This window comes from Cupressus sempervirens, chromosome 5, assembly GCF_028749045.1.
Source record: "Cupressus sempervirens isolate cs-2001-9-10 chromosome 5, ASM2874904v1, whole genome shotgun sequence".
Lineage (NCBI taxonomy): Eukaryota > Viridiplantae > Streptophyta > Pinopsida > Cupressales > Cupressaceae > Cupressus > Cupressus sempervirens.
Genome location: NC_143122.1, coordinates 801577225 through 801721403, shown reverse-complemented (window position 1 = coordinate 801721403; position 144179 = coordinate 801577225). Strand labels below are relative to the sequence as shown.

The 144179-nt window shown below is 33.6% G+C and overlaps 1 protein-coding gene and 1 pseudogene across 1 annotated transcript; both read left to right on the top strand.

Annotated features, from left to right (window-relative positions):
* The first annotated feature begins 2757 nt into the window (after positions 1 to 2757).
* LOC149558351 (uncharacterized) lies at positions 2758 to 3714 on the top strand. The gene is made up of 3 exons (XM_089786126.1): positions 2758 to 2871; positions 2960 to 3031; positions 3255 to 3714. The coding sequence occupies exon 3, from the start codon at positions 3268 to 3270 to the stop codon at positions 3619 to 3621; it is 354 nt and encodes a 117-aa protein (XP_089642252.1). The 5' UTR covers positions 2758 to 2871; positions 2960 to 3031; positions 3255 to 3267; the 3' UTR covers positions 3622 to 3714.
* A 49043-nt stretch (positions 3715 to 52757) lies between these two features.
* Positions 52758 to 99323, top strand: LOC149558350 (putative beta-1,3-galactosyltransferase 8; annotated as a pseudogene).
* Positions 99324 to 144179: the final 44856 nt, after the last annotated feature.

Below are 144179 nucleotides of genomic sequence, written 5' to 3'. Positions count from 1 at the left end.
GGAAATAGATGCTATAGAAAGGAATGAGACATGGGAGCTAACTGAATTGTCTCCCAAGAAGTAAGTGATTGGAGTGATATGGGTCTACAAGACCAAATGCAATGCTGAAGGCAAGATTGATAGGCATAAGGCAAGGCTGGTAGTCAAGGGCTACAAACAACAGTATGGCAGAGATTATGATGAGACCTATGCCTTGGTTGTAAGAATGGAAATCGTGCGTGTTGTCATAGCAATTGTAGCTCAACACAAGTGGAAGGTATTTCAAATGGATGTGAAGTCCGCCTTCCTAAATGGTGTATTGAAAGAAGAAGTGTATGTGGAGCAGCCACCTGGTTATGAAGTTGCAGGTGAAGAGAAAAAAGTATATAGATTGAAGAGAGCTCTTTATGGGCTCAAGCAAGCTCCGAAGGCATGGTACAGTAGGATTGATTCATATTTGATGAGCAACGGCTTTAGAAAAAGCAATGGTGAGCCTACTCTCTACATCAAGGCAAAAAATGGTAATGTGTTGATTGTTGTCTTGTATGTAGATGATTTGATTTTTGCTGGAAATGACAAAGCTCTAATTGGTGAGTTCAAAGAGGTCATGAAAGGTGAATTTGAAATGACAGACTTAGGTCTCTTGAAATACTTTCTAGGCATAGAAGTAAAACAAATGCATGATGGCATCTTCATCTCTCAAGAAAAGTATGCAGGGTAGATCTTGGAGAGATTTAAAATGCAGAATAGTAAGGCAGCCCCCACACCAACAGCAGTAGGTTTGAAGTTGAGCAAGGAAGACTCTAGCAAGAGAGTGGATCCAACACTATACAAGAGTATGGTTGGAAGTCTAATGTATTTGACTGCAACTTAGCCAGACCTAATGCATGTAGTAAGTCTGATTTTCAGATTTATGGAAACACCAAAGGATTCTTATTGGCAAGCGGGAAAGAGGATCCTAAGGTATGTGAAAGGTACCAAGGGATTTGGAATTTTGTATACTGCAAATAATGATTTCAAGTTGGTTGGTTACACGGATAATGATTGGGCTGAAAGTTTAGATGATAGGAAGAGCACTTCTGGATACATGTTTCATATGGGATCGGGTTCAATTTCATAGGAATCCAAGAAGCAACCTATTGTTGCTCAATCTATAGCAGAGGCTGAATACATAGCAGCAAATGTAGCAGCATGTCAAGCAATTTGGCTAAGGAGAATCTTGACAGATTTGAATGAAAGGCAAGAGGATGGAACCACAATTTATTGTGACAACATCTCATCAATTGCACTATCCAAGAATCCAGTCTTCCATGGGAGAAGTAAGCATATTAAAATTAGATATCACTTCATCAGAGAGTTGGTGGAGAATGGGGATATCAAAATTGAATTCTGCAAGTCTGAGCAGCAGCTAGCAGACATTTTCACAAAGCCATTAGGCATTGGATCTTTTGTACACCTAAGAGAGTGTCTTGGTGTAGTTGATTTGGATCAGCTGTGATCTTTTGTTTTTTGTTTGGCTTGGGACAAAGGGGGAGTGTTGGAAAACATATTGCAGCGTTGACGTTTGCCCCTTGAGCCAAACGCTCACCTACCACTCTGACGCCCAGAACAGACAGAAAAGTTAATACGGGTACGTGAGATTTTTTGAATTTGGAACTGAGAGGAAAAAATATTTTAGGTCAAAAGACAAAAGGAATGTTTTTATATTCATTCATTCTATTCAGAGTTTGTAGATCAAGCAGATTAGAGAGAAGTTGCAGAGCTGAGCAGAGAATGAAGAAGGAAGGAAGTTTGTGCCTGCAGTTTCACGTGGTTCCTTGTTCACTCTGTAAGTTTGTTGTTTGGATTCGTCCTGTTGAAGCAGTGATTGCTCCAAGCACCATTGTATGCAGCCATTAGAGTTGCAGGTTTAAAGGTTTATTAAAGTTTGAAGTATTATCAGTTTAGGGTTATTTTAGGGTTTTCTGGTTGAAGCCGAATGCTCCCAGATTTGTAATAGTTTAAATCTCAAATTGAATAGAAAACAAGCCAGCATACTTACTCTATTGTTCTTCATCTTCTATTATTTGGATTTAACAAGTTTGGTTGAAAGCTTAAAGCATTTGGCTTTTTGATCTTTAATGGTGAAAGCATTCACGTTGAAATATTTCCTAAGTTATATTTCCTCAGTTTGAAACAGAACACTCGGCATCTTCTTTCTCAGTTGGAGCCGAGCTCACTCGGCATCCATTGGTGCCGAGCATTTCCTGTGCAAGTGTCGAGCTGCTCTTTGTGCCGAGTTCATTCGGCACCTATTGCTTGTCACTCGGCACCTTCAAGTGCCGAGCAGGTGCCGAGTAAAACTAGCACTCGGCACCTTCATGTGCCGAGCAATTTTTAAGTGCCAGGTATAAATTTTTTGTTTTTTAAGTTTAGGGTTGTGAGTTTAAATTTTTGATTTGTATTTCTCACAACTAAATCTCTTAGAATGTCGCTTTCAAGCTTTGTCAGGCACTATTACAAAGTGACATTGTAAGAGGTTTAGTTGAATGAAGGAGGTGGAAGTGACATTTGATAGAATGAGTCAAGATAGATTGAGAGTTAAATTTCAAATGACATTTTAAAATTTCAACTAAGCCTCTTCGAATGTCGCTGTCAAGCCTATTCCAACTAACGTCGGACACTATTACAGAGTGACATTCTTATTCCGACTAACGTCAGGCACTGTTGAGAGTGATATTCTAAGAATCCGCGGCTTGGTTTGAGTGTTTGACCAAATGTCCTTGACTGTGCGAACACGGTGTGCACTTTTTCTTTAAGCACTTCCTAAGTAATTAGAATTCACAACACAGAGAAGGTGAGATCCTCTAGGTGGCCAAACAGGACAGAGCTATGGACGTTGTGGATATCCAGGTAGCAAAGTGATGCACTATTTTCTCCCTGCATTTTTTTTCTTAAATTTTTTTTTTGACGCGTTGGGTTATATTGTTTTGATCAACAGGATACCTCTCCGCAAGAATAAGCAGACCTCGGAGTTTCTCATGTCAGGGACATTGAACTAGGTATAAATCAGGTCAGGAAACTACGAATGTTCTCAAAAGTATTCAATTTTTTTGGGCTTCGATTTTTTGGTCCTGTCTGATCATTAAAGAATTAAGGACTCGTAATGTTTGCTGTTTCCAAGAAGCCCTGATTGCTATTTCCCCTCTGATTACTATGCATTTGTGTTTCTTATTTTTAATTTTCTGTTGAAAAAGCTAAATCAAATGATCTTGATGATGTTATTCCGAGGGCAGACTGTGGTGTCCAATGAGGAAGATGGAGATGTTAACGAGGTTGATCAACCGACGACAGCCGACCTCCAATTACAGCAGTACAAAATCTGTAATTCACGTGACAGTGGGGTCAGTGTTGGCGGGAGGAGGTTTCGGCGTGATGCTCCAAGCGCCGCGAGGTGTGAAGAAGGAAGTAAGGGCTTTTTTCTTGGTCGCAGACACCCTGACTTTGGTTGCTTCGTTGCTGCTTCTAATGATCGTTGCTACTGTCTCGCACAGATCTGCAAAGGTGGAGTATTTCATAAGCATCATTCTGTGGGCAGCAGTACTGTCCTCTGTTTTGACCTTCTTTGCGGCGGAGTATGTAGCGGTGTTTCTTAAGCATTAGTAGATCCTGCAATATTGTTTGCATTCTACTGCTACGCGTACCACATCACGGGCACTTCTGCTATATTATTATTCTTACTCAAATAGATGCAAGGATGGACAGCAAAACGAAATGCTTTTATTTTAAAATATTCATAAACTATTTATTTAAATGAATAATATGTTAAAAGTAATTATTATTTCCGTTAGATAACAGAATCACATTTTACCTTAGATAAGAGACTTCCAACCTATTTGTTTGGTTGTGGATTATTGTTTATAAAACCTATAATGTTATTTCAAATAATCTAATCTATATTTTAAACATTTATTAACAAAGTGGTTTATAAGGGCAGCATATAACTTCTACATATTTAATTAACTTATTAGTAACATTGTTTTAATTTCTATTTTCTATAATACTTCAAGTTATTGGTTATTTTGTAATATTTACACTATGTATCTATGTTGACCATAACTTCCTTTTATTTCTTAGTTTTCTCTTGCATTTGATACTAAATTTGTATCAATAGTTTTTCTTAGTTTAATGAATGAATGAATTATTCATACAAGTATATCTATTTTATTAGCATTTCTTTTAAGAACATGAATCCTTTTTAACCTTTTGGGTAAGACTCATGATGTTTTTCTTGGGAAGTCATGCTTGGGGTCCATTATAGTGGTAGATTCTTTTGAGTTTTTGGAGCTTTCCCTTTTTCTCCTTCTCTCTGCTTTTGGTGGTCTAGTGTCTCAGCCTCTCAAGGTGTTCAAAGATGGAACACTCATGATTGAGTATAGAGAGGAACCCCTTTTGGTGGAATTTAAAGAGGTTGTTAATTCTTGGTGTTAGCTTGGTAATGGAAATGTGAAAAATTTTGAGTCAAGGGAACTTGAAAAAAGTATTCATGTGGTGGTTGTAGCATTCAATGGATCTAGCCCAAAGGTGGTTCTAAAGTTTGTGGAAAATAATGTTCTAGCCATTGGTCCTCTTCGTTCCCTTTTGTTTGCAAAAGCTAGCCTTCTTGTCGAGAGCTTGAGAGTGTGAAGAAAAAAAGAGCATGAATCTATCATGTTTTAAGTTAATCTAAAGGCTTTAAATGAAATTTTTTGAACTATAAATAGAAGAATAAATAGCTAGTCTCAGCATTTGTTAACAAACTTACCCCCCAACCACAATTTGGATAAAACTATTTTCAAATAGGTTCAAGTTGAACTAAAGAATATACTCAATCGAGGTAGAAAAAATGAATAAATTATTGATTGATTTGAACTTGAGGTTCACCAATCTAACAAATTTTTCTTTGAAGGTCATGCATTTTGCAACAACCACTCTTCAACATCTTCAAGAAGAGAAGACAAAAGGGAAAGTATAGGAGGATGATGGGAGTGCCAAGAGACTCTATAGGTTCCTATTCGATGACTAGCTAGATGTGTTGTTATGGAAATGAACTCCCTTGATAAGAAGAAAGAATGATGGCATGGACTCATTTTGTGCAATTTTTTTTTTCTCTTTTTATGATGGTAATCTTTGGTCTTGTGTAGGCAATTTGAAAACTTTTAATATGGACTTTAATACTATTAGTTTGCTTAGTTTGGTTATTCTTGTTGATTACTGGTATCCCAAAATAAACTTCAAGTGTTTTGATAGTAGAAGGGGAAAATGTTGTCGAAATTTATTTTTTATGTTAATGGGTGGCTAGTGTGCTATTCATGTTTCTGGGTCAGTGAGCTATTTGTCAGCTAATAGTGTTTCTTTCACTATGCTTGTTTCTACTAGGCCAATTACCCATTTTGGCTTCTAATAATATCCAAAATAATTTTTCCCACAATATTATTAAACTTGATGTTGGAGTTAAGAACTATATCCCTAGAAAGATGTCTAACAAGGAGGCGAGGGAGTTTGCTAGTTTCAATTATGTCATGCTTAATTGTTCCATAGAAATTATTGGGTGCTCTTGCACCAAAATGGATCCACTTTAATTTCTTTGACAAAAAATAACAAGTAATGTCAATTAAACTTATAAATTAAAAATTGAACAATAATTCTAGGTGGGAAAAAATAATTTTGAAAGTTATGGAAAAAATTTAAATTTTGAACGAAATAAAAATTTAGATTGAGAGTAAGATAACAAGTGTGTTAGGATGGAGAACATTGATATATATACAAACATATATATCTATATATAAATGTTTTCATATATGTGTGTGTGTGTATACATATGTATCTATCTATATATGTATATTTATATCTACATACATACATACATACATACATACATATATATATAGATAGATACATATTATATGCATACACACACATATATATGTAAATACACACACACACACACACACACACACACACACAAACACACAAAGATACATACATAAATACATACATACATACATACACATATACATATAAGTTTATATATATACTATTGGTAAACAAATTTTGACTCTTTAAATTCCCAAGTTCCTAAAACAACATCTGGTTACAATAGATGAAAAGCCACCTGTAGAGTAACAAATTTTCTTTGAATTGATAGGTACAACTCCCTATGATAGATTTTTAGTGAATTATGCTTATTCCTACTATCTAATCAGGGGTGTGTTCTTAACCAAAGAATAGTAGAGGTATAACTGAGCTAACCTTAGACAAGATCTAACTCACGTGAACAAGAAGTTTTAAATCAATTAATCAATTTTATGCATTCACGCATCTTATGAACTCATAAAACTTCTTTGCAAACTGAACTACTAGAGTTTAAATCTATCTTTTAACTAATAAATTGATAACATAAAGGATTCCTCTTAGAATGAACAATAACAATACTTATCACATTCATTCGTTATATTATGAATAGAGGAAGTAAGACTCTGTTTCTCCCTCATTATGCTTCAAACTATATGAGAAAAATACTAACTAATTTCAATGGAAATAGGAAATAATTGATATCAAATACTTCTCAATTGTCTCTGCAAAAGAAGTACTTCATACCAAAAAATTTGTTGACCCTTCATTAATCATTCAACTTCATACATATAGAGTTTGAGAGATGACCGTTACAATAAGAATTTTAATCAGTTCATCTTCTGAGGATGACAAATGGCAAGATGCCAGTTTGTCGTATTACAAAATTTACAAAAAAAAATGAAAAGGGGGCGTCAATTGAATCACTTGGACTTCTTTCCTTTTTCAGTTTTTGCCCTATATGCTTTAGTAGCAACTATAATTGGAATCAATTCTTTGTGATTAGGCACATGTACATTAGTGAATCTTAATAGCCACTTTGAATGCTCTCGAGCTAGCTCCTTCACTACATTTAGTTGACTTGTCAATTCTTCAACAGCCATGTGTATGCATCCACCATGCGTCTATAGCTCTGTCACCCTATTTTGACTGCTTGAAGCCATTCCCAATAGGTTACTCAAGTACATGGAGAAGTTTTTCTTCATTACCTCCACTCCAATAAGAGATTTCCCTTGACTACTAGTTTGTGGATCAATGCGTAATCCTTTCATCAGTTCAAATGCCCTATCTTGAGTTCTCTTCACTTTATCTCCTATTTCCTTGAGTCCTTCTTCAGCCTCTTCAATCATCTCTAGCTTGAATTGCATACCTTGAAGCCATTCAAATAGAGGCTCAGTTCCTTTCTTCAAAATTTTCACTTGAACCGACTCCTTTGCCTTCATCTAGATGATCATTTTTAGGAGGGAAATGCACTCATCACATCTTGCCTTCTCCACAGCCAAAGTGTTGCGATTAGATATGATATTATCCTTCTTAGTTTCCAATCGACAGATAACATTTCCAATTCGATCAATCAGAGCAACTCCGTCTGCATTGAGTTTCTCAATCCATTCTTTTTTTATCTGACCAAAATGCCTATCTTTCTGAAGCTATGAGATAAAAGCTTGCACTTCTTTTGTTGTAGGGTTCTCAATAGTAGGCACACCAGTAATGGTTTCCAATGGAACAACTAACCGCCTGATAAATCTTTTCAATTCTTCTATCTCATCCTTCATCTTAATTTTTGACAATTTGAGGCTCTCCAATTGTTCTTCTATCACCTCATTACTTGATCTCCATAGGCCCACCTTTGTATCATATCTAGCCTCTCCAAGATCAATTGAATGTAGAGTGAAATCATTAGGCATCATGTCTTCAATTCTCCTTGCTTCTTTTGGCTTTGCAATCTCCATGGTTAAGTGTCTTATTTCTGGATCTTGCCCAAGTATTGATAGAGTCTTCTCCTTCTTAGCTTTCACTATTGTAGACCTAGAGCGAACTACTTGAGACACAATACCTTTTGTAGGGATACTCTCCTCTTTACTCTTTCTCTTCCTTTCTAAGGTGTCTTCTAGCTAGGACTCTGTACTAATCACTTTAGAAGCAACCCCAAGTGACTCTATACTGAACATTTTCTTCTTCATCGGAGTCACTACCACTGTAGTTGTAGAAAAAGGATTTTTTGGATCTTGAAAAAGAAGCCTAGATGAACTCAGGGCTTTCTCTTCCTTTTGAGTTTTCTTCATAGCTTCATCAGATTTAGTGGACTCACTGCTACTGCTCTTTTCATCTCCAATCTCTACTATCTAAATGGGGGAACCAATTGACTTCAAAAGAGGAACACTTGCAGATGGAACATGGCTATGATAAGGAGATGGAGTTGGATTAATGTGAGGAGATGGAGTTGGAGTTGGAGTGGCATGAGGCAGTGAGATTCGAGCAGTAGCACCATCCTTCGACTCTTCCACCCATTTTTCTTCAGCTCCAGCTTGAGCTCCAATAACTAGTAGAGGAACACCCTAGAAAGTTGGAGGTATTAAAATTTTCTTCTCTAGGGGTTGATCACCTCCTCCTATAGATTGAGCAAGTCCTTGAGCAGCTGTAGTTGTAACACTAGGTATGGCACTCTGAGAAGAAGTAGGAGTAGCAACAGCTAGAGAAGCTTGAGTAGTCTTACTTTTACTTTGGCCCTTTTTTGCTGTCCACTTAACCCATTTCCCAGTCCTCTTGATGATCTAAGCCATCATAACATCAAAATCTTCCTCTATATCCACATAGGGTTCATAACTAATAGGAGTATTCCTTAGTTTAGTCACATATGTATTGCTATACATATTTTTCCTAGCATCTTCTAGCCCTTCCACATCTAAGTTAATGCCATATGTCTTTATTTGATTCACTATCAATCTAGCAAAAGCCTGATCTTGGCTCTCCAACTCATCTTTACAATCCACCTAGTAATTTTCTATGGTAGTTACATGCTTGATTATGCTTCCAATTTGAAGCACATCACTCACATATCTGTTAGCATCAAACATGGGCCTTACCACTTCATATTCTTCAAGTCTATATTTTCTCTCAAATGCCTTGAGCATATTCTTAGCATCAGATCAAGACTCACAACTATAGGCCCCCAACTTTCATGGCGAATTCATACCCCTTCTTCCTCAAACTGGCACTCAACACATTCACCTGAATCGCTTGCCTCACAATCTCAATGAGTAAAATCATGTCGTTTGGGTATCTAGGTAGCTTCAGAGGAAATCATTCAAATGCTACACGATGCAAATAAGGAAAAAGATGAGAATTGAATGAAATAATTGCCAAATTGACTGATGACCACCATTGCTTCTAGACTAAATCTCTGCTCTAGACATCCTTGGAGTTCCCTACATATTCTTATTGTGAATGCATCATTTACCTGGATATACTCTGTGTAACTATTCTACAACTGCAAGCATGGATAAAATTCATAGCTTTTCACATCATCAAGAAAGTTCTCTATTCTGGGGAGTCCTGGCCACAATTGTAGGGAACCCAACATATATATCAAGAAAGAAGACATATAAAATTAGTTGTAGAACTTAGCCACATTGAGAGCCCTAGATAGATGTTCACTAACCTCATATGCCCAGTCAAGATACTATGTATCTAAGAAAATAATTTGCACCAAAAAGAAGTATTGTTCTACAAAATTTAGGGCTTCTACCTCACCTTTAAGTCAATGCAAGAGGACTAGAATGTCCACAATCTCAAGCTTGAGATTAGTGTCAAAAAGGGTTTTAAGGGCCTTACTCTTAGTTCCCCATGGCTTTTGGAACCAAGACCTCATGAACTCTTTTCACCACACCATCTTCTTTAGAGAGAATTCAAACATAGCTCCTCCAATTGTTAATTTAGAGAACTCCTCTCATTCTGGAATCTGTAGGCAGTTCACTACCACTTGCCTATCAATTGAGATTAGCATTGTTTGATCTAGTAGTAAGATTTTCTTTATATCTAGATTGTAATGATTGATGTATTCAATAATCAACTCCAGAGCTTGTACTGCTACTAGAAATTTAGCTAACTCTAATAATCCACTTCCTGAAAGTTTCTCCATTATGGGGTGAATTGGCTCCATCCGTAGTCTCCTTTAGAAGTCTTACATGTCAAAGAAATGGACTGAAGCATCTGTAATATTCTTCCATATTGACTTAACTCCACCCAGCCCATCAAAACCAGCAAATCTTGTGGCCATCTTGTCTGATATTGAGGTGAACTGAAACTCAACAATTGTGAATAGTGCCAAGAGTAAACCCTATAACTCTAAAAGTTTTTGAGAGCACTATTCAATACAATGGCATAACAGTTTAATAGGGAAAGTGGTAATTCGACAATCTATTATGCTTATTTTTATATAAGAACCCTTGATCTGCCTGTTGAATTTCATGATCTCCACCACACAAGTGAATTTAAAGATAAATCCATTGGATTAGTAAATGTGAGGATTCTAACAAACTTTTCCTTGTCCTTTCACTATTTATGCTGGTCCAGAAGTAACTTTCCTTTTTTAAAGACTTATTTTCCATTTTAATCTAATTTTGGAAAAATAAGAACAAAGTACTCCTTGGGAAGAAATCTGCCTGACTGGATTCTGTTTAAAATAATTTCACAAACTCAACTGATTTCCTTCAATTATCTTTCCCAAAACATCCCATGATCAATTTACGCAATTACTATGCTTGCAGGAATGATTTTCCATTACATGCGAAAAATTGCTCTCGAAGGTAGAAAGCTTATGGAGGGGAAGGCAATTTCCACTTTTCCACTTTTGTCCTTGTTCTACCTTCTCTGTCCTAACCACTTTACTTTAAGCCTTCAAAAATATAAAAATGGCTTCGCAAGTGAAAAATGGAACCCACTGACTCAGTTTACCTTCTCACAAATGCCTTTTTAGAAAATTGACTTCTTGGTTTGAAATCTACCGAGGAGAAGTTGTTTCTAAGTTTTTTGTTGATCTTTTTTTTAATCATCTTAGTGAGTTTTGAATGATTCCCATAGTGAAAACATGGTAATAATTGAATGATCTATCCATAATATAATTTTCCTTCCGTTTATTTAAGCTCGCGAATCACATTTGTAAATCTCGACAGAGTTTCACCTTTAGGGTGTGAAAACCCACCAAGGAGAAGACAAAATTAGATTTTCTGCCAGTTCAACTTTCTTTATGTTTGGAACAAAATGAGCTCCAAGTAAGTTCATCTAAAGTAACATAATTCAAAAATATCCATCAAGAAAGGTCCTAAACTGCCCAAAAGACTCATGATGATAAAGAAAACCCACCCGACCATACAATGTAGGAGAAGGGAAAAGATGAAAACCTGATGGAGATACTTATCACTTGAGGAAGAAAGAAGCAACTGACTCGACTAGACTAAATACAATACAAGTTAATTTCCACCTTGCAAAATTGGTACATGGTGAAAGGTGGGGTAGCATATACGTGTGTGTATCTGTGTGTGTGTGTGTGTGTGTGTGTGTCTACACACACACACACACACATATTTATATATATTCATATTAAGATACATAGTCTTTTGAATAATTGACCATTAGTACTTATTAAAATTTTCATACATATTTTTAGTGGGAAAATGGACAGAGTGAAATTAACAATATTCATATTATAAGATGAACTCATTATCTATCCACTTTTACACTAGACTGTATAATATAAGAGAAAGATGTTCTTTCAAACATAACTCTCAATTCAATTCAATTTAGATTACAAAAATTAAAGGAGATAAAGGGATATTGATGCTAAATTAATTCACAAAAAGGAAGTACACACTCTATCATGCAATGTATATTTTATTAGAGATGTGCAAATGTAAATGTATAATTGATTTGTATAGGTATATAGGAAGTGTAAGATAGGTCTAGGTGATAGATGTAAGGAATTAGCCAAATTAGGATTTGAAAATAGGTCTAGAACAAAATATGAAATTAATAATAGAGTAGTCAACTTCAAATGTGTGGAGAAATGTCCTTTTTCACTTTAGAAATTGCAGATTTATAAATGTGAAGGAGCTCCTATCTTTAAATTTGTTATCATAGTCAAAAACCTAGATAATGTTGTTTTTTACCATGGTCTTAAAGAAGATGTAAAAAATCTCATCATATTTATGAAGATGGTGAAATTTCATTATGTTCTTTGGATTATGTAGAAACTTTGACCCAACTTCATAAATATCTCAGTGAATGTTTTCTAAATTATTAGTCATAGTTTACTAAATTATTCTAGTGCACATGAAATCTTATTTTTGGTTTTTAATAGATGAGGGATTGGCTTGTTCAAGCCATAGATTGAGGATTTAGCCTTAAATTGAAATTGAAATGTGAATGTGCAAGTCAAAGAAGGATAGTTGTGAATCATAATCTCCTTGTGCATGGAAACTAGATTTCAATTTTTGAATGTTGTAGATGTTGAACTTATAATATAGAATGTATGATATCACCACACATGCGATAGATAGATCTTAAAAAACTACTTCATTGAACTGTGTATGTTTTCAAACTAGACTTGAATGCTCATGCGAAGAAGTTTCCAACATAAACACACCAAACCATGATTTTTTCTATAAATATACACTCTAAGTGGGAAAGGAACCCATAAAATAGATCCATCATTGGCCTTATCAAGGGAGGACTACTGAAGCTGAAATAATGAAGGTGAAAGAGTTCCACTACTTTTTTCTTCTAAATTTTCTTCATTTTCCACTTTTGACTCTTTTTGTTTTTCTCTTTTAGTGGACAGAATATGGAATGGGATCATGAGGATAATTCTCCAATTTTAGTTGCAATTGATGTTATATCAGTGGATACAGAGCTCATACTGGACAAATCTCATCCCATGAAATGCAAATCATGAAGGCATGCATCATGCATGTAGTGTTGCCTTCACTGCATCACTTTGGAGTTTCCATTTCCGAAAGCATGCATTGGTTATGTGTTGAATGCATTCTCAATGGAGCTCCAATTCTACATCATTTGCATCATTTTTTTAATTTAGTTTACTTTATTTGTTTTATACTTAATAAAACTACATGTTGCAGTTAGCTTCATAGGCATCATTTATTATTATTTTTTAATTAGTTTGCATAGTATGTAAAACTATTATTTTCATGCAATATCTTTGCATGTTATTATTTTGGATTTTTTTTATTATCTTCCTTGATCAGCAGTCAAGGATAAGTGTTTTACTTTTTCATTATAATGTATTCTTTATTTTTAAAATTGTAACACATTCAATAAAAATAGGGTTTTTATTTTGATTTCAGCTGCTCATTGTTTATGCTTTTTTTTTTATTTGTTTGGTTAGTGGTATAGCATAAGAGCTTTTATTTCAAGATCTTCAATTGGTAATAGAGAAGGTTTTAGAATATTGTTCTCTTGTAGGTAAAGTAATTTTTTTCTCCAAGATCTTTTAGATTCAATAAAAATAGGGTTCTTATTCTGATTTCAGTTGTTGGTTGTTTATGCTTTGTTTTTTATTTCTTTGGTTATTGGTTTATCATAAGGGATTTTATTTTAAGATCTTCAATTGGCATCAGAAAATGTTGTAGAATATTGTTCTCTTGTAGGGAGAGCAATGTTTTTCTCCACGACCTTTCAGAATGGTAAATGTTGGCAACTTTCCATTCCAACTTTTGCTATTTTCTAGAGACAACTATGAATATTGGAGTATCAAGATGAAAACCCTACTCTTTTCTTAAGAAATTTAGGAATTAATTGAAGGAAGATACACTGAGCCTGTAAACCTAAACATTTTAAATGCCTTAACATGGGCTCAATAGAGTTAGTTGAAAGAAGATAAGAAGAAAGATAACCGAGCTCTTTTCCTCATTCAAAGTGCACTGGATATGTATATTTTCCCTCATATAGCTAGTGTGGAAAAGTCAAAGGATGCATGGGAAGCCCTTCAAACAACATACCAAAAATTTGACAAGATAAGATTAGTGAGACTTCAAACCCTTTGAAAAGATTTCAAAAATTTAAGGATGAGAGAAGCTAAGTCCACTCATGAATTTATTATGAGGGCTCAAACTGTTATCAATCATCTTAAAACTCAAAGGGAAAATATCATAGAACAAAAAATTGTAGAGAAGATTCTGAGATCTCTTCCTCCAAAGTTTCATCTAGTGGTCATAGTCATTGAATAGAGTAAAGATACATCTACCTTCAAAATTGAAGAGTTGATAGATTCTTTGCATCACATGAAGAGCACATGCATCATTCAAAAAAAGAATCTAGTACAAGCCTTCTAGTCTACAATCAAAATTGAAGCAAAACTTGCAGCCCCTTTTCAATCAAACAAAACTCAAGGAGAGTCTTCTACATCAAGAGGATGTGGTAGAGGATGAGGAAGAGGAAATCACCAAGGAAGAAGATAAGAAGAAAGATAACCGAGCTCTTTTCCTCATTCAAAGTGCACTGGATATGTATATTTTCCCTCATATAGCTAGTGTGGAAAAGTCAAAGGATGCATGGGAAGCCCTTCAAACAACATACCAAAAATATGACAAGATAAGATTAGTGAGACTTCAAACCCTTTGAAAAGATTTCAAAAATTTAAGGATGAGAGAAGCTAAGTCCACTCATGAATTTATTATGAGGGCTCAAACTGTTATCAATCATCTTAAAACTCAAAGGGAAAATATCATAGAACAAAAATTTGTAGAGAAGATTCTGAGATCTCTTCCTCCAAAGTTTCATCTAGTGGTCATAGTCATTGAATAGAGTAAAGATACATCTACCTTCAAAATTGAAGAGTTGATAGATTCTTTGCATCACATGAAGAGCACATGCATCATTCAAAAAAATAATCTAGTACAAGCCTTCCAGTCTACAATCAAAATTGAAGCAAAACTTGCAGCCCCTTTTCAATCAAACAAAACTCAAGGAGAGTCTTCTACATCAAGAGGATGTGGTAGAGGATGAGGAAGAGGAAATCACCAAGGAAGAGGAAGGAGTTCTACGGATCAAAGAAGCATCAAGTGTAGATGTTGTGAAAGGTATGGACATTATGGATTTGAATGTAGAAAGAAAAAATCTGATTTGAATAAGTCAAGAACCAACTATACTAAAGAATCTCTTGAAGATACAAATCACTCTATGTTCTTTACATGTAATTTGGAAAAAGAACCTCAAAAGGATGTATGCTTTCATGATAGTGCATGCTCAAATCATATAGTAGGTAAATCTGATCTCTTTTTCAAATTAGATGAATCTATGAGGAGTCAAGTAAAATTTGGCAATGATAAAGATGTAGATGTTATGGGAAAAGGTACCCTTGTAGTGAAAACTAAGCAAGGAGAAACTACTTATATTCGACACCTTGCATGTACCCAAATTATAGCATAATCTTTCGAGCATTGGACAACTTGTAGCCAAAAATTATAATATTATTTTTGAGGATAACTACTGCAAATTTTTTGATAAATCAGCTAACCTCCATCTTGTATGATAGAGAATAGATTGTTTACTCTCACTTTGGTTTTCACTAATATGCATTATCTTAAGGAAACCATAGATGATTCATGGTTATGGTATCAAAGGTATAGTCATTTAGATTTTCAGGGTTTAAGTTTTCTTCATAAAAAGGACATGGTGAGAGGACTTCCTATCATTCAAGAAAAAGAAGTTTGTTCAAGGTGCGCTCTTGGTTAGAAACATCAACAAAGTTTTCTCGTGAAAAAGTCATGGAAGGAAAAATCTCCTCTAGAGCTTGTGCATTTTGACATTTGTGGTGCTATGCAAGACAAAACCTTGGGTAAAAAATATCTAATGTTTTAATCTTTATTGATGATTTATCATGCCACACATTGGTTTATTTTCTTAAGCAAAAATCTGAAGCACTTGGATGCTTCAAGAATTTTACAACTATGATATAAAAGCAAAGTGTATATTCCACAAAAATACTCAAAACAAATAGAGGTGGAGAATTCATCTCTAAAGAGTTTTCTAATTTTTGTAACATGCATGACATTCAAAGAAAACTTATGGCAACATTTACCACCCAACAGAATGGTATTGTAGAGAGAAAGAACTGTACCATTATGGAGATGGCATGAAGTATATATTTTGAATTGAAGCCCAACAAAAGTGCTTTAGAATATCACTCCAAAGGAAGCCTGGAGTGCACACGAGCCCTTAGTAGCTCACTTTCATGTATTTGATTGCCCTTTGTGTGTTCATGTTCCTATTCAAAAGAGGGAAAAGGTTGATGCCAAATCCCAACTTTGTATCTTTGTGGGATATTAGATTCCACCAAAGGATACAAATTTTATGAACCTGACACAAAGAAATGGATTATTAGTCAAGATGTGGTTTTTGATGAAGGGGGAGTATGGTAATGGAAGAAAGAAGTTCAAAAATCTACACCATTCATCATGGGTGATTAAGATGTTCAAGTCTCTCCTCTCCCCACAAGCTCAAGCCCAAGTTCACCAAGTTCACCAAGTTCCTCTTCAAGTGAAAGTTCAAACTCACAATCTAGTCCAAGTTCCTCACAAAAGGTATGAAGTTTAAATGAAATATATCAATGGAGTTCTACTATGGATCTATTTGCTAACTTTCCATTGTTAAGTTCCATTAATGTATGAAGAAGCTATGAAAGAACCAATGTGGATTGATGCTATGAATGAAGAGATGCATGCTATTGAGAAAAATGATACATTGGACTTAGTTTCACTTCCAAAAGAAAAATAGGTGATTGGTTTCAAATGGATTTACAAGGTGAAATATCATGCTAAGGGTTTTGTGAAAAGACATAAAGCTAGACTAGTTGCCAAGGGTTTCACACAAACACCTGGAATTGATTATTCATAGACTTTTTCTCCAGTTGCTAGGTTTGATACATTTAAAATTATATTGTCTATTTCTTCTCCAAATAGGTGGCCAATCTATTAGATGGATGTAAAATTAGATTTATTAAATGGCTAGTCTATGAAATTTTAGGCAAAGAACACTTGGTTTATAACTTGAAAAAAGAACTCTATGGGTTGAAGTAATAGCCATCTCTCATGGAGAAATTCAAAGAAGAAATGAAACAAGCTTTTAAGATATCAGATCTGGGACTTATGTGGGACTTATGTGTTATTTTCCTAGGGTAGAGGTGCAACAACAACCTAATGATAAATCCATTTCTCAAACCAAGTATGTTTCTAATTTATTGAAGCAGTTTAGAATAATGTCATTCATGGTAGTTTCTGCCCCTATAGCCCTTGGTGAAAAGTTAACCAAGGATTATCCAACTCCCCATGTTGATCCTACATTATACAAAAGTTTTTTTGGGAGCCTCTTGTAACTCTACAACAAGACATGATATTATGCATGTCGTGAGCCTCATTTCTCAATTTATGCAAGTTCCATACGAGTCTCATTGGTGTGTTGCAAAAAGAATCTTAAGGTATGTGAGTGGTAAAAATAATTTTGGAATTCATTATTCTCTCAATGATAAGTTTGAGCTAGTTGGTTACACAAATTTTAATTGGGCGGGTTTAATAGAAGATCAAAAATCAACCTATGGTTATTTTTTCTCACTTGATTCTAGAGTTGTTTCATGGAATAGTAAGAAGAAGGCAATTGTGTCTCTCTCTTTAGCAGAAGCAAAGTATATTATAGTAGTAGCAGCCAATTGTCAAGTGATATGGACTCAAAGAATTCTAGAAGATTTTCATTTGGTTCAAGACCATCCTATAACTATTTTTTGTGATGACAGTAGTGTCATTACAATGACTAAGAATCCAGTGATTCATGTTAGATCAAAGGAAATTGAAATCAATCATCACTTCATTTGATATTTGGTTCATAATAGTACAATGGAGCTCTAGTTCTACATCATTTGCATCACTTTCTTAATTGCATTAGTTTTATTTATTTTATGCTTAATAAAATTGCATATTGCAATTAGCTTCATAGGCATCATTTTTAGTTTGCATAGTATGCAAAACTATTATTTTCATGCAATCTCTTTGCATGTTATCGTTTAGTATTTGTTGATTATCTTCCTTGATTAGTAGTCAAGGTTAAGTGTTTTAGTTATTTTTTATAATTTATTTTGTATTTTCAAAATTGTAACACAAAATAGGGTTTTTATTCTAATTTTAGATGTCCATTGTTCATTCTTTATTTTTTATTTCTTTGGTTATTAGTATATCATAGGATCTTTTATTTCAAGATCTTCAAATCAATCATTCATGTGGTAGTGGTGTTGGCATTTGTTGGAGGAAGTTTCAATGTCATTTTGGCAATCCCCAGAGAAGTGATCAAGGTAGGAATGTTTGTTATGTGCAATCCCATTTCTTTTGAGATATTTTTCATCACAGATGTGGTATCTTTTCTTGCTTCATTGGCATTTTTTTTTGTTTAGGCTAATGTGTCGCATAAATCTACAAAGATGGACTACTTGATCAACAAGAGTGTATGGGTAGAAGTACTAAGTTTCATTTTGACATTCCATGCTTCTACATATGTGGTGATGATTACCAAACATAAGTGGATGGTGTTATGATTTGGTGGTGCTATTATAAGAGCATTGGCATTGGTACTATTATATTGTTTTTCCATCACATTATATTTAGTTTGTAGTCCACTTAGGAATGCCTTTAGAGGTCAATGTTAATTGGACAATAGGGGATTACAACTTGTTTTAAAATTAAATAACATAATTCCAAAATATTGTTCATAAAACTATCACTTACATCTTTATGAATTGCAATGATTTTGTGGGTAGAAAGCTAATTATACTAATAATTAGAGTGCACTATATAAAGGACACAACTATCCTCACTACAAATTGTACGATTGACTAAATTTCAAAAAATAAAAACGACAGTGATTTTTTTTGAAATTTTTAGCATTTAATCTTCATGACCTATATATTTTGTGATCGAAAACAACATTTTTTTAAAGATATTTTCACTTTCTTTTCGTGAATCTGAAAAAGAATCACATTTGACCATTTTTTTCATCTTTGGTGCCTTTTGTCTGGAGATTAGCCAATGCCTTGTATAAATGGGGATACAATTTAAATAGATTATTTTATTTTATTTATGAATAAATTTCATGCTAGCATAAGCTAATCTTATGTACATAATTTATTCTTAAAATATCACTAAATTCATGATAAAATTATGAATGTGTAGTCACAAAGAAATTGCATGCCAATTATTTAATTGCCATGTGTATATATGTTCAAATCTAAGCCTTTTATGAGGTAATGAAGATATGACATATTGTAATCTAAAGAGATTTAATGTAGATATTTTATACTAAAAAGGTTCAAATGTAGTATAATTTTGAAAATAGTTTTAGTGGTAATGTTAAGGAAAAGAATGTAACATATGCTTTTTGAGAGACACAAGGTTTTTTTTTGGAAAATATACTTATCTCTTTCAAAAAAAAATATTTGGTGAGCATTTTATTTTCATTTGTCAACAACAATTAATTCTTATAAAAAACCAACAACTATCATTTGGCCTTTTATAAAAGGCACTAGAAAACCCTAACCTATTTATTATAAATACATTGCATTGTGATTGTTATCATAAATGTAAATAATTTCCCCATTTCCATCATAAAATTCAACACCAAACTCTTTTTCAGGTAGAATTTCATGGGTTTGTGTTTACTTGATCTTAATATAAAATAATTAATTATTAAAAAAATAAAATTAATTCACATTTTGAAAATAGACGTCAAAAAATGATCATAATAACTCAGAAAAACAAATATGAACAACTCTCATAATCTTTAATGAAGAGTGATCATAAATAAACTAGATTTATGTTTGTAAATGTTACTTGCAAATCTTTTTTTGGTTCTACAACATAGTCATCACTTTGCAAAAATAAAGATTAACATAAATGATATATATATTATTATTTGTGAAATATTTGTGACTCCAATAAGTAATATTTCAACATTAAAAAACACCATCTTATTTTGATTTATATGATTCATACTAAATTACATAAAAAAGATGCAAATGAATATAAAAGATTCTTATCTATTTAAAATTTTTTTTTTTAGATTCACAAAGTTTTAGATGTAAACTGTAACTAAGATTAGTAAAAAGTTAAAGCTAAAAGACAAATGATGGTAGTGTAAATGGATATTATTATCGAAGAAAATTATGAATATGAAATAGCAACTTAAAAGTATTTTAAAAATATAAGTAAAAGAGAAATGAATATGAGGAAAGTTCTAAAACAAATAAAAATAAGAACATGAAACTAATGTCAAATTCAAATAGTCACTTTTATTAAAATTTTGAGTATTATTATCAGATATTTGTGCTTGCATACATTTTATTTTAATTATTTGTATCTACAATCAGCAAAGATGTTAAAAGTTAAAAACTTTATATAAAATATGGCTATTGAAGGACTAGAATTGTCCTCGATTAAATTCTCACTCATGGTCCCTAAACTAGTAAAATTAGTTTCAAAAAAACATATAAAAAGATTATATATCTTTTGCTACAATCAAAAGTAAGTATTAAATTAGGCAAGAGCCTACAAAACAATGGTAACTTGCGAGCCTCTCATGTTGGAGGTGTTGGGTTTGAATCTATTCGATGTAAACACTTAATAATAATTACCTACAACAAAAAATAATAACAATTAACCTATGCTTCTGCCCGTTACTGATAAAAAAGAAGTATTAAATTTAATCACTAACTCCATGCATGAAAATATATTTAAAATCCATGTTTATAGATGCAGACATTCTAGAGACACAAGACATATCTCAAATCTTAGACTTATGCCCTAAAATCATATTTATAGAATCATCAATAATAGCTAAGAGTATGAGTAGAAAGAAAATGCAACTTTGTAAGCCATATACATAGGAAAAAATAAAAAATTAATGGAGACGATAAAATATAGAGTTGTATATATTATAGATGTCCTATTTCTTTATTCAAATCTAAAGACAAATTATAGAAAAGGAAATCTTAAGCTGAAATTACAAACTAACAATTATAACTTGTTTTTCACAAACTAGAAATGCAAAAAAATTGGGTTGGATACAAACTATGCTTCCCAAAGAAATTGTTGCTTAATAATGCAATACAATTACAAATAGGAAACTACATCATAAATTCTCTACTAAAACAAAGTATAAAATGTTTTCTTTGTTTCTATACATACAAATATAAAATCTTCTATTATTCTTTTCTCCTCACATAATCTAAATCAAGAAAAAAATCTCTTCTATTTATAATCAATTGCTTCTACAAGAAACTTAAATGCCAAGGAGAATATTAGATTCCTAGCTTAATTTCCAAGTAAAGGAAAATATATGACTCACTAAGATGCTATAATTTTGAGTTCATGACAACTACTGGAAGTAGTTGAAGAATGTTGGAAGCTTCTAGAGAACTACTTGCATATATTGGAAAATAGTGGATAAGTTACTAGAGAGCTACAAATAGATCAGGCTGATTTCAAGAGCCTTAGATAATTAGATATAATTTTGAAATTATAACACTCCCCCTATGTCCTTAGTGAATAGACAAACACACAAACACAATCATGCTTGACTAACTATGGCTAGATTTTCTCTATTATGGGTCAACACCCATTTTGGCTACTTGTTAATTTCAGAACCTATGCATAATTTTTTCCTTAGATATTGAAAACTTACAATACTTAATCGATTGGTGAATATATCTACTAGATGCTTCTTAGGTCTTCAAATCCCCTATTGATTTCATAATTCTTGACTAATTATCTTGTAAAATAATATATGATTTCAACATATTTTCTTCTTCCATGAAATACTAGAATTTTAGTTACAACCATTGAGAATATATAATCAAAACATATTTGAGCTCCTTCCTATTGTTCATTCTTCAAAATTGCTAAGTTTTTTCTTAGCAAAATAACTTGATATATTCTGCATTCACTATTATATACTCAACCTCAATTATAGATTGAGAAATTATGAGATGCTTTTTAGTAGCCCATGAAATTATACTAGATCCCATATGTAAAACATAAGTCAAAAACTTCTTTATATCATCTAAGCTTCCTTCCCAATCACTATCTTTATAACCAACTATTTTACAATTATTTTCAATTAAAACAAAATACTATATGATTTTGTGTCATTGATGCATCTTAGAAATTTCTTAACTTCTTATTAATGGGTGCCTTTTGAAGATTCTATAAACCTTAAAATTAGAGTTATTATATGCATTAAATTGGGCCTAATTATTACTAAACACATCAAACTCTCAATGAAATATTAAAATATTATGAATTCACATTCCTACTACAATATTAATTGCTTGTCTTGAAACTTAGAACTTTTGCTATTCGTGCTTTTCAATCTTTCCAAAATATGATTTCCATACTATCATGCCTTTGTTTAACTTCTATTCCAAGAAAATATCTCAATACACGTACAACTATCATTTCAATCTCTTAGTTTTTACTCTACTTAAAATAAACAATAAAGAAATAATCAATTCAACTAAAATTAAATCATTTACATACAAGACAATAATTAATATTTTATTATTAATTTTCTTAATGTAAAGAGTAGGTTCACAATTGCTTTTGCTAAAACCATTGTGAGTCAGTTTAGTTATACCATGCTTATGGAGCTTACATTAGCTTACAAAGAGCTATTTTAGGCATATACACCTTGTCTTCTTTATCTAAAACTTCATATTCACAAGGTTCTTCCACATACACTCCTCCTTTTAATATACCATTATTTTTTTCCCATTTCTTCATTCATCAAGTATGCTCAATTATATTTTATTGATTTCTTTGAGTATATTATTTTTTTATTAAAATCTATATATTATTAAAAATAAAATTAAAAAATTGAAAAGTGTCCCTTCTTCATCATCGGGCTACTAACCTCTTCTACCCATTTATTTTTTTCACCAAGTATATATCAGTATTTTGTTTTAGTGTTTTATTTTTTTGATTAAAAAATAGTTATTTTAAAAAATTTTGACTTCGAATAATAATTTTCCATGTTAGAAAAATAATTTATTTTCATTTAGTGTTGATTTTTTTTTAATTAAAATTCATTATTTCTTTGTACATAGAACACATACAACATAAAAATCTATTTAGATTTTAAAGCCCTAGATTAAAAAAATGTAGACTATAGAGAGAATACAAAACAAATGTAAAAAAGACAAACCCTAAACACTTTATTTCACTTTTTGTCCCCTCACTCTCTCCCTCTCTTTCTCCTTCTCTCTACTCTCTCATTCTCTCTCCCATGCTCTTCCTCTCTATCGCTCTTTCTCTTTCCTCTCTTCTTACTCTATCCTCTACTCCTCCCCTCTCTTTCTCTTTTTAGCTCTCCTCTCTTCTTCCCTTCAAATCTCTTTCCACTCTCTCTCTCTCTCTCTCTCTCTCTCTCTCTCTCTCTCTCTCTCTCGTATTTATTTCCCTCTCATACCACTTTCTCTCTCACATATCTTATCAATTGATGAACTTGAGGAGCTTATTATTTAAGTTTTCTTAAGATTTGACACTTGGTGAAGGTTTTGTGAAAAATATTACAAGCACAGTGGGTTTGGCAATGAGTAAACTCCATAATTAAGTGCACTCAAAGGAGAGTAGTACTAGGATGAGTGGTACTAGCATGGGTGACCTCCTAATGCTCCACATATAAATTAATACTCATTTCTCTATGCAATCTTGATACTCAATCTCCATATAAATTAATACAAGTGATTACACACTACCTCTTGATAATCATTTCTCTATGCATTTCCATATTTAAATTAATAAAAGACCATTTTGCACTTGGAAATCATGGAGGCCTCAGGGGCACAAATTTTTTCAACCTTGATTAAAGGATTGAATACTGATACTATGGTTAGAAAGTAACAATAGGTTTTGATCTATCAAATATAACTCACATTGCAAATATAGATCACAATTCAACTAAAATGTTGATCCACTGACTGGCCTTCATTGTCATCTTAATCTCTAATTCACTTTGCTACCCTTCAAGCAATCACTCTTCACCTCTTCTCAACTCTTCTCATCCTTTTTTCTTAAGTTCACCAACCAATGGCATCAAAAATTGCTTCAACCTACATAGGTTAGCCCTTGCACCTTCTTAAACAGGTAATTTTGATCTTTTTCTATGTAAATGCCACCATAGATTTTAGGGTTTGGTCAAATTTAATCCTTCCACCATTTCATCTCTTCTTTTCTCTTCTAGAAACTTCTCACAAGACAACAAAGGATTACATCGTAATCTTTATAGTAGAAATTGGAACTATACTTCCTAAAACTAGACAAAGTGTAATATGCAGTGACAAAGTTCTTTGGGGGCGTACAACATGAGGCTTCACCATGAGCTTTAAGGGTCAATGAAAATATATAATATTTCACACACATATTTATTCCTTGTATTAATAAAGAATGATATTGTCCAATTCTCTTTTGGGAATCCTGTTAGAAGAATATTTGTATATCACCTTAATTTTTTAGTTGAAAATGCAATACTTAATGTATTACTAGATAGCCAAAAGATGCAAAGTGTGTAGTAGGTATTTTTTAACTCTTCAATATAGGAAATTAGAAACAATAGCATTCACATTCATATTTTCCCTATTGTTCCACTAGTGCTTGGATGAGGTAGCCCATATTTGTAAATCAACTGGCATAATTACATCCTTATCAAAATAGATTGTAGGTTTTATTATTAAGAGAGTGATTTTCTTTGAAAATATATTATAGAAAATAATTGACCTTACTATTGACTTTTATTCGTGAACTTGTTGATCAATTATGATTGCTATATAAAGCATTAAAACTGATTTTATATGAGAATTATTAATTATGAATAACATTTGATAAATATACAGTTTGACTCTTCTTGCACTTAAGTTGATATTTCTTCTTTAATAAGGTTTTAAATTTAGAATTGTTATAAAAATTCAATACTAGAGCAGTTAGGTTTACCTCAATTTTAATGAGTAAATTATTTGTGTTAGATGAATAATAAGAAGACATAATTTATCCTTTCAAAAGTGAATTAAAAAGTTTGAATTTAAAAAAAAAATTCATAAAAAGTATTTGCCAAGATATATAAAATTTAGTCAAAAATGTCAATCAATTGTTTTTTAAATTACATTTAATAGGTGAAGGGATAGAAATATAAAGGTAGATGTATGAAGTGAGTATAAAGAGATGGGAAAAAAATGAGAGGAACATATGTGCATGTGTGTGTGTGTGTGTGTGTGTGTGTGTGTGTGTGTGTGTGTGTGTGTGTGTGTGTGTGTGTGTGTGACAGAGAGAGAGAGAGAGAGAGAGAGAGAGAGAGAGAGGTAGGAGGGAGGTACATATATACAAATAGATATCAAGATTTTGAGAGATAAAGAGTGGGAGACATAAATTAGGAGAGATAGATGGAGGGAGGGAGAAAGAGATGCATGGACATATATGTGAAGAGAAAGACAAAGATACATGTACATCTAAATTGGGGAGATATATTAGAGATGGAGAGATTGAATGTGTGTGTGTGTGTGTGTGTGTGTGTGTGTGTGTGTGTGTGTGTGTGAAGATATGGTGGAAAAATTTGGATATGTAGAGTTTTAAAGGTATATGAAAGGGGGTGAAGACAAAAGATGGATAAATAAAGAAGGAGATTGTCTTAGTATGGATGAGAGAGAGGGACATATAGATAGATATTGTGTGTGTGTGTGTGTGTGTGTGTGTGTGTGAGAGAGAGAGAGAGAGAGGAGATATGGTAGAAAGGTGTATATATATATATATATATATATATATATATATATATATATATATATATATATATATATATATATATATATATATATATATATATAAGGTGAGATAGATTATTAAATAAATAAAGAGATCTAGGAGTATGAGAGGGAGAGACCAACCAAGAAACAAATACTCATTTGATTTTCCATACATATATGGCATACCCATTGCACACTAGGGTACAATTTTTAGTTATAAACTAGCATGTGGACAGTGTTCATTCAGTCAATGGAGAGGGATCTCTAGCTAAGAAGAATGCATCATAGCTAGTTGGTGATAGGGGTGGATAGATTGGATCCATATTAATAATTAAACATAGAATACACAGTATAGGCATTCATAGAAATTATCAATTCATTTCATTGCCTAATCCTTAATACAAAAAACATTACATTGTGCCTCTTTTATAGAAGTCTTTGATTGTTTCTAGAAACATCTAAATTAGCTAACAAAAGACAAATAGACTTTTCTAGAGCTATCTACACATAGATGTCTTCTAGAACTTTATAGAATTAAATATTAATTTTACCTAACCCCATTCATAATCCAGCTGGAGTTTCTAGAATCCTCTAGTATTATTTTACATTTCATTTGAGGGGAAATTATATTCCAACACTCCCCCCTAATTTCAATCTCAAATTCCATTGCATACAAATCCAAATCCTTTCTTATGCCTGATGTCAAAATGCCATTTTCTAATAATCTTCATATCTGTTGGTGTCTTCATTAATAGTGTCTACCATGGCTATGACCTTTAATTTCTACAAACATTTTACCAGCAATTAGTAGCCAACAATTTCCTCTTTTCATAGGATCCATTGATAATCTTGCCTCATCTATCACAAATGCCGGTGATAGGATTCACTAATAATCTTTGATCAAATTTATATATTCTTTTAGCCATGCCTTGATTGCTTCATCTGTCACAAATGGTTATAGGGTTCTCCAAATAACCTTGCTATACAAAATAAAAATCTCTTTGCTGTCACAAATGGTGACAAACAAATTCCCTCTTTCTTTAGCTATCCCTTGATTAGCTTCTTCTATCAAAAATGGTGACAAGATTCTCCCAATTCTCCCAATTTACCTTTTTTAGATTTGTCTTTCACAAATGGTGAAAGGATTTTCTTAACTTGTAAAAATATGATCATTGCTACAATTATCTGCCAATTTGATCCATAGCTCCATCCATAATCCATTTTTTTATACAACTTGCCATAGAGTCCTTCTTGCATTCTCTATTCCAACATTTCTTATCACAATTATTTTTCAAATGACATTTACTACATAGATTTAAATCTCAACATCTATCCTTTGTATGCCCTTTCCTATTATAGTGTGAACATTGCACAATCTTTATGCCTTCAATTAATTCTCTTGAACCTTTATTTATCATTCCACTAGATGCATCATATCAAAGGACTACATATTTTGGCATGATTATAGTCTCAATCGGATCCCTTAATCCCTATTCATCCTTTCCTAGGCCTTTACCTTTGAAAACCATTCTTTTCATAATCTTCAAACCAATACTATTATTATCATAACAAATGAAATCTACAAATTTCTTGTCATTTTTGTTCTTATACTTTTCATAAACACTTTCATCTTTAGCAAAATCACATATCTTAATTGTATAATCACTCAAATTATTTGTGTCACATGATACATCACATACAGATGGTTTCACATTCAAACATTCTTTCTCTTGTTTCAGAGTAAACAATTCCTTCTTTAACACATTATTTTCCTCTTCCAATTTCTTCATATTATCTTCTAAAACTTTGTTCTATTTCTTAGCATCATCTAACAAATTTAACTTTTCTTCTAATTCTTTATTTTTCTCTCTGAGCTTGCATGTTTCCTTTATCTACCAATTATGTACTTCTTCCACAAATTTTAACCTATTTTTCATCTCTTTTATTTCCTCTATGTAGACACTAATTTCATTTAACAATTTAGACTTTTCTTCTCCCATTTCATTTCTTACTTTTGCCAATTCCTTTTGCAAAATATTTTTTCAAACAATAATCTTGCATTTTTTTTCTTCACTATCACTAATTCTTCTTTTAACTTATTTGTCTTCTCTTTTTGAACTCTACTAACTTTTTCCATTGAAATCAACAATTTAACACAACTTACTCTTTCTTTTAGATAATTCTAAATGCCTTTCTACTTCCAGATTTTTAGTTAAATCTTCAAACAATTGGAAACAAACCCTACATAAATATCAAACTTGACTCCATGTCATATCCTTTTTTTTTGCTTTTAACGTCAATAGGAGAATTTCCTAAATGACAATACCTTTTGTTCTTTCCTCAGTCCTTTCTTCCATGCTTTACAAACACTTTGGTTCCTTCATAATCTTCATGAAAAGTCTTCTTTCCACTAATTGTTGTTCTCAATAATGTGTTTTCTTGCTGACTTGCCCTCTTTCCTTTTTCTCATAGCTGCTCTACACTTCTTGTTTGGTCTTCTTCAAAACAATTGTCTTTTCTATAACACAAATCAATCCTCCATAATTTAATAGCACCAAAACATTACTTCCTCTTGAATCAGCAATTTTGTCCATTTGGCTCTAGTACCAAACTGATAGGGGTGGATGGATTGGACCCACAATGATAATTAAACACAAAATACACAGTATAGGCATTTATAAAAATTATCAATTCATTTCATTGCTTGGTCCTTAATACAAAAAAAAATTACATTGTGCCTCTTTTATAGAGGTCTTGATTATTTCTGCAACCATCTAAATTAGCCAATAAAAGACAATTAGATTTTTCCAAAGCTATCAAAACATAAATGTCTTTTAGAACTTTACAAAATTAAATATTAATTTTAACTAACCCTATTCATAATCCAGCTGGAGTTTCTAGAATCCTCTAATATTATTTTATATTTCATTTGAGGGGAAATTACATTCGAACAGTTGGATTCCCCATTGCAACCGGCAACCCAAGGCTTTCTCGTTAGATTTGGTGAGTTGGTTGGTGATGGAACTGCTAGAGGTAGATGCCCTTTCGTTTTTACATCACATGTCCTACTCAACCTCTGGTGGCTAGGTAGAAGGAGGCGGGTGGGTTGTGACGTCGGTTGTCCATATGAAATATGTTTCTATATCGTATGGTCAAGCTAGAGAGGTCATTGACACCGTGTGCACCCTGGTCTTTTTCTATAAGTACTTCCTTGACAATTAGAATACAGGATCTACTAGGTGCCCAGAAAGGAGAGAGCTATGCACGCTGTGGATATCCAAGTAGCACAGTAAAGCTTTTCTCCCAATTTTGAAATATATTTTCGTTCTTAACGCCTTGGATTTCTTTCTTTTGATCAATAGGATACCACTTCGCAAGAAGAACCAGAACTCGAGTATATGTTAGGGACATTGAACTTGGTATAAATCAGGTCAGACTAAGGATGTTCTCATAATCTTCAATATGTTTTGGCCGAATTTGTCACTGACATTAGCTTCAATTTCGTTATCTGTTTGATCACTTAAGATTAGCGAGTTGAAAATATTGCGGGTTTCAAGCAGCCATCATTTCCATTAGCACTCTAATTATTATTTCTTTATTGAAAAAAACTAAATCGAATGATCTTGATGATATTATTTTGATGGAAGCCTGTGGTACCCAATGAGGAAAATCGAGATTCTAATGAGGCTGATCAATCGACGACAGCAGACATCCAATTATACCAATCTACGGTCACAAGTAAAAGCAAATCTGTTACTCAGGTGACAGTGGCATTATTAGTGTTAGCGGGAGCAGGTTTCAGCGTGATGCACGAAGCGCCTGGTGGTGTGAAGAAGGTAGTAAGGTAGTAAAGTTAATATACAAAATAATTAATTCTTTATTAGCTAATTAAGTCAAGAGGCTAAGCATTCATCAATGTAAACATTTGGTTGTTTTAATAAAATTTGGGTTTATTTGAATGTTTTATAAAATGGTGAGCTAGTAGAATAATGAGTGGATAGGTCACCCTTAGTAATAATTTAAGAATTAATAATAATTTATAGTCTCTTGAATGTTTTATAAAATGGTGAGCTAGTAGAACAATGAGTGGGTAGGTCACACTTAGTAATAATTTAAGAATTAGTAATAATTTATAGTCTATCCATTTGTCTATATAGCTATAGAGAAGGATGTTTGCTTCCATTTAATTGTGTAATTGCAAATATTGAAGAGCCACTTGTTAGAACTAATAAAGAAAGATACACAGATAAAGAAACTTCTTACTTATTAAATTGAAATTGTAGATGTTTCTAAAGTAGTGAAAAACTCTCTTTTTCTAATGCGAATATTAGAATTAAAAAAAATATATATATAACAACTTTATTATGTTTCAATATCTTATTTTTAAAAAGTTTACAAAGATCTTAAAAAACTTATAGGAAAATAAGATATTTATAAAATTTTCCATTGCATGATATTTGTAAATTATTTATCCTATATACAAGATACAAATTGCTTTAATGTCAAATGAATCTATTGTCCTAAACACATTGCACTATCTTCTATATTCATTGGACAGTTTGTGTTGCCCAACGAGGAAAATTGAGATTCTAATGAGGTTGATCAATCGACGATACTAGACATCCAATTATACCAATCTGTGGTCACAAGTAAAAGAAAATTTGTTACTTAGGTAATAGTGGCATCAATGTTTGTGGGAGTAGGTTTCAACATGATGCACAAAGTGCCAGGTAGTGTGAAGAAGGTAGTAAGGTAGTAAAGTTAATATACAAAATAATTAATTACTTATTACCTAATATAGAACATATTTTTATCATTAAGATGCCCAAGAATAAGGATTATATCGTTTGCATGCATCGCATCTCAATAAGGTATCAAAAGATAAGAGGTAGGAATAGATATCTCTGGTATTGCTCTTACATATTTGAATTGAATGATTGTGATTAAATTAAACAAATTGACATCATATATTCTAGTTCTAACAATAATTGTTTTGAATCCTTCCGATATTGGCTTGTAGAATCGTATTATCCTTACACATGTCATTTTTACATCTCATGCTTTGACTATCATCAATAATATGCCTATTCATATATATTTCATAATGAAAATGTATTTTTTCTTAATTGAAATGAAGCCTTTTGTATTAGAAATAATTACTACGAAGAGGAAATCTTAGAGATCAAATTTAGTGTAACCATCATCTAGAAGTGATTAGAAAGGTCAATTGGAAATGAGTTATATAGAGCTAAAGATTCATGTACTCATAGATTCAAATGTTTTTTGAATAACATTAATAATTATAGAGAAAAATTAACAACAAGAAATCATCAAGACACACAAAAACTTACATCAATTTTTATTCTAGGAATTTGAATGGGGTTTTACCCATCTTACCTTTATTATCCTAAGTAGTTTCAACTCAAAGCTTGGATAACACATTAAGGAGAAGGAGTTGTGTCATAATCCAATAACTCATTGAAAGGGTTGTTTAGTTTTATGAACTCAAGAATAGTGTTGTCCATATCCTCCTATGATGCCTCGCTCAGAGATCCTTTGAACAAGGGTAAGTATAAGCCAACATTCATTTTTAAAACAAGTATGGATGTACATGAAAATCAAAATACGAGGATCAAAAGATTACAATGGAGGACTAACCAAACATCCAAACACCAATGGATCTCCAAATGCCACTACCGAACTAACAGGACCAAACTAAAGAACAAAAACCATAGACGACATCTAAAAACAAAATGTTCCTCAGAATTCCAAATTGTGTTCTCTAAAAAAAAGTGGAGATGCCCCCAATTTTTCATGCTAGAGAATTTACAACTTACGTTCTCATGCAAGGAAGTACCTCTTCGCCTAAGAAAGTACATGAATCCATGTTAGGAAACACCATCCCACACGAGAAAATGCTAGGACCACCTGCCAAAATGCATTGCGCTAGTGCTAAGGTACACATGACAAAGTACAATAAGCCATGAGAGGAAATGTAAAGAACCATGCAAAATTTCCACACTCTTGTGTGAGGAAGTAAAATCTCACATGAGGAAACATAATAGTACACCAAAAAAACAAGGATAACAAGCTGAAAAAGATAATTCCTCCACACCAAGGAGTACTAGATCCAAAATCAATGCATACATACTCAAACAATAACAATTGAAGGATGAAAATTGAATCTAACCATCTAAGCATAGCAGTCAAGGAAATAAACTAAAAACAACATCGCAAAGAGCTAACATAAGGAAACTAAGTGCATGGTTCCTCCCATCCATGATAGCACCATGAGACCTCGAAGGCCCTAGGCATCATTGGTGTGTAACATCCCAAAATACCAACTAGATAGTCAGAGCTATCTTATGAGGATGTCACTACTAAAGTGTAATAACATCATAAGAATGGGAAATCTAACATTCTAACCAATAAGAAAATGATAATCCAACTAATCAAATCACATCATTTAATCATATGCTAAACATCATAATATAGGAATGCATCAAATAAACTAACATTATCTAAACATGATATCCAAGCATTCCAATGAAATCATATATCACTTAGAGCTATCAGATTTCCACAATCCATCAATAAACAAAATTGATTTTTGGGCATGATTGTGTGAATATTTTTATCATCAATGTTTCGGATCATACTACATGATCCATCATCAGGATGCAAGAGATCATGCAGTATGATCTGAAATGTTGATGACAATAATATTCACACAATCATGCCCAGAAATCAATTTTGTTTATCATATATCACAACAAAACATACTTTAGAACCCAAAGTATCAAGTGAAAATATCAAGAAATAGTCCCACTAGAACAATAGACCATCCCTGTATATTGGTCCCCAATAGTGGTATAGGTAGATACAACTCCCAACTATGTGAAACCCATAGGTGCACTCCTACCATGTTGATGGAGATAATGATTCAACAAAAACCACACATAAAAAGGATGTCCATGGCTATCACTCATGCCAAGCAGTAGTGATGATTGAAACCAAGATCAAGGAACAATGGAAGTACTATAGGTCTTGGTCAGACACTCAGTGGCTAACTATAAAGGGTTTGACAACATGGAGAGTTGCTTGCCATCATAAGCCCAAGCTTGGAACTATGTGTACTCAACTTCCCAATGAAAGGCTCTTACGATGAAACATTTTATTATCTTAAGTTTTATTATCATCTAATATTTTATTTAGCTATCACTTGATTAAAACTTCCTCTATGAACCCTATGGAAAATGGTCACTAGGCTACAAGATAAAAGTTCCTTCCATGTGTTACCGTACCCTACCCATACTCATCCAATGATGAGCGCCCATAGGCATGCATATTCCCAACCCAACCCTAAATGGTCATAACTCCACCAAAATACAAACAGGAGTTCGAGCCCGAAAAATCACCTGACAAATGCCCACACATGTTCTCATGTATGGCATGCCACCATCATAAAGATCATAATACAAGGATTGGATGAGAACACAAGAAAAATATCACTTCAATGAAAATAATCTTGGGAGGATAGATGGAGCATGCATCCCAATGCAAAATAAAATTGCAACAATGATCTAAGTAGCATCCCAATGGATGATCTAAGTCCACGACCAACATTATGCCAAGAAAACCCAAGAAAATAGGGTGGCACAAAAATTGAGGTAAAAACCTCAAAACTAGAAAACTTTGAAAATAAAACCCATTTGGTCTTAGGGCATAAATGCCACGAAAATCAAATAAAATTTAGGTTCAAACACCACATGCAAAAATGACTAGCATAACATTGTGAAACCTAAAACCCTCATCCCAAAAATAGGAAAAATGTTCATACCTGACCAGCTAGCCAAAACTAATAAACAAAAATTGATGGTAACACTAGTTCTCAACCTCCTAACTAATCACTCCCAAAAAAAAAAAAACTAGAAATAGAGCTGAAACATAGAAACTAGAGAGCCCTACCTAGTAATAAAAGGGGTAGAAATAGGAAAAAACGCAATAAAATAAATAACCTGTGAAGCTACTAGAAATCATAGAAAAGCAAGGTTTGCCTGAGGTGAATCCAGTGAGACTAACCTCATGAAAATCCCATGCCTGTAACTCTCACAATGAACAAAAATATAATCCTCCAGAAGAGGATTTTGGAAAAAGCTCTAAAATTTTTAATTTTTAAAAGTGAGAAGTGAGGAATTAATTTCCTTGTTCAATACCTATTCACTTTTTGAGTGAATAATCGATTAGGGTATATAACTATTTAAACTAGTTAAACTACAAATCAACTAAACTAAAAATTTTCTATTCCAAGTAATTGGAATTCATCTATGGAAAAGCTGCCAAAAATTAAAAATCAATTAAATAAAGCTTGAAATCCAAAAAACCAAAATCATTGAAAGTCTTAATATCTTTGCAACAATGTGAAACTCTAAATGCATAGACACATTCACTAGTCTAGTTACAAAATACAGATGAGTCCAGATTTATTAAATCATCAGAAGGTTTAATATTGCATAAAAATGTAATAACGAAATAAATACTAAGCAAATAATATCTATTCCTACATGATTATGCAAACCTCAAAATATGGAAGATAAACATGTAAATAAGAAACATGAAACAAAAAAGAGCATAAAATCATTCAAAATATCACTATGCAAAATTCATGAAACCATCAAGTGTAAATGATTTCCTTACTCATGGGATGTGATTGCTCACAAATCTTGCAGCATAACAATGAGGTAGATGGTGCTTGATGAAAATGAGGAGAGGGCTCTCCATTTATAAGAAATGAGATGAAATGGATGGCTGAGATTGAATGCAAGATGAAGGGCTAGGATCTCTTAGGATCGATGAGGTTTCTATGAGGTGGAGGCCAAGTAGTCTCCACATGGATTAGGGTTTTGACCATTCAAAGGGGGTAATATTCTCACACGTGTGAGCAACCTTTGATGGTGACATGATCAATGAGGTGTGAGAAGCATGGCTTCTCACACATGTGTGAGACAACTTGACTCTCATGCAAGAGGACAAGTGTGCAAGAGGTGAGAGAACCATGGCTTCTCACACATGTGTGAGACACCTTGAATCTCATGCAAGAGGACAAGTGTACAAGAGGCATGGAAGACATGAGGGGTGTGGGAAGTGTGAACATTCTTCACACATGTGTGAGGATTCCTCACACATGTGTGAGCACACACTTAAGATTAAAAGGGGATTAGCTAGGTGATTATGCAAAGAAAGCATGATTAAGGAAGTGGGTAGGTTTAGCAAGGTGGTTTAGGTTAGAGGAGTGAGGTCAGGTGAGGGTTAAAGGTAGAAGCCATGTGCTTGAATAGGATTAAATGTAATATTTAATTTCAAGTGGGATTAGGCAAGGGATTAATTAAGTAAATGAAGTACTTAATTAAAGTAAATGGGTTAGGATTTAATTAAACTTTAGTTTATTTAAATCAAGGAATGGCTAGGATTTAAATAAACCTTAGTTTATTTAAATCAAGGTAAGGCAAACATAATCAAATAAATGTAAAATTTATTTAATTAAGGTAGGGGAATTAAATAAATAATGAATATTTATTTAATTGGCTACAAACTAGGATTTGGACAATTTTAGGTGTCTATAACTAGTTAGACTACAAATCAACTGAACTGAAAATTTGCTATTCCAAGTAATTGAAATTTATCTATGGAATAGATACTAGAAATTAAAAATCAATTAAATAAAGCTTGAAATCCCAAAAACCAAAATCATTGAAAGTCTTAATATATTTGCAACAATGTGAAACTCTAAATGCATAGACACGTTCACTAGTTCTGTAACAAAATACAGATGAGTCCAGATTTATTAAATCATCAGAAGGTTTAATTTAAGTATTTAAATAAGATATGCCAACCACGCAAGGATGACATTGGTAAAATATGAACAATTGAATCACTAACTCCATGTGCTACTACCAAGGATATATATCATGCACACTAAAACACATGATTAAGTGCAATTGGATATAATAACATAGCCAAACCAATAAATGCATTAAATACCTAATTTAACCATTTATTCAATTATACTAAAATAATCCATTTACATCACTCATATTTGCACATAGCATAATGAAGTAATAATGAAGTAAATAACCATATCATTAAATCCATCACATAACATAATCAGAGATATGTCCAAATACCAAATAACCATGTATCACCATAAAATGTACTGCCATCTCAAAATGACATCAACATGAAAATAGGATCAACTGCACAACATAGTAGTATAGCATCTATGATACTGAAATCAAAGTACAATATTTGACCCTTAGGTCATCACAAATGCAGAAATAACAATATGTGTACAAGTATCTCTCGGATCAAATTAAACAAGGTACAAACTATAAACATGATAGGCACTACATCCTCCCCCACTAGGCATAGGCTTACTCCTAAAAGCTAGCAAAAAGATAGGGGTAAAATCCTCTCAATCATGTAGCATCTTCCCAAGTAGTAGAGGTCTCATCACTTGGGTCCCATTAGACCCTTACCTACTATAAGTATCGAGCTCTTAAAGATAGTCTTTGATGTTGAAGGATATTAATGGGATTCAAAGAAAGCTACCCATCCTCCACCTATAAAGAATCCCAATCAAGAACATGGGTCACGTGAGGAATATATTATCTCACAATAGAAACATGGAAAACATCATGGATGTGTAATAGGCTAGGTGGCAACTCTAGTCGATAAGAAATATTATCGATCTTCTCAAGGATCTCAAATAGTCCAACAAAACACCTTGTCACCAATAGAAAAGTAATGATCCAACCTATGGGCATCTACATACTTCTTCTACCTATCCTGAGTAGTAACCAAATGCTCTCTAATATGAACAACTTACTGCTCCATATCTAAAAGCATCTTTAGACCTAGAAGTACTTAGGCCTCCAAATGATCCCAACTCAAAGGGGTACAACATAGTCTATCATACAAGGCTTAAAAAGGTGACATGTCAAGAGAACTATGATCCCATTGCTATAAGAAAACTAAAAAAGGTTTTATTAATCCTCCCACTTCACCTACCTATCCATCACATATATACAAAGCATATCTTCTAGAACCTAGTTCACTATCTTGGTCTAACCATTGATCTTTGGATGATAAGCCAAAGTGAAATTGAGCTACATTTCCAAATCATGCTAGATAGACATCCACAGTGCTAATTCTCTTTCTAAAATAATCCTACAAGAGATCCCATGCAAAAAAAAAATATCTTCCAATAAAACATGCTCTATAGAAGAAGCTATGTAGGATATTCTCATGAGTGGAAAATGTGCTAACTCGAACAACTTGTCCACTGTCACCATAATACAATCATGTTGACTTGATGACATAGGAAACCCTAAGATAAAATCAATATATATCATATGCCATTTCTACTCTAGAATGTCATGCAATTGTAGAAGACCCATCAGATGTTGATGCTCTGCCTTCTCTCTCTAACACTTGAGACATCATGAAACAAAATCAGAAACATCATGGCTCATGCCTACATAAAAATACAATTGTTTAAGGTCAGCATGAATCTTCTTGACACTGAGATGTGCAGAATATGGTACACAATGTACTAATGACAAAACCAAGGTATGAAGATCACCTGACATAGGTACATAGATTCCCTAATTGTCACAACAGTCCATCAGACTCGAGAAAATAACCAAAAAACCACTCCTTAAGGGTATGTCCAAACTTGATCTCTGACCTCATCTCCTAATACCATGTGTCACTAGGTAAGGCCTCCAAGATACAACCTCACAAATCCACTCCTAATGACAAAACTTATATGTCATGTCATATCCTACTCAAATCATCCATGATGATATTCTCTTTCACTTTAATATAGTGAACATCAAAGTCATATTCAAATAGGAACTCCATCTAGTGATGTTGTCATGCATTTAGGTTTGGTTGAGTAAAGATATACTGCAAGCTTTTATGATTGCTATGCAATTCAAATCCTTGTCCAAAGAGGAATTGTCTCCAATGAACAAGAGCATACACCATGGATGCAAGTTCCAAATTATAAGTGGGGTAGTTAAGCTTATGGTCCTTAAGTTTCCTAGACTTGTAGGCAATCAATCGACCATTATGAATCAACACTGCACCCATGCCTTCCAACAAAGAATTTGTGCAAACCATGAAATCAACTCCAAAATTTGGCATTGCAAGAACTAGTGCATTGGTCAAACACTCCTTTAGAGAAATGAATGTTGCCTCACATTGGTGTGACCAAACATACTTCCTCCTTTTCCATTGAAGAGAAGTGATTGGATGGGCCACTTGTGAGAAGTCCAAGTCATGAAGTGATGGTAATAACCTGCCAATCCCATGAAACTATGAACCGTAGAAACATTAGTGGGTATTGGTCAATCCATGATAGCTCAAATTTTCTACGGATCCACCACAATACCATCTCTAGTGATGATATGCGCCAAATTCCTTACCTCTGACTGGAAGAATCCACATTTACCCAAGTTTCCAAGTAGTTGATGGTCTCTCAAGCACTACAATACCTAGCATAAATGGACCTCATTTTTCTCAACAATCTTCAAACAGATCAATAGGTCATCCAATAATATAATGACACACTAATCAAGGCAATTGTGAAATACTCCATTCATCAAATTCATAAACACTAATGTCACATTGGTTAACCCAAATAGTACAACTATGAACTCATAATGCCCATATCATGTGTGAAAATTTATCCAATGAATGTCAACCTCCTAGATATGAAGCTAATGACATCCTAACTTAAAATCAATCTTTGAGAACACTTGTGCTCCCTTCATCTGATCGAACAAGTCATCAATCCTCAGAAAAGAATATTGATTCCTCATCGTCACCTTATTCAACTTCTGGTAGTCAATGTATAACCACAAAGTTCCATCCTCCTTCTTTATGAAGATTACTAGTGCATCTCGTTGGCCAACAATTCCTCCAACTATAATCTAAGCTGACTCAATTCTTGAGTAGTCATGGGGTAAGGAGTTCATGAAATCAGCTCTACTCCTAGTATGAGATCCATCCAAAAATCAATCTCAAGCTGCGGTGGCATGCTTGGTATCTAATTAGGAAATACATCTGCATACTCTTGAAGGAATGGGTGATCATCAAGTGTCACCGTACAAATCTTGGCTTCCTCAAGCTCATTAACAGAGACTATAAACATCTAACAACCCTTTTGCACACTCTGCTTTAGCTAATTAGCTGAGATCATTTGAGGTGAGATTAGTCTTTGGACCCCTAAAAGTTCCACCTACCCACCTATCTCATAACATGTTGTGCTAACTTATGATGAAAATCTATATTCACCTGATGGGAAGCTAACTAATCCATGCCCAACATAATGTCACATGATCCCAGGGTTAGGATATAGAGATCTATTGTCATGGTGAAGGTTCCTAAATTCAAACTATAATCTCTAATCAAGGAGTTTACAACCACTTTGGATCCCATTGCTAACTAAACCTGTGATCTATTGACCTGACGTTCTACTACTAGCCCACATCATTGAACAAGAGATGATGAAATAAAAGAATTTGAAGCACTTGAGTCAAATAATATTGAAGATGAAATACTATGCAATGTACTTGTAGCCTCAACTATAGTACATTGATGCTCAACTTGATGGTTATCAACTGTCGCAAAGACTCAACAACTCCTTGCTATATCTCCCATAATAGGCTTTGATCTAGTTTCATCGCTACTAGATCCAGTAGATGGTTTAATATGACATCCCAAAGCTTTATGGCTGGGTTGGCCACAAGAATAACAATTTCCCCCAAAGCTCTAACTAGTTCCATGAACACCCTGAGTAGTACTAGAATATTGTGCACTACCCTTGCTAGAGTTTTGCTAAATACTTTGAGGAGGGAAATCTTGTTGAGGCTTCTATCCAAGGCTTTGGTCATCCCCTTTCTTCCCTAGGGTACCTAAAGACTCTCCACCCTTAGCCCAATTCCCTTATTGATTACCATGATGTTTACCACCTTGAGAGGGTGTTGACTAGGTTTGGCCCTTTCTTGAAGATTAAGTAAATAGAGCATCCTATCCTAAAGTTTGTGCACTTTGGTTATGAGAACCAGATTTACCACTAAAACCCTTAGCCACATTGCTCTCCAGATTTTTTTCTTTCTCCACAAAATGTGCAAGCACCCCTGATTGGTGAACACATACATCTCTAATGATAGAGGCTCTAAGGCCTCTAACAAATTTTTGGATGAGTGCTTCATCATTACGATAGCTCAAATACTACCTCAACCCAAGAAAATGTTTCTCATACTAGTCCACCATCATATTCCCTTGCTTGAAATCATGAAAGTCATTAGTACAAGGCTCATAGTACTATGGAGAAAAGAATTTCTCCTTGAACCTCTCCTCAAAGGTCTCCCAAGTGAGATCTTGCACATCAATATGGAGCTTCTCACTCTCCATATCCCACCAAATAGAACCGAGCTCTCTTAATTATGTGAAGCACAATGAATATTCACATTGCTTCTATAAGATAACAAGGATAAACAATATTCCATAGCCAATAAGCAGGTCTCAACCTCTAGCCATGTCCCATGGCCATCAAATAGTGGTGGTTTGGACCTTTGAAGTTCCCCCATCATCTCTGCCTTGGTGGAGTCATCGTTATCATTTTGATCATGACCCCTCCATCGGTGCCCTATACCACTAGGTGGTGTACAAGAATGTTCACACTCAGGGTCACGTTCCTCTTCTCTATGCTTAGACCTATGGGAATCTCCATGATGAGATTCCTCTTCTTAACCATTATTGCATTGGTTTTCCTCTACATGAGGTCCCAACTAAGGAAGAATATCTTGTAGCACCAACATCAATGCCCCACTTCCACCTTGATTGGTGTTACCATGTTCTCTCTCACCATCCTGCCGTTCCTCTTCATTGTGTCTTCCTCTTAAAAAAATCATCAGAACTTACCACCTCGACCACTAGGTCTACATGTAGAGGCATCATGAAGGAGTCAGAAGATAAGGGTCAGAATCAAACATCACAAACATAAGAGTTGCAAGCATGAACCAACAAGATATCAAAATAGTAGATGTAACTTTGTAAGATAATAACATAAATACATAAAATAAAAACATAGTGAAAGCATAACACAGAGATCCCAATGTTGCAACATGGGCTCTAATACTAGATGTAATGCCCCACCCAAAGACCCTTGGAACACGGGTAAATATAAGCCAAGATATATATTTTTAAACAGGTATGGATGTACATGAAAATCAACATGCGAGGATCAAAAGATCACAATGGAAGACTAACCAAATATGCAAACACCAAAGAATCTCTGAACAACACTATCGAACAACCACAACTAAATTAAGGAACAAAAACCATAGATGACATCAAAACACAAAATCTCTTATCTGTCAAAGCAAGGAAACACCAGTATCCCTAAAGAAAACTCAAGGAAATGCCATCCAACGCAAGAAAATGTGAGGTCTAGCAACCAAATGCATTGCACTGGTGGTGAGGTTCGTAGAAGGAAGTTAAATAACCCACGTGAGGAAATGGAAAGAACCACTCAAAATTTCCACACTCTTACACATGGAGGTAAAATCTTGCATGACGAACCATAACAACACACTAGGAAAACAAGGATAAAACACTAGAAAAGATAATTCCTCCACACTAATGAGTAGCAGATCCAAAATTGAGATAGAGACACTCAAACAATAACAACTAAAGGATGTAAATTGAATCGAACCATCTAAACATAGCAGCGAAGGAAATGAACTAAAAATAATATTGCAAAGAGTTGAAACAAAAAAACTAAGTGTGTAGTTCCTCCCAACCATAATAGCATCATAAGACCTCGAAGGCCCTAGCCATCCCCTGTGTGTAGCATCCCAAACTGCCAACTAGATAGTCAGAGTTTTCTTATGAGGATGCCACTACTAAAGTATAATAACATCATAAGAACAATAAATCTAACATGCTAACTAATAAGCAATAGATAATCCGACTAATAAAATCACATCATCTAAACATGATATCCAAGCATTCCAATGAAAGCATATATCACAAAAAAGAATACTCTAGAACCCAAAGTATCAAGCAATAGTTAGTCTGAAATAATAGACAATCTCTGTACATCGGTCCCCAATAGTGGTACAGGTAGCTATGCCTCCTAACCATGTGAAACCCATAGGTCCACTCCTATGATTCTAATGGAGATAATGATCCAACCACAACCATACATAAAACAAATGTCCATGGCTATCACAACCCAACACTAATACCAACTAATAAGAGTGGATCGATTAGATCCACAATGAAAATTAAACACATAATACACATTATAAGAACTTATAGAAATTATAAAATCATTTCTTTGCCTGATCATAAAAACCATTACATTGTGCATCTTTTATAGAGGTCTTTGATTGTTTCCAAAAATATCTAAATTAAATGACATAAGACAAATATACTTATCTAGAGCTATCTTCACATAAATGACTTCTAGAACTTTACATAACTAAATATTAATTATACCTAACCCTATTTAGTAATCCAACTTTAGTTTCTAGATTCCTCTAGTATGTTGTTTACATTTCATTTGAGGGGAAATTACACATTCCAATACTCCCCCCCTAATTTCAACCTCAAATGATGTTGCACACAAATTCCAATGTGCCATGATTATTATCTACTTATTTCTTATGTCCACATCCAAGCTTGTAGTCTTTGAGACCTTTTACCTCTTTGATGCCTTTCTCTAATCTGTTCCCAATGCTTGGCATTCATTCTTACACTTGAACATTTGCTCCTAAATAAACCTTTAATCATTCCTACAATTTTCTACCAATTTGATCCATAGCTCCATCCACAATCCATTTTGACACAACCTGCTATAAAATCTTTACTGCACTCTCTATTCCAGCATGTCTTATCACAATAATTTTTCAAACCACAAATATTATAGGGATTTCAATCCCAACATCTATTCTTTGTGTGCCCTTTCCTATCACAATGTGAACATTGCACAATCTATATTCCTTCATTTAATTCTCTTGAACATTTATTCATCTTTCCATTATCTATAGCATATCTAAGACCTTGATATTTTGTTGTAACTATAGCCTCAATCGGATTCCTTATTCCTTGCTCATGCTTTCCTAGACCTTTGCCTTTGAAACCCATTCTTTTTATAATCTTCAAAACAACACTATTATTATCTTAACAAACAAAAACTACAAACTTCTTGTCATTTTCTTTGTTACACTTTCCATCACAAACACTTGTAGTCACATTTCTCAATTGCATAATCACTCAAGTCATTTGTGTCACATGATACATCACATACAAATGGTTTCATATTCAAACATCTTTTCTCTTGTTTCAGAGTAGACAATTCCTTCTTCAACATATTATTTTCCTCTTCCAATTTCTTCGCATTTTCTTCTAAAACTTTTTTCTTTTTCTTAACATCATCAAACAACATGAACTTTTCTTCTAATTTTTTAATATTTCTCTCTAAGCTTGCATGTTTCCTTCATTTTCCAATTATGTACTTCTTTTGCAAATTTTAGCCTATCCACTAGCTCTTCCATTCTCTCTTTATATTCACTTATTTCATTTAAAAGTCCACATCTTTCTTTTGGCTTCTCTCTAATCATTGCAAACTTTTTTGTGTCTAGTTTCAATAATTTTTCTTTTAAACAATCTATCTCAAGAGTCAAATTTATATTTTCCATTAACACTCTTTTACCTTGTTTTCCTATTTTAATAAACTCAAATATGTCAAATGAAAATCCAAACTCCTTAAAACACAAATCTAAAAACCTTTGTCAACATCAACTATTAACATCAAATTTGATGCTTACCATGATTCATATCAACACTCCTCAATGACATTGATTGTGATCTCTTTTCATAAACTCAATGCACTCTGCAAACACTTCAATGCTTTCTTTACAACAATAGTTTCTTTCATGGAAACAATAGAAATCCTCCACAAATAGGTGCTTCCAATAAAATGCTCATTCTTTCTTTCGATGAGAGCAATAATTTGCTTCTTCTCCAAACAAATTTCTTCACACCAACAATTCTTCAAAACTTCCACATGATCTAACTCATTGGCTAGACAACGACAATCATATACTTCTCTGTTTCACAAGATATTATCTTCACCATGAACTTCACAACCTAGCTCTGATACCAAACTGATAGAGGTGGATGGATTGGATCCACAATGATAATTAAGCACAAAATACACACTACAGGCACTTATAAAAATTATAAAATCATTTCATTGCCTGATCGTCAAAAACCATTATATTGTGCTTCTTTTATAGAGATTTTTGATTGCTTCTCGAAACATCTAAATTAACCGACATAAGACAAATAGACTTTTTTAGAGCTATCTTCACATAAATGACTTCTAGAACCTAATAGAGCTAAATATTAATTTTACCTAACCCTATTCGATAATCCAACTGAAGTTTTTAGATTCCTTTAGTATACTTTTTACATTTCATTTAAGGAAAAATTACACATTCCAACACTCATTTGACATCATAGTCTGCCGTCAAAAGAAAAACAGTAAAAAGAACTTTTAGATATCGGCCGAAGAAACAAACACAAAGTATTCAGGGTGGGTTACAACTATTGCTTGCAAGCCGAAAATTTTACAATTCGCTAATTTGAAGTGATCCTGTATGGAAACAATCAAGAAAAATGGATGTTGTTTTACAAAGTAAAACAAAGAAATTAAGATTTTTAGAAGGGTGTAGTCTCAGATAAACTATAACAAGTTCGATATCCCGACCGACAGCCCTCCCTGTCACGTCCTCGCCTCTTCGCACTGGCAAGAGCACGGTAAAATATCCTACCATCATCTGGATAACATATTTCATCTTATTTGTGATGTTTAATTCTTGTCGCGAAGTGGAATTAATCTTCGGCGCCACGTTCATTCCAACGAAAGAAATAAACCCAACACTAGTTAGACGTGAGAAGTATTGAATAATTAGGACAAAATGGATAGTGCAATTCTTTTACCTGGATCTCCCGTCTCCATAGTTATCCCCTGTTAAGTACATAGGCGAATCGCAACTATTTCTATCCTCCTCGTTAACGAGAATATTTATAAACTGCACTCGCCTACTCCAGAGCTCTTTAGCAAAGCCAATGGCGGGACGACAGATTTCTATCAGTTGCTTCATGTCGCCTATAACTTAAAATATTGTTTCATATCCGTCGATACATTATAATATTGTTTCGCAATTTGGCTTATACATTGCCATTATTGCCAATATCAAAACGGTATTATAATGTAATAAAGGATATCATGAGCTGAGAGAGAAGTTCAATATCCGATCTGGTCCGTCCGATCGGGCCTGGTCAATAGGAATTTCAATCGACCGACATTTTAAATTATAATACTGGAACAACTAGAATAGGCTCCCACACAAGCTTGGGAAGAAATTCGTTACACATTGACATTATAATATTGAACCGGCTTGATGAGACGGTATTTCCAATCCGGATGCTTCTCAGCAATAATGTGGCGCTTTCCTTCATTCCACGTTCGCCTGGTACAGGAAACACTTCAAGAACCAAAATATTGATTCGAGATTGACGATGCAAATTTTAAATATAGATGCAGAATGGCGAAACAATATTTTTGTACACAGATGTTCACATTAGTCATTTCTGAACATTACATAACTACTTTAGAATGTTCCTGGAAGCTTCCATGGCCAATACATTATATATTGTTTCACCATCCGCCTATGCTTTATAATATTGTTTCGCCATTCACCCTATTCATTTTATTATTGTTAAAATTGACGATACACTATTATACTATTTCACTATTTGGTCTCTCACAATTGCCTTGTCCTATTAAAGCCATATAACCCATTATCTGTTATTAATCTTTAGGATTTACAAGTTAGGTTAGATATTTTAATTGTAGTAGTCATTTTATAGTAGTTATTAAACTGCTATATGACTATCTTATTTATGTAATGAATCTTGATGAATAAATGGAGTAAAGTTTCCACTATTTTTCTATAATTTTCTATTACATCATATTTCCGGGCCTAACATTATTCGGGGAGAAGCGGAAGCCACCTGATTTTCCCATGTGTGGGAATGATAAAAGAATCATTTTATGAACTACAATGTAGTCAAGAACTTCTAAACAAAGCCAATTTGAGGACAAATAGTGTTGTATTCCAACTTATAATGAAAAACATCTAGAGAGTGTGAGAAGACACTTGTATTCTTTTGTGTTTGCAACATGAATCTATAGATGTTTAATATTAAAATTATTTCTAAATATAATTTAATGTGAATAAATAATGGAAAATTTGTGAGTCCATCTTGAATTTTTGATTACTAGATTATAAGAATAAAATTTTATTTTAGACATTTTTAATAACTAGAACCCACTTTAAAAGGAAGTGCAATTGTTAAGTTGATAGTTAATGTTTATTGAATAATATACTATAAGGCATTTAATATTATTCTCGTAAGTGTCCTACAATGATGATTATGTTCATAATTAGAATTGTAGATAGAACTTAATGTATAATATAACACACATTAACTTTAACCATAATATTAACCCTTATTCTAATACAAACTAAATCTAATCCTAAACTATTTTTTATCAGAGTTCTATCCACTTTATTCTCAATTCAATTCTAATTGAACCCTATTGTTAATTCTAATCTAAATGCAATTACAATGCTACTTTTAAGGATGTTTACACTATATATAAATTGTGTATTTTAGCATAGGCCAGGAGTAAAGCATTCCTATAAAAGTAGTGGGTTGACATGAAGTATTGCAACCATAAAAATAGCTTCCACTTAAATGGATTTACAATATCTTCATCTCCTGTAAATTGTAGGGTATGAAAATAGATTCAAGATATTATTTCTTTCTTAGTTTAGTTTCAAAAAGGCTATGTTCTGGGTTTGGGGTCCCTTCAAAACCCATTTCCTTAATTAAAAACATTGTGTCTATTATCTCTATATTTCCTAATTTCTCATGCAAGTAAACTAGAGAACTCTCCACAAAAGCATTAGACTCAAACCCATTGGTAACATTCTACTCATGATTATCTCTAAGAATGTCTAAATTGGGATAAGCTAAGATTACATTCACAAAGGTCATTTGAGTTGGTTCCATAACTTTCTTTTACATTTTGTAAAACAAAACTAGAGACTACTCAAACAAAACCTTTTCTAGCATAAGTTGCTATCATCTCACTCCATTCTATAACATCCTTTTTCCCATCTTACTGAAAAATCTTTGAAGTTCTATCAATCTTTTGTATTCTATGTACATGTTGAGAAGATTTATAAGAAAACAAAAGTTTGGATTGCACCCTTTTTTATTGACATGGGTATAGATTAATTTTCCTTTTAAGAAGGATTTTGTCTTAATGGAATCATACAACAAAGAGTTGAAGATTTTACTTTAATGTTAATGGTTTTAAAATAGAGAAAAGTATATGCTAATAATTTATCACCCATCTAATAAGTGCCATAAGTATTCTATTTGATTTTTTTCATCACAAGATGTTTCAAACAATCTCTTGAAATGAATTAATATAAAAAATAGGCCTTACAATGACCAATGAAATTTTTTACAAGAAACTAGTAGTGGGCATGCTTTTATTGGAAAGTATTTCATAGAATTTAGAGAAATGCCAACAACAATGCTAGTGAAAAGTGCAAAGTAGTGGGAACTTGGGAAAAAAATTGCTGTGCTAGGGTTTCTTGCTTCATGCAAACTTTCAATTTTCTTGTGTATGGCTCTTCATCTGAGCTTGCCTTTTGTAGGCACCACTTGTCATACCACATTTTCTGTAGGAGTGTTTAGGCTTTAATATTATGGATCAAACTAGCAATGACCCAATTGTTTATGGTGTTCCCGCTACTGCTTCAAACTGCCATCATGTCACTATAGAACAAACACCTACGCAAGTTTGTCCCGAAGGTTTTTCATGAGGTTATCCTGATATTATCCTTCCTTTGCAAGAATTTGGTGCTGCATGTGACTGGTTAGAGCACCATAGGTTGATGGGTTATTTTGTGGGTAGGACTCCTCTTGAAGCTATGCTTAGAGAATGGGTTAATAAGAGTTGGACTCCTCATGGAGTCCACCTTGATACTGTGCAAAACCTTACCAAAGGTTTTTTTTTAATTTCACTTCACTAACTCATCGCAAGTAGACAAGGTCTTTACCAATGGCCCTTGGTTTGTTCATTCCTGTCTACTTGTTTTTCAAAAATTGTCCCAAGACTTGACTATCTTGGATGATAAAAAGCTTAGGGTTCCTATGTGGATCGAGTTCCCAGGTTTACCCTTGCTATGCTGGCATTTCATTGAGTCCATTTCCAAAACCCTTGGAAAATTTGTCACCATAGAGCTTGAGAAATTTTTTAATGCTTGCCCACAACAATGTATTTGCATCGAAGTTGATCTTTCCAAGGATCTTAAGGATGCTATGGAAATTCAAATTGGGGCTCAAACCTTCTCTTCGAAGGTGCTTTACTTAAACCTAACTAACACCTGTTATAGGTGCCAGTCGATGGAGCACAAAATTTTGGATTTCCCTTTGGTGATGCCTAGGGTAAAGCCCACACCTAAAGAAGTGCTTGTCAAATAGGCTAAAGGGAATAAAGAAGAATGGGTTATTGTTGGATGCAAGGGCAAGGTTACCTTAAATCCTTTGCCTCCCAAGGGGTCTTATGTGGCAGTCACCACAGTTCCTCCTATCCCCACAAGATCGTCTACACCAGCTAGCGTGGGGATGCAAGCGACTTCTATAGAACCTATTCTAGGGGTTTCATAGGTTTTAAACCCTGTTGGTATGTAGGCGATTAAGGCTGTTGCTAGGGATTCTACCTTGACTAGGGCTCACACTCCTCTTGTAGTCTCTTTCATTGTGTCACTAGCAACACGACATTCATGCAGTCCTCCTAGATGTGTGAAGGTAAAAAGGTGAAGCAACATGTTATAAGTTCAGAGGATTTCCCATCTAACTTCAACCAGTCTTCTACCTTCTTGCAAAATAGCTACTCCTCTCTAGAGGACGAGGATGACATGGAAGAGTTCTCATGAATTGCCTCTCATGGAATGTTCAAGGTCTTATAGACCTCCCTAGAAAGTACTATGTCTGGGATACCCATCATAGACTTGGTAATTTAGATTTTCTTTGCTTGCAAGAAGTTAAGATCTCTAGTTTCACACTTTCTGCTACATGTCACGTCATTTGGCAGGATGGAATTATATTTTCCTCGTAGCATGAAGCTGGCCAAGGTGGTGTAGTTACTCTCTTATTACTTGCCTTCATTCTACTATTATTTTGCACAGTTTTGACCGCTTGCATAGAATTGTTTAGCTTTTACTTTCCATTAACAATCATTCTTTCGGAGTCATTAATGTTTATGCTTCCAATGATGCTATGGAAAGAGCCCAGATGTGGGCTTGGCTAGCTAACAATTTTCCTCTAGCTACTTGAGTCATATGTGGGGATTTCAATATGGTTGAAGTGGCCTTTGACAAAGATGGCATTCTACCTCTTTGTTGGATAGCTGGGGAAAGAGAAGCCTAGTACTACATGTGTAATAAATTGGGCCTTTTTGATCCCAATAGAAACTGTCGCTAGCATAGTGGAGTCTAGCACACTTTGTCCAACTTTTGAGCTGGCTCAAACTACATATTAAAATGTCTTGATCATGCTATGATCTTTGTTCAATCTTTTTTCTCCTTTTCTAATGAGCGAGATTTGACTATCATTCCCCTGTCAAATGTGTCGTTATCTGACCACTATCCTATTTATTTTGGCATTACTTGGAAAGAAGTTGTCCCAAAGGTGGCCAAGTTTCAGTTTTTTCTCAACATGTCTATGCTGATGCATGCTTCCACCATCTCACATATCCAACATGTCTGGAATTTAGAGCCCCACCCACATTCTGAAAGGGTATGGATTCAATGGTGGAATGATGCCATTACCAAAATTCCATGGTTCCTATGCATATATGGGCATCAATTGGCAAATTTCAAAAAATGGGCTTACGAAGCTAACACCCTTACCCTCAGAAAAGCCTCTGAGGCTCTCACCCTCAATCCCTTTGATGTAGATCTGCAAGTTCAGCTTGCCAAGCTTCACCATGACAAGTGAGTTGCTGACAACTATGTTGTCTAAAGAGATCAACTCAAGGCTCATCTCCACTAGTTGGAGGTTGGTGACAAAGCCTCAAAGGATTTTTTTCATGCTCTTCGAGCCCATCATACCAATGTTGGGATTAAAAAGCTCAAGCAGGGAATGACTATTCTGTCTAGTTTGCCCAACATCCTGCAAGCATTCATTCATCATTATGAGAACGTCTTTCCTTCATAGGAAAATTTAGGTGGTTAGGACGAAGCTCTCAAAAAGTGTATCTCTGTTACTCCAAACCGCCTTGCAGTTGAGCAGTGTGCTTTCTGTTAGCAACTTCTTTACCTCAGAGACCTTAAAGAGGCTACCTTCTCCATGGTGGATGACAAGTCCCCTGGGTGTGATGGATTTCCCTATGAATTTTACAAACACCTCTAGGATCAAATCGTCCTTGATCTGCACAAAGTCTATCTTGAAGCATATCATTCTAGATGCTTAGGAGCCATTATAAATAAAATAAATATCAAATTCATACCTAAAGTTGGTGATCCAGAGGAAATATGCAATTGGAGGCCTGTCACCCCTCTGAATGCGTCTTATAAGATTATTGCCAAGGAACTCTCCCTCAAAATCAGGCACATGTTGCCTTTAATTTTGTGGCCTGAGAAAACTGGCTTCATCAAGTCCAAGTACATTCTTGACAACATCATTGCTATCTAGGAGGGGATGGAATTGGCTCGCAAGTCCAAGCAGAAGGCTATCTTGTTGAAGATAGATTTTTTTAAAGCCTATGATCACACTGAATGGCCCTTCATCTTAACCATGCTTTAGGCTCTGGGTTTTGGTCCCAATTTCCTTCAATCCATATAGATGCTTTTTGGTAATGCTAATGCTTGTGCATTACCATCAATAATTCACAATCTGAGGCTTTTGGACTCTTTTTCTCAATCAGACAAGGTTTCCCTTTAGCTCCAGCACTTTATGTCCTTGTTGCTAAAGGTTTTCGATACTTGCTTGCTCATTCTGTATCCTTAGGATGGGTTCATGTTATTTTGTTGCTTAAATCTTCCTCATAGTTAGTCAATGGTCATTTTGCTAATAATTCCTTCCTTACTCTTCTTGAAGAGGAGGAAAACATCATGATTTCTTTATCTTGCCTAGACACCTTTTGTCAAGCCTCTGGCTCTGCCATTCAATGGCATAAGATACTTTGTAACCACCTATCTTTTTTGCTAGCTCCACCTTGGCTCAACCAATTTGAGTGAAAATAGGCCACTCATGGGGAAATTTTTCACTTTCTTGGTATTCCTTTTGCCTTTCAAGCTTCTCCACTAGAGCTTTGGAATGTTGTGCTTGCTAAGATTACCAAAAAGCTTGATTACTAGATCACCAAGCCACTCTCTCTTGCTAGCAAATTTTAGATTTGTTCTAAGATTTTGGCAGCCACCCATGTGTACTATTCTTCCTATTGGGCTCCCTCCAAAGCTTCTTATCTTAAGCTGGAACATTTGCTCAGAGATTTCCTCTAGGCTTCTAGTTTTGATCATCATGGTTTCCATAGAGTTGCTTGGGACTTTTGTTGCCTCCCAAAAGAGTCTAGTGGTCTCGGCCTACTTTCCACTCAGAAACAGGGCCTTTCTCTTTGTACCAAATGGATTATTTGTGCTATTTTTGGAGATGAAGCTTGGAAGATTCTGGTTCCCCATTGCATCTCTTCCATCTTCCTTGTGGAAGGGGATTGGTTTTCAAACCCTTCTCATCATGCATGAGGTAGTTTCCATATAAGGGTCATTTGTTATCAAGAGCATTTGGAAAGCCTTGGAGGCTATTAAGCCTTGGCTTCATTGGGCTAGAGATAAGTTTTGCAATGGCCTCTCCTTGAATCAACAGAATATTTGGTGGTCTCCCCTATTTTCCATTTAGGGTAATCCTCTTGCCAAGACTGAAGGTGCTAGTGCTCTTTGTTTTTTCAAACATGGCAATAGAACTCCCAAAGATCTCTTTTCTAGAGTCACTATGAGTTTCAGGACATGTGAAGATATGCAACTGCAGTGCCACCTTGTCTATTCAAATTGACAAACTTTTGACCTTCTACTTTCTTCCATCCCTATGCACTTAGTACGCAAAGTGGGGATTCGGTCTAGTCATCCTTGGTGGCATGATTGGAAGTGGTATCCTACCACTCCTTTTGCTAATTACGAGCCCAATAAGGGATATCGATGGCTTTCGCCCCATCTTCTGATGGTGGACACACTTAACAAGCAATGGCATTTGCAGTCTTCGCTCTATCAATGGAGAAAATGCTTTGACACCATCTGGAGTGCTATTACTGAGCCCAAGATTGCCCATTTTTCTTTGTGCCTTGCCTTCCAAGGTCTTCCTCTAGGGCCTCGACTCAAGAACATTGGGGTTCCTAATCCCAGATCTCCCTTCTATGGTCAGCTTGAGTCCTTTTTGCATATATTCTGGTTTTATAAGTGTGCTCAGAATTATTGGCACTAGATTCATGATTTTTTCAAGCCTTTTAGGCTTGAACAATTTTCATGGCACATGATCCTACTAGGTGATTCCCTAAGAATTTCTAGAAAGTACTCCCAAATTTGGCATACCTTTAGGATGAAAATATTGTTTACTCTGTGGGAAGATAGAAATGTTGTTCTTTTCACAGATAACTTTTTGGATGTTAACATTGTAATGTACACTAAAGCATGTATTTGTAACTATATTATTATGTAGATACAAGTGCAAGCTAACAAAGTTGCACTAGAAGTTGCTCACCTCTAGTAGTTGCTCAATCACTGGGGCAATGCTCCTTGCATTGTTGCGAGAGTCCCTCTAGATGCCTCGGTAGATACCTCAATGCCTCATGGCCACCGCCAGTGGTGCCACTCCTCAGGCAGTCACTCGCACACCCCGTGCTCCTAGGCTTCTCGCCACCACTCTCCCAATGGTGGTGCTAGCGACTGGAGGTACTACTCTACCTCCCAACCCTGTGGCTCCTCCTCATGGTGCTCATCAGGAAAACTCTAGGAAATGGTCCTGCTTGGATTTGGCAATTTCTCCACCACATCTTGAGGTCAAAGATGCAAAGGCTACCACTGATCCCCTTGCTGTTGCTGTTGATGATGGCTAAACTATTACCAACCCACCCCCCAATCCTAGAAATGATTGGGTTTTTAATGAAAAAAATGATCCTCCTCCCTCGGCTGCCACTACTTTGGCATCCTGGGGTTGCTTTATATGTTTTTTTTTTATGAATAGTTGTTGTTTCTGACTAAGGCCATGTTTCTAAGTTTGGCTGTGGTCGTGTGAACTCACTCATGGGGTGATCTTGTATCCCCTAGCCCATTTTTTGTGAATTGTAATCTTAGTCTATTTTATTAATAGAAAAGGACTATTCATCAAAAAAGTGCAAAGTAGTGGTTTCAAATCTAGCTATAGTTGTGCAAGTATAGAGTCATTATTGCATGCCCTGAACCTGCATGCTTTTAGAATATATGTTTTATTGTTTAATTTTTATTTCAATATAACCTTTGATTTTGAATTAAGAAATACAATAGCAAAACCAATGTTCCTATAATGACTACAAATTTTTTTTTGTTATAGCAAAGAACCAAGGGCTCATGAGAAATTTATTACATCTTTATAATAATTTATTTTGTATGTACCCTATAATCATTACAATCAATGGATCCAATTATTTTTTAGGCATTTGGGGGAACGACTTGCATCAGTTGTCCATGATTGTACATTTTGCATACTTTTCCATCTAGCTTGCATGTCCAAACAAACCCAAAATTGTAAAAATATTCATTGTTCATTGCTCAACCTTTATTTGAATCTTGTTCCCATCCAAATAGAAAGATCAACATAATTTCATTTTATGACACCATTTTTTTTTTTGGAGGTTTTTTTCCACTATGAGACGTCACATTTCTGGTGGAATTTTATTATATAATGCAAGTGGCTAACTAGGGGACTAAATTCCTATTATTTTAATTTTTTTATAAATAAAAAAAACAAAAAAATTATAGACTAACAATTATAAATTTAATTATTAAATTATAGAAAATGGTATATCCATATAGTTTATTAGCTAAAATTTAAACTTCTTCTTTATTAATGAAACTTCACATTTTTTTCCACTACTACATACAAGAGCATTTTAAGACGTCTCTTTTTGAAGTTAAAAAAATATTAGTTTTTTATTATCTTAGTTTTACAAGTATGACAAGATAGAATATGTGTTTCCCCCAAAAATGAAAAAGACATGCATTTTCACTTTCGCAGCCAGCAATTGAGTAGGGTAGACAAATGGTGAGGAAGCAAAATTTTAACACATTTTAGGATTACATAGATCGATCCAAATTGTACTACAACTCTATTCTTCCAAAATGCAAAAGAATTTATAGAAATCTCTCGTTAGAGACAAATGCAGTTCGAGGATATATTTTCTTATGTAGTGAAATCTTTTCTGATTTGTGAAAGGGGTTTTTACCAAGTACCAAGAAAATGTCTATTTTAGTTAATTTGCTAGTTATTTCATTACCTACTACTTGTTTTTTATAATGTTTTTGGTATTATTTATCTATAGAGTAAGAGTGATATTCTCTTATATTCTTTCTCAGGGCATGTCTTCTTCAAAACAAGGGTTTTCATGAAAAAATACTAAAGATTTACATTGAATCATACATTTCCAAGTATCTCATGTATTACTATTCTTTAAATGGATTTTTTTGATTTGGGTTTTAGAAAAATAAAATAAACCTCAAAAAAATCTATAGGCTACAAATGTTGTGATATAAATTTCCATTAAAAAAATCTATAGGGTAAGAGTGATCTTCTCCTGTGTTCTTTGTCAAGGCACATCTTCAAGACAAGGGTTTTGATGAGAAACCTCTAAAGATTTACATAGAATCATACATTTCCAGGTATCTCATGTATTATTATTATTTAAAAGGACTTTTATCATTTATGTTTCACTAAAATAAAATAAACATCAAAAAATCTACAAGCTATAAATGTTGTGATATAAATTCCCCTAAAAAAATATTACAAGATAAGAGTGATCTTCTCCTCTATTCTTTCTCAGGGCACGTCTTCTTCAAAACAAGAGTTTTGATGAAAAATCACTAAAGATTTATAGGGAATCATAAATTTCTAGGTATCTCACGTTTTACTATTCTTTAAATGGATTTTCTTGATTTGGGTTTTAGAAAAGTAAAATAAACATCAAAACAATCTAGGGGCTATAAATGTTGAGATATAAATTCCCCTCCAAAAAATATGTAATTTGTTAGTATAGACTGCATCTGGACTAATCAAGTGAGTGAACTAAAATTTATTGGGTTGCATAAAAATTTTAGGCATCGTTGCATTTTGGTTGTATGATTTACGATTTTATTGTTCTCTCATGTTATTTTCTTATTACATTAAGGCTATTTTGTTTTGTTAGATCATTGTGGCTCTATAGTTTAAGATCTAAAAGACTAGTTCCATTTTCCCATGGCCTCTCATGGCTACTCTTTTGACATTGTAAACAACTCTTCCTAATAACTTTAAGCAATTGGTATTTTTTGACTTAGATATAAAAATTGGGTACTCTTCATAAATTTCTAGTGTTTTGAAAGCTAGGTTAATTCTGAGATTTTATTTTAGATCCCAGGCAAAGCGTTGAGAAAAAAAATCACCAAGCAAATCATTATCATCTGTAAGACATGTAGACATATGATTAGAATTTAACACATTATTTGATTGCATCATTAAACCTTCGGTAGATAATGGTGTTGGAAGATATGTTAGGAAGTCTAAATCGTGATTTTTGTAAATTAAGCTCATCTTCTCAATTAGGGAAACCCATTTGTAAGTCATTTATTTCTATAGTTTGGTTTTTTCTGCTACACACCAAATCCTCACCATTAATTTTGAGGGCATTGCTATTGCTCTCCATAATTTTCATTTTGAGCTTCTTCTTCAAATGGGTATGCTAGAAATTATGTATCTCATTATCAGTTCTTCTAGCAAGTATCAAAGCAATTGAAGACCCGTGTAACTCATCACAATTTCATATGATATTTGTAACCCATTATTATTTTGTATAGATCATAGGTCTTTCTATTGATCATTTTGATGGAAAGTATTTACCCTAATAAAGAAATGACAACAAAATTGACATATTTGGAATTTTTTTGTGTGTTACTATTCCTTATTCTTTCATATTATTTCACGTGCATCAATGATAATAATCTCTTTGGTCTCAAGTAATGATACATCTAAGTGTGCAACATTTTTGGTACGTTTGTAGGCCTAGATTAAAAAAATAGAGCATTCATTGAATCCACCATTGATAAAAAAAAAATATAGAACAACCTCGATTTTATTTTCAAGGTTATGTTTAATGCTTTTGCCCTATTTTCCCTTTTCCCACTTTTGTTGTTAAATTATCTTATCTATTCACTATTGTTAATAAAATTTACAATAAAAGTTGCTTATTCACCTATGAATCTTCCATAAAATCCAATTGTATTACTATGACAATGATTTTTCTTTTAACAATGCTTCCTTTTATTAGTAAACTACAATTAATAAAGAAAAGGCTTTTCAATTCTTATGTCACAGAAAGGAACGCATGAAGGACAAGATGAATTACTAGGGCCATCTCATGGTGAAAGAAGATGTGTTGATTGAGTGGAGATTCAATAGCAGATCAAACTCTACCAATAATTTTTTTTTTGGAGCAAGGCCTTTGTAGGATTGTTCTTCACATCCAAGAGCTTCAAAAAAGTCATTAAAATATAATTTAGACTCTAAACCGAATCCTCTGAAGAGAATATCTCCACAATCATGCATTTCTCTTTCAATCCATGCTCTATTCTCTTCTAATGCCATGCATTTCAAAAATGATCAAATTTCTTCCTTATGAGAGGTTATTTAAAAATTGGGAAACAAGTGACCACCTTGGATTTTTTTATCCTCAATCCTACCCTCCATCAAATTTTCCATCTTTCTAGATTTAATATCTCACAAATATTCAAGTCAAAGAAGCCACACAAGTGTATATATTTTTTTACCATTTGTGATGGATTAAATAGGACAAGGCAATGCATTTAATCTGGTTGGTCAAAGAACAAACAATAATTCATGACAAGTATGATTGCTATGACATGTCTAGTGGGTTACCTATGAAGAAATTCTCTTTGACTAATGTTTCAATTGAAATCAATGACATTTTCTATTATGCCTATTTTAATTCTTCAAGCTGCTAGACTTTTTTGCAGCCTTTACATGACATTTCAACTTGTGTTGATTCCTTTCATAGAATATGTTATACCATGTAATAATTATTCCTCACATGTAACAAACTATTCATATTTACACTGTGTGGTGGGAGAATCAGAAATAGAGTCATTTTGACTAGAAGTAAATCATTGGGATCATTGATAAACACGATGTTTAAAGAATTTTATAATATGGTTCAATTTGACTTTCAAAAACTAATTTTGTGAAGAATAACTAGTGCTTTACAATGTGAGAGAAATTATCTAATTTTTCTTAGAAATACCAAATACCAATGGATAACAAGGTATATGCATGTGGTCTTTTTTAGCCAAGACAACTCACACAATATTTGGTTTGAATTAAATTTTTTAAATATTTTGGAATGTGGGTAATAGATTTTGTTGAGCAGTGAGATGAAAGTAAAATGACAACATAATAAAAATATTGGAAGACAAAGACTTTGGTTCCTTATACAGGTGATCGACTTAGACATCTCAAGAGAAAAAGTTTCTCTCAATTCGACAATCAAGGTTATGTTCAACTTGATTATAACCATTTAGAAATTTATGCCCTTTTCGATTATTGAATGACCTCTCCAATCAGCTTTCTTCTCCCACTACCCATGGAAAAATAGATAAAACCAGCATCACAAGAAATAAATCTTAATTTTTTAAAATTTAGGTTTTAGAATGGTGATGTAATTTTTAAAAAAGGGTGGCTGGTAAATTAGTATATTGTAAATTTCTATGTTAGACCAACTTTGAAATATAAATTAGAGTACAAATAGACCACTCCATATCTAGCATTAAAATAAGTGAGTAGAGAAAGTAGCATATAGATAATATATCATCCCCTTTCATCTTAACATGAAAATAAGTGAGTAGAGAAAGCAAAATAAGTAATAGATTATCTCATTTCTTCTTAATATTAAAGGTAGGACTGTTATAAATTAAATTTTAGCTAATAAGAGAACTACCTTTATGGCTGAGTATAATGTGAAGAATTTACTAACTCTATTTAGGGACAGTAGTTAGAATCTAGTTAATCATAAACAAATTCTCAAGAAAAGTGGTACAAGTTGGCGGTGACAATTGGGACCAATTACGAGAAATGTTATGTCTATTTCTATGGAGTTGAGAGCCATGAGGGGTAGAACAAAAATTCCTTCAATGATATTGGCTACAACCTCTAGCATCTCAAGTTCCTTTGATTTAAATTTTATATAAATCGACATACATACCATAGAAAAAACCTAGTATAAAAGAGAAATAGATATGAATTGAACTTCCTAAAAATAAGCAATATTTCAATTTTTTGAAATATTAAACATAGTTTCCACCTTGAAAACACTAAATTTTAATATACTTGAAGTGGAGATAAGGCTAGGCTCATAACTAAACCATGCGTCATAAAAAAGAGTGGGCCTTAAAGGCTCAAAGAAATCATGAATCTAATTTTAAGCACTATGAGCACCACTAAAGGTACTTTATAAACAATGTACCAAGAAAAATGGATTAATTTAAGTTCAAGAATTATTGAGGGTTTAGCTATGCAACCTTAAAAGGATAAAAATATAGCTAGAAATATACTTTACCAAATTTATACCAATGAAATGGTACATCAATATATTGTTCCAATTCCTTTCACTAAGATTTGAAAGATTTAACACCAATTTCAAGCTTCATAAGGTTTGCTACAAAACCAGTAAAGATACTTGAGAATCCCAAAATATCCACAAAATAAATAATGGGATGAAGAACTCAGAAATGTGTTTGAAAGGAACCAAAAGGAAGAATGAATGAACCTAGAAAATATGAGTAAATTTTAACTAAAAAACAAGTGGTGGTTTTAACTAATAAATAATGTAATGTTAAGAGATAGACAAACATACCCTTTGCAAGGCTTGTTACTACGAAGTTTTATATATATCAAGATACCATTCTAGTCCTTACATTATAGTTTAAAATATTCAACCGCAACAACAAGCTTTTGGAGCTTTTGTACAAATCCGCTAAAGATACTATAAATTATCAAATGACCAAAAAATAAAAGCATGTGGATGATGAATTCATAATTTTTTTAAGGCATAACAAAGTGGAAAGCCTTAATAAAATAATGCACTAAAGGGTAAAAGCACAAACTTGTGTCACCCTTTTGTAAAGGAAAAAGGAAACAAAACTATAACTATTCACCTTCAATGATATAAAATTGGTATTATTATTAAGAATTTGAAAATGAAGTTAACTAATGAAATTTTTAGAAATTGATCAATTTTAGGATTATAATTTTTAACAATTATTTGGAATAAGAATTGATATATTTTCATAATTTTTATGGATAAATTTCTAGCTGCTGAAAAATGTTGAAAATTAGGGGTCTAGTTTCCACCACAAAACTAAATTGAAATAAAATTATTTCCCTTTGATCTTAGACTTTGTTTTAGATAACATATATCTCTAGAACATTCAAAAATTGAAATTGTCTTTGGACCTATATTTTCTCTTTTATAATGATTCAAATTTCAACTCACCTAAAATTGATAGTTTTCATTTCCCACCACATTTTTCAAAACAAATATATTAATAAAAATTATACATTCTAGAAAAGGACTCTCTCCTCTAGAATGTCATATCAGTTTCAATTTTTTTAATATGATTTAATATATTTTTCTCAAAATTGACATGTTTTTGAGTGTTAGAATATGTTCTTGTAGTTTTTCTTAAAATTATAATATACTATATCTAATTAAAACACTATAAAATTTATATGAAAATATTCTTGAATTTGACCTCTATAAAATGGTGTTTATAAGTTATTAAAAAAATATCATAAAAAATAGTAAGAGCTATTGAAACATTAGTTATTTAAATAATTATATTTCTTTAGTAATTAGATACAAACTAGTATAAAACATGCATTTAATAGACATTTTCAATTAGAATATTGTGATACAATACATAAATTAGTTGGAATAAATTTATCTAGATCATATGTTTGAATGGAATTGATTTTTGGATGGAAATACTCAAATCTAATATGTCAACTTGAAAGGTGACACAACTTTAAACTTTTACCATTAAAAAATCAATTTAGGCTCAATGGTATATGATGGTTCATCCAATCAACCATAGAAATATTAGGAGAAAGACACAAATATCCTTCACAAGCCTTATAAGTATAAAATGACATGTCAATTTACAATCTTCTGTCCTTTTGAAATATTCAACCTTAATTTTATCAATAATATAGGCAAGAATAAAATTGATATTAGTTTGAAAACTCTCCTACAGTCTTGATTAAATAATTTAATCTCAACTTTTTAACAAAAGAAATATTGATGGCAATTGATGAGATTTAATAACTTCAACGCATGGTCCCATGATACCTTATCTATTGGGTGAATTTCACAAGATAAAATAGAATCTCACAAAATACACTCTTGGCTGATTGAAAGGTCATTACAATAATTATTCTTTCTAGAGAAATTAGACTCAATAGCCTCCAAGACCTTTTAATTGATTTTGATGACAAAAGTACCTTGAATCTAATCTTCCTACAACATGGTGAGAAGATTATTTAACTCTTAACCTTTCTAATAGAGAACTTGAAAGGAACACCTGAAATAGAACATTAGGGGATTCATGTGCCTTGGTATTTGTATATAGTTTTGTATCTTTTGTTAAGAGCATTACCACCTCTTCAAATAAGGAATGGACTAATACAAAGTCAATTCAAAACTGATGTACCAATATATGGTAGATTTTTGTGTCCATTCCTTTGTTTTTGTGAGAGTTTTTGCATCACCATTTTAGATCAAACTCTATGACTAGGATGAAATAAAGAACAAAGAGCATGATCCACCATGTTTTTGTTACTCTCACTTGGCTGCATTTTTATCTATGACAAGGTTTTGCAAAGATTTCCCTTTAAAACATGTTTATATTTTAATTAAAACAAAATTAAGGAATAACTTATATAGCACTATGAAAATCCATATTAGATATGCAATAAGAATCTTCTAGGGATCTCCTAAGGCTTTGATATAGGGAACACCATTTTTTATGTAGTGCACCCCAATAAGAAATGTCAAACCAAAATAAGATAACATTACGATACTTTAGTTCTTATTCATAGGATAAAATTTTTTATGCTTCTAAATGATTCATATTATACCTCTTTGTGATTGTATTTTAAAATCAAGTGCAAAATAAAAAAATTTAGTAGTATTTTACACTTGAGAGCCTTAAACCTATTTGATCCTATATAATTAGAACTAGTACGTATAAATCTAAATGTTGTTTGGATTGCTTTGATGAGTGTTCAACATCTTTGAGTAGTTCAGTGTGCTGAATTAAGCTCAAATAATGGATGTATCTTTCTATAGTAGTTTCAGTTTCATGAGAGAAATGATAAGTCACCTGTAAAAGTCATTCATTGCTGCCTTACAAACATGTTTAAATACAAGTTCATGTTATCATTATTTTATTACAAAATAGTTAAATATTTTGAATATAATAGTTTTTGTTTAGATATTTTGGATGAGTTCTATGTACTTTGAGTTATATACATTTTCCTATAGTGAAAGAACTCTTTATGTAATGGTCTTGGCTAACACAGATACACTCTTCTTTCTACATTTCTATTAGGATATTGTTAGAGTCCTTAAGAAATGTCAAATTGGGTATATATCTATGTGTGTGTGTATGTATATATACATACATACATGCATATATATATATATATATATATATATATATATATATATATATATATGTATATATATATATGTATATATATGTGTATATATATATATATATGTATATATATATGTGTATATATGTGTATATATATATATGTATATATATATATATATGTATATATACACAATATATATATTTATACATATATATATGCATATATATACATATATATATACATATACATACATATATATGTATGTATATATATATTTGTATATATATACAAATATATATATATATATATATATATATACATACATACATACATACATACATACATACATACATACATACATACATATATATGTATGTATGTATGTATGTATGTATGTATGTATGTATATATATGTATACACACACACACACACACATGAAGCATTCAAAGTAATCTTTGTTGTAATCATTATGATGAAAATATTGAAATTGTTAGTGATAAAAGATATATATTTTAGCGTAATTTTTATTAATTATGAAACTCCTTTTTAAGATCACTAGAACCATTTAAATAAGAAAACACCTTCACAAAACCTTACCATATTACAAAAATAGGAGTAATGTCACATAGTACTAGTATAGGAACAAAAACTATCAACTTTTACTAGTAGTGTCAAACATCCACATTTCAAATGTCCATGAAAGGATGATCCAAGAATAAAAACTTGTGCTTAAATATTATCTCTTTGAACTTGAAAAATATAAATCTTACTTTGTGTGCTAAAAAATTATATACAAAAAATAGCTAAAAATATTTCATTTGTGTCCCTTTAAAGCCATGTTTTCAAAGTCTCAAATTCCTTGATTTGTATCATTCATGTGCTCTTCAAGAAGATGAAATATGCAAGTTAAATTTTGTACACTTATTGTTGATAGTACATGGTGCACTCTGGGAAATATTGCACCATCATCATCTAAATATTCAGATGAGTGGACAATAAGACATGCTTCAGGTACAAATGAATATTTCAATGAAAAGATATATTGCACTTGTTAAAGGTGCCAAAATAGAAAATTAAAAAAGCAATGCCTTGTTGATATCCATAGATTGAAATATGGAGTTTATGTAGAAGAGGTAGACTTTAAGATCGACATATTGGTAATATTGTAATAAGTAATTTGCATACTATTAAATACATTATTATTGATCATATTAGTTGATCTTTTGATGAAAAGCCACTTCCAATTCCCAATATTGTTGAAGAACCAATAAATGTCATTGATGATAGCTTGTCCCAAGATGAAGAAGAAAAAAAATTTATGGATGAAACCACTTCATAGTTAAATGAAGCTGGCAAATGAATTTATCCAAGACTTCTACACATCTTGTGAAGAAGGTATTGATTCAGCCCTAGATCAGTAAGCTAGGATGCCTCTTTTTTCAAATGTAGATACTTCTCTATTGTCAACACTCAATTTTTTGATGAACTTGAAGGTTACACATGGATTGAAAAACACATGTTTTACCGATATATTAAGGTAGGCATTGATATTACTATTAATTGATTCTCCAGATGCCTTATTTATTTAAAGAGGCGTGTATACTTACAAGAATCATTTGTTGCTTCATATAGGCTTTTGGAAAAGAAAATATTTCCAAAGGATAATAAGTTTCCTCATTCTCATAGAGAATTATCTTCAATAATAAAAGACATTGGAATGGAGTACAATATATATGATGTATGTCCAAATGATCATATATTTTACTATGGAAAGAATGCAAATTTGCAGCAATGCCCAGTGTGTTACACAAGTAGGTATCATCAAGATAAATTATCCAAGAAGGTTCCTTATAAAGTACTAAGACATATTCTAATAAATCCAAGGTTTGAGAGGATGTTCAAATGTAAGAAGTTGGAAAAATACATGGATTATCATGCATGGGAGAAGATCCAAGATAGTATCATCTGTATAGTTCTAGATAACAAATGTTGGAAAGAGATTGATGAAAAATGGTCACATTTAAGCAATGAGCCAAGGAATGAAAATTTTTCTGTAGTAATAGATGGATTCAATCCTTTCAGAGATCTTATAGCAATGTACTCTATTTGGCCAGTTTTAATTCTTAATAATAATCTTCCAACTTGGATGGCAATGGAAAATGAGCATGCAATGTTAACTCTTGTCATACCAGGTATTAGGACTTATAAATGCAATTCATTTTTAGAATTTATATAAAAATATTTTAATGTTTTTGAACCCTAACAAGCTTTTTGGTTACTTAGGAAAATATCAAGTAAAAGATAAGGATGTATATATGGAGCTCCCCATTGACAAGATTCATCAATTATGGGATGGTGTAAATATGTATGATGTATCAAGACCCATCAATGATAGAAATTTTTTCTTTTGTGTGATACTTATTTGGATATTTCATGATGCTCTTGTGCTCCGCATTTGCTATGGTAATATATGATAAATTGAATTTTGAAATTATTGTGTTTATTATGTCACTTACTAACTCTAATTTCCATTCTTATTTTAGGGCTACAAACAAAGGGGAAACATGGTTGTCCATCATGTGGGCCAAAAATCTTATATAGGAAGTCCAAAGATCTCAATAAAAATCATGTATGATGAATAAATTCAATGGAAAGGAAATAGAAATGAGAAAGCCAAGAAGCATGGACCCTGCTAGGTGGAAAGTGATGTATGATAAAATAAAGTAGGGATAGGATTTCCACTATGATTGAAAAGACTCTCAATTTTATACAAATTAGAATATTATGAGAACATACTAGCAACCCAGCTATTTGATACTGTGCAAATTGGAAAAAATGTGGTAGAGTGCTTGTGGAAACATCTAAATGAAAATAATTTTGAAGCATAAATAAGATTATGAAAGGAGTTGCAAGTTGCTAATATCATGCCCACCATGTGGTTACATGGAGACACCTCATATGTTCATGCTCCATGGACACTTACATTAAAGTAGAAAGAAAACATCATTGATACAATGAAAAGAATAAAATTTCTTTCTACTTTTGGTGCGACATGGGAAAAGTTATTCCAAAGAGATGGATCAATTAGGCCTAAAAACACACGATTGACAAATTGGATAAAGGCAACTTTGTAATACATTACAAATATTGTAAATATTATTATATTTTTCTATATTTGAATTATAGTATTCATTCATACATATTTTAACATGGATATTCATCGATGGTTGTGCATTATGTGTGACCTACAATAATATCAATCACTTTTGATCAAAATGTCATATCAACTATTTACAAATTATCCAAATATTTGAGGAAATTTGAATAATTCATCTATACTTTTCCATGAATCTTCTTATTTTAAGCACATGATCTCCAATGCATAATTTTTATATTTTTCTTTTTAAGGATATCATAAATATTTATTATAATACATGTTAATATGTGTAGGTGGGTCTCATCTAAAGAGATACATCAGAATGACTTGAAGTATTAGAAGAGAAATATTTCAATTTTGATGTGTGATCTTCAAATGTGATTCCCTCCAAGATTGCTTAATTCTCAAGGACACTACCTTCTACATCTAGTAGAAGATATTGAGTTGTGTGGTCCTATTTAAATTTGAACAATGTGGCTCATGGAGAGTTATATGAAGGTTTTAAAGCAATTTATTCAACAAGAAGCTTGACCCAAAGGGTCCATGGTTGAGGGGTATATGGTTTTCAAAGAAATGGTCCATTTGAGTGAGTACTTACCTTAGCTACACCTTGAAGCCCCCTGATTATGGCATTATAACCAACCTCAGTCTTTTGAAGGAGAAAAATTAGAGGGAAAGGGACTTCAAAGAGGATAAAAGCTATGAAAAAATGTTTGAAGTAGTTATGGGAGTGGGAGGTGTTACATGCTAAGGATTAATGTTACTCCTCTTTGAAGTCCCTTGCCCTCTAATTTTTCATAGCTTTTATCCCACTCCAAACATTTTTTCATAGCTTTTATCCTCTTTGAAGTCCCATTTTTTCACACCTCCCACTCCTTAGCATCTACATTGAATTTAAAAGAAAAATAACATTAATCCTTAGCATGTAACACCTCCCACTCCAAGAGGATGAAGAGTAACATTTTCTTAAGATTTAGAGGATCATGATATACTTGAAGATTCAGAAGTCCCCCCTAAAGACATAGGTGGTCAAGATGCAGATGATGAAATTTTCATTGTTTACAATGGAGCTAACCAAGATGAAGATCATCATTAGTTTACTGAAGTGTTTGAAGGACATGAGCAAGTCCCACATGGGCATCAAGTCCATGAGGATGAAGAACTTATTAATTTTCATTTACCTATATCTGAAGGTGATGAAGACCATTGAAATGATAGTATTAATTTATTTGTGGACTTAGGTCCCATTAATGATGGGGCCCATATGTCACCATATAATGGAATTTCATGTAACAATGTCATTGTTTGATTATGATGTTCACTTTAAGGTGGTTGTTATTATTATTAGTAGCACCTCTAATGTTGATAATATTCTATTACTTAACTTCAACAATGTTGCTTAATTCATTTCATTGTGAACTTATTTTATTCCTTCATGTTGTTATGAATGCATTTAAAGTTCTATAGGGTTGTGCTATCTAATATTTTGGTTTTGTATGTTGTTAAGGTATGGTTCATATTTCTAAATAGATGTTAGTGTTCAGTAATCCTATACTTTTTTACTATCATTTTTTTTACTACATTTCCCATTAACAGTAATAGATTTCCACAATCCATTTGTAAAGTACTAAGTTTTCTGGATTTGATTGTGTGTATTTATTTCATCAATGTTTTGGATCACACTACATGATCCATCATCAGGATAAGAAAGTATACTGAAATAAACTTTCTTATCCTGATGATGGATCATGTAGTGTGATTCGAAACATTGATGAAATAAACACACACAATCGAATCCAAAAATCTTAGTACTTTACATTTCCCATTTTAGGAAAATACAAATTTTTACATAGTAGTAACTCTTTTGGAATAGTCTGAAAATAACTAATTAGATTTGTTTGGTGGGGTGATTTTTATGAATACATGTTGATCATTATGATTGCACTCAATTATGAACTTAAATATTACCACGAAATAAAATAATGATCAATTTTTTTATTAACATATTTCCTACATCAAATTAAGTATTGTTTTTTGACAAGCATTTAGTGATTATCTCATAAAGTATGCAAAAGGTTGGCTTAGGTGTTCAATTACTTTCCTCTAGAATTGAATTCCTTAGTGCACTAAATACATAACTTTCATAATGAAATATATAATCTAAGGAGGGTTATCTTGCATTAGGTGTTTTCTATTTGCATCTTTTCTTATCATAGTTTTTATCTTACAACAATTAATTTTTTTATGTCTCAACAATTCCATGTAATTAGTTCAATTTTTTTTACAATGTGGTTATATTGTTAAGAATTAAAATTTGAGAAAGTGTGATTAGAAATATTTGAGCTCAAAGAAAAGGGAAATTCCATCTCTTAAAGGTTTGTGATAATCTACATTTGGAAATTCCTCTTAATCTTGATAAATCATCTAAAATATGCTTTCTGATAAAGTCCATTGAAAAATTAGTGGAACTTGAATTGTACTATTAGGAATATGGTTGTCACCGATATATGACTATAAGCTTCAATCCATTGCCAGTCAAAAATTGTGGCATAATTTGACACATTGGTGTACAACATTTATTAATGAGAAATACAACACTTTTATAATATTACTATCCAATTTGAGCTTTTTACTATTTCTAATAAAACTTGCATTTTTCCTCATATCAATATTACTTCACTTTATGTCATTATGTGTTTCTTTAAGAATGTGTTTATGGGTGCACCCAATTCTACTATGGGAGATTCAATGATCATAAATGCTCTAGTTGAAATGATAAGGAATCGAAAAGGACAAAACATTACTATGATGGTTCATGAGGTATGTTTTCAAATGATCTTTTATTTTTTTATTGTCTTATGTTTTATATTATATCATATTAATTTATGTTTTTGAAGTGAAATCTATCTCTAAAGTTGTTCAACCCCTTATTATTACCATTAGTCCTTCTAATACCATGCTAATAGTAAGATCTAATCTATATTTTGTGCATTTAATTATCTTATTTTAGCTTTTATATGTTGTTAATATTTTTGTTTATTTCCATAGGATACTTTAGAGTAGCTCTACCAAGCACACATCTTATTGGCATGCAAGATCCAATTATAACATCTGATACATCTAATATCATGCAAAAGCTAAGACTGAATCATATGTTTGTGTGGATTTGATAACATTATTTACCTTATTATATCACTTTATTATTTATATTTCTATATTATAGGATATATCAAGACCTACAATGCCCTCCACTTCTAGACTGGGTACACCTATAACAAGAGTAACATCAAGAAAAATACCTCATATCACACCATCTACATCAAATATAGATGTTCCTAGTATCCTTGTTGAAGTGAAAATTCATGCACCTAGTAGGACTATGCCACGATTGTCAAATAATCCATCAAGTGTAGGTTTAGTCATAATTTTCCCACCAACACCTAAATAGGTTTCCTTCAGGAATGTTATGTACTGACAATCAAGGATGTTAAGACTCCTACCTAACACTCTTGAAAATTTTTACATGAGGAAAGAAATACTTAAACAAATTTATAGCTATGAGAGGATATATTTGGGGAGCGCAAGCCTTACTAGAGTTGAATGGGTAAAGTTATGTAATGTACTATCATATTACTCTTTTGAAGCTCATATTTTTGTTCAACATTCTTTATTTTATTTTTTATTATATAGTGCATTTATTAATTTTTTAATCAACTCTATAATGTATAGACCATATACTACACCACTTGGCAAGGTATAACTACAAACTTGTATCCAATGATTGAAAGTCATTGCTCTTTTATTCTTTTACTAATGTTTCTCCATTTTAGCTATCATTACACACCAATTTCCTTTCAAGGTATGACTACAATATTTATTGCGGGGTAAAAGCACAAACCTGTGTCACCCTTTTTTAAAGGAAAAGCCTAACAAAAGTATAATTTTTCACCTTCAATGCCATAGAAAGGGTATTATTATTTAGAATTTGAAAATGAAGTAAACTAATGAAATGTGTAGAAATGGATGAAGTTTAGGATTATAATTTTTAATAATTATTTGGAGTTAGAATTTATATATTTTCAAAAAAATTATAAATAATTTTTTAGTTGTTGAAAATTGCTGAAAATTAGGGGTTTAGTTCCCACCACAAAACTATATGGAAATAAATATATTTCCATTTGAACTTAGACTATGTTATAGATAACATTATAGCTAGAACAATAAAACATAAAAATTGACTTTAGACTTATATTTTCTTTTCTAGAATGATTCAAATTTCAACTCACCTAAAATTGATAGTTTACATCTCCCATTGTATTTTTCAAAACAAATCTTGTAGTGCCTGCCCCTAGTTCACATTTTTCTTGTCATAGTCAAACTCTTTTAGGGCTAGTTTTATGTTGATGATTATTAGTAACATTATTTTGATATTATCAGATATTGTTTCAGATTTAGTTTATTATATGATGAGATTACTTGCTACTTTATAGTTCATGTATGCATGATGATTATTCAAGTGATTTTAGTTATTGATGATGATTAGATATATGGTTTATTCTGTATGTTTTCTCATGGATACTTGCCCCATAATTGCATGTGTATGGTTTGCGTATTTTTTTTTGTATGACATTTCTGATATGGTTAAGGAAGGGAGTCGCAGTCACCTACTAGTCAGGATCTACATGATGCACCACTTCCTACCATTGTCTATTTAGCTTAGCATATATTGTGTATGTACATGTGTGGATTTTATGCAGGCTTCAGGTACTAGGTATCAACTTCCCTGAGTTGCCAGGATGAGTGTACCCTATTGCATTATCTCAATGGTAAGAGAGGCAAGATAAATTCTCAAGTCCAAATCCCAACCCTTTAAGCCATTTGTCCTAAATAAAAATTAGGACAAGTATCTGAGTTGGGTACCCTTCAAATACGTCGGATGATGTAATTCATGATATTAACCCTTGGTTTGATTTTGTATGTATTTTGGCTATGATGGATTTTCATATTTTACTTTATGAGTCTTTAGTGTATTTTTTATTAATTTAACCTAATTAAAAGATTTAATTAATAATTTAATTTAAGAGAAAATTAATATGATATTTTTACTATTTATTTTATTTAATTAATTGGGAAATTAATTAAATAAAATAATTACATTTGAAGAGAAAAGTTATAATTTTAAAGTTAGAATGAGATAATATTTATTTAAGTTAATAAATATTTATCAATTAAGTTTCAAAAATAAATTTAAAAGTGGAAAAGATATTATAATTATTAAAGATTCTAGATTGCATGATGTGTGCATGTGATTAAAATATAAATATATTAAGATTAAACAAGTCAATTTATTAAAGTGAGTGCATGAGATGTAAAATTAATAAATTAATTTAAATAAATAAATTATTTTGAAAAGAGAAAAGTGAATATTAAATAAATTAATGTGCATTATTTTAATATTTATTCACATAGGAGTATGCGAACTCTTGAGAGTTGTCATGTAGACAACACAAGAGTTTGCACTCTAAGTATACACGTGTTGTCTACACTTAGGAGTTAGCATATTATTTACGCACATGTTGTCTACAACATTCTAGAGACCTCATCATGTTTATCTTCATATCATGGAAGTTATGTGCTTAGTTGTCATGCTTATCTCCTAGTTCTTTCTAGACATATTCTAGATGCATCTTAGAGGCCTTTATATAGAGGCTCTCCTAGTGTGTATGGAGAAGCTAAAAGGTATTTGAGAAGCTCATATGCTTCTACAAGCACTCTTGGTCACTTGGGGGGTTTCAGTTCTTGGAGAAATTGCGAATGTTGGAGAAGGAAGGAATTTTCGGATAGGGGAAGGTTTTGAAGGGAAGAGCTTCTCTATGATTTTCTAAGGCGTAGTGAATTAGCATCAGTATCTAGGTGCACTCATGATTTTTGCATATTTCATTTGCACTCTTTATTTTCCTGTCGCAATGCAATTCTAGATTTATAGTTCTGTATGCTATCTTCCTGTCGCCACTAGACTTCCTATCGCAATGCAATTCTAGATTTATAGTTCTATATGCTATTTTCCTATCACCACTAGACTTCCTATCACGATGCGATTCTAGATTTATAGTTTTGTGTGCTATCTTCGTATCGCCACTAGACTTCTTGTTGCGATGTGATTCTAGATTTATAGTTCTATATGCTATCTTCCTATCGCCACTAAACTTCTTGTCACAATGCAATTTTAGATTTATAGTTCTGTATACTATCTTCCTATCACCACTAGACTTCTTGTCGCGATGCGATTTTGGATTTATAGTTCTGTATGCTATTTTCCTGTAACCACTAGAATTCCTGTCGTGATGCGATTCTGGATTTATAGTTTTGTATGCTATTTTACTGTCGCCACTAGACTTCCTGTTGCAATGTAATTTTGGATTTATAGTTCTGTATGCTATCTTCTTGTCGCCACTAGACTTCCTGTCACAATGTGATTTTGGATTTATAGTTATGTACGCTATCTTCCTGTTGCCACTAGACTTTCTATCATGATGCAATTTTGGATTTATAGTTCTGTATGTTATCTTCCTGTCGCCACTAGACTTCCTGTCACAATGCAATTCTGGATTTATAGTTTTCTATGCGATCTTCCTATCACCACTAGACTTCCTATAGCATAAGCTTTCTGTTCTGCCACTGTAGCAGGTTTGAATAGAATATTATTACTATGCATTAGTTTTATATGATTTATTAACTAATCTAATTACATTAAATTTAATTAAGATTAGTTAATAGTAGAAGAAGTGTAATTAATTATTAATTCAAGTAAATGGATTTTTAAATGACGTCGATTTTAAAAGAAAAGAGCTATTAATAAGTGTTTGGTGGAATTAAATAATTGATTTATTAATGAGATTGATTTTACTTAAAATCAATGAGGATTATTTTAAATAAATGATTGTCCTTGAAGTGTTTAAAGGAAATTTTAAACCAATTATTTGAAAAGTTGATTCTAATGTTTGGAATAGTGTGAGTGATTTTATCTAAAAGTCAATGGGTGCTAGTGCAATGTTTTATACAAGTATATAATTATCTTATGATTATTTTAGAAAATTGTTTTAAAACAATGGAAGGATAATGCTATCGAGGGAACAAATGGGTTGACTTGTAGTTGAATTGATAAATCTTATATACTTGAAGTATACTTGCAAACAGAAATCGAAACCTCCACACTTAATTCAACTATTTGATTTTAGCAAACCAAAACATGTGCTTGCATTGTGTTTTCTCTATGCTTCTTGTTTTGGGTTTTTGGGTTGACTAGCTGTTGACCAATTATAGGATGTCTACCAGAGGCTCTAGGGTTATGAGATATGATGGCATGTTGATGTTATTTGGTCTCGATCTTTCTAAACCCAACCATGGTTATGTGATGGTATGCTCTATGAGATGTTTATATTTACTGATTGTTATTGCTCATCAGTCTTCTTGAGTGAAGCTGAGTTATATGTATCTGAGACACTTGACTTAACTATTTTTGAGTCATCGATCAGTTATCCTTGGATTACTTTCTAATCGCCATGATGGGACTGAAGTGTTGATTTATTTCTTGATGATGTTATGTTGTGACATGTTTTGACTCAACCATTTTGGATTCTTCGATCAGTATTGCTTTGAGATACTTTTTGGTTGCTTGTTGAGAACCAATAGATATTGTGATTCATATTGGAGATTATATTTATGAGGTTTATTTTGTGGATCTTTTATATGTTCTTAGATGGGAGAACCATCTTATTATCAAGTTGCCTATTAAAGAACTGAGTTTGATCTTTATGAGTATTGTGGAATGGGACACAACTATGGATTTATGTGCTTAGGAGAGGTTGTCTAGGTACATGACTTTAGGAGTGGCTTGCATAGGGGTCTGAGACCCAAAGTGTTCAGTACCAGGGTAACCTAATGCAAGTTATGTAATAAGTGATAATCTAGTAATTAAAATTTATGAGGGGAAACACACTAAAAAGATAAGTTAGAGATATTTGATCCACCGATGCCTTGAGTGCTTGTATAGACTAAGGATGGGAATGGGATGAGTGCCTCATCTTCTTGAGAGGGATTTTTGGTTTCCACATGTGCCATGTTGAGGGTCTGAGGTTTAGAGTAACCAGTTTAGGGTAACTCAAGCAGTCATGTGATGACACTCCTTAGTATGTAGCCTGAGTCTCCTCTGTAGATTTTGTGTACCTCTGGGATTAGATGTCAGTTTGTGATTGGAACCTTTGAGTTAGTATACTTTTAAAATTCATGGACTTAGAAAGTGTTTGTGCTATGTGATTTGATATCCTATTTTTGGGATTTGAGATTATCTCCTCGGCACAGTGGGAGTGGACCATTTAGGTTCCACACAATCGGGTGGTAGTGCTTTCCACTCTTATCATTTGAGATCTGTTTGAGACATCATGGCTGATGCATCCTTCATTGGAATCTATCTTCATTCTGATCATGGATTATGATGGTGGACATGTATCCTTACATTGATGTTTAACATGTGATAGATGATGTTGTTTACTTATCTTATGCTTTATTTTGCATGTTAGATTACTTTCTGCATATGATGTAGTATGTTTTTAGGAGTGACATCCCTACTATGATCATGCCGATGATCTCTTTGATGATTTGGAATGTTACACATGAAGGGATGGGTAGGGCCGACGATGGTCTAATGATGCTATTTACAATTGGGAGGAATCATGCACTTAGTTGATTATGTTTGATGATATATGGTTATCTTTTATGATGGATGTTTATATCTTCTATGTTGATGTATCATGTATGACATGTGGTTTCATTTACTACTTGTAATTGTATCATGGATTAGAATAGGATGATATACTTTATTTCACATATGTATATTCTTTTAAGCCTTTCATACCCTACGACATGTACAACAGATGATTGAGCAATCAGAAATGTAATTTAAGAACATTGGGCTTTTCATTATTCTTTCATATGGATGTGGTAGTTGCTAGTCTTAGTTTTAACTAAATTAAATGTGACTCAACATCTTGGGATCCTTAAGGAATGTAACCTGTTATGTATGCTACGTTTACTTTCACTTGTATTGTTGCTATTGCTTCCATTACTATGTATAAGTTGTAAATGGTTTTAACTTTCACATTTTAAAAAAAATGCTATCAAACTTAGTGAAACTTTAGGTTAATTGTTTGGATCCCTTGGGGGGGTGTTGAAAATCTATTCTAACTAGAAGAAAAATTATACATTGTGAAAGAGGACTCTCCCCTCTAGAACGTCATTTAAAAAAAAAAAATTGTGGTATGATTTATTATTTTTCTCTTTCTCAAAATCGACATTTTTCTGAGTGTTAAAATATGTGGTTGTAGAATTTTTTTAATTATAATATACTATATCTAATTAAAACTCTTTAAACTCTATATGAAAATATTCCTAATTTTTGAGATCTATAAAATGGTGTTTATATGTTACTAAAAATATATCATAAAAAATAGTAAGAGCTATTGAAATGTGAGTCTTCTAAAATAATATTATTTCTCTAGTAATTGTATATAAACTAGTATAAAACATGTATTTAAAAGATATTTCCAATTAGAAAACTATAAGACCATATATAACTTAGCTAGACTGAATGTACCTAGATCATATGTTTGAACAAAATTGATTTTTGGATAAAAATACTCAAATTTAGTTGTTCTAATAAGTCAGCTTGAAAGGTGACATAGCTTTGTACTTTTACCTTATGTTGACATATTTAACCTTTATGTTATATTTGTATTTTCTTGAAAAATTGTATTCATGGTTATTACCAATGCATTTAATTTTCATTTTTGTCATATTTTTACTTGAATTAGTAAAACTTAATATTGTTGTCTTACCTTTCCCTGGTCCATGTTTTATTGAATGCATTTATTTCACCAAACTTGTTTTTCACAACCCATAACCCACGGTGGTGACCTATGCAATGAGGCAAATATTGATATTTACCTAGTTAGCAGAAGAAATAATTTTAAAGAAAGTATTGCATCTTTTAGGGGAACTGATAATTTATAATCAAAGTTTGATGAAAAGAGGAATTCATGCATGCACTATTAAAGTTCTATTAACTCATGCAAAAAATCAAATATAGGATGCAAACCCTGAAGGTTTGAGTTGTTATGCAAACCCCAAGATTTTTCAATCAAATGGCGTTGCATTAAGCATCTATTAGAACTCTCTAAATCCAATGCATGTCTCAAAGAAAGTAGGAGAGATCTGGATAATTCTAATGGAAAAAAAAAACAATGAGATAATACGCCCAAAACTGATGAGTTTGAATAGAAATTTTAGACTCCTTTTTCCAATAGAATATGACACCCTTTCATTGAGTAAGGGAAATAAATGATATTTCCTCAAGCAATCAAATATAGAGATGCAAAAAATTCAATGAACCACCTGGTGAATTTACCTTAGACTTAGCTTGTTCCAGCAGTATGTCCAATTTCATTGTTGTATAGAACATAAATAAATGAAGGTCACTTTAACTCAAATCTTTTGCTAGTTTTAATTAAGGAGTTTCTGTTTCAATTGCTCTATGAATTTTATTTCTATTTATCATTAGCATTCCATAGATCTATGTCAAATCAAAATTGCAAAATTCATCAAGAAACTCGGTCTGAATATTTCACTTGTTGCCTCGAAAGATTATGGAATATATGATGACATATCTATAGTGTAACTCAGAATCCATAACAACAAATAATAAGTTTTTTGCAAAACAAAAATGATTTCATGAAGGTTTAATGATATAAAGTCATGCCCATTAGAGAGCTTATAAATGTTTCTGAAAGAGAATTTTATTTAGTGTTAAACTATGAGATCCAATTGTGTGTGAAGAAGTGATTCTTTTAATTATTTTGTTTTGTTAAGTTGTCCCTTTAATTTTAAATTATAAAATAGTTGGATATTATGGTTGAGTTTATAACAATTTTATAATCTCATTCTAAAATATAGGAAAGAGATGAAGAAGTGACCGTTGTACCTATTGTCTTCTCTATTAGATCAATAACTTGGTTATAAAAGCATAACTAATAGATTGGACATCCAAAATGAGTGGTTATCTTTCTTATGGAGAAAAATCATTTAAATTATCAACTTGAGAATATATACTTGAAACAAGTCTACAAAGTATATACACCATGAAAATATCTAAGCTATTCTATCATTGCAAAACATAAACTATAAAAATTCTAGAAATAAATCTAAGTACATAGTAATGGCTACAGGAAACTGCAAGAAACTACACAATAATGGTTGTAGGAACTATATATTTCAAACTACAAGTTTTTATCTATCTCTACATATCTCCACATATATCTATCTATATCAAATGATTGATTACAATTTTAAATATATAAGCTTATTGAATCTAACAACCATCTAAAAAGTTTCTCATCATCCCTTAAATAAAGGAAGAGACTTATTACAAAACTAATGACTAAGTGTGCTGATTTTCTATTCCACCTTTTTAGTGGTCCACTCAAGCACATGGTTCTCCTTTATTATTTTGAATTAGATCAAATCATTTTGTCAATTTATTCTCCTCCTTTTCACATTTTCATATCATTTTGAAAATATTAGTTTCATGAAGAAACGTGGAAGTTAAGATCATTTTATTGAAAGTGGTTTTTTGCTGCCTAAAAATGTGCCAACTTTTACTCTATCAACTTTTGATCCATGGTGCTCACTAAATAATTTGAAGTAACTCAAACTCTCAAAAAAATTTGTGCACCTTTTTTTAAGCTATCTAAATACATAATCCATTCTTAATTTCATTAATAATTGATAGAGATATGCCTATTTTACTGAAACTAACTTTTTGACTTTTTCTACATTTCTTGTAATTGCTGGTTATTGACAAGTGTCAACTTGCTTCTCCTTCTTCCTAGCTGCATGAATGACTCAAATACCTCACAAAAATTATGTTAATCACCTCAAGATAATTATACTTCACTAATAACCAATTATCATAATAAATCATCATAATTTAGCATTAACTAGCTACATATACAAATGCTAATCAATAAATCATTTATCATAGTTAATGCTTCATAAATAAAGTTAATGTATGGAAATGCCTTGGGAATATATGTAAATTATGGGGTAAAGTATTATAATAGATGAATATAAATATGTAATTTTATAGGCTCATCATTCCCCTCAGCTGAAACCTTGCTTGTCCTCAAGCAAGGGATGGGCATTGGATAATCATGAAAGCTATTATCATTCCATACATTTTTTCCCTCTTATCTGCACATTTTTCACCAAGAATATAGGAGGTATCCTAAAAATATTCATGAAATGTCATCCTTGAATGGTCTATGACAATAACACAAGGCACACATATGCTTCCCCTAGCTAAATGGTTGTTTATTCTCAAATGATAATATATGTGTGAGGGTAGCAAAAAATCACTTATGAAGCATATAATTACAATAATGATAAGTGAGAAACAAAATGCAAGGCATAGATAATCAATTACTAAAAATGATAACTATTATGAATAAATGGAAATAATAAATATAATACCATTTGTTTTGTTGTGAGAAACTTCAAACTTTGCAAATAGCTAAAAGTATAGGTCCCTTGATTATTGAAATTCAAGTTTCTCCAAGAGTATTGTATATTTAATATGACTACTATCTTCATACTTTTTGAAAGTTGTCTTTTGGATCACATAGTAATTGTTGCAGGATTGTATATTGAATCAAAGAACAATGGCTATAAGATTGATTGTTACAACATTAAACATACAGATAATACCAACTAGACACCATCATTGAATATAACATTCTTGACATTAGAAAGACTCATCCACTCAACGAACCCTTTGGAAATATATGCAAAGACTCTCGTCTAGAATTAGAAACTTGACTCACTTAGGCCTTTAGAAAATGATTTGAAATATGAGCAACCAACTAGCTATAAACTCCTCCAAATAGTCATTGAGACAAGAAGAACTAGGAAACAAACTAAACTAGACAACTACTAACTCTAAGATGTTGTGTTAGAAAACTTAGTGGATAAAAAAAATACCCTAACATATCATATCCTACACTAACCAAATTACATGACCCACTCAAACAAAACTATTCACTAGTTCTTTGAAGTATCTTCCTCTTCTCAAAATCTTCCAATGCTTCACATGCTTATGAGAAATTGGAAATAGTTGCAGCATTAGTTGAAACTTAATATGCAACAAAACTTTTTGAAGGACATTAGAAAGGTTACTTGCTACTTCATGCTGACATTATATATTGTCATATTTAAGTGCATAAGTAGGATGCAATATTTTCCCTCTAGTTTTAGCTACATATTTATCATTATCTTCACTTGTAAATTCTTGCATAGCTTGTGAAGATTTTCTTGCCTCCATATGAATGAGATGTCTAATAGGACACCCTTGTGAAAGAATAAATTTTGAACCTTCCTAGTTGGCTTGGTGCAGATGAACTTCTTCTTCATCCTCTTCTTGACTTTTAAAAACCAATTTGTGTGGCTGATTTGATGAAAGTACAAGAATTTATGCACCATCTTCATAAGGCTCATATTTTTTCTCTACAAAACATGTTGGTTTAACATCTAATGTCAATAAAAACTCCTCTAAATCATCCCAAAACTGATCTTCTTCAATATCTTCTTTACTTTTTTGTATGAGAGGACTGATTTTCACTTTATTGCAACTCTCTTCTTGAAGTAGGAGTTCTAATTTGACATCACATTCATCTTCAGTAGCAACCTCGTGTATGGTGATTTCTTCACTTTGAAAAATAAGGTTGTCTTTATTTACCTCTTCATAAATCAACACTGTATCATCAATATATAAACAAAATTCCTCTATGATGCTAGAGAACATATCTTCATTGATTTCCAAACTTGTTGAAAATGATAGTGGCTCTTCATTCTTATTCTCCATGGATCTAAAATCCATATTCTATTGCTAAAAACTTCTCTAATTCTAATTTCTTTAAATACCAACTAATAATCTAGCTACTAAAAACTTAAAGATTCTCATAGCTTGACATGTCCCCGGCAATGGCACCAAAATGTTGGCTTCTTTATTAGATCAATAACTTGGTTATAAAAACACAACTCATGGATTAGACATCCAAAATGAGTAGTTATCTTTCTTATGAAGAAGAATCATTTAAATTATTAATCCGAGGACATGTACTTAAAAGAAGTCTGAAAAGTATATGCACCATGAAACTCTATAAGCTCATCTATCATTGCAAAACATAAACTATAACAGTTCTACAAATAAATCTAAGTACATTGTAATGGCTATAGGAAACTGTAAGAAACGACACAGCAATGGTTGCAGGAACTGTATATTACAAACTACAAGTTTCTATCTATCTCTACATATGTCCATGTATATTTATCTATATCAAATGATTGATTATAATTTTAATATATAAACTTATTGACTCTCTAGCAACCATCTAACAAGTGTCTCATCATTCCTTTAAACAAGCAAGAGACTTATTACAAAACTAATGGCTAAGTGTGTTGATTTTCTGTTCCACCTTTTCAGTAGTCTACTCAAGCGCATGGTTCTCCTTTATTATTTCAAATTAGATCAAACTATTTTTTCAAGTTATGCTCTTGTTTTTAAAATTTTCAAATCATTTTGAAAATATTAATTTCATTAAGAACTGTGGAAGTTATGATCATTTTATTGAAAGTGGTTTTTTGTTGCCTAAAAATGTGCCACCTTTTACTCAGTCAACTTCTAATCCATGGTGCTCATTAAATATTTTGAACTAACTTAAATGCTAAAGAAATTTTTGCGCCTTGTTTTTAGCTTTCTAAATATGTAAGCCATTCTTAATTTCATTAAGAATTGAGAGAGATATACCTATTTTATTGAAACTAACTTTTTGACTTTTTCTATATTTCTAGCAATTGTTGATTATTCACGTGTCAACTTGCTTCTCCTTCTTCCCAGCTGCATGAATGGCTCAAATACCTCAAAAAAAATATGTTAATCACCTCAAGATAATTATACTTTAATAATAACCACTTATCATAATAAATCATCATAATTTAGCATTAACTAGCTACATATACAAATCCTAATCAATAAATCATTTATCATAGTCAATGCTTCATAAATTAGGTTAATGTATGGAAATGGCTTGGGAATATCTTGAAACCATGGGGTAAAGTGTTATATTAGATGAATATAAATATGAAATTTTATAGGCTTATCAGTACCTATAAGGTCATCTACCTCAACAATTAAGACATCAATAATATCTTCCGTGAATAAGAAAGGGATGCAAGAATTTACAATCTTGCTCTACTCAAATAGAAATGTTTTGAAAGATAAAAATGGCATGAAGTTATTTCATTTTATCTATCATCATTTATATTATTTATTTGGAAATACAAATCAAAAGGATTAGAGAATTCAAGACAATAATTACAAAGATCAGCTTTGTAAAGATGTAATAGTTGCAATTGGAAATCCTAGTTTTAATCAAGAATTTATTTTGGATATTGCAAGAAAATACATTCATTCCAAAAGAGACAATTTAATGTCTAAATTGAAAAAATATTTAAGATATCCATGCCTAGCTTGCATAACAGACCAAGTTACATGGGATGAACTTTTCAAAAATGCTAAATTTAAGAAGAAGGTACATGATAATCCAAACTATTATCCATCTGCAAGAGGAAGATCTAAAAGATGCCTTCAAGATACAGAAAAAGAAACCCAAGCTAGAGTGTCCAGTATTAGGTCCCATAAATTAGGATTTGGTGGGTATAATATCATTCATCATGGCTTGGTATGTAACTATGCTCATCTTTAGTATTTTCTGTTTTTGTAAAAAAATCTTGATAAAATTATGAGTTGATTATATCTTATAAATTAGTATAACTTATAAATTTGGTTGGAATTTTTTATGTAGGTTCATTATTTTCAAATGGAGGCTTTAGAGGAGGACTTAAAGTATGCCTTACTACATGGTTCTCAAGGACTTTGACAACACTTGCTAGAACAAGGGGAGAAATTAGTCACTAGTCATGAATTTGAGATAAGTTCTTTATAATATTCTATCATATGCAATAATTTAATCAAAGGTATTATGTTATTTTTATAAATTAAGTTGTTTTATGTATAGGAATCATAACAATCAAAGTCATCCAATAGTGATTATGAAGAGGAGCTAGATGAACATGTTAAATTATTTGTTGCTCATAATGATCCAACTATGATTCTAGAATCACAACAAGAAACTTTGCACCAATTTGAACAAGTAAAAAAAACAATAATAATGAGTTTTTTCAATGTGATGAACATTCCATGCTCCCAATTAAAATTGTTCCTCATAGAAAGAGGACATTAAGGAAGAAAATGGATAAAGGACAATGTTGAACTTGAAAACTAGGTATGTTGTAAGAATTGAGTAGAATATATTATTCTTTGAAACTTGTATGACTCCTTGAAGTTAAATAATTTTCTTTATGTTTGTTGTTACAATATTCATGTCTTGATATTTTCCTTAGAACTTTATTGAAGTCTACTTTAGAAGAAGTAAACTTCTATACATTTTAGATGTCTTTTGGTCATAAATGGATTGTTTCTCCTTTTAAATAGATATGTAAATTAATATATCTTCACTATTATTGTAGTTTTCTTCACAAAATTTATTTAGTTTTTTAATCTAAAAATTATTGCCTCATCTTTCTTTAAGATACTCGAGAAACACGAAGACTATGAAATCCTTCTTGTTTAGTTCAAAAATATTGCTGGGAAAATGCATCTAAAAGAAGTCATTCCAGACATGATATGTCGAAAACACTATACTCTAGCATGTTGAAAATGAAATATTTTCTTGCAGTTGTCTTCATAAAAATATGTACTTCAATAACACTTTTTTCGATTCACAAGAGATGATGGTTTTTGGCACATACTACTGGTAATGCAAGCTTATGTGAAAGATACTCTTGACATTGAGAATAAAGCATTTATCACAAAATTTTCAGTTTCAATGTTCTATGTCAAATTTTATCAAATTATTGACTATTATGTCTATCATTGTATTTCTCTAAGTTTATTGATGTATACTCTTTCATTCAAAAATCCTATTTTTTCAACTGTTTATTATGGAATAGAGATCATATTTATTTTCTAATGTTCATTAAATTATCCAAACTTGTGAGAAAAAAATATACGCTGATTGGGACATCAGTTATAAGACCTTTGCACCATAAAAAATTAGTTCATTCTAGTTTTTGGGAAGATGGTTATAGAAGAAGTCAAGTGCATTTCTGAGAAACTTTAATGTCCCGCCAACTATAATGTTGATGTTTGATACTTTTAGTATTTTAATATGGATGGTATTATACAAAGTATCAATGTTTCAGTTGGTTTATTCCATTTGTATAAATTAGAAGTATACAACAATAAAGGTCATGATATAATCTTCCTCAATGATTTATAGAAAATTCCCTTGTATTCTCTAATAGCAACTTTATAGGTGTTCATGTACGTAGACCAAAAATGTTATAAATAGAAAATCACTTGATGTGCTAGGAAGTTATGGAAGTTCTCTTTGCATGATCTCTATGTCACTTAGAAATCATGTCAACATTTTTTAAGAAATGATTATACTAGACATTACAAAGAGGGAGAACAATCCTATTTGGATACCTTAAAATCTTAACAATAGGCCTATACATCTTTTGTAATTCTATTGGTAGGGCTCACTTAATTGATTTCATTGCCTATGGTTTACGTGCTACATGAGGATATAGATGTGCTAAATTTTAAAAATAGTGTAAACAAATGAAGAGTAAGATATAAATTGATCTATATATGAAACTTACAAGTAGTTTCAATTTGTGTTGGTTTAGAGTCAATTGTTTAATGTTAGAAGTTAATCTCCAACCTAATTGTTATGGAAATGTAGGCAGTTTTTAGATGATAATAATGTTTTTCGTTGTGTTATTTTAGTTTGGGATTTTTTTTTTTTGTGAGCAACAACTCTATCTAATTGAATATTATTGTAACATAATCAATATTAATGTTGTAATTGGAAAAATTGTTTCTACTCTAGTTTATATGTTTTCCTACTACTACAAAGAGGGTGGTTATTTTTAAATAAAATCTCTTCACTTGAGATAAAAACAAAGTTTTGTTTTGTCTAAAATGTGTCTTTGATAGAGTGGCTTAATATACTATCTTAAAAAATTATCTTGACAAAACAAAATCCTTCTCTTCCATATTGTCTTCTCAAGACAATTTATTAAGATAATATATTAAAGAAACTATGTTAAAGACATATTCAAGATAGTACATAACTTTCTATTTGTCTCAGAAGAAGATAATTTCTTAAAAGGTCGTCTTAAAATTTGTCTTTAAGGCCCCATCTTTGTAGTGGTGAATTGTATGTTTTTAACTTATTTGGTTGCTTCAAATTCTTGATCCCTATTATTAGTTGAGTTAGCTTAGAAAATTATTTGTCCATTTGAAAGAATTCAAAAATATGTGTTTTCCCTAGGTACTTTGGTTAGTGTGAAAAATGCTGACTCCTGAAGAGACCAAGCCACTAATAGAACAACTGGTAGATATAGTGCAGAAGGTCAACAATTATGACCTTGATACAAATACAAAACTCTTAGAATGGTCAAAAAAGAAGTATCAAGGTAAGGTGAATGATAAAATATCTAGTGAGATAGCACTAACTCAAGTTGCATTGGCAACTAAGGTTGAAGAGGTGAAGAAGGTACTTGAGAATATATTCTCATTGTACACAAAAGTATGTGATCCTACACTCTTCACTTAAGAGACCAGAAGTCACATTCTAACTCTAGAATGTAGAATTACTACATCAGGTGCAAGCCTACCTACAAATCCAACTTAGAGTGAGAAGCATTTTAGGACATTGCTTCAAACACAAAGTCAATTAGTTGTATTCATAGTAGATGAGGCTAGCATAAGAACCAAATTGACATGTATACAGGAATCCCTCACCCCACACATGGAGATACTTCACAAAGAGCTAGGCTATGTTGAGACTCTACTAAAGAAAGACCCCAATCTTTCTACTTTAGATGGCCTAGTGCACCTTGTTGCCAAGCTTGCAATCCAAATCAAATCATTCAATGTTTCCTATGATAACTAGGATGCAACCCTCAAGGTCATAATGGATTTCCATAAATCCTTTTTGGACAAACACACTATACATGTATAGCCCATTTAACATAAGTGTCAAAAAGGGGGAGAATAAAGAAAGGGGGAGATAGAAATAGAGGGAGATAGAGAATATGGGGGAGATACATTTTGAGGAGAAAAGAGAAAAATATAGAGATATCAACTAAGTGAGAGAATGAAAGCGTATCAGTGCATTTGAAGTCAAAGAGTATTAGCAGAGACATATTTACTTAGAGAGGAGCACAGATTTTGGATATAGAACAGACATATTAACTCAGGGGGAGTTATCAAATTTTGAGGTATATAATTTATTGCAAAATTTTGAACTTTTGAAGTTTTATATATAAGCCGAGTCATGGATATGTTATGCTCTAGAAGATTAAGGTTGATAATGTATATTCAAGTGTTTTTGACACTCATGTCAAAGGGGGAGATTGTTGATCTTAGATTGGTTTTGACAAGTGAGTGTCAACACACTTAAGTCATTTACTTAGTTCATGCCGAACTAGTAATACATGTCGAGCACAAGATGTAAATATTAGACCATGCCGAGTTACAATGAGTGTCAAGCCACTCATGTGTCGAGTCACTCAAGTACTGAGTAGATAGACCATGCCGAGTGATTCAGGTGTTGAGTCAATAGTGGATGTTGAGTAGTGTAAGTGTGGAGTTAGAGCAGAAATATAGTGCATGTCAAGCATCAGTGACTTCATATGCCAAGTGACATAGTTTGGACATTTTTGTTTGTAATGGCACAAAAAATGTAAACCATTTTTTAGATGACTTAAGATTAGATTACAATCTTTTGGAGATAAGGACAAATCTCTATCTAGATTCCCTATGCAGTTACATGCAACTAATCAGAAAATGGGAAGGTTTAATTGACAATATGGATGAATCTCAACCATAGATTCATACCAAACCCTAAGTTTCCTAGTCTTCTTAAGGAGGACAAAACCCTAAAATGTATATGAATGTTGAAGGAGTGTGAAAGGGGTCAAAGGAGAGTATGGAGAATTTTGCATGTGCAAATAGAGCATTCATGGAGACTTATAAGTTATGAAGAAAGAGTAAATTGCAGAATCAGTTAGAGAAGAACAACGGATAAAGAGAAGGATACAACATTGAGACATCTGATCAAGAAGGTTCAAGAAGACAAATGTTTAGAGGTGATATTTTATTAGGCAAGGAAGTGCCAATCACAGGATCTATTTTGAGACATTCTAACAGGTGATTTCAGTCAAAACTCTTAATAGAGTAGTCCTAGTAGGCTATATGAAATCCTTTAACAGGGTGCTTTCTTAATTGTAAGTTGAATTCATCTAACAAGGTGAGACCTAATAGTCTTTGTAAGCCTTTAATAGGGAAGACCTTTCACAGGGTAGATCATGATTCATGGTCAAAATATTGTAATCTTAATTGGGTACACTTTACAACTATGGTAGTGAAGATTTGTGGGTTTCATCCCCACCCCAGTTTTACCTTCTCACTTGGAAGGTTTTTGTGTAATCATATATGGTGTTGTGTGTGTGATTTCTTACATGTTTACATGATTTAGATGTATTTTCTTTACATGTTATTTTAGTTTATCTATTGAATGCATGAGATGGATATTTGGTGAAAGATTTATGGGTTCAAGTTTTAGCTATTGATTCACCCCCCCTGCCCCCCCTCTTAGAAGTTTACCTTTCCTATTTTAATTCCAAAAAGCTTCCACACTCTCTTGCACTTTTCTTATTTTCCTTCTCTTGGACAAGGTGTCTAAAATTATAGTGACTCTAAAAGACTTTAAATGAGAAAGGAACCTGATCTAGTAGTGATTGCCAAGGAACACGCTAGTCAAGGAACTTTTCTTATTTTGCTTCTCTTTATTCACTGTAGTTTGATAGTCAAGGAACATGCTACCATGCAATTTATATGCATCCAATAGTCTTAAGTCTTTAGTCTTTATATACAAGTGAAATACACTCAAAAGATGTGCATGTAAGTTGTGTTGTACACATAGTGAATAGTGTGATGTAAAGGCTTTCAATGTTGGAAATAGCTGCCAGTTGACCAAATCGACTTGATAAGACAATTTTATGGTATATATTAAATTAATTAAAAATTATAGACAATTATATTTAATTTTTATTTAATAAGTAAATATCAAACAATTGTCTCATCAAATAGAATTGGTCAGTTGCATTAGCATGATTGTCTATGTAGACATCATTCTTTTTTCTTAATGTTATAATTTATTTTATATAAGTATATAAGGAAAGATTTTTATAAGAAAATTCATATAATTAGTTTTGAATTTTTATGAATACTAAATTAGCATTTTTACATTTTATTAAATCTATGTAATGTATTTAATAAAATTATCAAGGTCAAAGTCTATTATTGAGTTAAATGTATGTGTGTGTGTGTGTGTGTGTGTGTGTGTGTGTGTGTGTGTGTGTGTGTGTGTGTGTGAGAGAGAGAGAGAGAGAGAGAGAGAGAGAGAGAGAGAGAGAGAGAGAGAGAGAGAGTTTAATTCAAATTCAATATGTACATATTTGATCTAATGAGTCTTCTAAGTATTGAGAATTTCATAAATATAACTTCTATAAATATTTATGATGAATTTAATATTCTTTCATAACAATTTAATAAAAATAAATGTTAAATTATTAAAAATATTAGAGATGAGAGATCAAGAGGGCTCTGCAACTAAGAACCCTACTAATACAATGTATGGAACATGAATCCCCTCGCCAAGTAGATGGTTTGTCAAGTGATGTAGACATACTAGCTAATGCATCAACTTCTAGGAGTCATAACTTTTGACTCTGACCTAGGTTTTCTCTCAAATTATTTACAATGGTTTCATAAGGGGGATTTTTATGGCCCAAAAATTTAGCTGTACTCCATTATGTCTAGAATAATTTATTTTTCAGGTCTTAGAAAATCCATTTAGACCCCAAAAACTTAGTTGTCGTAATTTTTTTTTTTTTTTTTAGAGTTTGTTTTTTGTAATAACTTCGAATGGATATTTCTAAATTTGAAGATTAGTTGGAAGGTCAAGCTTTCATAGCTTAAAGAAAGTCCAATTTTATTTTCATCTTTTTAGAAGTTAATTTTGAAGGTTGCCTAAAATGGAAAATTTGAAGATTTGTTAAAATTTTCCAAAAAAGGTAATATTCTATTTGTTTGAATTTAGAGAGTTTTTAGTTATTTAAGAAGCCACAAAACAATGTAGAAGGAGGTTGGTTAATGTAAGATATGTGAGTTTCAAAATATGTTGATTGCATCTATAATTTTCCACATGTTTTCCTTCTATAGAATGCATTACTGTGAATAGGAACTTGGATACTACATCATTTGGTATTAGAGTGGGAAGATGGTTGAGAGAGGAAGAGGAAGAGGAGGTGTCAATCCAATGCAAATATTGATGTTGGATATGCAGAGGTAGATTGAACGGTTGAATGAGTGAATGGATAATCAAGGAATACTAGTAGTACAAGGAGAGAATGAATCAGATGAAGAGGGAAACTGAAGGGGTGCTAATCAAAATGACAAGAATGACGAAGAATAGTTGGAAGAGTTGAGCTATAAAGATAAAGTTCTTTGGGATTTAAAAGGTAAAAATGAAGGGATCAAGATCGAAGTTTGAGACTATGTTGGTAGTCTTAAGCTAGAAGAATAGGTAGACTAGCTAAATGAGATGGGGAAATGTTTTTGAATGGAAGCCTATGGTAGAGGAAAAGAAGATGAAGTTTACATGCACAAAATTAAAAGGGCACGCAATGATATGGTGGGATCACCTCCAAAAGGAACAAACTAGAAAACAAAAGGAAAATTTCAAGACATGGAGCAAGATGGAGAAAAAGCTACAAGAAAAGTTCTTAACCTTGGGTTACTCACAAACCCTCTTTCATAAGTTCTAATGTTTGAAGAAAAAATTATTCCCTATAAAAGAGTACACAAATGAGTTCTATAAGCTATCCATGAGAATAGAGCATCAAGAAGATGATCAACATATGGTTTCTAGATACATAAATGGGCTAAAAATTTCTATTCAAGATGAGTTGACCATGCATCATATTAGCAGTATGAAAGAAGCCTGCCAACTGGCCCTAAAGGATGAAGGAAAATAGAATCAACAATAAAATCAAAGGAATAGAGGAGGAAGAAGGGGGTCCTCAACATCCTTTCAAGGAGGTTCTAATTACAACTGAAGAGAATCCTTCAAAGGGTTTGAAAGAAATACAGATTTTAGACAAGCTATTACAAAATAGGAAAGAGGAAGGGGATTTCAATGAGGACAATGTTATGGTGGAAAAAGAAGCTAGGAAAACCAAAGAAGGCCCTTTACCTATTTCATATGTGGAAAAGCACATGGAGCCTTTGAATGCTCAAATTATAACACACTAGAAATTAATCAAGGAAGACAGCCTAGAGTAAACCTAGTTCAAACATAAGAGGGGAGAGAAGTTTCACTAGATGTAAGAGATTCCCTCATGATGAGAAGATCAATGATCATGAGCTAAAAAAAGAAGTTTCTATAAAGAACTCTGATGATTCATGGCTCTGGACCAACATCTCTAGAATTAGATGCACTTTTGGTGGAAAGGTATGTCAAGTTATTGTTGATGGGGGTAGTTGTGATAATTTGGTATCTAGAGAAATCATAGAGAAATTAAATTTACAATCTAAAAAGAATCCTTGTCCTTACCATATTGCATGGTTTAAGAAAGGAAATGAAGTGACTGTTGATAAAAGATGTTTAGTCAGATTTACCATAGAAAATTTTTATAAGGATGAAATATGGTGTGATGTTATCCCTATGGATGTTTGCCAAATATTGTTGGGAAGACTGTGGTAGTATGATAGGAAGGTTATACATGATAGGGAGAAAAATACTTACACATTTTGGAAGGATGGCTCTAAAGTGGTTATCTTGCCACTTAAGGATGAAAAGAATGAAACCATGTTGTCTGCACAATGAGTTGTCAAAGAAATAAAAGGAACAGGATGTTGTTATTCACTAGTACTAAAAAGAGAAGAAGAAAAAGAAAACTTGATGCTACCTGAGGCAATGAAGGTGTTGGAGGAGTTTTCTTATGTTATTCCTGATGAACTACCTAATGGTATCCCACCAATAAGAGATACTCAACATCACATTGATCTTATTCCTGGACCAACTCTACCTAATCAAGAAGCCTATCAGTTAAATCCAACATAACATGCAAAGATTAATAAATAAGTGACAGAACTTATGCAAAAGGGTCTGGTCAGAGAAAGCATGATCCCATGTGTAGTACCCACATTGTTGACTCCAAAGAAGGATGAAACATGGAGGATGTGCACTGATAGAAGAGAAATTAATAAGACTACCATTAAGTACACATTTTCTATTCCTCAGATAGAGGACATGATGGATGAATTAGTGGGGGCTAAGTACTTCTACAAGATTGATCTATGAAGTGGCTACCACCAAATCCGCATTCGAGAGGGGGGTGAATGGAAGACAATATTTAAGACAAGAGATGGCTTGTATGAATGGATGGTTATGCCTTTTGGGATTTCTAATGCACCAAGCACATTTATGTGGTTAATGAATACTGTGTTGCGACCTTACATTGGTAAGTTTTTTGTAGTTTATTTTGATGATATCCTTATCTATAGTAGAAGAAAGAAAGACCACTTACAACACCTAAGGATCATATTGAGTGTATTAAGGAAGGAGAAGCTCTTTGCAAACTTGAAGAAGTGTAGGTTCATGCAAACTAGTTTGACCTTTCTAGGCTTTGTTATTTCTCAAGTTGGTGTTTAGATGGATCTAGAAAAGGTAAAAGCAATCTTAGAATAGCCCAATCCTTCTAGTATAATAGGAGTAAGAATTTTTCATGGGTTGGAAACTTTCTACCAAAACTTTATCCAAAATTTTAGCAATACTACAACACCCATAATAGATTGTAACAAAGAAAGGGAATTCACATGGACAATAGATGCTAAGGAGAGGTTTAAGTACTTGAAGAAAAAGTTAACTAAAGCTCCTATATTGGGGTAAGTGCAGCAAGTTGTGGTGCAAAAAGGGGGGTATAAGTGGACACCTTTTTTCTGAAATCAGCAATTTATGAACTTCAACAAAAATTTGAAGATAGTTACACTCAAAATTTTAAGATATGACAAAAATAAAAGTAGTAGTCCTTTGAATTTAGTTTCTAAACTACTAATTTTTTTTCAAAATGGTTTAGTTTTAGGTTCTAAAAAAAGGGGGCCACAGAAAGTGGTACTATTTATTCCCAAAAAGCATAACACAGTACAAAGCGAGGTCCCCCTAAAATATTAACTTTTTTTGAAATTCTTTAATTGCTTTGGTCAAAAGTTACTTAACACTATGTAGTTTATCCTAGATTTTTTTGGTAATTTTATAATGAGTATTTTTTTTTAATGAATTTTTTAACTAGACACATCACAAAAATGTGAAATATTTGTGTGCTCCCCCTAGAAATGATTGAAAACTACTACAAAATAAATTTTTTTTTTTTTCAAACTATGTAGAATGGAGTCTAGTTTCTAAAAAACTAAGTTGTTGTAAAATTTGATGAATGAGCTAAAATCTATAGCCCAATTAGTACATGTTGGTTTTTGACAAAGAATGGACATACATTCAAAAGAAATTATAGATGAAAGGCTTGAAATAGTTTAAATAAAAAATAAATTATATGGTTATATAGCTAACATAGAGACCTACAATGTCATGTAACCTGATCTTATCAATGCTCAACCATGAGGAATCTTGAAGGAGACCACACAAGTAAAATCAATCATTTTTTGTATGTTTGCAACAAAACACATCTCAGACCAGTTTATAGACTCCAAACTTTTGGCTTGGATCCCCAAGGAAAAACCAAGCCTTAGGCTTGGTAGAATTAAAAGGTTTGAATAGAGTGTGCACACTATTTAAAGCTTTTTAAATTTGGGTCTTAATAGTGCGTGCATGCTTTAGTGCACATGCACTATTGAGACCTAAATAATGCATAGAGAGGGAAGAAGAGAAGCAAAGTAAGAGCAAGAGAGAGAGGGGGGGATGGGTGTGTGTGTGTGTGTGAGAGAGAGAGAGAGAGAGTAGGGGATGGGAGAGAGAGTAGGGGTGGCAGAGAGAGTATGGGATGGGAGAGAGAGGAAGTGTGAGAGAGTAGGGGTGGCAAAAAGAGAGTGAGGGATGGGAGATAGAGATTGAGAGTAGGGGATGGGAGAGAGAGGAAGTGTGTGTGTGTGTGTGTGTGTGTGTGTGTGTGTGTGTGTGTGAGAGAGAGAGAGAGAGAGAGAGAGTAGGGGTGGCAAAGAGAGTACAGGATGGGAGAGAGAGATTGAGTGTAGGGGATGGCAGAGAGAGAGTAGGTAGTGGGAGAGGGAGTGAGAGAAGTAGAGAGGGAGAGGAGGATGGGAGTATTTGTGAAAGATAGTAGGGCATGGGAGAGAGTGTGAGAGTGTGAGAGAGAGTAGGGGTGGTAGAGAGAGAAAGTATGGGATGAGAGAGGGGAGAGAGAGTAGGGGATGAGGGAGAGAGAGTGAGAGAGAGAGAGAGAGAGTAGGCAGTGGGAGAGGGTTTGGGAGAGGGAGAGAGAGGGGGGATGGGAGTGTGTGTGAGAGATCTAGAGAGTAGGGGATGGGAGAGGAGAGAGAGGGGGGATGGGAGTGTGTGGGTGTGTGAAAGAGAGAGAGAGTAGGGGATGGGAGAGAGAGAGAGAGAGAAAGTAAGGGATGGGATAGAGAGTAGGTGGTGGGAGAGGGAGAGAGAGGGTCGAAATGGGAATGTGTGTAAGAGAAAGAGAGTAGGGGATGGGAGAGAGAGGAAGTGTGAGAGCGAGTAGGGGTGGCAGAGAGAGTACAAGATGGGAGAGAGAGAGAGAGAGTAGGTAGTGGGAGACAGAGTGGGAGAGGGAGAGAGAGAGAGAGAGAGAGAGAGGAGGATAGGAGTGTGTGTGTGTGTGTGAAAGAGAGAGAGTAGGGGATGGGAGAGGGGGGAGAGAGAGAGTATCCTAAGAGAGAGTAGGGGATGGGAGAGAGAGAGTAGGTGGTGGGAGAGGGAGTGGGAGAGGGAGAGAGAGAGGGCAGATGGAAATGTGTGTAAGAGAGAGAGAGAGAAGGGGATGGGAGAGAGTGTGAAAATGTGAGAGTAGGGGGTGGAAGAGAGAGAGAGAGTAGAGAGGGAGAGAGAGAGTGTGAGAGAGAGTGAGAGTGAGAGAGAGTGTAGGTGGTGGGAGAGAGATTGGGAGAGGGAGATCGAGTGAGAGATAGAGTAGGGGATGGGAGAGGAGAGAGAGGGGGGATGGGTGTTTGTGTGTGTGAAAGAGAGAGTAGGGGATGGGAGAGAGAGAGTAGGCAGTGGGAGAGGGAGAGAGAGGGGGGATGCGACTGTGTGTAAGAGAGAGATTAGGGAATGGGAGAGAGTGTGAGAGTGTGAGAGAGAGAGAGTAGGGGTGGAAGAGAGAGTAGGGGATAGGAGACATAGAGTGAGAGTAGGGGATGGGAGAGAGAGAGTGAGAGAGCGATAGTAGGCAGTGGGAGAGGGAGTGGGAGAGGGAGTGGGAGAGGGAGAGAGAGAGGGAGGATGGGAGTGTGTGTGAGAGATCTAGAGAGTAGGGGATGGGAGATGAGAGAGAGAGAGGGGGGATGGTAGTGTGTGCGTGTGTGAAAGAGAGAGAGTAGGGCATGGGAGAGGGGAGAGAGAGAGAGTAGGGGATGGGGGAGAGAGAGTAGGTGGTGGGAGAGGGAGTGGGAGAGGGAGAGAGAGGGGGGAATGGGATTGTGTGTAAGAGAGAGAGAGTAGGGGATGGGAGAGAGTGTGAGAGTGAGAGAGAGAGTAGGGGGTGTCAGAGAGAGTACAAGATGTGAGAGAGAGGGAGAGTGAGAGCAGGGGATGGGAGAGAGAGTGTGACAGAGAGTAGGGGATGGGAGAGAGAGAGTGAGAGTAGGGGATGGGAGAGAGAGAGAGTGAAGAGCGAAAGAGAGTGAGAGAAAGAGATAGTAGGCGATGGGAGATGGAGTGGGAGAGGGAGAGAGAGGGGGGATGGGAGTGTGTGTCTATAAAAGAGAGAGAGTAGGAGATGGGAGAGGGGAGGGAGAGAGTAGCCCGAGAGAGAGAGAGAGAGTAGGTGGTGGGAGAGGGAGTGAGGGAGGGAGAGAGAGAGGGGGAGATGAGAGTGTGTGTAAGAGAGAGAGTAGGGGATGGGAGAGAGTGTGAGAGTGTGTGAGAGAGTAGGGGGTAGTAGAGAGAGAGAGAATGGGATGGGAGAGAGAGAGTGAGAGTAGGGGATGAGAGAGATAGATAGTAGAGAGGGAGAGAGAGAGAGTGAGAGAGAGATAGTAGGCAGTGGGGGAGGGAGTGGGAAAGGGAGAGAGGGGGGGGATTAGGAGTGTGTGTGAGAGATCTAGAGAGTAGGGGATGGGAGAGGGGAGAGAGGGGGGATGGGAGTGTGTGTCTATGAAAGAGAAAGAGTAGGGGATTGGAGAGGGGGGAGAGAGAGTATGTTGAGAGAGAGAGAGAGTAGTGGATGGGAGAGAGAGAGTAGGTGGTGGGAGAGGGAGTGGGAGAGGGAGAGAGAGAGGGGGGATGGGAGTATGTGTAAGAGAGAGTAGGGGATGGGAGAGAGTGTGAGAGTGTGAGAGAGAGTAGGGGGTGGTAGAGATAGAGAGAATGGGATGGGAGAGAGAGAGAGTTGAGAGGGAGAGAGACAGTGAGAGAGAGATAGTAGGCAGTGGGAGAGGGAGTGGAAGAGGGAGAGAGAGAGGGGGGATGTGAGTGTGTGTGAGAGATCTAGAGAGTAGGGGATGGGAGAGGAGAGAGAGAGAGAGGGGGGATGGGAGTGTGTGTATCTGTGAAAGAGAGAGAGTAGGGGATGGGAGAGGGGAGAGAGAGTAGCGAGAGAGAGAGAGAGAGAGTAGTGGATGGGAGAGAGAGAGTAGGTGGTGGGAGAGGGAGAGGGAGAGAGAGGGGGGAGTGTGTGTAAGAGAGAGAGTAGGGGATGGGAGAGAGTGAGAGAGAGTAGGGGGATGTTGGGATAGGGAGAGATGTATTTTCATATAGTCTGTACACACTATGTGAAATCACCAAAAAATGGTCACATAGCAAGTTTGGGTCCCTTTTGATCCATATTCTTCTTTTTGTCTGTTGTGCATTCTATTGTTCCAATAGAAAACATGGGTTTCAAGCTATTGGAAGTTAGCAAACACTATTTGAAGACTTTTTGAAGCTAGAAAACACCAAATTCAATCATTGGATACACTATTTGAAGGCTTTTTGAATATTCTTTCTATAGAAAAGCTTAGTGCAGTCCTTTTTAAATATTATTTGTTGATATATAGAGACAAATTTGATTATAATTTGACATGTTGTTTAATATATAGTGAATTCATTGAAATTTGTATGTTTAAATGAATTGTTATTTGGGAATGGTTAGAGATTTGGCAATTTGTTTGATATATATTGTGTATTCATTGAAATAATTATAATTTCTATATGTATTTGAATGATTTGTAATAAATACAAATTGTAAGTAATTTAGATCTTTGAATAATTTGACATGTAGAAATCATCATCATACCAAGGAAGAAACCAAAAACTCAAACAAATGAAGAAAGGGAGAGAGATTTGGCAATTAAAAGAGATAAAATGAAACTACTAAGTGAACAAAGAAAATTGCAAAGCAATAATAAAGAATTGACTTTCGAAGAGGAACAATAACCATTGATACAAAGAAACAAAGAGGAAGAATTGGAAAGGCAAAGAGAATGAATGAGACTATTATGCTCAAGAAGATAATTGAATTGTGAAGATACACCATCTTCCAATGTTGGATTCATATCATCCTCTCATATTGAAGAGACACTAATTTGTAGATCTGATGATGTACACACTCCATCATGTCATGTTGAAGGCACAACATCAACATATCAAGTAGGTGATATTTCATCTTTTGCATCTTATTGCCAAGGCACATCATCTTCGGTTCAAAGTATGCAAAATACTCAACCTTATGTTGATGTTCAAAATGTTGAGGGAATGGAAGAGATTATAACACCTTCTAGAATTCATTTTAGAAGACTAGAATATTTTGATTGATATTGATACTAACATTTTGAAATCAATGCCTGACAAGATTAGCAAGTGTACTTGTCAAAGAAAAGTTAATCATATGTGTAGATTATTTTTTGAAGAATTAAATACTATTGATCAATGCCAATTATTTGTAGAAATGATGAGGAATTTGGAATTTAGGCCTATCATGAAGATTCTTGGGCTAAGAATGATGGGCGATTCAAATGAAAAAAGAATTGTAAAGAATCTAATGAGTGCTTATGAAAAAGTGGGTTCTAAATCATGCACCAAAGATAGTAATATCACAAGATGAGTACTTACACCAAAAATAGTAAGTACCCAAATGAAGAAAGCTCAACTCATGAGAAAGAAAAGAAAAACATTGAAAATTGGTAGAGGTACTCTAAGGAGAGCCATGCTAAGGCATGAGAGATTGGAAGATCCAACAAAAAATGAGCTATGGACATTTAGCAGTAGACTACCATGAAAGGATAAATAAATAAGTGAAGCTTTGAAATCATTGATCAAATTTTTTTGATAAAATAACACATGTTTCCCCTAATCAAAGAGATTTTGAAAGAAGGAGGATTGGTAGCCAAAATCGCAATCCACATGTGAAATATTTTTTGGACTCAACTCAAACACAATTTTTTGCAAAATTTATTAGTATGTATCCTCAAATTCAAATAAATTAAAGATTTTATGAGATGGGTAAACCTTTTTAAGCGAAGATAAATCACACACACACAAATTTTTGTTGTAGGATACATATTGAATTTTCTAACCATTTTGATATTTTTAGGCATATATGTGTGTTTTTGAATTCTAAGTTTATTTTGCAGGATTGTGACATGAATGAGCCACCAAGATTTTCAATGAAATTCATATCCAACATTTTATGTGAAATAGGGGACTACCAAAATTTTGACAAGGCATCACGCTTGGATGGTACATGCTTATTTTGTGGTTCTTTGCAACTTTTACCAACTTGTGAATATATGGATAGTACACATGCAATTGGAAATGAAATAGTAGATTATAGAAAATTTAAGATAGTGACATGCTCTAAAAGATGGGAAACAGGGTAAAACATGTGATTTTGTCATTGAAAAGATTCTAATGTATGAGTTCATGAAGATTTTTTGTGAAAAGATTATTTATGAGTATGCAAAGCATACACATAGAGCTTGATGGCTAGATTTGCAATTCAAGTTGTACAAGGATATGTTTCCACTGGATACCATTGTTTCGATTGTAGACTTCACAGAGAACTACACACTACAACCACAAAATGAGGTGCAAGTAAAGTATTATACTTCTCAATAGCTTTCCATATTTGTTCACATAACATTTGTGCATTCACCTACAAGTATAGAGGATGATAGGAAGATTTTGAGGGAATACCATTTTTACATCAGTGATGATCGATCACATTCTATGGAGTTTGTATATGGTTTTTTTCAACTATTTTATGGAGATTTGGCTAACAGGGGCATAGCATATTATCAACACATTATTTGGTTAGACAATTGCACATCTCAATTCAAGAATGCATGGATGTTCTATTGGTTGAGCAAGATGCACAGGTTGTGTAGAATTCAATATATGTAGAATTTCATAGAGGCTAGTCGTGGAAAGGGAGAGCATGATGGTGCAAGCGCATGCATCAAAAGAGCCTTAGCTCATGAAGAACTAAAGTAAAAAGATGGAGCAATATTGATAGACGCAAAATCCATTTTCTAGTGGTGTAATGCTATAATGGGTCCAGGTAAGGAAGGTGAGTCTATGGGTCGTAGATTTTTTTGGTTGATAGATAGTACTAACATTGAACCATATGAGGATTGTTGTACACTAACAAAATCCAGTGAGTTGCACTCTTTTAGAAGCTCTGATGTAGGTTCATGGAGTATCCACACACGAAAAATGGCATGCTATTGTCCATCATGTTCAGAGAAAAATTAGGATGACTATGAGTCAACTGAATGGGTGGACAAATGGGATATACAGGTTTTGGACCCAATTGACACCTATCGTCCCCCATAAGCACTAGAAATGGTAGAGATGGATTTGTCTATTGACTTTTATTGCTTGTCTAATCTAGTGCAACTTGATAATATATATATTTATATATCTTTCTAATTTCAATATGTAACTTTATAACTTTTACCTAAGTATTTTCTAAATTAATGATCGCATCTTGTACATTTGTCACTGCAGGCCATGTTTTTGTTGTTATTGCACTTGAAGACAATGAAGAAGGGAAAAATTATTATTTGTGTTGTTGTGTCCAAGCTAAACAAAAATTGGATCACTCGGTTATAGATGGTGAAGGTTTAGAGTACCATATTGGTGTGGTGGTTGTAATTGGCACATGGCTTAGATGATATTCTATGAAGAACCCTAACTTATGGTTATTTGAGGATTGGCAAACAGAGAGGAAGATTCTTCATTATTCGAACTTTTTTGTTGCATCAAATGTCCACTTGATAAAATATGGTGAAAAACCACATAATAAGATTCTTTGGAAAGTTTGCGAGTCAGACCATGAGCCAATACTTAAGACATTAAAATGTAGAGTAGATCTGGTTGGTTCATTAGATTGAATAGGGAGAGAGGGAGAGAGAGAAAGAGTTATCAATTGGATCCAAATACAATGTTGCAACCTCTCCCCCAAGACTATCCACATGACAAGGTGGGTATTGTTATTATGTGTAAGTGATGAGATAAGTTTAAATCATAGATTTTATGTTTTGATTTGTTTAGAATCTAGACACATTATTTGAATTTATATTAGATTCTTTAATAGGACCCATTTTCAGATTAGTCATTTGAATAAGTGAAAGTTTAGAATTTTTTGTTTAGATCAAAATGTAATGAAAGAATATGAAAATTGTTAGAATGTGAATGCTTTGTAATGTAAAGTCATGATTGTGTGCATGTAACTAGAAACTTGAAACTAGTGAAAGCAAGGATATAATGGAAGAAGTTTCCAAGACTCATCAAGCCATTCAATAAGCCACTTGATCATTGCTAGAATCTCAAAAAAATAATTCTTTGCATTTGGAAATTGTTACCAATAATGATATTATGACTAACATGCTTTTATCTTTTATTTGATTTCCCATCTATAATTATTTTAGATAAACTCCAAAAAAAAATTATTTTTGAATCATAAACTTATAAAACCTATCTTATAATGATAGATTGAATTTTGATGTGTTATCATCTAAGATATATATATATGTATGTATGTATGTATGTATGTATGTATGTATGAGAAGTTTAAATTAGCTGAATCTATTGGGATAAGTGGTATTGTAATGGATAGTTTTAAGATTCATTTGAAGAATATAAACGAGCATGAGTGATGCAGGTCATTAGACAAAACAATATCTTCACTAGAAATGAAATTAGGAGCAGCAAGAGTTGTGAGTGGAATGAAGATGAATGGAGTGGAGAAAGAAAATAAATCTTCTACCGAAAAAGCATTTGTTGTGGTGGGAATCAACACTGCTTTTAGTAGTAGAAAATGACATGATTCTGTCTGACACACTTGGATGCCACAAGGTCAAGAACTATACTCAATTAAAACACTTGTAACAATTGTAATTTTTTAAATTTGAATATTGCTATGTCTTTTTTGAAGCCCACAAATAAAATGGGAAATGGGAAATGAGAATGGCAAGGGAAAAGCTGAAGAAGTTGGAGGAAGAGAAGGGGATAGTGATAAGGTTTGTGATTGGGCACAATGCTACACCAGGTGGTATTTTGGATTGTGCAATTAAAGAAGAAGATGTAGAGCATAATGACTTCCTTAGACTCAAACATGTTGAAGGCTACCATAAGCTCTAAGTAAAGACCAAGATCTACTTCTCTACAACACTCACTAAATGGGATGTTGATTTCTATGTTAAAGTTGATGATGACGTGCATGCCAATCTTGGTACATTATCATCATTCATGGTTTCATCTAAATATTATATTTTATGTTATAATTTCTTTAGATAGTTCATGTGTTTGTTTTTTGGGTATAACTTATTTGTTGTTTTCATTTGAGATGGGTAATTCTACATAAAAAGTTAGTGTCATTTTATATGTTGTTTAAAGTTGACATCTATCTTAAAAATCTAACATTTTTTACACTTTTTTAATATTTTAATCTAAAGATAATTGAGAATTCATTGAGTCTTCAAGAACTAGGTAAAAGGTATTTGAAAAGGTGATAAGTTGGCCTTGTCCTTTGGAAAGTTTGGAAGTTTTCCAAGGAAAACTAAATTTTTACCTACTAGGATTTCCAGGCCTATGTTAGGGATATTGATCCTTTGAAGGTGTTGGGGCCTTGAAAGTGCATGAATCCTAGTGGTTTAGTCCTAGAAATGCTTAATCAAGTCTAAGTTTGAAGTCTTGAAACCTTTTTACTTGTTTTGTCTTAATTGGTCTAGTTGAGGGCAAGTGTCCCTAAAGCCATATTTTGATCCAAGTTTGCCAAGAGCCCTAGAAAAAGGGAAGGACCTTAGGAGAGTGGAGTCCACTTGGATAAGTAAAGGTCATCATTTGGCAAAGGCTGGTAACCAAGACATCATCCTGAAGTGGGTTTGGGTACCTTTAGAGGTTTAAGAACCAAGTGGCAAAAGTAGGTAGTGTGCTCTACACCAATAAGGGTCATTAGACCTAGGTGTGATAGCCGGGGTGTAGGAAGTCACAATGTATTTGGAAGAGTCACTAATTGGCCTAAAAGTCAAGGCATACATTACCATATGGCAATGAGCAACTTAAGGGATAAGTCTTTAGCTTATGGAAGGGTACCTAGCATGGAATTGCTAAGGGATAACCCATTTAACAAGTTGGAAGTGTTAGAAAGTATTTTGCATGTAGTAGAAGTTTGAATTATATAGGTTTCTAAATGCAACCTTAAGGCTTCAGTTTCCCAAATTAGGTAAATGACTTATCCAAAGACATCTTAGTAATATAATGGTTTTGAATACCCTAATACACCCCAAATAACTAGTTTAACAAATACCAAGAGCCTATCTCTAGGGTAAACCAATCATCCCAGCCTACTAGGCCTACAAGCCCTAATTAGCCCTCAAATGTTGTCCTATTGCATTTTCTCCACATTTTTCCATAACATCAAGAAAATAAATTTAATACTAGGATACCCATTTGGCTTCTCTATAACATATCAAAAGATTAGGTATGGTTTGTTTGGACCAAGTCTCTACTATTACACTATGGGCCACTTTTTATGCATATAAACCCCTCCATTTACAAAAGAACTATATGGAATAATTATCCCCCAACCATAAAAATTTTTAAAGTATCTTAATATGATCCTAAAGTGACGATTATTCAATTTCATTGAACCCATCAACTCTCTATATGTGCTTTTTATGAAACCCTCACCAAACAAGGCCAAAAACTTGGGCCTCTTCAAATCTGACCAAGAAATCACTTCCAGGACCTATTAGTTGATCCTAAAAAATTTTTATGATGATTAATTTGACTTTTTTACATAAAACCATGGCCTCCTTTAGGCATATCTCCCACTGCTATACCTATGACATCAAATTTAATGCATTTTCATGCACCCAAGCACTCCAAAGTTGTCCAGTTGGATGATCATTAGTGTAGGGCACCAAGGAAAATAGATAGGTGTCATCCTAGTTTTGAATTAGGAACAAGGTTACAAAATTATGTAATAAGACCCAAGATGTAAGGTCAATTAGACTCTAGGTGCCATTATAAGCCAGAGTGCCAAATTGAACCAAGGGATCAAAAATGAGGAATATAGGAGATTTTTCAAGGAAAAAATGATTTTTATGTTTCTTAAAAGGTTATAAATTTCCTTAGGTTAACTAGGTTAATTTTTAGGTGTCCATGAGTTAAGATGTCAAAAATTGCAAAAAATTGCAAAAGTTGTCAAAGCAAAATTGCAAAAACACTGACAACTTTGCAATTTTGTTGAAAAACCAAGTGTACCTTAAAACCACCACTTGAAATATGGTTATAACCATTCAAATGTAAGAATATATGTATGAGATGACCGTATAGGTCTCATTGGGTGATAGATGTATGGATTTGATGTCTTTTGAAGCAATAAAAACCTAATTTTCTGCCATTTTCCCTGTTTTTTGTTGTTGTATGGATGTGTATAGATTGGGAAATGTGAAAATTTGATATGTTTGGATAGGTATTTTAATTATCTTTCATTTTCATTTGGTTTGAGGTTTTTATCTATTCATTTGTGTAAGATATTGCCATTTTACTGAGGGTTGTCTGGGTAAGCCTGTAAATTGACTAGATTGCACTTATGACCCTCTAACTTGCAATCCAACAATGGGATCTTGATGCCATTTGGTGGGAAGAAATTTAGGGATGTATTCTTACATATGGCTGAATTTTAGGGGTAGAAAATTTGGTTTACTATTTTTTCTTGCAGGCCCTAGGCTGAACATCATCATGTGTTTAGCCCAATTTTGAAGAGAAATTGGTGTAAAACTCTCAAACTTGTTGTAATTGTAGAACCAGAATCAGTATGCAAAGAACATTAACAAATAAAGTAAACATTCACAAACCAAAAACTAAATTCACATATATGCTTAGACAAAGGAAGAAAACAAGAAGTGCAAACCTCACAAGAAAAAGCACTCCATGCTTTCTTGATTCTGTAGATGTGTCCTTTTGGTGTGGATGTATGCTCAAGATGCTCAAAATCTGCTTCAATGGAGATGGGTAATGGAAAATTGGTAGCTTTTTGAGCTCTCAATTTGGCATTATAAGGGTATGGTTGATGGCTTTGGTTCTCAAAATAGCATGGTAACTTTAGTTCAAAGATTGTTGATGAAATGGCTTGGGATGTGATTCAATTTATAGGCTAAGGGGTAGAGGAATGGAGGGCTTAGATGCAAGGATGGATGAAGGCTTAAGGAGGGCTAGGATGCACTCAAAGGAGAGCACATGAATTGTGCTTGTTTCGCACCAATGGGAAGGTGACACTTGTCACAAGGAGGATGAGTGTGAGAGAGTAGGATAAAGGGTAGGTTAAAGGCATGATGAGTGGGGTTGAGTATGTAAGAGGGATGTAAGAGGAATGAGTGTGGAAGAGGGAAGAGTGTGGAAGATGGGTGTAAGAGTCATGAGTGGGCTTGTAAGAGTCTTTTATGTTTTGTAAGAGCACTCATGACTTAGTGGTTGGGTTTTTTGAGGGGAGACTTTGGTTTGGATTAGGAAAGTCTTAAACTTGTTTAAGGAATGTGACAACATTAGGGGGTGGATTAGGCTTGGGTTTAGGATTAGCTTAGGGATGTTAGAGATGTGCAAGTGGATGGCATTAATGAGGGTGGGTGAGTTAGTGGCTAAGCTTGGTTAGTATGGGTGGATGGGGTGGATTAGGCTAAATGGAGGATTAGAGATAGGTTAGGGATTTTTGAATTTGAGGATTTCATTTATCAAATAGATTTATTTAATAAATGGGGATTTTTGGAATTAGATAGGAGAAAAAGATTTAATTGATAAATAATAGATTATTTGATTTATCAATTAGGACTATAGATGATTAATTAAATTAATCAACTAGGGGATGACAAAGGATTAATTAAATAGAAATTTAATTAATAATGCCTTTAGAGATGTCTAAATTAGATTACCAAAGCAGTGTAATCAAATTTAGGTGTCTACAGTAATGACCTAGGTGAAGGGTGGAATGGATTTTTAGCATGGTGAGGAAGAGTCCTAAGTGGTTGTTCTAATTCTATGACCCCATCTCTTGACACTCGCCTTGGAAAGCTAGTGTAATTAGGACTATTAGGATTGTGAACCTAGTTAGTGTTTGGGTATGCTGGAGTAGGATCAGCCCATGAGTCTTTGGAATCTTCAAGATTCTAGAAAAGGGTATCTAAGAAGGTGTTTTGTTTGCCACATTATTTGGGGAGTTTGGGAGTTAACCTTTGAAAACTTAAAATAGACCTACTAGGATTTCTAGGCCTAGATTTGGGAAATAGGTCTATTGGTGGTGTGGGAACCCTAAAAGTGGATGAATTATAGTGGGATAGGACTAAGTATGACAAAAAAAGTCTTTGTTTGAACCCTTGAAAGAAGTTTTCTTAATTTTCCCTATTTGGCCTAGTTGAGGGCTACTGTCCCTAAAGCCTTATTTTGGCCCAAGTTTGCCAAGAATCCTAGGGAGAGGGTAAGACCTTGGAGAAGTGAAGTCCACTTGAAGATACATAGGTTAGAATTGGGTAAAGGCTGGAAACCTTGTTTGGCATCTTGCCGTGGGTTGGGTGCTACTAGGCACTTAAGAAAGTTTTGGTGGATTAAGGTTGTAGACTCTACACCAATCATCTGCATCCTATGACTATTCCCTACATTAATTTGCATAATTACATATGATACATGCTAATAATCCATCCCCAAGTCATAGTTATAATAGAAAGGTGATGTTTACATTATTTTTCTTGAAGGAAACTGGTGTAGGACACCAAGGCAAATGGATAGTGGTCCTAGTTTTGGATTTGGAACATTAATAAGAATTTTGTAATAAGACCAAAATGTAAGGTCAATTGGGCTCTAGGTGCCATTATAAGCCAGAGTGCCAAATTGTACCAATGGGTCAAAAATAAGCAATTTTGTTGGTTTTTCAATGCAAATATGATTTTTGTGATCCTTAGAAGGTTTTAATAGTCCTTAGGGTCATTTGGTCAAGTCCTAGCTTTTCCAAATTTGTTTGTATTCTTTTATATCAAATAGACCTAACAAAGGAGACATAAACATTGTTTTGTTCACACCTCTTACTAAACTTGGTTCACACCTATATTTAGAGTACAGAAGAGAACTTATTACAAGGCCAAATCCAAAAAAGCACTACGCAACAATGAAGTTTTTTTAATAGAGCAAGTTGAGATAGGTTTTCTAATCATTTGAGGTATATTTATATACTTTGTGAGATCTTTATTCATATGAGAAAGAATTGCACAAATGTAGAAGTCTTTAATTAGAGTTTTGAGACTAGTTGGTGGGAAAAATGGTGTGGATTATGCATATGACACAATTGATACAACCAAAGGGATCATCAAGTCTAAAATACACAATAGTCTAAAGCTATACATACTAATATACACCATCATAATGATAAATAGGATTAGTAGATGCAATGTTCCCTCTATGATCTTAGATACTATCCCAATCTAGTGGTTTTTACAAAGTTCATAGAGACATACAAAGGTATCAAATGGCCTCTTCAAATACATCATGAGATTTCCTATAATTTAATAGAATGATAGACAACCATGGTAGAGTTGTCATCATACTAATAGGAAAAAAATCAACCTTCAATTTAGGTGTTATACCAAATTTGAAACTGATAAGCCGATAAGTTCTTGAAACTTGGTTTATATTTTGGTTTTCATTTTTTTTTTCCTACTTAGGCTAGAATAAACAACCCTTGGATGAGAAGTCCATGGTTATCAAAGAAAGACATCATTTTGTATGCTTAAGGCACTTTATGCAATTTATAAGCAAAAGTTGCTCATTAGGAAAATTTAGGATTTTTATTTTTTTGGTCAAGAAATCATAGGACTCAGTTATTTTTAGTTGGTTTTAAGTATTTTGGAACCTTTTCCAAGTCCTAGAAGAGGAACCAAGTGAAAAATGTAAAAATGGCACTTTTTGTGCAAAGTTGCATTGTTGAAAGTTGTAAAAGTTGCTCAAATTTGCAACTTAGTGGGAAAAGGGTTATAACTATTAAAATATTATTTCTAACCATTATAATATACATAGGAGATATATATACCTCATTTGAGAGGTCTGGAGGGCATTCATATATGGATTGGAAGAAGTTGCAAAGAAAGAAATTTAGTTTTTGAATCATTTTTACTATTGTTTGCATATTGCACAAAATATATTAATTTTTAGAAAAGATGTAATGGATTTTTGAGATAGGGCTTTGAATAAGCTTCCTTTTTCTTCTTGTGTCATTGTTTTATGTATTTTCTAACTCAAGTTATTGCATTTTTAGTGAAACTAAGTTTTTAGGACAACATTTTGGTGCACACAGCAAAAATGGGCCTCTAACTGCAATTTCCTTGGTTGAAATTTCATGCCCACTTAGGAAATGGTAGTTCGTAGGGTCCTTTCTAAGATTCCAAGGTTTCAATACTACAAGATGTGTTTTGTGATTTTTCCAATTAAGCCCTAGGTCAAGTACCATGAAGGATTTGAACTCTTGTAGCATGTTGATTTGTGAATGGTAGGAGTTTGGGAATTGGTGAAAGGATGAGCATTTGGAAATAAGTTATTTTAGTGTTTTTGAACATTTTCCAAGTCTTTGAAGTGGAATCAAGTGAAAAATTTAAAAATTTCCCTTTTTGTGCAAAGTTGCATTGTTGAAAGTTGTAAAAGTTGCTCAAATTTGCAACTTAGTGGGAAAAGGGTCGTGGGATTGAAATTTCTATTCCATTAGCTTTGGGTGGTTGAGTAAACCCTATCCCTAAGCTCATCCCATCCCATTGAGTGCTTGAACATTCTTGGGCACGCTGAACCAAAATGTCCCTAAGGGTCACTAAATGCCATAGGGTAGTGATCTTTAATGGGGCATATCTTGAAGCTTGTAAGAGGTATGGTTGTGATTCTAGGTCCTATAGGACCATGTTGCAGAGACTTACAATAACCTCTCTCTCTCGTTGGAGATCTTACTCTATTTTGATTTTGCAAGGCCATCTTAGGTGATGCTAAAACTCATACTGTTGGCCAGTACAAAGTTGCCAACTAAAAAATCTCCCTCATTGTTCATTGTGGGATCGAACTGTCTATTCCATTAGCTCTGGGTTGGTGAATAAACCTTAGCCCCAAGCTTGTCCCATCATGTTGAGCACTCAAACATTGTCAGGCACGCTGAACCAAAATGTCCCTAAGGGTCACTAAATGCCATAGGGCAACAATCTTTGATGGGGCATATCTCGGATCTTGTGTAAGGTATAAATATGATTCTAGGTCCTATAGGACCATGTTGTAGAGACATAAAATAACCTCTCTCACTTTTTGGAGATCTTACTCCATTTTTATTTTATGACGACATCTCGGGTGATGTTGAAACTCATAGTGTTGGTTAGTACAAAGTTGCCAACTACCAAATCTCCCTCACTATTCGTTATGGAATCGAACTATCAATTCTGTTAGCTCTAGGTGGCTCAATAAACCCTAGCCCTAAGATTTTCTCATCTCATTGAGTGCTTGAATGTTCTTGAGCATGCCAAACTGAAATGTCCCTACGGGTCAATCAATGCCATAGGGTAGCAATCTTTAACGGGGCATATCTCGGAGCTTGTATGAGGTATGGATGTGATTCTAGGTCCTATAGGACCATGTTGTAGAGACCTAAAATAACCTCTCTCTCTTTTTGGAGATCCTACTATGTTTTGATTTTGACGCCATCTCAGGGGATGCTGAAACTCATAGTGTTGGCCAGTACAAAGTTGCCAACTACCAAATCTCCCTCACCGTTCATCGTGGGATCCAACTGTCTATTCTATTAGCTCTAAGTGGCTGGGTAAACCCTAGCCCCAAGCTCATCCCATCTCGTTGAGCACTCAAACATTCTCAGGCACACTGAACCGAAATGTCCCTAAGGGTCATAGGGCAGCAATATTTGATTGGGTATATCTCAAAGCTCGTGAGAGGTATGGATGTGATTCTAGGTCCTATAGGATCGTGTTGTAGAGACCTACAATAACCTCTCTCATTTTTTGGAGATCTTAGTCTGTTTTGATTTTGCGATGCCATCTCGAGGGATGCTTAAACACGTAGTGTTGGCTAGTACAAAGTTGCCAACTGCCAAATCTCCCTCATCGTTCATTGTAGGATCAAATTGTCTATTTTGTTAGCTCTAGGTGGATGAGTAAACCCTAGCCCCAAGCTGCTCCCATCTTGTTGAGTGCTTGAACATTCTCGAGCATGCCAAACCGAAATGTCCCTAACAGTCACTAAATGCCATAGGGTAGTGATTTTTGACGGGGCATATCTCAGAGCTCGTGTGAGGTATGGATGTTATTCTAGGTCCTATAAGACCATGTTGCAAAGACCTGCAATAACCTCTCTCTCTTTTTGGAGATCTTACTCCATTTTGATTTTGCAATGCCATCTTAGGTGATGTTGAAACTCGTAGTGTTGGCCAATACAAAGTTGCCAACTGCCAAATCTCCCTCACCATTTGTCATGGGATTGAACTATCTATTCCATTAGCTCTAGGTGGCTAGGTAAACCCTAGTCACAAGCTTGTCCCATTTCATTGAGTGCTTAAACATTCTTGGGCACACCGAACTAAAACGTCCCTAAGGGTCACTAAATGCCATAGGGCAACAATATTTAACAGGGCATATCTCAGAGCTCGTGCGAGGTATGGATGTGATTCTAGGTCCTATAGGACCATGTTGTAGAGACCTACAATAACCTCTCTCTCTTTTTGGAGATGTTACTCCATTTTTTTTTTGCAATGCCATCTCAGGTGATGTTGAAACTCGTATTGTTGGCAAGTAAAAAGTTTCCAACTACCAAATCTCCCTCACCATTTTTCATGGGATCAAATTGTCTATTCTATTAGGTAGGGTGGCTGAGTAAAACCTAGCCCCAATCTCATCCCATCTTGTTGAGCGCTCAAACATTCTCAAGCATGCCGAACTGAAACATCCCTAAGAGTCACTAAATGCAATAGGGAAATGATCTTTGATGGGGCATATCTCAGAGCTCATGTGAGGTGTGGATGTGATTCTAGGTCCTAAAGGATCATGTTGTGGAAACTTACAATAACCTCTCTCCCTTTTTAGAGATCTTACTCCATTTTGATTTTGTGACGCCATCTCGGGTGATGTTGAAAATCGTATTGTTGGCTAGTACAAAGTTGCCAACTACCAAATCTCCCCCACCATTCATCATGGGATCAAACTATCTATTCCATTAGCTCCAAGTGGCTAGGTAAACCCTACCTCGAAGCTTTTCCTATCCTATTGAGTGCTCAAATATTCTTGGGTACGCTGAACCGAAACGTCCCTAAGGGTCACTAAATGCCATAGGGTAGTGATCTTTGACAGGGCATATCTCAGAGCTCATGTGAGGTATTGATACAACATATAGGACCATGTTGTGGAGACCTACAATAACCTCTCTTTATTTTTGGTGATATGACTCTATTTTGATTTTGCAATGCCATCTCGAGTGATGTTGAAACTTGTAGTGTTGGCTAGTACAAAGTTGCCAACTGCCAAATCTCTCTCACCTTTCATCATGGGATCGAATTGTCTATTCCATTAGCTCTGGGTGGCTAGGTAAATACTAGCCCCAAAATCATCCCATCTTGTTGAGCATTCAAATATTCTTGGGCACACTAAACCAAAATGTCCCTAAGGGTCACTAAATGCCATAGGGTAATGATATTTGATGGGGCATATCTCAGAGCTTGTGTGAGGTATGGATGTGATTATAGGTCCTATAGGATCATGTTTTGGATAACTACAATAACCTTTCTCTCTTTTTCAAAATATTACTCCATTTTGATTTTGTGATGCCATCTCGGGTGATGCTAAAACTCGTAGTGTTGGCAAGTACAAAGTTGCCAACTGCCAAATCTCCCTCATTATTCGTCATGGGATTGAACTATCTAATATGTTAGCTCTGGGTTGTTGGGTAAACCCTAGCCCTAAGCTCATCCTATCCTGTTGAGCACTTGAACATTCTCAGGCATGCCAAACCAAAACATCCCTAAGGGTCACTAAATGCCATAGGGCAATGATCTTTGATGGGGTATATCTCGAATCTCCTGCAAGGTATGGATGTAATTCTAGGTCCTATAGGATCATGTTGTGTAGACCTACAATAACCTCTCTCACTTTTTGGTGACCTTACTCGATTTTGATTTTGCGATGCCATCTCGAGTGATGCTAAAACTTGTAGTGTTGGCTAGTACAAAGTTGCCAACTACCAAATCTCTCTCACCTTTTGTCATGGGATCAAACTGTCTATTCCATTAGCTCTAGTTGTCTAGTTAAATGCTAACCCCAATCTCATCCCATCTCGTTGAGTGCTCAAACATTCTTAGGCACACCAAACCAACATGTCCCTAAGGGTCACTAAATGACATAGGGCAGCGATCTTTGACTGTGGCAACCGGATATGTCATCTCATCCAATGATGGAGACTCATGATAGAATTTAAAGGGGTGATCATACACATCATTTTGAACATGCTATTTTTTTTATGGTAATAAGGTAATCCTCAAATATTTCTACTTCATCCCATGCCCTATTTTGATACTTCTTCAACCTTGGGTTTTTCACATTTAATATTCCCCTAACAACAAGGCTCGACAATTCCTACCAACAAGGCTTCATACTCCATTGTTATATTTGTGTTGTTTTATTCTAGTGTAAAAGAATAAGGGAATTTATCACCTTGTGGTGTTAACAACACTACACCAACTCCTATACTATTGGATGAATAGATACCATTGAACTCAATATCCTATAGGGAATCCTTATTATTAAGTTTAGATTCAAAAACCTCTTCCCCTCCTAAAATAATGTAGTTAGAAATTTAACACCTATTGCATAGAATTTGGGCTCGGGGATCTTCTGATGAAAGGAATGTACATAGACTTTCCATTTAGTTGGAGAGTCACAATTTCCTTACCCATTAGTATAGTATCTTCGGACCAATCCAATTTAACTTTTCCTCCTAGGTCCTTACAAAAACTCCTTCTCAACATGTCATTACTAACTAGGATATTAGGAACCATAATAGTTATCTTTAGTGTCTTGCCTGGATGAGTGGCTAATGCAAATTGAGCATTCTTTATTTGTTTTACTAGGGGGGCCTTCTTATAATCCATAAAAGACCATTTACCAAAGATTTTAGTTAGGGAGGAGGGGAGCAGATCTAAGGATTTTAGAACATACAATTCATTGTGTTGTCAAAGGCCCTAGAGTCAATTATACAATTATTGATCTTATGGTTGTATATGAACATAGAAATATAGAATGGTTTGAGCTTCATATTTAATGAGGTGTATTTGTCGTATGAACCAACTTTATCCTCAAATTTAACAATGGAGGAATGAACTGCATAATTTTGACTGATTTCTAAAGATAAAACATTAGTAAATTATTTATCAACAACTTTAGGGACAAATTGATGACCTATGACATATTCAATCAACTTATCCAATTTGTTAGGGTTTGATCTAAGGTACTCATAGGGGGGATTTTTTAACATTTCAATGACTTACAAAAGTATGGATTTTTTTAGCAAATGAGATTTTGGAGTCATTGAACTTTGAAATTTTGAACCAAATGTTTGACGAAAATGATGTTTACCTTTGTTCAACTACTTTGGGCACAATGTATTGCCCCGAGTCTTAAGGATTTGTTGGCTTCTTGCTGGAATAGTGCATGAAGAATATTCTGATGTTACCAAGATATTTCCTTATTTTTTTACATCAAATTTATATTCAAGATGACAATTTACAGAGTCGACAGACATTTAAGGATTTCCTACATTTTCAACCATCTCTTGATAGGAATTACCATTGAACTTGGGCAAGATTTCCTTAGCTCCTTTGGGTAGGTTGTTTAGATTAGCACTTAAGAGGCAGAAGCTCCCCATGGTTGAGCCATTGTAGCAATTGGAGTTGAGATAGTGACTTTAGGGGGAAGATTTGCCCCATGTAAAGTTTAAGTTTTCCAAATAGTAGGGTGGGAGTTGACCGGGTTTCCTTCAAAGGAGATGAAGGTCTACCTTTTTCTTTTCTCCTAGACCTTGTGAGGTTTGGTGAGAAGTTAAGGTCTTCTTATTATTGAAATATATAATTAGGGATACCTTCCCTTTTTTGAGATTTACTATATTGTCCAGAGAATACGAACTCCAATTTTCCCAACAACGGTTCACAAACTAAGATATTTGGGATTCTTGGTTTCTAGAGGTTATTTAGTTTTATCTTTGTCTTTGTTGTTGTAGTTGTCTAATAAAATAATCTATATCTTCTTCCTCCCTGATAAATCTACTAGCTCTATGCTAATCTTCTCGAGTTCTCCTAGACTGCCAAGCAAGAATATTTAACTGACTAAGAATATCTTCTTTCTTGTCATGAAAACCAATACTGGGTTCCAACATAGGTATAATATTTTCATATAATTTTTAAAGAAGCTTTGAAAAAGCCATAAAATCTATCTCTAACCTGAGAAGCAACCTATTTATGCTTGGAGGAACCCTAATCAAGGGTTGGCAACTTTTTTCTTATACGAATCCGTACTGTTGGAATGTATGCAGCAGACTGTGACTATTTTAGCATAGATTTTACCGGTTTTTAATCTTTTTTGGAGGCAAATCACATGGTTATTATCATTTTGTGGCATGTTGCAGTTGTCTTATTATTTATTTTCCATTTTTCATTGATTAGTTATAGTTTGTGACCAAGTTTTGAAAGGTCTCCACCATGGAAATTCCATGGTCTTCTAGATTTCAAGGCTATAGAACCTAATGTATTATATTATACAAGCAAGGGCCCTGAAAGTGAGTGCAAGGAATTCTTTGACCAAGCCCTAGGTGAGCTAGGCAATGCTTGGCTAGGGACTGTCAGCAAAGAAAGAGCTCTCGAGAGAAAAGCTTGAAGAATAAAGACTTTCCCTTCTAAGGGATTGAAGAGGGGTATGAGGAGGTTGTAACTTGTGGAGGAGGAGTCTAGTTGAAGTATGGAAGTTGTCTTAAAAGTGGGGACAATAGGAAACCAAGAAAACCCTACCAAACCCTAAATTTTGCTAGTTTTGTTGTACGACCTGTACACACACTGAGACCCTAAAAATCCTTGAGGATGGGTCCTATGTATCAATTGTTCTTAAGTCAATAGGTGTTTAAACTCTAAGAAAAAGGAGCTATTGGCCCTAGAAATTTGAGTGGAGGCCTAATTAGGGGCTCTCCTTACAGCCCTTTTGTGAAGAAATCTTGAAATCAGGTACAAACCTATTAATGTTATCTATTCAAGAAAAGTACAAGTTTTCCAATAACACCTTAGGACATCATGGAAACCTTGGTTGGACTAGGGAGTGCTATGGTACCCTAGTAGACCTATAAAACCTTTGGAGGGATACTGTTCCTAGAAGAGTAAGGGAGTGATGCTGCAAGTTTGGATCAATTAACTTGGTGAAGAGGCTAGGAAAGGTCAGGGGATGTTCTAAGTAGCAAGAGATCCTATAGACCACATAGGTGTAGAGAAAAAACCAAGACCCACATATAATATACAAGGTTGCACGGGGACGGGGGTACTTGGGGTACATAAGGTGTGAGTGCAGGTACAGGTACAGGTACAAATTTTTTTATAAGAGGGGATGGGGGTACTTGGGTATGTCAAAATTTATTTTTAATTATACTTTTATATTTATAGAAAACTGAAATTTATGAGTCATGACAATGATTTTTCAAATCAAGAACAGTGATAAAGTTTGCAAATGTAATGTATTGTTTCTAGTTTTAGATTTGTTCTATGTTTGTAATAATAATTTATTATAAATTTTTAGATGCATAACATAGAAGGAAGGCTTTAAACATGAACAAGAAGATCATAAATCATATGACAATGACATATTGCAAATGATGAATATTTGGCTTTAACACTAATAAAGTTTATTATTGATCAATATTGTATCAAAGTTTTAAACTAATTAGGTATTGAATTAAGCTTGATAAACAAATAATGGAGAAGTAAAACTTTAAACATGAACAAGATGATAAATCATATGATGATGACATATTGGAAATGATAAACTTATGCTTGAACAATGATAAAGTTAATTGTTAATCAATATTCTATCAAAGTTTCAAACTGATTACGTATTGAATTAAGCTTGATAAACAACAAGCTGATACACAAACAAAAAATTGAAAAAGATAATCTGAAATCTCAATCAAGGTCCTTAGCTATGATGCTCTCCACCGAGTACCCAATACTTGGGATATGTGTACTCGGTACTTGGGTACGTGGGTACAAGTACTAGGGGTGTGGGTACAAGTACCCATGCAACCTCATTATATATTATGATAACCAATAATGTCATACATGAAAGAACATATAATATATTATGATAACCAATAATGTCATACATGAAACAAACATATAATATATTATGTTAATCAATAATGTCATACATGAAGGAACATATAATATATTATGATAACCAATAATGTCATACATGAACAAACATCTAATATAAAATGAGAACCAATAATGTCATACATGAACAAACAAATAATATATTATGATAACCAATAATGTAGTACATGAAAAAACATATCATATATTAACCAATAATGTCATAAGTCTAATAATGTCATGCATCAAATAAATATCATACATCAAATATAAAATGTCATATATACATCAAATGTATATTGAATATGTCCACTGACATAAAATCCAACATATATGTCCGTTGATGCCTATACATGTGTGTCTATCAACTATATCTTCTCCTTCCCACAAGGGGAAGGAAAAAATCTCTAGAGGTCTTTAGTCATCGTGTGGAGGGAGATGATGGGGATGATGGGGTCTTCCTCACATGCTCGCTCATCCTCTTGTTGAGGTTCTTTTCTAACTTGAGTTGATACAAACAAAGTAGATATGAATCAATAATTATTATAAATTGAAATCAAATATACGTACACAAAAAATTAATTATTTTCTTACCACCATCAAATAGTCACTCTAAAATTCCACCTCAAAGGCTCGTGGACTCTCGGGTGCAACAAGACCCTACAAAAATTCAATCAATATAATTACTTATAAATAAAATTAGAAATTTTAATACTAACTATTATAAACAACAACTAAAACCAAGAAAAATCTTTCATACCTCAGTCAATGGCTATGAACTAGCCATAGCTGTAGCCACTCCATGATCGATGGACTGTCGAAGATGAGGAGGAATCTCAGATGTTAAGAGCTACATGTCATACAATACACGTTACATGTAACATGAAACATGAAACAAATATAATCAAATGAATTAAATTAACATGAAACAAATGTATCTCTATGAAGCTCATATCACGTCTAGGCTTGGAGTCCCTAGTGAATGTCGATGGTCCTGTAGAGAACTGATGCACATGCATAATTTTTTTTTTCAATCCTTTATATGATTACTTAATTAATATATGTATTAATTTAAATGATTAAATTGATACATACCTCTAGACTCATCGACGGGATGAAAAATGGGGCCGAGGGATCACTACTAGGGCCGCCAACACTCTAACCCAAAATTTTGAACAATGTCAATACATGCTAATTAATTAATCATTCACTATACATATGAAATGTGATCAAATTAGTTTATTATAATTTTAATTTACCTATGTGTCAATGCCAAATGTCTCATTCAGGAAGTGATCAATGACTAGCCCATCATCCACACCATCTCCAGCATGGCTGCCAAATGTGCATAAGGATTTACATGATTTGCACATATGACCACGACACATAGAAGGCTCCTCCTCAACTAATGGACTCATGCAATGAATGAGGGTCTGCGTCAAAGCATTAATAGTCCCTAGAGTGCTGGCCTCTACATGTTCCTTCACAACTAAAGGAATAGTCACATGCTCACCCTGTGGCTTGACAATAGGTGCCCTAACTACATTAGGGTCATGACGTGCCCCCAACCTCTCAAATGATGACCCCCCCACCTCTACCCTAAGATTATAATATATCAAAATAATTGGGGATCTCCCTAAGGAAAAACTCACAATACAATTTCTTTAAGAAATACATTGGTACCTTGTGATTATTGTAGGGAGGGGCATAAAAAACCATCCACCATCTATCTCAAAAATTATTTCTAATACCATAGTGTATGCACTAATGGATGGGGAACCATTTAGTTATCTCTCTAACAATATTTTGTTCACTAGGCTTTCTAAACAATGCACAAATGCCACCTTTTGGTAATTTTTTTTAAATTTTACATCTTGATATGATAATTTGTTTGCATAATATTTTTTTTATTCATCGCTCTTAACCTGCCAAATATCCAACTGACCACTAATAGAAGATATGTGGGTCATAATGGACTCAAGGGAGAATGCCAATTGAGCTCTCATTGGATTGGTTTGTCCATAAGCTTTCAACCTACCAATGAGTGCTTCTAATTCATTTTTGTCTCTTTCTATTTCATTTATTATGTTGTCTTGTGTACCAAGAGGAGGTCTTCCAATCAGTGTAGGTTGCAAAATTTCTTGTTCTTGTTGTGGAGGGTTTTGATTCTCATCTTGTTGAGGATTTTGGTTTGGATCTTGTTGAGGGTTTTGGTTTTGATCTTGTTGGGGATTTTCCAATTCATTATTCACATTTCCTGATAAGAAACCAATTGCAATCTAAATAAATAAACAAATTTAAAGAAAAATTGTAAAAAACCTACAAAACAATACAAAAACATATAAAACAATGCAAAAATAAGGCTAGAAAACATATGACGTGATCACAATCTCAAACTTTGATGATGAGGAGGCATATTGAGGAGGCGGGTGGCAAAAATCTTCAATTTGTTGAATTCGCGTACGTGCAGTGAGAAGAGGAAGTTGAAAAATGAGGAAAAAATGAATGGACTGTGGGTTTGCAACCCATTTATAAAATTTTTGGGTTTTAAAAAGCGTGTACACACTTTCTAAAGTTAGAAAAAAAAAGGGTGTCATCATTTTGGCACCACAACTTGGTGCACTTACCCATTTGCACTTCCAAATTTTGACAAAGTTTTTGAAGTCGAGTGTGATGCTTCACATGTTGGGATAGGCATTGTTCTTAGCCAAGCAGGTAATCATGTAGCTTTCTTTAGCGATAAATTGAATGAAGTGAGAAAGAATTATTCTACCTATGATATGGGGTTTTATGCAATTGTTCAAGCATTAAGGCACTAGAGGCACTATCTAGTCCCACATGAGTTTGTGTTATTTACTAATCATATTGCTCTGTAATATCTCAACACACAAAAGAAGTTGAATAGTCAACATGCCAAGTGAGTATCTTTCTTATAGGGATATACCTTTGTTCTGAAACATAAGTTTAGAAAGAAAAATCAGGTTGCTGATTCCTTGAGTAGGCATGCTACACTATTAACCACAATGGAAACTGAATGGAAACTGAAGTCACTAGTTTTGATGCTATTAATACCTTGTATGAAACTAATGATTATTTTTGGGAAATTATAGAAAAGCTAAAGGCTTCATCTTCTAGTAAGTTGGATCATGTGAAAGGTGACTATTTTATGTAGGATGGTTACCTGTTTAAAGGTAAACAACATTGCATACCAGGAGGATTTATGCGGGAAAACATTATCATGGAATTTCATAGTGGTGGACTCCCTGGACACTTTGGAAAGGAAAAAATAATAAACTTAGTTGAAGATAAGTATTATTGGCCAAAGATAAAGAGGGACATCACTAAATATGTGGCAAGGTGAAGAATCTATCAAGTGGCTAAAGGATATTCACATAATACAAGATTATACATGCCTTTACCAGTACCCACTGAACCATGGACTAACTTGAGCATGGATTTTGCATTGGATCTTCAACACACTCGAGGAAGTAATGATTCTATTTTTTTGGTTCGTGCTCAATTTTTCAAAATGGTCCACTTTATTGCTTGTAAAAAGACCAATGATGCAACTAGAATAGTAAAACTATTCTTTCATAATTTTTTAGTTTACATGGTCTTCCAAAGATGATTACCTCTTATAGAGATACTAAGTTGTTGAGTCATCTTTTGGAGGACTCTCTAGAGGAAATTAGGAAAAAACTTATATTTTAGTAGTTTCTATCATCCTCAAAATGATAGACAAATAGAGGTAGTCAATCGGAGCTTGGGAAGTCCATTATGCTGCATTGTGGGTGAGAAGCCTAAATAGTGGGACTTGGCATTGCCCCAAGTAGAATTTACCTATAATAGTTTTGTTAACAAATCAACTGGAAAATCTCCATTTCAAATTGTCTATGGGTGAAATCCTCAAGGTGTTTTATATCTTGTGTCACTCTCATTGGGACATAGAATTAGTGATGATGGAGTTGCTTTTGTTGAACACCTTCACCAGCTCCAACAAGATGTCAGACAAAAGTTATAGGATAGTAATGTGAGATACAAGAGTGTTGCAGATACTACTTAGAGACAAAAAATTTTTGTTGCAGGTGACTTGGTGATGGTTTACTTGAGGGGTGAATAGTTTCCTACATGCACATATTATAAATTGAAGTATAAAAAGATTGGGCCTTGCAAAATCATCAAAAAGATCAATGATAATGCTTATGAGGTTAGCTTACCAGAAAATCTTGACATCTCCCATGTTTTAAAGGTTTCTAATCTATACACTCTCCATGGAGATGTTCCAAATATAGATGACATATAGGGAGTGGATTTGCAACATCACCTTCCCAATAAGAACAAGAAAAATATTGCAAAAGTTCTTGACAAGGACCCTACCTCCACAAGGCATGGCCACCATAAAAGATACTTGATAGAGTGGGATGGGTTACCTGAAATAGAGAGTACTTGGTCATCTGAGTGGGTAGTAATGCAATTAGATCCAACAAATTTGGAGCAATTGATAGACAACTACTTGTAGGAGCTGTGTTTCTTCCAAGAAGGGGAGAATGATGCATCAACTTCTGGGAGTCTTAACTTTTGATTCGGACCTCAGTTTTCTCTCAAAATTTTACACTAGTTTCATAAGGGGGAGTTTGATGGCTTGATAATTTAACTTTGCTCCATTATGTCTAAAAAAAAACTATTTTTTCAGGTCCTAGAAAATCCATTTGGACCCCAAAAACTCAATTGTCATAATTTTTGTGCATTTTCTTAGAGTTTGTTTTTTGTCATAACCTTAAATGGATTTTTCCAAATTCTAAGATTATTTTTCAGGTCAAGTTTTCATAGCTTAAGGAAAGTGCTATTTTATTTTCAATTTTGTAGGAGTTAATTTTGAAGGTTACCTAAAATGGCAAAATTGAAGATTTGTTAAAATCTGCCAATAAAGATGATTTTCTAGGTTTTCAAATTTAGAGAGCTTTTAGTTATTTAAGAAGACACAAAGAAATGTAGAAGGAGGTTGGTTAATGGAAGCTATGCGAGTTTCAAAATATGTTTATTGCATCTATAATTTACTACATATTTTCCTTCTATAGAATGCATTATTGTGAATAGGTACTTTGGTGTACTACATTAGTAGCTTTAAAAAATACATTCAAAGAAGTGATTATAAAAGCAATAAGAGTTCTAGAAGGAGTGAGATTCATCATCAAATTTGTATCCATCAACTCCTCAATTATTCATGGTAGAGTAAGAAGAGGTAAGGGCTCTCTTGTAGCTATACTCATTGTAAAATCAGACTCCCTAATGGCCATTGGTATTTCTTATTAAAATAATTAGTTTAAGAAGTACAACAATCATTCTAGCATCCCAAGGTGTTAAAAATATTCCTTCTATAAAATATATGAATAATTGGATATTGAATATTTGGACCTTAAGAGATTAGCACGTTTCACTTTTCCTTCTATAAAATGATTCAAAAATGTGTATTTTGACCTTTTTCAAAACCCATCTTTCCCAAGTGGAGGTGATTAAGTAGCAATACTAGCATAATAATCATTTTTTCTTTTGGATTATTAGGTAACCACTTGAGGCCAATTTGGAGGAACCTTGGCTCTCTCAAGCCCTAGATGGGTCACAATTAAAGGTTCTACCACTTATTTGTGAAATATTTTGTGAAAATCCTAGAACTAGTGAGAAGGGTTTTGAGAATGGAAGAGTCTTGACTATCATTCTCCACTTGGATGTCACACTAAATATTATTTCCTTCAATCCTAAATTGGTTTACCATAATTATTAAAAATTGAACTTGGTAAAGAAGAAATAATATGCCCTGTTGAATACCTCAATTGTTGGCATAACTAATGGTGTGATGAATTGTGATGTTAGTAATGTCATGATATAGATTTTATTGCATGACAATCAGTTATTGTGTTTTTATTTCAATGTCAACTATTTACTTACTATTCCTAGTATGTTGCTTAGCATAAACACAATGAGTAAGGTGTTCCAATGAGGTTAAGTGGGTGTTATCATTAAGAGAGCATTCGAGATGTCTCTGAAATCCCATGTTGTGACATTTTTTGGTGAAGTGGCGATAGAGATTATCAGTGTATTGATAATGTACCTTTTAGAATAGTTAAAGACAAATGATAGGTGATTTGACTAGTTTTCCAAATCTACAACAAGTGAAGTAGATTGATCTCAAGAAAATGTGAAGAATACATTGAATTTGATATGGTTATGAAAGAAACTTGATAGTATGATAGGTTAAATTATTCCCAAATGGAAAGGTGATCAATGAAGTAGTGGTAGGTTTGATGAACATGTTAAAGAGAAATGAGTTCTTGAGTAACAATCAATTAATTAGAGATTAGTGACCAATATTAAGGTTGTAGATAATCTATATGAGTCAATCATGATCCAAGGACATGGATGGAAACTTGGAGGTGATGATCTAGCATCACATTATTTGATGACAGTGTGTGGAGAAGATTCAACAAGAAGCAAGTGGTTGGTCAAAGTGTGTTTGACCTCTGGTACAAAATTCTATAAATTAGTTTGTGTGAATAGTAAACATCTTTTATGGATTAACATATTGTCTTGTGGAAGTTGGATTTGAGTAGGATATTTGAAAGACACCTTGATTTCAAATTCTAGGGCTTGGTTAAGGTGGTGGACTTGTAAGTCCAATATATAATGGTGAAGAATGAGCTTCTTGTGTTGTTGAACATGGTTGAGAAAATGTGGTGAAGTAGCACAAGGTTTGATCTATCCAAGAAGAAGTTAATTGTGTTGTGAAGTGAGTTAGAGAATTAGTGAATCTAATTAGGCAAAGGTAGTGAAGTTATATATGGAATATTCTTTATATTGTTCCCTAATAGTTACAATAGTCAAAATCCCTTAACATGATGGATCCTAATAGGTCCTTTATTGTTTAACAATATGGCACTTTATCTAGAGTTCAAATTCCTTTAACAATTCTACCCCTAATAGGGTAAAACTCCTAAAAGGAATAGAGGTAAATATCCTAACAGGGTGGCACCTAATCATGTCTTTGTAAATCCAAACAAGTTTAAGCTCCTCACAGGACATACTTAAGAAGAGTGCAATCCCCACTATGATTTTGATCTAAGGTTGGTTTTTTTGATAGTAAAATATTTGTTCCAACCTTATGGATGTTTTCATGTGTTGAAGTCTTTAGTGTGTTGTTATTAATTTGTTAATGATATAAAGGTTTAAAATGTTGAAAATTTGAATTTACTCAGCTGATTATTGATTCACCCCCTCTCTCAATAATTTAATCCCTTAGGACTAATAATTGATATTATATATTTTGTCCTCTATTGTTGTGAATCTTAATATATTGAGGAAAGGATATAAAAATGATGAGGAATGAAGATCTTAAGTTCACAAGGGAAAACTATCCAGTGTGGTGTAGAAGAAGTAAGTTGTATCTAAAAGGTATGTGTTAGTATTATTAGAATAATGTTGTCACTAGTTATGTTTCCCTTGTGAGAACTCTTGATGGAGATTAGTTTAAGATACAACATGATCATATAGCTACTATGTAATCTATAGCTAGGACTCTTTCTTATGCTTAATACATTAATGTCTAAGATCTAGAGATTGCTCATGATATGTGATACAAACCAATGAGAGTATATAGTGGATACTGTAATCACACAAAAATGGTCTAGTAAACCATAAGCCCTGTTTTCAACATTTTATATCTCTATACTAGACTACATCTTATGCTTAATCACTTTTTCATAATTTATCAATCATTTATCCTTGATCAAGTCATCAAATTGTCAATTATTCAATTTTATCCTATTGTTTGACCTCCTTATCCTAATTTTTTATTTTATTAGAAGAACATGCTCCCTTTTAATTAAATAAATCTCATTTATCCCATGTGTGCACATAAAAAAGAAATTCTATTTTAAAAATAAAAGAAATGACTTTTTGTCTACACATTGAATGCACACTTTACAAGGTGAGTGGAATCTCTTTTTTGTCTTAATCTCCTCCTCTCATTCTTTTGCCTCTTGAGTATAACTGTTCATTTTGCCTCTCAAGAATCTTGTGCACAAAGTCAAGATGAGAATAATTTCCACCCTTGTTTTTGCCTCTTAATATCTAACTATACATTTCTCTTTAAAAGTAACCTCTCTCCACACTTTCTCAGGTCTTGGACTTCCATGTTATTCTTATACTATTGTACTTTCATTTGAATTCTTGAGCACTAACTTGCACACTTTCATTCTTGTATACTAGTTTAGCATTTTCTTCTATTGTATTTCATTTAAATTAGATAGTCAAATTAGGGGATAGTAATATTGCATTGTTATAATAGCTTTTACTTTCCTTACACTTAGATTAGCTTTACTTTTCTTGTACTTTCATTGCATCATAGATTAATATTTTCACCATGATCATCTTAATTTACTCTCACTTTCCACTTGCATTGTAAATCCTTGTATATTAGCATCTCATTCCTCTTACTCCATTGAATCTTTAATCTTGTAGTGCACCTTGTAAGGGTTTCTTATCTTGGCTCATTTGAGAGCCATAAGCACAATATCTTGTTTATTTCCCTTACATGTTACAAGTAGGAAGCTATAAGATGAATCTTGAGACTCTCTACTTCATGGGTTCTCTCAAGTGTAATGGTTTATATAGAATTGTACCCCATTTTTGGTATACATTTTTTGCCCCCATAGAGGGACTCAAACCAAGTTTCTAGCTCCACTTCTTGCTCTTTTTTGGATTTTTAGCTTGTAGATTTGTCATTTTAATTTGTTTAGCAGGGAATATCATGTGACACTTCACATGTCAATTATGAAATACTTTTCTTTGTTATAGGTGATACTTTTCTAGTGGTATTTTTTGTCTATTATTAATTTGGAATATCATCCCTAGTAGGGAGAACTATCATACGATTATTATTTTTATTGCATATGGCTGAAATTGTCAGAAATGCAAAAGGATTAATTGAGAGGGGAGGGGTAAATTAGTTACCACAAAAATAAATCCTAGTTCCTTAAGATGTTAGTACAATATAAAACAAAACTCTGTTGATTATACTTATGTAACTTGGTAAGCACTAAATCACTTAGTTCACACAGTAGCACTCGATTTACACTAAGATTGACTATCACTTGGTAAACAATTGGTTAATACTGAATATAATCATTGTTACTTTGTTAACACTAAACATGTAAATCTTAAGATATTAAGTGTGATTAACCTTAATTTAACTTAGTTGTAGAAACATAAATCAAATAACATGAACACATGAGACAACAAGATATAACATGGAAACCCAATTTGGGGAAACCACCAATTGCAACTAGTTATTGTTTCTCACTCCTCTGAAGTGATCCCTATTAGGAGCCAACCCTGTTAAAGGTTACAAAACACACTATTAGGTGTTACCCTATTAAAGGATTTAGATCATGCTGTTAGGACTGGCCTTGTTAGAGGTCTTTAGACACTTCAATAGAAATGCCACCTTGTTAGAGGATTTGGCAAATAGTTGTTAAGCTAACTCTGTTAAGAGATTTGATTTACTACTACAGTTATTAGAAGGTAACAATGACTTGACTTGATTCTTGATGCAACTGACTTGTTGATTTCATATCTCTTTTCTGGCTTTATTACTTGATCATCCTTGATTAGAATATTCTTTGTAGTTCAGTCAACAAGGATACTCTACTTATCCTTCCAATTCACTTCCTTTATTCATCTTCTTCTATTTTACACACACTCTCTTCAATCCTCAACTTGACTTTATACTTATATGAATTACATTGTCAAGTCATCTTGAACATACTTAAAAGTATTCAATATCAACCCTTGAGTTAGCTAGAATAAACAAATTAATCCAACAGACTATATGTACTGATATAGAAGTTTAATCCTTTGTTAATCGACCCATCTCGGTCAACACTAACTCAAAAAAGACATTTCTTTGTTAACCAAGTGAGCTTGGTTAACACTACATCCTGAGCTAAATTCCCTTTGGTAACCAATTCAACTTGGTTAACACTAGTTTTGTGCAAACTTTCCTTTGTTAACCAAGTGAGCTCGGTTAACACTGAACTTCTACGAACTTCTCTTTGGTGCCTGAGTGAACTCGGTAGACACTAACTTTAGATTTGGTAAACATTAGAATGCTCGACAGATACTAGAAACTTTCTTCATTGCCCAAGTGAACTCGACAGACACTAACTAGCTTAGTAAAGCTCTACATTTTGTGTAACATCAAAGAAAATATACAATTGAATAATTGTTTTCAACAATCTCCCTCTTTGGCATTGATGGCAACACAACATGTCCTTGTCACAAATCTTGATGGAAGCACTGAACAAATTTCCAATGGAGATATCACATGGATTATAGGGAAACATCATATGATATTCTAGTGAACTGTTAAATATAGTATCGATATTTTGTTGTTTCCTTTTGGTTTTCGATAAACTAATTTGCTTTCATTTTCTTTCATTTTGAATTTTTTAGTTTCTAATAGGTCTAACAAGTGGTTTTGTGGGGCTATTTGCTTTCATTTTGAGTATTTATACCAGTCTAGTCTTATAGGTGCTTGCATTTGAAGTAGAATTGAAAAGAAAAAGAAAAAGAAAAAAAAAAGGTTTGTTTGTTGTTAGTAGAATTTTATTTTCATAGAAACTTAATAACCCATTATTAAGGGTTCATGTTGATGGTAGGAGAGTATGCTCTTGTCTTATCAAAAATATTGACCCATTAGTGTGAATTAAGAAAGTGGAGATGTCACTCTTTAGTAGCTTTAATTAACCTGTGCTTGGTGTGTTTGGGAGAATCATTTGGAGTTATGCTCTTTTCCTCTTTGAGGTAAATAAAAAGTCTTGACCTCCTCGTGTTATCCACTTTGTATTTAATATCTTGGTGAGATTTTTATCTTTAGAGGATTTTTTGTTGAGGGGAAAATATCAAGGGAACAACCCAAGTGGGGAAGGGTAAACCCAACTACTCCAACCCATTATAATATCAATTCCCTTGGAAAAGACTAAAGTTTTGGAGGGACATGATATCTTCATTCACTCTAGTGAGGACACTCATGGGATTGTGACCATGGGAAAATGGCTAGTTAAATAATACTCTTGTGGTTGTGAGGTCCTAGTTTTGTATTGGATGTAAGGGGGTTCTATGAAAGGAGACCCTTACTAAGAACTCTAGGTTATAAGCTACCCTATTTTAGCTACTCAATATCTTTGTGCAAGATTGACCCAAGTGCATTACTCGAGGCACCCAAAGATTTGAGTCAAATATCTAGATACAAATATGTCAGTTATTTTTCTTTAGTGTCTTTGGGTTCTTGTAGACCATCCTCCATGAATATTTGGAAGGGAGTACTTGCATGAAAACTAACCTTGTTGAGTTACTAGACCAATAACTCACCACCTAGATATTGGTGTAAGTTTTCCTTGAAACTTGGTAAAAAATGAGGTTTTGTTACAAAAACTCACTTGGCCTAGTTAAATATTTATAAGAGATTAACATATTAAAATGGATTGCAGCAAGAAGGGTTTTTAGGGCTCAATTTAGGATTGATCATGGGGCTTTTGCCCCTTGACCTGACATGTACCATGGCTTGCATTATTACAAGCTTGGAACATTGTATTTGGATGTTGTGGAGAGTGTTTCCCTTTCAATATATTGGGGGATCTATTCCTAGATCCTTATGATTGGGACATTTCCCTCAACACTTGCTCTTGTAAAAAAATGTGTTAAACAAATAAGACATGTTGTAGCTATGTTTCCCACCACTGCAATTTGTAGAATATCAATACTAATATATAATTTACAATCACATGACAAAATTATGTGAATTGAATTCATATTTTATTAATATATGAAATAAAGACTACTTCTTGCATGCTTTATATTTTATATGTAAATGTTTTAAGATTTTAAAAATATCCTCAATTTTTATTGTTTCAACTACAAGTCGTATTTGAGATAGGCCAAGTCCAGTCTTTTGATTATGTTAAATGTCAAAATATCCATTGATCCAAATATCTATTGATGTTTATTTTTTTTAAATTTACAAATATCCATTGATTTAAATATATATTGATATTTTTTTTGGGTATATTTACATCATTGAAATGTCTCTTAGATGGTTGTCAGAGCCCCCTTTGGACAATTTCACCTGTTGGTTGAAAATAGGTATTTTTGACCAATTAGACACTACAAATAATATCAAAAAGACGTTAATCTAGGACAATTCACAATCCCAAGTACTTGTGAGTTATATTGTCCTCTACAAGTATTCTAGTTAGTAAATTTTTTATTTGAAGCATCAAAATTAAGGATGTAATTCACATACAATTCCATTGGGTTTTTTTTTTTTGGCTAATATCAGTGTCAATTCTTTAATATTGTATAAGGTCAATACTCTTACAATAAAATAATAATATTTTTATATGACTATAAATATCAGAAGGATACGAACCATACAACTCATTTTTTTGGAACAAGTTAAATAATATTTTTGAATTTTGATTTTATGCCTTGAAGAAGTGAAAAGACTCTCTTTGAAATAAGGAAATTACTTTAATTTATAATATTTTTCTAGTTCACCTATTCTGAAACAAAAATGAATAGACTTTAGGAGAACTGTAATTAAAGGCTAGGCAAAAAAGAGCACAAAATACAACTTAACAAAAGCAACCAACTATAGCAAATCTTATTTGATGATTATGTTGGAAAGCTAAGAAATATTATCTCTCTAACTAGACTTTACAAGAGCTCTAATTAAAGCGTAGATAGCACCAAATCATAGCCTAACAAAAGATGTATGACATATAAAAAATCGTACTCAATGGTTATGTTGGAAAAATGAGAAATATTATCTCCATCAATATTTGATAATTAGGTATAAATTAGCCAAATTAAGATATATGTTGATGAAACACCAACAAACATTCTAAACAAACAAACAAAAAGAGAGGATCTTATTAATATAAACATGAAATATGACCACTAGTATTTATAATAGTGAAATTGCTAGAGCAGAGTATTTTAAATGAAAATATGGCATAAAGATGAGAAGGCAAATTGTAATTAAACTAAAATGGGGCAAATGGAATAAAAATAAACACATTCCCATAATGATAAAGCAAAAGAAATAGTGAATAACCAACTAGTGTACATCCACTGAAGATACCTTTTTGCTCTTCTAAAATGGTGTTCAATGTTTTTACATTTAAACTTTATGGAGAAGACATCTTATTATTTAAGTGATAAATAAATTTATTTGATGTCATGATGATTGCTTCTATAGTTGTAAATATTTCTTGATGCTTTAATTATATCTCCACTCGAAGCTATTTTAGTGACTTATTTTGGTCCTTACAAAGAGTATACTCTAAGTTGGTTGCTCCTATTGACTAACATTAACTTTTGGCCATTTACCAATATCAAAGTTTAATGCAGCTCTATTTTGAAAGATGTTTGACAATAAAAACATTATTTCTATTGGTGTCAATATTTTAATTAAAATTTGTTCATTTTTGTCAAATACCTAAATATCAAAATATATATGTAACCAACATTTAAGGAAAACTCATCAAAGTAGATCTTAGTTGTGCAAGTTAGGATAATTCATCAAATATGTAATTTGAAACTAAGGGGAAACCAATAAAATATGTAAGAAACAACTCAGGGTACTTCATTGAATATTCCAAGTTTGAAACTTTTGTGTGGAGATAGTGCAGTGCAGTGGCGTGTCAATTTACTACAAAAATTAGTTATAGTATTTTTCATGTTTATTGTGTTATGTCTTTACATGACATGAAAATAGTTTCATCTAATTAGTTTGGATTTTTTGTGTAATGTAAATAGGCCCTTGACATCAGCATTTGAGCTTTTTTATTTATTGTTTTGACTAGTTTGTTACATTTTTTAATATGTCTAATTATTAATCTATCAAATAGTTGTATCAAACTAAGTTGAATTTATTGAAAGAAAAAAAAAAAGTCAACTTGTATTAAGAGTTAAATAATGTTTCTCTGTAACACTTGACTTTTGTATGTGAAGATGTTTGTTGTTGCGATTGATTCTTCTACTTCATTGTTACCTTGGAGACTCCACTTTTTTTATTGTGTTGGATTTTTTTAATTTCTTTTTTTTAGGTATTCAACACAAAATGAGAGATTACCCGTTAGCAAGATTGAACTAGCTCTTTTGATTGTATGAAAATGTGATAAATGGGGTAGTTGCAAATGAAATGCTAGTGGGCATTCGTTAAAAGTTATGATATTATCTATTTACATTACCTTCCAATGTGTTTTTTAATTCCTAACTTACTATATTATTTGAATATCCTTTGTTTCTACAAAGGACTTTACATAAGTGTATTAAACTTTTTTTTTTTTTCATTTTTCTTACAAGGGCTTGTATAATAAACCTTGTAAACAATCTCCTTACTTGGATATTTACATTAATTTTTAGGAACTCGAACCCACATGTGGTTGTGGCACAAAAATCAACTCTTGCTAATTGGATGAATGAAATTTGACAATTATGTCCAAGTTTTATTAAAGTTTTCTTATAAGACAAGCTAAATGGATGGTTGATTTTGGTGCCAAAACCATATGTTTATAAGCTCTTGGTGGTGCTCATAAGACAAGCTAAATGGATGGTGATTTCCAAGAAATAAATTAACATGATTAAAAAAAGTGACTAATAAATGTTATAGGCATAATTATTCAAAATATCACAAGATAACATAAGCATCTTATTATTAGATCATCCAACTATCAATTTTAGCATGACACTACAAAGAAACCATGCATATGAATTCTCACCATAAGTAAATATGGGTCTGCACTTACATAATTTCACACTCCACTTGTTTCAAATTTTATAAGAAGAACGTTATCGAGACAAAATAGCTTATAGATACTTAGAACATTTGTATCACACACATTGCATAACATGTATTGTTCAACAATAGTCAACAAAGCATTAATTGTACTAATTTTTTTTAACCCTATTCATTGTTTCTATAAAAAATGTGTAAGCTAAAAAACATTCTATTGGTGTTTGAAAATGTTGTAGGTTTCCAATTACCTCGATGAGAATATGACATATCTAGGGGCAGCTAACTCCCATCTTCAACATACTATTTCAGACACTGGGCCAACTATAAGGCTAGACCCTTCACTTCAAGCTCTACAAAACCTAGGCGGGTGGACCTCAGATTCAATTCATATGGTACCAGTGCAAAAAAAAATTTCTAAATCTATTCAAGCAAATTACAACCCTTATATCTCCTAATAACTCATTTAATAACACAGATCTATAGTAGAAAATTGCAAATCCTATGATATTCACAAGTTGAGTGAGGGCATCACATTTAGGTTCTTCAACATGAAAGGGAAAGAACATTTGATTGTTAATGTTGAATTCAACAAACCCTCAAATATGCAGCAGTAAGACTTAATAATCCTGTAGCTGACCAATGCCCAATCCATTGGGAAAATCCATAAATCAAATGCATATATATGGATATTTGATACTTATTTATATATTCAGATATACAATCTATCTATTTACCTTGTAAATAAATATCTATGCTCAATCTAAACCTCATTCTTACATGATATCCTTCTCAATAAATTGGCAACCCTGTTGATTCACTGAAGAATTTACATAACCCCTTGAGTTACAAGAAACAATAAGACAACATATAGCCTTAAGGGACTACAACTATAACATAAGCTCTTTGTTCAAATATCATAAAATATTGAAGATTACTTAGACATGAGATGAGAATCAAAATGAAACTAATGAAGTTCTTGCTCATTTGTATTCATTTCCTTGAAACAATACAACCAAATGCATGAAATTTACACATAAAGAACCTAATAGATCTGAACTATCTATATTTATCTTCCTACTATTGTTCATACAAGAAGAATTTGTTGAAGAATGAAGGTGGAATCATAGATCTAGATCCAACAAAGTGGTCTCGTAGAAGGACTAAAGATTTCCAACCAACAATGGTCTCATAGTGAAGAAAATTGGAACCCTTACAATGGATGAAAGAAAGAAAGATATAGGAAGAAGATGAATTCTCGAATCTGTTATGCAATTGACATCTATCCACTTGAAATTTAGTCCCTTGCAACTTGAAAAACCTCTCTCTACCTTCTCCCATATAATTTGATTTAATTTTCATCATCATCATGTTGCTGATTTTCAAAATATCTATTTTTGAATGATGAAAACTTTTTGCTTGCCAAAAATATCTGATAACCTTATGAAATGCTAGTGAAGACCCCACCTAACTGACTTAAACGTAACCCCAACTAAATTGTCAATATCTTTTTCTCACATTCTAGTCATTTCCATGCCAGAATTTAGTTCTAAACTTTGTCACCTAAATATAGTTGCAAGTTGGAAATTTGGGAGAAAACCTCCTATAGCATGAACAGATTGCTTCTTGTGCAGAAACTAATTGCATAATTGGAAAATATAGATTCTCCCAATTCTGGCGATATATAATATCACATATTTAGCATGGTAGAAACTCCTCAAATCTCAATTTGAAAATGTCCCCCTCTGCTAGAAAACTCAGGTCTACATACCTTTTGAAAATTAAATTTTCAAAATTTAAAATAATCTAAAGTCTTAAGTTTAGAAAAAGGCCCATTTGAATTTAAAATCTAAACGTCACACAAATTGAAAAACATTTTAAATTTGGCATTTAAAATATTTTATTCTTTTTTCCTTTGCCTTCAAATTCGAGGTCAACCCTTTGTTGATCGACTGCCATGTGGTAGTGCCTGATTGGCTACTCAATCTGCATCATCCACCATCTCAACACCACCTCATTGCATGCAGGACCCACTCTACCACATGTCAATATCCCGCATACCCACAATATTTAACTAGTGAGCACTTTGGAAATGTAGGCATGCACCCACCATCAGATCGTGACACATGTCACGATCTAAGCACTTCCCACCTGAACCTGCTTTTGATCACCACATCACCATGCCCAAGACCTGTTGCCACATGGAAACATCTCACATTCTCATAATTTTTAAACTTCGAGCATGTTAATCTTATGGTTTTGCATAGACCGTTGATCTCACCACATGTCAAGATCTTGTTCACTATCGTTCCTGGCGCCATGTCAGCTCATGTGCAACTTTGTTCAAAATTATGCCTTTTACCTCTAGCTACCATCATCAGGGTCAAGTACGAGGGCCTACAAAAGCTTTAGGCTTTACAAAAGCCATTTTCTTTTAAGACACTAAGCTTATAGTGTATTTTAATATTTAAATACTTAAAATGTCTCTCCCACGATGAATGTGGGATATATATTTTTAACTATCTTCCTCTTTTCAATCAACCAAACTTCACATCCTGGGGCGATGCTTGGATAAGTGTTCAAAAATATGAGCAAGAGACTATAACTCTTCAGCCTATGGTCACCTCCGATGACTAAAAACTATGAATATGAAGATCCTCGCCAAGAATCTCAAGCCGCTCGGTGCTCCTAGCCAATGTTATTGGATTCCCTGTTATACATGCCTACCTACTATGGTTTCTCTTGCAGTCGGCTTTGAAATTTTTTGATTGTCTTCCTTATTCACGCATGGGGCTATTGCATTTCACCTAGCATGACCTACTACCATTGATTCTTTGCCACAAATACCCCTACTGCTTCAAAATTGGCAGCTTTCCTTCATCCAGGGGCTTTGCTTTTGTTTTGCCTTCATGGATACTCTATGCTTCATTTTATAGGGTTTGTGTCTTCTCTTTTTCATGGCTTCAGCTACTTTCACTATGTGGAACTTTGACTACTCTTAAGAGCTTGTGGCACTCCTACCTATTGCATGCTTTCCCCACTAATTGCCACTGGTCGCTCTATGTTATCATTGCACGATTGCCTTCAAACTGACATCCACTTCCAATGTGGACTTCCAAGCATTTTTAAATTTTGTTTCAATGCCTCATGAAATGTTGCGGCTTGGACTAATGATCTCCTTTTTTTTTTGACTTTTCCTAATGCATTTCTTGTATGCAATCCAGGGGAGTCATTGCCATATCATATATTCACGAAGATGGGTCATGGCCATATCATGTGGATCAACATTATGCAAAGACAAGCCATCATCATATCATGTGGATCATGAGGGATGAAGAAACAAAAGACACACCTACGTCCTCTCATTTACTATTAGCTTTCTTTTTTCTCTCCTTGTGAGCAAATTTTCTTATTCTATTAAGATGGCTTTGAATCCCTAGACACAAATTGGCAAACTTTTTTACCGAGTCCCCTAAGCTAGATAGAATAGGAAATATTAAGAGTGATGAAAAATGAGATATTCTGTTGATCTTGTTTGAAGTATAAATATAAGATGTCCAATAGTTATGCAATAGGAGATTGACTGCCACAGGTTCACCATTTTGACTAGTTCTTTTTCCTCCCAATGGGAAAACTCCCCTGCTGTGTGGGCATCTTTGCCTTTCTTAAAACATTGGCTTCCCTTTTTATTTATATTTTTTTGCTTCGAACTTGTGGCTTTCTCCAACCACATGTGTTCCTCTTTTTGTTGTCTCATGCCCCTCAAGGTAGGTAAGGACAAGGATTGCACTCCCATTCATTGGAAAGGATTGCAGTTCTACATCTACTTGTGAAGAATCTTGAAACTGGCTATTTGACAACATGGGAATTTCATCTATTTTATCCCTCATATCCATTTCAAAATGAATAGGTAACATCGATTCTTAGAAGCATTCTTCATCGTACTCCCTATCATTCCTTCCTATATCTCAAATCTGGTTCTCAAAGGTATATCTTATTCAAGGTTTTTTGCAAACAACCTCTATACTTGTTTCCTCGCAAAGCCTCTTTTTTGTCCACTTCTAGCATCTTAAAATCTCATGATACTTGGGACATGGATGTTTTATATTGCTTCTCTAGTTACATACACTTTCCTCTTATCTAATTGTGAATAACTTTTTATTTTTAAAACATCCTCTATTTGCCTCAAAACCTATCAATTTGAACTGAATTAGTCGGGCACCAAAGTGGGCCCAACTAAAAAAAAATTCATTTTTGAACAACAAAACCTTCAAACTAGCCTGTTGATTATCTTTCCCTGATTAGAATTAGGTTCAACCACTGAAAGCAACTTTTAAAACTCATTTTACCACCTATTTGCAAACTGCAACTTACTACTAACAAGGTCTTTCGGTTGGCTTTAAAAATTGACCCAAACACCTAATCAGGCTCTAGAATCTGACACACTAATTCTCTCTTCTACATAATCTTACTTTGTTGAATATTGTCTCATGAAGAATTTTGGATGAAAATATATTTGTTGTCAAAGTTGCCTTCTCAGAATTACCTGCAAGTAAACAAGTTAGAAAGCAATAAACTGGGTTCAAATTTGGCTTTTGAAAACTAGGCAAATTGACACTAGGGGAAACGAAAACTGGGGTGTTGGTTTACTGTCACGAGAAAAAATAAAATCTGTGATTTATTCTCATGACAAATAACTGGACACAAATGGCGAGCAGTCAAAGTAGGCTACTTGGATTTTGCAAACTGGAAATGGTAGAAAAGTGATTTTTGCAAATGGAATTGACCTGGAAAAGTGTGCAAATGGATTCGTTATGACTTGAAAATTGGCACACTTAAAGCATTTTCAGAAAAAAACATAGTGGTACAATCCATTTGATCTAGGTAATCACAAATCTCAAGTTATGACATCATGAACAGAGGTACCAAACAATTTGCATTCGCTGACACCAATAAAAGGATAGAAATTGCATTTCGAATCTCATTTGAAAATTGATCAATCGAATTCCTCATAAGCTGAAACTTGAAACATAACAAGTCTTTGACATCTACAATACAACGCAAAAGGAAATTTCTCATTTTTGGTCAACTAGGTCAAAGATATATTACGTCAAACAGGGCTTCCCAGAATTGTGAATTAATTACAAAAGAATGAAAACAATAATTGACGAACTTTGAGGGATTCACAACCTAGTCAAATAAACTCAAAATGACTCAAAATCTGAAACATAGGTTCTTAGGTATGGATACTAGACATTCCCAAAGTGAAAAATCACAAATATTTGCGAGATATTCAAATGCAAACAAGGCCTCCTATTGCTATTTGACACTTAGGTGAAAAAGCAGATTTGACAATTTCTCAAAATGGGACTTCACTGAATGACTCGAAGTGGAAATTCAACTTCATGGAACACTTAGACACACTGAATGGAGGGTGTTAGAGACATTAAACACCTAATGGGGCTCAAAGGTACAGTCAGGTAAATATGCATTTAATAGCATTCATGGGGCTTGATTTTCTCAAAGGTGCTCAAAATCGGGGCTGCAATTTTGAGTGCCAATAGTGGCTCTATCTAGGGATGCATGTCCCTTGTGGGCATGGAAAAGATTCAAATCTCTAGGAGAAGCAGACCACACACTTGATTTCAAAAACTTCTCTTGCACAACTTTATTGAAAGCAAGGAAAAAGCTACACTACTATGTACAAGTGATGACCCTAGGCCACCGAACTTCAACAAGATTTCTTACCTTTTTCGTAAACCTGATTTTCATTCATTTCCTCATGAGGTAAACTAAAATTATCACTCATATCATTCTTTCCAATTAGATTAACATCTTGAAACACAACACTTAGCAAACCTGAATCTACACCTTGCCTTTCATAATGCTTATAAAAACTTGCTTCATTATCAATCAGTTGCTCATTATGAAAGTACTAATCAGCATACTCAAAAATATTAGACTAAAACTAAAGACCTTCTCTAATAGATAGATCATGCATGCTATCAATCTCGAATATGAAGGCATCATATTCAACTTGGGGAAAAGGATCACACATACCTTCAAATTGTGTATCCTTGTGCACAACCAGATGGTACTCGAAGGAGCAATTAGATTTATACTCACACATGTCATTAATATCAACATCTAAAACTAATATGGAGCCCTTCAATGATTCTTCATAATCAGCAAATGGGTTAGTCATCTCATTACAATGTTCATCATTAAACTTGCTATAAGGTGCACGCTGATTTTCAACAACAACTTCATCAAGCACCATGTTGTCCATATTTTGAGATGCAACATCAACATCATAATCACTGTCATACCTAGAAGAAGAACAATATGATTTCTCACAGAAGTAGGATAAAGTATCATTATCAAGCTCATTCTCAACTAAATATGAACCCTCCATGTCTTCTTGAAACAATGGGTTGATTACTCCATGTAGTGATCCTTTTTGAACATTTTGACACAACATGGGCTATTCATCATCACAACCTTCATCATATAAGGCATTAGTATATACTTTAAACTCACTATTCATTTCATCTTCGTGGAGACTTTCAGCATGTGAAGAAAAATTAGAACTCCATGCAGACTCCCTATCTACTCCATCAACAAAGCATGTGGAATATAAATCAAAGTTACTTTCATTGTCTTCATGTAGGTGATTCAAATGTCTTGCAAACCTATCATTATTTATCTTACCAATAGGTGTTGATGCACTAACCTTAGAATCACATGTCTACTAATTATCACTGCATGTATCCTCAAGACATTTGTCTACACAACTAATCAATTCATCCTTATAAACAACCTCTTTATCCTCATATTGCATAGACAACTCTTCCTCACAACTTTCAATCTCAAGTTGATTTGCATAATTCTGAAATGAAACTTCATTTTTAGATTTAGAAATAGAACTCATACCTTCACTTGCATAAGAGCACTCACTTCTGTCATTTCTTTCTTCTTCCCAATTTGCATCTGATTCGCATGAAGACGAACATGTACTAGTATTTTCCTCTTCTTGACTGGAGTAACAAGTCTCATCATTATCTTCACATTATGCTTCTTCATAATACATCAAATCAGCAACTTTATTATCACTTGGAAGATAACTTTCAGCTTCTTCATACTCATATTGAGATGCATATCTTTCAACTTCAACCTTTATAACGTTCTCAACATAATGCAATCTCTCAATAAGAGAATTCATTTCTTGCATATCTTCTTCATCTTGTGTTATCTCTCCATGGCATGTTAGATCTGCAACATTAAACTCATGATTAGAGAGATAACTCTCAGCCTCCTCATTTGCACAAGACTGAGACCTAGGTGCAACAACCTCAAACTTTAAAGTATTAGTTACATCATTGTACATATAATCAACATTACAAGAACTTACTACTATAACTAAACCTTGATTCGTAAAATCAACATAACTATTGTAGCATCACGAACATAAGTGTCTCTATTTGCAATAAACTCACCCTTCTCTACACACACATTCTGATCTGAATTTTCAATCTAATTATACATCATAGGAGGGGTGTTGATATTCTAATTTGGAATGAAATCATCAACGTTATGTTCATCCTTTCTTTCCAACACATTATACTGGAAATCATTCATAGAAAAATGACCTCTAATTAATCCATACTTCAAATTATTTTCGATATCCCTAGTAGTCACAAAATCTTGATACAATGTCTGCGGTTCTTTATCCCTTAGTAGATAATTCATTTTCTTGTCAAATGCATCAAAGTAAACAACTAAACACATTTGATCATTAGGTCTATAACTCTCAGGGATTTCATTCAAAACTCTTGCAAATCCGATGTTAAATTGAGGAACCAATTCACCATTCTCAATGTGAATCCTTAAAAATTTATTATAAGAATCAGATATGCTTACCCTTTCTCCAAATTCCTCCATGAAAGCGGAATGCAACTCACCCCAAGATGAAATGGAACACACTGGTAGAAAAGAAAACTAGTCTATAGCATCACCTTCCAAAGTTTGAACAAATAGTTTCATGTGAACATCTTCATGAACAATCTCATAGTCACCCATCAAATCACTAAACAACTCAATATGATGACTAGCTGCAACAAGATGGTTCCCACTAAACTTAGGCAAACTTTTTCTAACATCATTAGGAATGACATTCAGGAAATCATGAATACCATCAAAATTTAATGGCATATATCTCTTGGCAGAAATAGATATAGGAATTTCACTGACTGGCTGCATACTAAATGAAATGAAACTTGACATTCTTAAAAGCTTTGAAACTCATTCACACTAATTCTGATTTGTAATTTGTAGCAGATCTATAACCTTCTACCAAATAAATTTCTTCAAACACTTCACAAAACTTTTACAAGCAACAGCTGAAACCTGATCCAATGAACTGTATGAAATTTATCACACTATTTTCCTACTTCTAGTGTTGGAAATACCACTTGATGTAGAACACATATGTATACCGCTTTCTTTCATGACAAGGATAATATCATGAAAAAATAAAATACCTCAAGTGTTGATACTGAAACCACTGATCTGCTGATTTGGCATCGGTGTTTATATGAATTCCTTCACACCGTAGATGGAATCCTTATATATTCACCATCTCCTTGAGGAGAACTAAATGAAATCACTAATGTGATTCATTTTTACATTCAAAAATCTTATGACAATGGATCGATCAACACTTTAAAACTCATTAGTCAAGAATTTATATAGATCTTTTTTCTTGCTTGAAACTTCACATAACTTTCAAATCTGCCTGGTTCAACTGAAAACTCTTTGAAAGAATTTATACATAACTAATCTACACTAGTACAGAGATCCTTTAGAGAGTCACCACTCACACTTGTGAGAAAGATTTAAAACATATGACTTATAACATGATAGATCTGAACTAGAGTTTCAACTTGTAAAATTTGCAAAACTTTAAACACATTAAAGAGAGAAACCTTTTTTCAACAATTCTGACTCTGAATTACAATAGTATTTTGAAAACAAAAATTGATTGATGTGACTAAAGATGAACACTCTTAACAACACAATCTATATTCAACCTTGAAAAATACTACTGTAATGGATAGAACTTAACTGGGGTGCATGGCATTTAAGTAATAAATCTGGAAAAACACATCAGAGAACTTACTATTGCAAATTTTTCATGCCCTTCTCCTGCTGTATTGAATCTCCTTTTAAATTCTCAAGGTTTGTCTACTATTCAGATTCAATATAGTCCTTAGTAGAGTCGCCATTTTTTTGATGTTTGAAAATATTGTAGGTTTCCAATTACCCCGATGAAAATATGACATATCTAGGGGTAGCTAACTCCCATCTTCAACATACTATTTCAGACACTAGGCCAACTATAAGGCTAGACCCTTTGTCACTTCAGGCTCTAAAAAACCTAGGCGAGTGGACCTTAGATTCAATTCATATGGTACTAGTGCAAAAACATATTTTTGAATCTATTCAAGTAGATTACAACCCTTATATCTCCTAATAACTCATGTAATAACACTGATCTATAGTAGCAAATTGCAAATCCTATGATATTCACAAGTTGAGTGAGGGCATCACATTTAGGTTCTTCAACATGAGAGGGAAAGAACATTTGATTAATAATGTTGAATTCAAGAAACCCTCAGATATGTAGCAGTAAGACTTAATAATCCTGTAGCACACTAGTCCCTAATCCATTGGCCAAATCCATGAATCAAATGCATACATATGGATAGCTGATACTTATTTATATATTCAGATATACGATCTATCTATTTACCTTGTAAATAAACATCTGTGCTCAATCTAAACCTCATTCTTACATGATATCCTTCTCAATAAACTGGCAACCCTATTGATTCACCGAAGCATTTACATAATCCCTTGAGTTACAAGCAACAATAAGACAACATACAACCTTAAGGGACTACAACTATAACCTAAGCTCTTTGTTCAAAGATCATAAAACATTGAAGATTAATAAGATAGGAGATGAGAATCAGAATGAAACTAATGAAGTTCTTGCTCATTTGTATTCATTTTCTTGAAACAATACAACCAAATGCATGAAATTAACTCATAAAGAACATAATGGATATGAACTATCTATATTTATCTTCCTACTGTTGTTCATACAAGAAAAATTTGCTGAAAAATGAAGGTGGAATCACAGATCTTGATCCAATAAATTGGTTTCAAAGAAGGACAAAAGATTTCCAACCAACAATGGTCTCACAGTGAAGAAAATTGGAACCCTTAATTTGGATGAAAGAAAGAAAGATATAGGAAGAAGATGAATTCCTTGATTTGTTATGCAACTGACATCTGTCCACTTGAAATTCAATCCCATGCAACTTTAAAAACCTCTCTCTACCTTCTCCCATCTGATCTGATTTAGTTTTCATCATCATCATGTTACTAATTTGCAAAATATCTATTTTTGAATGATGAAAACTTTTTGCTTGCCAAAATATCTAATAACCTTATGAAATGCTAGTGAAAACCCCACCTAACTAACTTAAACATGACCTCAACTACATTTTCAATGTCTTTTTCTCACATTCAGGTCATTTCCATGCCAGAAATTAGTTCTAAACTTTGTCACCTAAATATAGTTGCAACTCAGAAATCTAGGAGAAAACATCGTATAGCATGAAAAGACTGCTTCCTGTATAGAGACTAACTACATAATCAAAAAATTTAGATTCTCTCAATTTCGGTGATATATAAAATCGCATATTTAGCCTACTGAAAACTCCTTAAATCTCAGTTTGAAAATGTCCCCCTCTACTAGAAAACTCAGGTCTACATACCTTTTGAAAATTAAATTTTCAAAATTTAAAATATTCTTAAGTCTTAACTTTAGAAAAAGGCCCATTTGAATTTAAAATCTGAATGACACACAATTTGAAAAATATTTTAAATTTTGCATTTAAAATATTTTATTCTTTTTCCTTTGCCTTCAAATTTGGGGTCAACCCTCTATTGACCAACTGCCATGAGACATGAGACAGTGTTTGATTGGCTACTTGATCTACACCATTTTCCATGTCAGCACCACCTCACCGCATGCAGGACCCACTCTGCCAGATGTCAATATCCTGCATACCCACAATATTTAACTAGTGAGCGCTTTGGAAATGTGGACATGCGCCTACCATTGGATTGTGACACATATCATGATCTGGGCACTTCCCACCTGAACCTGCTCCTGATCACCACATCACCATGCCTGGGACCCACTGCCATGTGGTAGCATCCCACATTCTCACAATTTTTAAACTTCGAGCATGTTAATCTTGTAGTTTTGCGCAGACTGTCAAACTTGCCCCGTGTCAAGATCTCATTTACTTTCATTCCTGGCACCATGTCAGCTCATGTGCAACTTCATTCAAAATTATGCCTTTTACTTATAGCTAATGTCATCAGGGTTAGGTACGAGGGCACACACGAGCTTCAAGCTTTACAAAAGCCACTGTCTTTTAAAACACTGATCTTAAACTGTCTTTTAATATTTACATACTTAAAATGTCTTTCCCATGATCAATGTGGGATATATCTTTTTAACTATCTTCCTCTTTTCAATCAACCAAACTTCAAATCCTCGGGCGACGCTTGGATATGTGTTCAAAAATATGAGCAAGAGACTGTAAATCTTTAGCCTATGGTCACCTTCGATGACCTAAAAACTGTGAATATGAAGATCCTCGCCAAGAATCTCAAGCCGCTCGGTGCTCTTGGCCATTGTTATTGGCTTCTCTGTTATACGTGCCTGCCTGCTACGGTTTCTCTTGCAATCGGCTTTGAAATTTGCCAATTGTCTTCCTTATTCACACATGGGGCTATTGCATTTCACCTAGTGTGAGCTGTTGTCATGGATTCCTTGCCACAAATACCCCTATTGCTTCAAATCATGGCTTGCGCTACTTTCATTATGTAAAACTCTGACTTCTCTTAAGAGCTCGTGGCACTCCTACCTATTGCATGCTTTCCCCACTAATTGCCACTAGATGGTCTATGTTATCATTGCATGATTGCCTTCAAGTCGGCATCCACTTCCAACGTGGAATTCCAAGCTTTTTAAAATTTTGTTTCAATGCCTCATGAAATGCTACGGCTTGGACTGATGATCTCCTTTTTTAAAGACTTCACCTGACGCATTGCTTGTATGCAATCCAGGGGAGTCATTGCCATATCATATATTCACAAAGATGGGTCATGGCCATATCACGTGGATCGACATTATGTAAAGACAAGCCATCATCATATCATGTGGATCACAAGGGATGAACAAAAAAAAGACACACCTACGTCCTCTCGTTTACTATTAGCTTTCTTTTTTCACTCCTTGTGAGCACATTTTCGTGCTCTACTAAGATGGCTTTGAATCCCTAGACACAAATTGGCAGACTTTATTACTGAGTCCCCTAAGCCAGACTGTATAGGAAATATTAAGAGTGATGACAGATGAGATATACTATTGATCTTGTTTGAAGTATAAATATAAGATGTCCAACAATTATAAAGCAGGAGATTGATTGTCGCGGGTTCTCCATTTTGACTAGTTCTTTTTCCTCTCAATGTGCAAACTCCCCTACTGTATGGGCATCTTTTCCTTTCTTAAAACATTAGCTTCCCTTTTTATTTATATGTTTTTGCTTTGAACTTTTGGCTTTCTCCAACCACATGTGTTCCTCTGTTTGTTGTCTCATGCCCCTCAAGGTAGGTAAGGACAAGGATTGCACTCCCATTCATTGGAAAGGATTGCAGTTCCAAATCTACTTGTGAAGAATCTTGCAACTGGCTATTTGACAACATGGGCATTTCATCTATTTTATCCCTCATATCCATTTCAAAATGAACAGGTAACATCAATGCTCAGAAGCATTCTTCATCATACTCTCTATCATTCCTTCCTATATCTCAAATTCGGTTCTGAAAGGTACATCTTATTCAAGGTTTTTTGCAAACAACCTCTATACTTGTTTCCTCGCAAAGCCTCTTTGTTGTCCACTTCTAGCATCTTAAAATCTCATGATACTCGGGACATGGATGTTTTATACTGCTTCTCTAGTTACATGCACTTTCCTCTTATCTAATTGTGAATAACTTTTTATTTTTAAAACATCCTCTATTTGCCTCAAAACCTGTCAATCTGGGCTAAATTAGTCGGGCCCCAAAGTGGGCCCGGCTAAATTTTTTTTTGGTGTCCGAATAGCTGAACCTTCAAAATAGCTTTTTGATTATCTGGCACTGATTAGAATCAGGTTCGATCACTGAAAATAACTTTTAAAACTCATTTTACCACTTATCTGCAAACTACAGCTTGCTGCTAATAGGGTCTATCGGCTGGCTTTAAAAACTAACTCAAACATCTGATCAGGCTCTAGAATCTGACCCACTGATTCTCTCTTCTGCATACTCTTACCCTATCGAATCTTGTCTCATGATGAATTTTGGGTCAAAAGATATTCGCTGACAACGTTGCCTTCTCAAAATTACCTACAAGTAAACACGTCGGAAAGCAATAATTGGGTATGGATTTGGCTTTTGAAAACTAGGCAAATTGAGACTTGGAGAAACGAAAACTAGGGCGTTGGTTTACTATCACGAGAAGAATATAAATCTGCAATTTGGGCTCATGAAGAACAACTGGGCGCAAATGGCGAGCAGTCAAAGTAGGCTACTTGGATTTTGCAAACTAGAAACAATGGCAGAAAAGTATTATTTGCAAATGGAATTGACCTAGAAAAGTGTGGAAATGGATTCCTCATGACTTAAAAATTGACACACTTAAAGTATTTTCAGAGGACAACACAGTGGTACAATCCATTTGATCTAGGTAATCATAGATCTCAAGTTATGACTTCATGAACAGAGGTACCGAACAATTTGCATTTGCTGACACTAGTAAAAAGATAGAAATTGCATTTGGAATCGCATTTGAAAACTGATCAAACGGATTCGTCATAAGCTGACACTTGAAACATAACAAGTCTCTGACGTCTATAATGCAACGCAAAAGGAAATTTCTCATTTTTCTCAACTGGGTCAAAGTTATAGCACATCAAACAGGGCTTCCCAAAATTGTGAATTAAATGCAAAAGCATGAAAACAGTAACTGACAAACGTTGAGGGATTCAAAACTTAGTCAAACGGACTTGAAATGACTTGAAATCTAAAACATAGGTTCTCAGGTATGGATTCTAGACATTTCCAAAGCAGAAAATCACAAAACATTTCTAGGTGCGAGATATTTAGATGCAAACAAGGCCTCTTGTGGCTATTTGACATAGGTGAAAAAGCAGATTTGCCAATTTCTCAAAATGGGACTTCACTGAATGACTCGAAGTGGCAATTTAACTTCATGACTTAATGGAGGGTGTTAGAAACATTAAACACCTCATGGGGCTCAAAGCTACAGCCAAGTACATGTGTTTAAAAACGTTCATGGGGCTTGATTTTATCAACGGTGCTCAAAATTGGGGCTGCAATTTTGAGTGCCAACACATTCTCCGAATGAATACATTGAAGACACCTTCATTTCTACTAGAGATACTCCATTCTTTCTAGTGTGAATATATTGTATCAAGTTCATCTTGAAAATTGACCTTTTGGGAACATCATTTCTTATTAGTCTTTCGAGATGAGCAATATAACGGGCTATTATTTTACATGGGCGTGGACTCTTATTCTTCCTCAAAGATTTATAAGAAATATCAAGAAATGGATTGTAATCAGTTGCTGATGATGTTTGGCTTGGTTTCCAATCCCAATTGTTTAACAACTCTTTCAAACAGTAGATTAACTTGGGCCCACTATCATATAGTGTGTCAATTTTAGTGTTCTTTGATATTACCGTTACATGAAATAATTCACATTCTTTTCTATCTTCAAGAACATCATGATTTTTGAAATTAGACGATATTAGTGGGAGAATCGTAACCAATAAAAGCTTTACCTTTTAAACCAAAAATTGACAATATTCCTATATTTTTACAAACATATATGTAGAGTCAACTTGGTGTCTAACTGAGCTGGTTCTTATGTCACAAAGTAAGAGAAAGATTATTCCCTATTTTATCAACTGGAACCATAAACAATCCTTTACATCGAAAAGGGAAAATGTGTCAAGCCATTTGTTAACTATGAAAAGAAGGACAGATATTCAGAGGAGATTCAGGAGTGGAAGAAAACCTTGCAACAAGTTTCATAAACTGTAAGCTACGAATTTAAAGATCTAGAGTAAGGTTTCTGCTGAATTTAATTTTCTCGCTAAATCTATTTATATATTTCTTCTAGCGACAGATTAATAGCAAAGAAAAAGATGTTATTCTCATGAAATTCCCCTTTTCCTCTACAGTTATGGTGATTGCAAATAAATAGTGGTTGTTGTGCAAAAAGAATTAGAGAGGACAAAATATTTACATGTTACCATATATCCAATCAGACTACATAAGTTCATTGAAGATTTTGAAAGGCGATGTGTTGATGAGCTTGTACTGAAATGAGTTAATCTCATGCTCCCACTAAGATGGAAGCTCAATGTACCATCCTAAATTGTACTTGCATACAATTGGATGCTCTATTGGATCCTATTCTAGTGTCCTTGCGCTTTCATGTTCTTTATGGTTAATCCAACCTCAAATTTACTTTCCATTCCAATATCCCTCTATAGTTAAGGCTTGCGGCTCAAATTTCTAGCTCTTAGATGGGACTAGGCCAACATGATTGATTTATTCCTAGGACCAGGCCAACCTAGACGACCTATTCGCTTATGTTTTTATTGGAACTTAAACCATGTAATGGCCTTGGTGATACCATGCATTCAAAATCCAAGAAATGGAGCACTGCA

Coding starts and splice junctions, on each gene's coding strand:
- LOC149558351 (XM_089786126.1), top strand. CDS start 3,268: ATGAGGAAGATGGAGATGTTAACGAGGTTGATCAACCGACGACAGCCG.